The 109,826-nt window shown below is 42.1% G+C and overlaps 6 protein-coding genes across 8 annotated transcripts; 3 read left to right on the plus strand and 3 right to left on the minus strand.

The window, feature by feature from the left end:
* Nucleotides 1-4,800: 4,800 nt before the first annotated feature.
* On the minus strand, nt 4,801-7,580 carry LOC106589386 (interferon-induced protein with tetratricopeptide repeats 5). Its single transcript, XM_014179290.3, has 2 exons — nt 7,479-7,580; nt 4,801-6,822 (listed from the first exon to the last, which is right to left on the minus strand). Exons 1-2 carry the CDS (start codon nt 7,481-7,483, stop codon nt 5,382-5,384), a joined length of 1,446 nt encoding a protein of 481 aa, XP_014034765.3. The 5' UTR covers nt 7,484-7,580; the 3' UTR covers nt 4,801-5,381.
* Nucleotides 7,581-13,630: 6,050 nt separating this feature from the next.
* c25ha (Cholesterol 25-hydroxylase-like protein A) lies at nt 13,631-14,916 on the plus strand. Its single transcript, NM_001140862.1, is given in 1 exon segment — nt 13,631-14,916. A coding segment is annotated over 1 exon segment (792 nt). The 5' UTR covers nt 13,631-13,638; the 3' UTR covers nt 14,431-14,916.
* Nucleotides 14,917-37,019: 22,103 nt separating this feature from the next.
* LOC106589227 (cholesterol 25-hydroxylase-like protein) lies at nt 37,020-38,301 on the plus strand. The gene has a single exon (XM_014178944.2). The coding sequence runs from the start codon at nt 37,020-37,022 to the stop codon at nt 37,809-37,811; it is 792 nt and encodes a 263-aa protein (XP_014034419.1). The 3' UTR covers nt 37,812-38,301.
* Nucleotides 38,302-52,817: 14,516 nt separating this feature from the next.
* LOC106589387 (actin, aortic smooth muscle) lies at nt 52,818-58,178 on the plus strand. The gene is made up of 9 exons (XM_014179292.3): nt 52,818-52,960; nt 54,697-54,871; nt 55,144-55,272; nt 55,864-55,974; nt 56,189-56,273; nt 56,385-56,546; nt 56,712-56,903; nt 57,033-57,214; nt 57,559-58,178. Exons 2-9 carry the CDS (start codon nt 54,743-54,745, stop codon nt 57,700-57,702), a joined length of 1,134 nt encoding a protein of 377 aa, XP_014034767.1. The 5' UTR covers nt 52,818-52,960; nt 54,697-54,742; the 3' UTR covers nt 57,703-58,178.
* Nucleotides 58,179-58,585: 407 nt separating this feature from the next.
* Nucleotides 58,586-81,946, minus strand: LOC106589388 (AMSH-like protease). 3 transcript variants are annotated; one of them, XM_014179293.3, is made up of 11 exons: nt 81,720-81,946; nt 72,118-72,224; nt 70,501-70,718; nt 70,242-70,317; nt 69,672-69,767; nt 69,016-69,325; nt 68,602-68,726; nt 68,033-68,170; nt 64,904-65,016; nt 64,401-64,500; nt 58,586-64,033 (listed from the first exon to the last, which is right to left on the minus strand). In XM_014179293.3, the coding sequence occupies exons 2-11, from the start codon at nt 72,196-72,198 to the stop codon at nt 63,977-63,979; spliced, it is 1,314 nt and encodes a 437-aa protein (XP_014034768.1). In that variant the 5' UTR covers nt 72,199-72,224; nt 81,720-81,946; the 3' UTR covers nt 58,586-63,976. The 3 variants fall into 3 exon arrangements, with proteins under 3 accessions (XP_014034768.1, XP_045566223.1, XP_014034770.1); XM_045710267.2 differs by lacking the exon at nt 81,720-81,946 and adding an exon at nt 81,060-81,684; XM_014179295.3 differs by lacking the exon at nt 72,118-72,224 and having other exon boundaries at nt 81,720-81,945.
* Nucleotides 81,947-87,407: 5,461 nt separating this feature from the next.
* On the minus strand, nt 87,408-99,743 carry lich (Lysosomal acid lipase/cholesteryl ester hydrolase). Its single transcript, NM_001139859.1, has 10 exons — nt 99,629-99,743; nt 97,928-98,045; nt 96,365-96,476; nt 91,694-91,892; nt 90,981-91,090; nt 90,487-90,623; nt 90,140-90,286; nt 89,913-89,984; nt 89,184-89,252; nt 87,408-88,470 (listed from the first exon to the last, which is right to left on the minus strand). The coding sequence occupies exons 2-10, from the start codon at nt 98,036-98,038 to the stop codon at nt 88,231-88,233; spliced, it is 1,197 nt and encodes a 398-aa protein (NP_001133331.1). The 5' UTR covers nt 98,039-98,045; nt 99,629-99,743; the 3' UTR covers nt 87,408-88,230.
* Nucleotides 99,744-109,826: the final 10,083 nt, after the last annotated feature.

A 109,826-nucleotide genomic window follows, 5' to 3' on the forward strand; every position in this document is an offset into this window, starting at 1 on the left:
CTCCAAATTCGCTACAACACCGCTATTTTGCAGCACATTATACACCTATAGCGCCCACTAGATTGAGTACCCTAATCTGTAAATGTATCGTACATTACAGTGGGAGAGTTAAATTATAGGACTATCCAATGGCTGCGGGAGGAATGAACAATGAAACAGGGGTTTTACGCAAGTGTCTGTGGGAGGAGAGGACCACTCCTGCATGTGCAAACCAACAAATCTGAGGCGCTATTTAAATACATTCATGGTTGCATTCACCCTTTCTTGAAATATTATTGATCTAAATATTGCCCTATTAGATAGTGATGATAGGCTATATAGGCTATAAAGAAACAATCACTAATCTGACATGACTTGGTTGGTAGCCTAACGTAATATCTCATTTCACTATCCATCTATCGGTCTTCAAGGATGGGAGGAATGAAGGATGCATAGGTTATCCCAAAAACATGGGTATCTTCTCCGTTCTGCAGGCCATTTGTCAGAGATATACCGCTTAGGCTACCGCTTGTTCACTTTATAGAGGCTAGTAGCTAGACCTGTTGGCTGTTAGATTATAATAGTGGAACGTAAAATTACTGTCTCAGACGGGGCTTTATCCAAACCCCTGCCACCTTGCTCTGTGGCAAGGTCCATGACAGGGTTTAGGGGCAGCGCTTGGGTCCAGCAGGACGCGCAGTCCTTCTCCGCGCAATCTGTAACCTACACTGAAAAGATAATACCATAGGCCTATAAGGCTACTTCATTGGAATTATAGCGTACATAAAACACCATTCCATTACGTACAAACGTGTTAGTTAACCTTTCGTTTAGACATACAGTGAGGGAAAAAAGTATTTGATCCCCTGCTGATTTTGTACGTTTGCCCACTGACAAAGAAAGGATCAGTCTATAATTTTAATGGTAGGTTTATTTGAACAGTGAGAGATAAAATAACAACAAAAATATCCAGAAAAACGCATGTCAAAAATGTTATAAATTGATTTGCATTTTAATGAGGGAAATAAGTATTTGACCCCCTCTCAATCAGAAAGATTTCTGTCTCCCAGGTGTCTTTTATACAGGTAATGAGCTGAGATTAGGAGCACACTCTTAAAGGGAGTGCTCCTAACCGCAGCTTGTTACCTGTAAAAAAGACACCTGTCCACAGAAGCAATCAATCAATCAGATTCCAAACTCTCCACCATGGCCAAGACCAAAGAGCTCTCCAAGAATGTCAGGGACAAGATTGTAGACCTACACAAGGCTGGAATGGGCTACAAGACCATCGCCAAGCAGCTTGGTAAGAAGGTGACAACATTTGGTGCGATTATTCGCAAATGGAAGAAACACAAAAGAACTGTCAATATCCCTCGGCCTGGGGCTCCATGCAAGATCTCACCTCGTGGAGTTGCAATGATCATGAGAACGGTGAGGAATCACATGGGAGGATCTTGTCAATGATCTCAAGGCAGCTGGGACCATAGTCACCAAGAAAACAATTGGTAACACACTACGCCATGAAGGACTGAAATCCTGCAGCGCCCGCAAGGTCCACCTGCTCAAGAATACATATACAGGCCCGTCTGAAGTCTGCCAATGAACATCTGAATGACTCAGAGGACAACTGGTGAAAGTGTTGTGGTCAGATGAGACCAAAATGTAGCTCTTTGACATCAACTCAACTCGCCGTATTTGGAGGAGGAGGAATGCTGCCTATGACCCCAAGAACACCATCTCCACCGTCAAACATGGAGGTGGAAACATTATGCTATGGGGGTGTTTTTCTGCTAAGGGGACAGGACAACTTCACCGCACCAAAGGGACGATGGACGGGGCCATGTACCGTCAAGTCTTGGGTGAGAACCTCCTTCCCTCAGCCAGGGCATTGAAAATGGGTCATGGATGGGTATTCCAGCATTACAATGACCCAAAACACACGGCCAAGGCAACAAAGGAGTGGCTCAAGAAGAAGCACATTAAGGTCCTGGAGTGGCCTAGCCAGTCTCCAGACCTTAATCCCATAGAAAATCTGTGGAGGAAGCTGAAGGTTCGAGTTGCCAAACGTCAGCCTTGAAACCTTAATGACTTGGAGAAGATCTGCAAAGAGGAGTGGGACAAAATCCCCCCTGAGATGTGTGCAAACCTGGTGGCCAACTACAAGAAACGTCTGACCTCTGTGATTGCCAACAAGGGTTTTGCCACCAAGTACTAAGTCATGTTTTGCAGAGGGGTCAAATACTTATTTCCCTCATTAAAATGCAAATCCTTTTATAACATTTTTGACATCCGTTTTTCTGGATTTTGTTGTTGTTATTCTGTCTCTCACTGTTCAAATAAACCTATCATTAAAATTATAGACTGATCATTTCTTTGTAAGTGGGCAAACGTACAAAATCAGCAGGGGATCAAATACATTTTTCCCCCTGCTGGGTAGATCAGCATTAATATTGCAGATAGATTGTTGCTTCTATCAATATAATAGTCTTTTTCATTTCCAATCCCCCATATTTCTTTTTTGGTAAATATTTTTTTATATATATTTACCTTCATTATTTTCCTCCAACCCCAGTATATTTTACATTAATTGTCTGTGAGTGTGCAGTGACGCCTGTTTGAACGAGTTATTTGATCATTAGATTGATACAGGTGAGTGTGCAGTTACGCCTGTTTGATCGCGTGTATTAGATCATTAGATTGATGGCCATTTGTTTGTTTTGCCCCTACTTTTTACCGCCCACAAACACACACACAACCGACCCGTCTCAACCAGTGTATGTAACCGGATGAAATACCTCTTCCAAGTCGGTGTGGTTCCTCCTTCTGAAAATACCCAATTTGTGACACAACCTCTTACAGGTCCTTATACTTATAATAATATGGCTATTATGTGCTACAAGAGCAAGGATTTCGTTGTTACTAAAGCAACTTCTAAAGTATAGTTTCACCAGTCATCTAACTCAGGCATTTTAACCGTGGCGCGTCCAGCAACCAGGAGCCAGGGATGCATTGATCATTAACAACCAAATCTCCTACTCTAATCTTGAAACTGCGACTTTATTCTCAAAATGTCGACTTTATTCTCGAAATATTGCCACTTTATTCACGGTATTTAAATTTGACTTTATAAAATGAAAATTCTACTTTATTCTCGTAATCTCGACTTTATTATAAAAGTATTTAACGTTTTTAAAGTACTATCTGTGCAAAAAAAATGTATCAGAGTACTTCCATCCATCAGCATGTATTCATTTGTATTTTTCACTTGGCACTAATACTCTTCCTTAGGCTACTCTATGCTTTCATTTTTTCGGAACATTTTATTTTCATATTATTATTTTTGTTATATTTAGTCCCACCCTTCAGCTCCGCTCAACCCCTCCCATCTATCTCTGAACATCATCCAAGTTTTTATTTCTATTAGTCATATATTTTTCATCTGTGCTGTGATGTTTCCCAAAAGACCTGTAGCTTTATATTCTCATAGTTTCTACAGATTGTGAATTAAAGATCAAATGTTTTGCTAAGAGTATTATTATATTACTGATTGATTGACTATGACTTTTCAAATCACCCAGCAGTGCTATTTGCAGTTAGATCCTTGTAAATGTTGTAATTCTTTAGCCATTCCTGAATCTGCGACCAAAAACAAGCTACATGGGCAGTACCAAAACAAGTGATCTAATGATTCTCTCTTCGCGGCAAATTCTGCAGAGCTGGGATGGTTGTATCCCCCATATATATATATATGATTCTATTGGGAGCAAGAATTGTATATAAAAAATAGTTTATTTATATTTTATCCCCTTTTTCAATATTGTCTCATCACTGCAACAGGCTCAGGAGAGGCGAAGGTCAAGCCATGCATCCTCCGAAACATTACCCACCAAACCATGCTTCTTGACACCCACCCGCTTAACCCAGAAGCCAGCTGTGCCAATGTGTCAGAAACACTGTTCAACTGATGACTGAAGTCAGCCTGCAGGCACCCAGCCCACCACAAGGAGTCACTAGAGCACAATGAGCCAAGTAAAGCACACTGGGACAAACCCTCCTATAACCCGGACAACACTGTGCCAATTGTGCGCTGCCCTATGGGACTCCTGGTCATGGCCAGTTGTGACACAGCCTGGGATCAAACCCGGGTCTGTAGTGACACCTCAAGCACTGCAATGCAGTGCCTTAGACCGCTGCGCCACTCGAGAGGCCATACCAATCTAAATTGAATCCGGTGCTGTTTTGTGTATCAGTTCATAAACCATTGAATCGGTACATTGAAAATCTCTTCCTAACTATTGTGCAACCTGAATGGCAGCACAACAGTTTGCAATTTTACTGTCACCAGAGCCATAGCCTAACCCCTTATATGAAGCCTACTCACTACAGTTGTTAAATGCCCAGTGCAGTAGAAACATGATTTTCCTGTGATTTATATATATTTCCACACTATGAGGTTGGAATAGTACTATGAAATTGTGAACATTTGTGTAAGTGCTGTTTGGAAAGACTGCCTGACATTTGGTGGGAGTTTTGGCCTTCCATGGTGACATCACCATGCGGTAAATTAGTTAATAGACCAATAAGAAAGAGTTCCAAACCTCTCTGCCAATAACAGATCATTTTCACTTTTCCCCTCCCCACTCAAACCACTCCCAGACAGTCCTAGCTAAATTCTTTCTTGAGAAATTGCTCTTTGCTATGAAGCAATTTTTGTTTATTTTTGACCATTTTAATTGAAAACAATCACAGTAAGGTACTAAAATGTTACCTACAAATTATTTGATATTGAGAGAAAAAAAAACAGCTGCATTGGACCTTAAATATCTGAAATGGAATTACTTTTAATTTTGTTATGGAATTTATCTTAAACAACATAAAAATAAGTACATTTCTTATTGTTCCCTGTTATGTAAGTGGTAGGTAGACTCACTGTCTCTCAAACTTCGAGTGAGTCCCTCCAAACTCCAATCAAAGTGCAAGCATGGAGATTCTTAGAGGGAACAACAGGAAACGTATATATCTGACGTGGTTCCCCTTTATTAAGCAATGTTGGCTTTTTGTTCTTGTTAGCAATTTAACAAGAACAAAAGATAATCAAGACTTTGGTACTGTGTTTTATTACCTCTTCAGAATGTTATTGTCAGTTTAAGCAACAGTTTAACAGTCAATGAAAATATCTAATCATTTACGCGATAGGGGACACATCCAAAGACATCAACAACAAAAAATCTCACAAAAGTAATAGAATCTTACTCAAATTTTCTTTGCAATTTTTTTACACAAAATCAAACTTAAGAAGCATACATGCAACTTGAAGTAAATGTTACTCCATGATTAAAACCATTAAAATGCATGTAGCAGTATTCTTATGTAAGCCATGCGTTGTGTTACAATAAAATATATCATTTGAGTTTCATTCCTTTGCCTAGGGCATCTGTGAGGTCATCTGTGTCTGGAGAGTGCACATTGACTCTCCTTGGCTCTTCAGCCTGTCTCTCCTCTTTGTCTTCAGTGGCGAGGAACGCCAAAATCTCAGAGGCCTCGCCAACTCTCCTCTTGTTAGCCTGGCACCTCTCTGCTATCTGCTTAAGCTTCTTCCCAGCCTCCTTCCTGTCCCAACTCTCAATATGAATCTGGTAGGCCTTTTTGAATTGTGTCACAGCCCTGCCCTCATCTTTCTTCTTGTGGAACAGAAACAAGCCAAAGCTGGTGTAGCAGTGCTGCTTGTCAGAGTCATTGAGGGATTCATCTTTCAACAGGTTCATGAAGATCTTCATCGCCTCTTCCAGCTGGTAGTTGTTCCCGTAGGCCTCAGCCAGGTTCACCCTGGCGTGGATGTTGGAGGGCTTCAGATCTACGGCTCTGGAGAAGTGACGGATGCAGTCCTCCACCTTTGCTTTGATCTGGCCCCCACTGACTCGTCCCCCTTTCCTCTTCTGCTCGAACATCTGACTGAGCTGTTGTTTGTGACACAGGCCAATTTGGTGATGGAGGAAGTGGGAGTTTGGAGACAGCTCCAGAGCTTTCCCCAAAATGTGTAGGGACTCATTGACGGAGCCCTCGTATCTGAAAAACTTTGCCACGTAACGCATGACGTGAGGCACATCAGGAGACAGTCTGAGGGCTTCTGTGATGAGTTTCATGGATTCTTGTTTATTTTTGTTCTGAAGCTTCAGGGCTAGGAGGACCATAACCTCCGAGTTATCAGGCTCCAATGACAAGGCTTTCCTTAGCTGAGTGGTAGCTTCACTTTCCTCTGACCTCACTTTGTTATCCCTAACCATGCCCTCCAACCTGTACAGGACTATGGCATAGCCCACATTGAAAGAAGCATTGTTTGGCTCCCCCTCTATAGCTTTCTGAAAGCTCTCTTTTACCCTCTTATAAAAGAATGCCCCAAGCCTGATAAGGCTCCAACCTTTCTCACCATGTACGGAAGGTAAGCTGCCTTGAATCTTTGAGGCACTTGGAATACCCTTATTGATGTTTTCCAGCTTCCCAAGGTAGGCATCCACCTCATCCATGTTCCCTAAGTGATAGTGAACCCATGCAAAGTTAGCGTAGGTCACCAGTAACTCTGTCTCATACTGCCTGTCCTTCAGTGCACTCTCAGCCTTGTGGAGATACTCAAGAGCACTAACATTATTTTCCACTAGGTGGCTCAGGAACGCTAGTAAGTTGAAATATGTGACATGGTATTTTGAAGGGCAGAACTTCATGATTCGATCCAGGAGTTTTTCAGGGATGCTGTCCAGTTCCTTAATGGCAGCCTTCCTTATGCCCCATGTGAAGTGACACTCAAGTGCTTTCAGCTTGACTTCCATATCTGCTTTGACCGAAGGGCTGTGAGAAAAAGGCAACAATACCATTATTAACACCCAGCATTTTAACTGTTGTTGTCACTTCTGCCTCCCAAGGTGTCGCACCATAAAGCTGAGGGTCACATAATCACAACTGTACCTAAGGTCGTCAGGTTAATCAACACCCTCTCCCCTGAGACCTGACCTACACTATCTGCCTATTCTATCCTTTCACACACTTACACTAATGCCTAGCTCCCTCTACTGCCCAAACATTAATATTGCACTAGCACTATCGAACTATACAGTATGACCTATTTTCTTCTTAATGTTTTTCTTCATATATGTTGTGGTAATTATATTAATCATTTTTCATGTGTAGTCCACCTGTCAACTGTCACCTTTAATTTCCAGCAATAATTGTCACTGGATAAATAAAATGTAAATTGAACTGAAGCAGCACACCACATGGATTATTACTGTGTCATGTCAAATCGATTATACAAATTATAGGTGTTATTAGCAATACGAAATTACACTAATGGTAGTATACGCTAAATAAATCCTGATTTCAAAGAGAAATATCAGAGGTGATGCCAAAGTGTGCCTTCAATTCATTGATGAAATACAATAAAAAATGCAATATATATTTATATCGCACCAAGAGATCCTGTCTAATTTTCGTAGTTAAAGTCTTACCTCATCTTGTTGAATACAGCGAGTTGTTTTTTGTAATGTACAAGTACGCGGACGTAGCCTACACAGCCGAAACAACTCACTCCCTGGCAATATATAGGCCTTCTGCAATTCGCAAAAGACAGGAAACCGAAACTGATGCGTAGCTGCTTTGCCAAAGTTTCGATTCTGACAAGTGACAATAGGTAATTTATTAACATTTTGTACTGTAACCTAACAAAGATGTTGGTATATAGTCTACTGACCTTCGATCATCACGTGAGAAAAGTTTTCAAACCGTGAATAGAAAAGCAGTGCCATCAACAATTTACTCAAACCTGCATGAAGATAATTCCTGTGATGCAATGATTGACCATGTACTGGCGCTGTGTACTATATAAAGGGGAAAGGAGAAGTTGATATAAGGGGTAAAGGAGATGATTGTAGAAATATTATTTTCCAGCGAGTATATATTGAAATAGTTTTTTCAACACTAGCGACTCTACAATCACTCGTTGTTTTTGAACAATGCTTATTTACATGATGAATAACCAAATTTGGAAATTATAATAACACTTACAAGTATTTTTTTTTTATTGCAAGATGTATCATCATCCATATGGTACAATTGCACAAAAAAACGGAGCTTTGTGACACTACATGACACATCTTAATACATAGAAACATATGTATTCCGAAAGTAATACATTTGAACTGAAATGTTCTTTGCTACTTTTAAATTAAATAAAAAGAAGCGTACAGCCAGAGATGCATACTCCCAACTTGAACTTCACCATTAAAAACATGAAAATGCATGCAGCATGCAGCGTAGTACCGTGTGGCTCAGTTGGTAGAGCATGATGTTTGCAACGCCAGGGTTGTGTGTTCAATTCCCACAGGTGACCAGTACGGGGAAAAAAATGTATGTAATGTATGCATTCACTACTGTAAGTCGCTCTTATTGTCTGCTAAATGACTCAAATGTAAACTGCACAGTTGGTTAGGGGCTTGTAAGTAAGCATTTCACGGTAAAGTCTATACTTGTTGTATTTGGCGCATGTGACAAAGATTCATTTGAGCGGTGTTTCAATGTAAGCCATGCATTGTCTTATAGCTACGTATATCATCTGAGTTTCATTCCTTTGCCGAAAGAATCTGACAGGACGTCTGTGTCCTCAGACTACCTCTCCTGTTTGAGGAACGACAAAATCTCAGAGGCCTCGCCAACTCTCTTCTTGTTAGCCTGCCACCTCTGTGATCCCCTGAGAAGTGCCTCTTCCCAGCCTGCCTCCTTTCCCAACTCTCAATCCAAATCTGGTAGGCATTTTTTAACTATGTCACAGCGCCATTCCTGTCTCTCTTCTTGCTATACCAAAGCCGGTATAGCAGAGCTGCTTGTCTGAGTCACTGAGGGACTTGTCCTCTAATATCTTCATCTTCTCTTCCAGCTGGTAGTTGTTCCCATAGGCCTCAGCCAGGTTCACCCTGGTGTGGTCGTTGGAGGGCTTCAGATCCACGGCTCTGGAGAAGTGAAGGATGCAGACCTCCACCTTCGCTTTTATCCTTGATGTCAGCCTTTTTTATTCCCCATGTAATGTGACGTTCAAGTGCTTTCAGCTTGACTTCCATATCTGCTTTGACCTCTGTGAGGAAAAAGAAAAAATACGAATTATTATAAATTATTATATTATTACTTTCAACATTGTTATCGTTGTTAACAGTCATAATCATCCTCATCTTCAACACAACAGCATTGTTTGTTATTGTGATAAAGTAGTTCAGAGAGATAGATTATGTGCATGTAATTCAATTATTTTACAATTGGTGTAAAATTCTTACCTCGTTTTATTTTCGATGGCAGATAAGATATATGACCACAGTATTGAGGTAATAAAAATCTGAGACTACTGCAAACCAATAATGTATATAAACCCTGGATTGTGATTTTTCTATGTATTGACCATTGAGAGGCTTTGAAGCCACCGGTTGGCCATATTGGCACTCCCCAGTAGGAGCAGTCCTCCATAGGAATGAATGGAAATTTACAGTATTTCAATTCAATGTTTCAAGGACAAAATTACATGTATTTAAGTATTTTTATTGTTGTAATGGTAACAGTACATTAGTTATCTAAAAAAAAGTACTTTAAGGAAAATGTTATACATATATATATATATATATATATATACACTGCTCAAAAAATAAAGGGAACACTTAAACAACAATGTAACTCCAAGTCAATCACACTTCTGTGAAATCAAACTGTCCACTTAGGAAGCAACACTGATTGACAATAAATTTCACATGCTGTTGTGCAAATGGAATAGACAACAGGTGGAAATTATAGGCAATTAGCAAGACACCCCCAATAAAGGAGTGGTTCTGCAGGTGGGGACCACAGACCAATTCTCAGTTCCTATGCTTCCTGGCTGATGTTTTGGTCACTTTTGAATGCTGGCGGTGCTTTCACTCTAGTGGTAGCATGAGACGGAGTCTACAACCCACACAAGTGGCTCAGGTAGTGCAGCTCATCCAGGATGGCACATCAATGCGAGCTGTGGCAAGAAGGTTTGCTGTGTCTGTCAGCGTAGTGTCCAGAGCATGGAGGCGCTACCAGGAGACAGGCCAGTACATCAGGAGACGTGGAGGAGGCCGTAGGAGGGCAACAACCCAGCAGCAGGACCGCTACTTCCGCCTTTGTGCAAGGAGGAGCAGGAGAAGCACTGCCAGAGCCCTGCAAAATGACCTCCAGCAGGCCACAAATGTGCATGTGTCTGCTCAAACGGTCAGAAACAGACTCCATGAGGGTGGTATGAGGGCCCGACGTCCACAGGTAGGGGTTGTGCTTACAGCCCAACACCGTGCAGGACGTTTGGCATTTGCCAGAGAACACCAAGATTGGCAAATTTGCCACTGGCGCCCTGTGCTCTTCACAGAAGAAAGCAGGTTCACACTGAGCACGTGACAGACGTGACAGTCTGGAGACGCCGTGGAGAACGTTCTGCTGCCTGCAACATCCTCCAGCATGACCGGTTTGGCGGTGGGTCAGTCATGTTGTGGGGTGGCAATTCTTTGGGGGGCCGCACAGCCCTCCATGTGCTCGCCAGAGGTAGCCTGACTGCCATTTGGTACCGAGATGAGATCCTCAGACCCCTTGTGAGACCATATGCTGGTGCGGTTGGCCCTGGGTTCCTCCTAATGCAAGACAATGCTAGACCTCATGTGACTGGAGTGTGTCAGCAGTTCCTGCAAGAGGAAGGCATTGATGCTATGGACTGGCCCGCCCGTTCCCCAGACCTGAATCCAATTGAGCACATCTGGGACATCATGTCTCGCTCCATCCACCAACGCCACGTTGCACCACAGACTGTCCAGGAGTTGGCGGATGCTTTAGTCCAGGTCTGGGAGGAGATCCCTCAGGAGACCATCTGCCACCTCATCAGGAGCATGCCCAGGCGTTGTAGGGAGTTCATACAGGCACGTGGAGCCCACACACACACTACCGAGCCTCATTTTGACTTGTTTTAAGGACATTACATCAAAGTTGGATCAGCCTGTAGTGTGGTTTTCCACTTTAATTTTGAGTGTGACTCCAAATCCAGACCTCCATGTGTTAATAAATTGGATTTCCATTGATTATTTTTGTGTGATTTTGTTGTCAGCACATTCAACTATGTAAAGAAAAAAGTATTTAATAAGATTATTTCTTTCATTCAGATCTAGGATGTGTTGTTTAAGTGTTCCCTTTATTTTTTTGAGCAGTATATATATATATATATATAATATGTGTGTGTGTTTTTTAATGTTACCTCACATAATATAATTTCAAAGTATCCATTAAAGTGTCTTTAGTATAATACATTTATGGCAAAAATGAATGTAGACAATAAATGCATTTCTATAGCTGCCTAAATATTTTTTACATCGGTGGAGTGCCAAGATGGAGGCTTCAAAACAGCGCCCCCTGGAAGTAATGTAGTGTATATAGAAATAATTGGCACAGAAACTTGAACTAGCCACTCCCTGGCATATTATTTTTATTTTGCAGAGTCGAAAACGAAACTGGTACGTGATTGCCATGAGTTTCTATTCTGCCAAATAGCTATTTATCATGTTACAAAGTATTTTTTATATTAATAAAAAAACAGTAGCCTACTATCAACAACTGAATCGAAATTTAGATCATGTGTATGCACCCTCCTATTAATAGTATCTCAAGCATACCATACATCCGGCTTCTACATTTGCATTGCTTGCTGTTTAGGGTTTTAGGCTGGGTTTCTGTACAGCACTTTGTGACATCAGCTGATGTAAGAAGGGCTTTATAAATACATTTGATTGATTGATGGATTTCTCCAACAATTTACCGGGTCGCGTTTACGAACTATCGGTATTCATCTTTATAATTACTTGTTTTAACCACTTGATGGCGCTCTGCACTAGGAGCCAGAGGGGCAAAATATGTTTGGGTTTCATCCGTGGCCAGTGTCCACTCAAAATAGAGCAGACAACACAGCAGCATTCTACTTATGAAATTACAATGCTAAAGATACAGATTCCTGATCTCTCACTTTCAATTTTCAATCTGAGGCAATATTTATTTTATTCATGGCTTTGAAGAACTCATAGGGAAGTTGCATTAGGCCTACATACAATATGTACACTACCGGTCCAAAGTTTTAGAACACCCACTCATTCAAGGCTTTTTCTTATTTTTTTTTACTATTTTCTACATTGTTGAATAATAGTGAAGACATCAAATTGATGAAATAACACATATGGAATCATGTAGTAACCAAAAGTGTTAAACAAATCCAAATATATTTTATATTTGATATTCTTCAAATAGCCATCCTTTGCCATGATGGCAGCTTTGCACTGAAAAATCAACACTAGTTAACACTGGCCAATTTGCTGTGTATAGATCAACATCTGTGTAACATGATCAATGTAAAGTGGTTCACTAAGGCAGATTGTGTGACAGAGGGGGGAGCCAAAGTAAACCCATAGATCCAGTCGGCACTGCCACAGATATGATCAGAATTGAGATTTGGGAATGTAGCCATTGGGTGTGGGGTAAGCTTGGAAAGTACACCCTGGATTTTCCGGGAATGGAAGGGTGTCAATTTGTACCTGACACCAAAGAACCTGTCAAGACAAGTGGAACTGAACTTACCTTTCCTTATCTAAGAAAGGGAGAGTCACCACTTGACTCACTCCCACTCTCTCCTTGTGATTCATAGGATAGATGGATATCATTTTAAGTGGAGATGAGGATTGACTTTAATCCCAACTAACCCCTAGTTAGTTGCCACATCCAGTTTACAGAAAGTGCTATTAAGATCCTCATTGTGCTTACAAAATGCTGTAATTACTGTGGTTTTGTTAACAGATGTTTATCAAGAGTAGGGCTTGATAGATCCTATATGAGACATGGTCTATTATCCAGCTATTCACTCTAAATACCAAGGCAGTCGACCATTCAACATCAGGAATGAGAGGTTTCCTTTTCTGATGGATCTCTGGCTCTGACTTAATACTGTTCAGGAACACATCCCTAGAACTGATGAATGGAAAGTTCATTTCATCACACATTGGAATGTGAATAGAAGGCAAACGTGTAGAACGGAAACAGAAAGCAATTAACAGCACCACCCACTGTTTGCATCGTCACTATGCCTAGTTCTCAGCTGTCACGGGAATCCTGCTACACAGGTTGAGTAATCAGAATGTCACAGCTCTGTTGTAACAGTGGTAAAGTCTCTCTGACTGTCAGTGGGTCAGACCTCCATCACCTCTCACCACATTGTTTGCTCCTGGCAAAAGAAAAATGTTCAACCCAACCCTCCTCCTTGTCCTCCTCTTCCCTTTGATAACATTATGCAATACAGGGAAACGTTGATATTCCTTAGCTTAGAATAACACTCATTTCTGGTTATGAAGGTATTTATTTAATGATTGTATTGAGATTTTCAATGCAGGCACACAGAACAATCATACTCTGAATCAGATAACTGAGCTAAGTGTGGAATAAGTCAAGGGGTATGAATACTTTCTGAACGCACTGTAAGTGAGAAGTCCCCAGGAAGTTTAGTAAGGCTATATAAGGACATCTGTGGGCGGATACCTTTCACAGAGAACTCATTAAAAGGAAGAGCTTTTGCAGGAGGTTGTTTAAACACGAATGTCAAGCTCACACACAACAAGACTGAACACAATGCTTCTACAGAGCCTATGGGACTTCATACTGGGATATAATGCGTGGCTCAGATCACCTTTCTTCCCTGTGCTTTTCTCCCTCAGTGTCTACCTCACCTTCTGCCTGCCCTTCGTGGTGCTGGACCTCCTCTCCCCCAGGCTGGCCTGGATCAGGACCTTTAAGATCCAGCAGAAGAGCCATGTCTCCTGGACCATGATGTGGAGCTGCCTGGCTCTCTCCCTCTACAACCATGTAGTGTTCCTCTTCCCTCTCACTGTGCTGCACTGGTTCTGGAGACCAGCCAGCTTCATAGCCGAGGCCCCCGGAACGCTGCGTCTCATCTGGGACGTGGTCGCCTGCCTACTCCTGTTCGACTTTCAATATTTCATCTGGCATCTGCTGCACCATAAGGTGCCCTGGCTGTACCGGACATTCCACAAGGTGCATCACAAGCACACATCCACCTTCGCACTGACCACGGAGTACTCTGGGGCCTATGAGACCCTGTCTCTGGGCTTCTTCGCTGGGGTCAACCCTCTGCTGCTGGGCTGCCACCCCCTGACAGAGATGCTCTTCTATGTTCTGAATATCTGGCTTTCTGTGGAGGACCACTCTGGCTATGACCTGCCCTGGTCCACGCATAGACTGGTGCCCTTTGGGCTCTACGGTGGAGCTCCGCACCACGACCTGCACCATCTGAAGTTCAAGTTCAACTATGCTCCGTACTTCACACACTGGGACAGGGTTTTTGGGACATTGCACAAGCATTCAGACTGAATTTATGCACAGATGATTGGACATCTTGAATATCTTTTATGTTAAAAGGATGGGATGCAGAGTGCATCACTTTGTGATATATTGTATTATATGCTGATGTTATTTAGCATAGTAAAGATAAAGCTGTATTTAAGTTATTTATTTAATTAAACGTGTTATTTATTATGGCATAGCCTGACTGCAGATTTTCTATGACTGTTGTATATGAAAGTTATCTCTAAAGATTCATGCAATGGACTCACATAAAAAAAAAACAGTTACATTAACCAGTTTAGAGCTGTGATGCTAGTTTACAGAACTGTCAGAATGAATTTGACTGGGATTGAATGACTGAAAACTATTGTGAATGTTTGTGTTGACTTCTCAGTGCTACTGGGTGAGCATCACAGAACAAAATGTTCAGCTGTTTCAAGCTGTATGTAGTATTAACAAGAGATAACCCCCAACAGGTTAGTTACAAAACAAGGAGCAATAAAAATTATGACCTAAATATTTGTGTGGCTCGCTTTCATTAATCTACATTCTTCTGTATGCAAGCCTATTTGTTCATACGATGTTGTTGATTTAGATGGCTGTTTTCAGATACAGCAATGCTGCATGCAGAACCACCATGATGGTTTTCTATGAAGCATACATACATAAACATAATTTGTATGTGGCATTTTGAAACCCATGAGTGTGCCACCGTGCACACAGATGACTCATAAATCATGTGATCTAAGTGGATGGATTCTTCTCACCAAAGTCTTGATGCATTGCAAATTCCCTTTGTCTGGGGACTGAAGCTATGCGTTATTTTGGTAATCATGACCTTGTGAACAAAAGATGTCAATACTCATTCCAAGATCCATTCGTTTTTTTCTGGACCCTGTGACCTGATCATGAACAAAAGTGTTCTACAGTAGCATGTACTCATTTTATGAGTTTCTAACAAACTGTTTTCTGTCTTACTTAATATATATGGACAATAGTATTCATGTTAATTAGGCCCTTTCCAATATTACTGTAATCAGGTGAAAGTTGTGCAAAAATCCATTGGTGACAGGATGCAGACACTTCCAAACGAAATATGAAGTCGCCAAAGCCTTATCTAAAAAGGGAAAAGGACATCTTCCTGAGATTGACAATTGAGAATTTCCCAGAAGTAATTGGAGAATTCCCGAACAGGAGAAGGAACAATAAAATTCTGCAGACGAAACAGAGCCGTCAGACACTCATTTCCTGGCCGATGCAATACACTGTATGATATGTTCAGGATTATATCTTTGTGAACATGTAGGATTCTTTGTGAATGTTATGATAGCGTTTAGAGCAGTGTTTTCAAGATAGTGGTTTGCAGCCCACTGGGGGTCGCCACTGGTCCATGGGTTGTGGTCAAGCCTGTTTTGATGTTAGAAGAAGTACTGGCTTTGTTTAATCACTGAGTCACAGGGGAACAAAAAGTGGGGAACCTCTGTTTGAAGCAATATCACACAGATTGAGAATATTATATTATTTCATGTCTGCTATTCGTGGTTCACTTTTACAGACAACTAGAAGTACGACGTATCCTAAGATCCTCTGTCTCTTTCTAAAACAAATTTGATCAACATTGTTATTGGATAATATGTGAGAATGATGGTGTTTAGGTTTTGCTATGATGGTGAGTACTCAGGCTGAGATGAGTCTTGCAGATGTAGGATCTTATTTTGATCACTCTTTTGCTGAAAATAATTTTCCTGTACTGCAGGAAATACAAACGTGTAGTGTTTTCAAGGATTAAAAAGGATTCTGAAGTTGTACATTTCTAATTTCCCTAACGTAAAATGTATCTTCCCCTACAAAGATTGACCATTAATTATAATCCACATAATAATCCACAATTTCTGTTGCTGCAGGATCATTGTCCTGCTGTAGCAAACTAGCTCAAATTAAGATCCTACATCTGTATTAGTGGACTAGAAGAGCCAAAATATAACCACTGTTCGAAATATTCTGAATGCCCAATCGCATTAGTATTGACCGCAGCTCCAAACATGTCTGAGGTTGACTGCTTTCCAGTTTTCAATTCTCTTACTCAGTCTCTCCCCATACACAAGTGGCCTGTGGCCAATCCCACAAACACTTATCCACCACAAGACAGCAAACATGACTTTCTACATCAACACACATGTTTGAACAAGAAAAAGAGATTCTATATTTTCCCCCAACATTTTCCCGCCACCCCAAACAAATCTGAATACATATAAAGTGAATTTTATCTCTTGCGATAATATCTTCAGACAAACACTAAAATGGAACACAGATGGTAGTCTAGACCTCTGCCATTGTTTTGGTATTGTTTAGTCTTAAAATAATACAACTGATGCTTGTCCTCGAGACATCCATAGTTACGCAACATTTCCTGGAATTTAGAAGAACATGTCCTGAGAAAAGCTCAGAAACGAGGGCTCAATTCAATCCGTAGTGTTGATAATCCACATTATAGCACCAGTCACATTTAACTCATTTCCGATTGAGCCGACGTATGCAGATTCCTCTAACGCGGGAACATTGCCTTTCAAAGGTTTTAGGATTAGACATGCTGCCAATAATAGCAGTCAAACTACGAACATAAGCACACGTCTTAGAGTTATTAAGTGGAGGAAAGGGTCATTTATAATCTCCACCTGGTTGATACATCAAATACTGTCACTTTTCTTTCCAAACAGAAATAATGAGAACATCAATTTCAAAGACAAATATATAACATACAGTAGTGTAATTTCCCACACAACGTGCACACACATGCACACAAACACACACTGATGCTCACACTCACAAGATGCAAATTTAGACAGTGATCTAAAAAAAACATTAAAAAGTGAGAGTATCAAATTCATGTAAGACCACAATGTTCCTTTGCCCATTGACCTAAAAAAAAAAGATGTTTACAATCAACCTCTTTTTAGATTCCCTGAAGCCTTTCAAAAAGATAATACTGATCATCTTGCCCAAATCCATCTCTCTGACGCCACCCCTGTGCAGAAATGAAATTCTGCATGACGACCTTGCCATTGCGCAATAACACTTATCTTTATTGTTGACATAAAAATGATGACATATTCTAATGGCAGGCTTCATGGACACAAAACACAGAGAATATATGCTGAGTAGAGGAAAAACACAGTATTATATAAGCATGCAATTAAACAATGTGTCTACTGTAAGTCATTACTGTATGTGTTTTACATAAAGATCCAAACAGCTTTTAGTGAATGTGCATAATGTGTTGGGTACTGCGTCAAAACCTTTGAAATAGAAAAGGTTTGAAAAGGTTTGGGTCATTTGTTTTTTTTAGTTTCTCAGTATTACAACAACAGCATTATATAAAAATGCATTACCACACAATATTTTTTTAAAGTAATAAGCATTGCAACAACATAGGGTATTGTTGTGAAAGTACTAGGCAGATGATATGAATGATAGCGAATGGTGTGAATTACGATTGACTACTGCTCTGATTCATCATAGCTTGTGTGGGTTGGTGTGAGTCATACTTGAATGAATAGACCTCTTTGTATTTCACATTTCACACAGTTTAAGGAATTGGTTTAGATTTGAATTTGCCTGGTCTTGATGTACTCCAAGACTGTAACATTATCTGCCAGCAGTTTTTACTATACACTGTCAAATATGTGCTGTACATTTTAGTGTCTATATAGTAAATCTGCCTGTGTGCTATTTATCCTTTCTGAGGTCACCAGAGACCAATAAGTGCTACGCAGGGAACCTTTAATAATCTTTTTAATGTAACCTTTATTTAACTAGGCAAGTTAGTTAAGATCAAATTCTTATTTACAATGATGGCCAACACCGGTCAAACCCTGATGATGCTGGGCCAACTGTGCACCGCCCTATGGAACTCCCAATCACGAACGGTTGTGATACAGCCTGGATTCGAACCAGGGTGTCTGTAGTGACACCCCTAGCACTGAGATGCAGTGCTTTAGACCGCTGCACCACTCGTGACCTATTTCACTCATTTTAAACACATTCCTAGAAAATATTGTTGTTCATGCAAACAAAGGTTCATTGACTCCCTAAACATTGATGATTCTTGAGCAATGAACCTCATGTATTCATGTATCTTGCAAGAATTTCTCAAGACCATGAAGTGTAAGGATGTTTATTTATAGTTAAACAACAGGTGGGTCTAATCCATAAAGCTGATTGGTTAAAACCGCATTCCAGCCGTTGTCTATTCCACAAGTTACCACCGGCTAAATCTACAACGTTACAATGTCTATTTACTCTGTTCCATCTGACTGCACAATCCACTGTCTAATCAGCCCAGCCAGGTCACTTACAGTTGCAGTTGGAAGTTTACATACACCTTAGCCAAATACATTTAAACTCAATTTTTCACAATTCCTGGCATTTAATCCTAGTAAAAATTCCTTGTCTTTGGTCAGTTGGGATCACCACCTTATTTTAAGAATGTGAAATGTCAGAAAAATAGTAGAGAGAATGATTTCTTTCAGCTATTATTTCTTTCATTACATTCCCAGTGGGTCAGAAGTTTACATACACTCAATTAGTATTTGGTAGCATTGCCTTTAAATTGTTTGACCTTGTTCAAACGTTTCGGGGAGCCTTCCACAAGCTTCCCACAATAAGTTGGGTGAATTTTGGCCCATTCCTCCTGACAGAGCTGAGTCAGGTTTGGTGTAACTGAGTCAGGTTTGTAGGCCTCCTTGCTCACACAAGCTTTTTCAGTTCTGCCCACACATTTTCTATGGGATTGAGGTCAGGGCTTTGTGATGGCCACTTCAATACCTTGACTTTGTTGTCCTTAAGCCATTTTGCCACAACTTTGGAAGTATGCTTGGGGTCATTGTCCATTTGGAAAACCCATTTGCAACCAAGCTTTAACTTCCTGACTGATGTCTTGAGATGTTCCTTCAATATATCCATATAGTTTTCCTTCCTCATGATGCTGTCTATTTTGTGAAGTGCACCAGTCCCTCCTGCAACAAAGCACCCCAACAACATGATGCTGCCACCCCCGTGCTTCACAGTTGGAATGGTGTTCTTCAGCTTGCAAGCCTCCCCCTTTTTCCTCCAAACATAACGATGGGCATTATGGCCAAACAGTTCTATTTTCGTTTCATCAGACCAGAGGACATTTCTCCAAAAAGTACGATCTTTGTCCCCATGTGCAGTTGCAAACCGTAGTCTGGCTTTTTTATGGCGGTTTTGGAGCAGAGGCTTCTTCCTTGCTGAGCGGCCTTTCAGGTTATGTTGATATAGGACTCGTTTTACTGTGGATATAGATACTTTTGTACCCGTTTCCTCCAGCATCTTCACAAGGTCCTTTGCCGTTGTTCTGGGATTGATTTGCACTTTTCGCACCAAAGTACGTTCATCTCTAGGAGACAGAACACGTCTCCTTCCTGAGCGGTATGACGGCTGCGTGGTCCCATGGTGTTTATACTTGCGTACTATTGTTTGTCCAGATGAATATGGTACCTTCAGGCGTTTGGAAATTGCTCCCAAGGATGAACCAGACATGTGGAGGTCTACAAAACATTTTCTGAGGCCTTGGCTGGTTTCTTTTGATTTTCCAATGATGTCAAGCAAAGAGGCACTGAGTTTGAAGGTAGGCCTTGAAATACATACACCTCCAATTGACTCAAATGATGTCAATTAGCCTATCAGAAGTGTCGTGTCTTTGGCTATGCCGGATTAAGTGATATGACATGCTAACTTATAAAATGATTTCTCTGTAATTAATATTACCTGATTAAGCTAATCATGTAAATGTAATTAACTAGAAAGTCGGGGCACCACGGAAGAACGTTTATAGAGCCGTTATCTTCCGAATAAACTCTTAAAATACTTTATAATATTTTACATCGATAGCAGTCAATATTAACCCTTGTCTTATTTTCAGTCTCATAATGAAAGTTGTAAATTCTTGGCTATCTTCATGAACCCTGGCTAACAAGTTGAATCAGCAATACAAAATTGGGTTTAATTATTTATTTACTAAATACCTAAACTAATCACACAGAATTACATATACACAGAATACAAATGATGTCATACAGAAAACGTCCTGGTGGACGGAACCTGTATCATGGCTGGTTACACAAAGGAAAGGGGGTTGGGCTTGAATGAAAGAGCGGGAAGATTTAGGAACAGAGAAACAGCAGCTAGGCTATCGTAAATACATTATCTTATGCATTCTAAATTACCGCCCATTTGGAAAAGGGAAATGCAATAAATATTTACTCTGAGCTGCGCTTCGGTAGATTGGTCGTAGATGCTGGCCGGGTTGGCCAACAGATCTTCCTGTAAACTCTTAAGAATGTCTCTGGTGGTAAATTGGATATTTGGTGGTATCTTCGTCTGTCTGTTAGACTGGATCCGTCGTCCGTCCTTTCCTAGCCCACGTCTACAGCGGCTAGGAAGTATCACTTCTGTAGTGAATAAGCTCAAAGTTCATACCAGTTCATACCATAGCTCACGCCGAGGTTGGCTTAGTTGACATGTGTGTCCTTCTAACGTAGAGGCTGCAGACCTCCCGTACTGGAACAACGTGGTTATCTTTTCGTCAAAGGCTTATATAGTGGAGAGGGGGGAAGGATGTGTTTCATCGTTTATAACCCCTCCTCTTCACAGGGGTGGGCCACTGATCAAGCAGGGCACTTTCCTTATGAAAACCCAAATCTCTCATTTGGAAGCTAAAATTACATTTCATCTCCGAACAAACAATTTCAATATCAAACATTTCAATTGCATAACAATTCCATGTTACTCTGATAACTAGAGGGTGTATACTTTCTCAGGTACAGTTTATGTCGTCCTGTCATCAATCATAATGTTTCAGATAACAACGAACTTGACATACATACTCATTACGTTCCCAAGCATATTTCCAACTGGTTTTATTACCAAAATATGGTTCCTTTTCCCCATTTGTTTGATGTTCCCAGACTCTCTATATTTAACACAGGCTATTCAAGTCCTTCAGTAGGGTCAGAGAGGGGAAGGGAGAAAGGTATTTATGGGGGGGGGGGGGGGGGGGGGGGTCATAAACCTTACCCACAGGCCAACGTCATGACAGAAGCTTCTAAAGCCATGACATAATTTTCTGGAATTTTCCAAGCTGTTTAAAGCCACAGTCAACTTAGTGTATGTAAACTTCTGACCCACTGGAATTGTGATACAGTTTAGAATAATCTGTCTGTAAATAATTGTTGGAAAAATTACTTGTGTCCTGCACAAAGTAGATGTCCTAACCGACTTGCCAAAACTATAGTTTGTTAACAAGAAATTAGTGGAGTGGTTGAAAAACGAGATTTAATGACTCCAACCTGTGTATGTAAACTTCCGACTTCAACTGTGTAAACTTAATCTCCACTATTTATTTTAAAGTTAACCAGGCAAGTCAGTTAATTACACATTTTATTTATAATGACGGCCAAGGAACAGTGGGTTAACTGCTTTGTTCAGGGGCAGAACGACAGATCTTTACCTTGTCAGCTCAGGGATTCGATTAAGCAACCTTTCAGTTATTGGCCCAACCCTCTAACCACTAGGCTACCTGCCTCACTATAAAAAAAAGCATCTAGACATTATCTCACATTTATTTTAGACTAACATTTCATTTTCAACAGCGGAGATTTGTATAAACATTGCTGTCTGTCTCTCCAACATTTGCAACATTGTTTCCATATTCAAATTTGATCTCCAGCTGTCCCATAGTAATGAACGTGTCGGGATGAGACAGACAAGCAGGTAGGCAGGCAGCATTCCTCAGCCAGTCGAAATCGAAAATCAGCTGGCATAATTTTTATGGATATATACAAAAAACATAGCTAGCTAGCAAGCAAGGGATAGGAGCGTTGCCAGCCTGTATGGCAATGGAACATTTAGAACGAATGACTGGGTCGCGTCCATAGATACCAAACAAAAAGACTGAATGACTGGTCGCGTATCTAGCAGCCCAATATTTGTGTCTGGACTATATCTTGTGGAAGGACTAAATAGTATAAATAAATTCATCAAAATAATGTTTTTAATTAAAATATGTCAATCATTATTTGAATATGTTGGTAACCTGTTGTATGAAAGTGATAATGCCCTTGGATCCAGTGTTTGGAGGATATATTGGCAGGGTTTGCCTAACACCCGTGCCAATATATCCTCCAAACATCGGCTTCTTGGGCATTATCACTTAATTGTAAACTCAAGTTCAAGTGTTCTGAGATATTTGATGACACTTCTTCCTGCAGACATTTGGAAGAAGAGAAAACACCCTTGAGAACCATACAGCCAGAGGCTTGCCTTTTGAATTCTTAAATTCCACAAGACAAATTTGAGCGTTGTGTGTGGTTAATCTTCGCTAGAGATATTTTACTGTACATAAATCTTTCCTCTTTCACTACACAGCAAATTATCCAGTGTTAAATTTACACTTAGAGTTTTAAGTGAAACTCATGCTTTTCAGACTACTTCAGGCCTGCAAGTCACATTATGCTAGCTTGCAAAGTAATGTGTAATTCCTTTTGGAATCCAGCCAGAGTGGGGATATCCAACATTTTGAATTTTTATTCAGCTGCAACCTGAATTCAGAATAACTTCCAGATTGGGAAGACTAAGAGTGATAGTAAATGTACCAACTATATGACGAGGGAACAGCAATCCCTCCTTTTTCATTGTCAATAATTCAACTTTGCCCATATTCTTGGTGAAGAATGTTAAGCTCACTGGTTTGAGACCACGAAATCAACCAAATCCACTAAAGAGCACTTCTAAGAATTCTATATTGAAAATTTGCTGCGATTGAAAAAAATTATAACAAATTATTTAAAAAATATTTGTAAAAATGATTTAAAAAATATATAGATTCATTATAATTTCTACACAGTTTCTGGAGTATTTTTCATAAAAGACAATCATATACAAAAAATAAAAACAAAAAATAGATATTTTTACATAGACACTCCCGACCCATTCAAAACCTCTCGACACACCAGTTGAGAATTGCTGACCGAAACCATCTAAATTGGAACAACCATTTCAGTAACGGGAGCAACAAGCCCAAGTAACAGATTGGATTAGTACATTTTTTGAAATGTTATTTATATTTGGGTAGCATAAGATTGATTAATGAATCTATGAACATGCAAAACAAAGATATTGAATTAAAAAATGTAAAATATCCAAACATTTTTTTTTGCTAAATAGGCGTCTTTGCCCCACCTGCCCTGAATGAGGGGTCGCAACTGATATGGACAATAGTATCCATGTTAATTAGGCCCTTTCCAATGTTTCTGGAATTAGGTGAAAGTTGTGCCAAAATACCCTGGTGACAGGATGCAGACATTTCCTGATTTCCCCATGAGAGGAAGTACAGAATAAAGCCCACTACTTATAAAACTGCAGTAATCAACTCTGACTCGCCCCCATCCACACTTCCACCCTTGGAACCTAAAAAAAAACATGAAGTTGCCAAAACCTTGAATAAAGGAAAAGAACCACTTCCTGAAATTGACAATTTCCCAGAAGTAATTGGGGATTCCCAAACAGAAGAAGGAACAATACAACTCCGCAGTCATCAGACACAAATTTGCTGGCCTATACAATGCAGTACTCGACTTCGTAACGGGCCTAACAACACCCGTGCAAATATATCCTTCAGACACTGGCTTCTCGGGCATTATCACTTTTATACAACAGGTTACCAACATATTCAAATAATGATTGACATATTTTTATTAAAAACTTTATTTTGATGAATTTATTCATACTATTTCATCCATCCACAAGATATAGTCCAGACACAAACCTTGGGTTGCTAGAGACGCGACACAGTTGTTCAGTCTTTTTGTTCTGTAAATATGGACGCGACCCAGTCGTTCGTTGTAAATATATCCCATTACCATACTGGCTGGCAACGTTCTTATCCCTTGCTTGCTAGCTAGCCAACTACGGCTAACTTACAGTCACGTCAAGAAGTTTAGCCAGAATAACAGCAAAGTAGCTGCTTTTGCATTTGTTTAAGCTGTTTAATAGTCACATTTGTGACTCACCACCTGGATTCGGTCTTATGTAGCAACATTTTAATTTCATTTTTTTTTTACATTGGATAAAAGTAGAGACTCAGAGCTACAAAATGGTATATCATATATTCCATTTGAAGAAACAATGGGAACATAATTCTTCTTTGAAAGTTGATCAATTTGTAAACTCACTTTTGAGAAAACCGTCTTTCAATGTTTTGGTACTACTATTGGAGAGCCCTTTGTCTACACCCATTCAGCATTGTTCACAACCTCTTAACCCTTAGCCCAACCCATCTCTTTAAGGGTTGATCTGTGTGTTCTGTACTAACTTGCCAGCTACTTCCAGACATCTAACAGAGAGAGAGAACAGCTCACTGAACATTATTCACCCTTGGAGAGCTCGTTAGGCTGTTATGTTATCCAGAGCGTTGGTGACTGCAACTGTGCTGTCAGATTGTCCGTTCCTAAATTCAGAGCGTTTTTCATTCAGAGCTCACACTGGAGGCTCTGGCCAATAAGTAGGGTTGTTCCGAAAGCTCTGACCTCACAACGACAGTCAAGCACCCAAGCTAACTGGCTAACATTGGCTAGCTACTTCCAGACACATAATGAGAGAACACCTCACTGACCCTTTTACTCCCCCTAGCAGAGCTGGTTAGGCAGTTTTCATGTTATCCAGAGCATTGGTGAATGTAACTGTGCTGCTGGCAACAACTGAATTACGCTTTGTTGCCGACATTTACTGACACCGGCCATATTCAACGGGTGTTGAGCATTCAAAAATGTATCAGTTATTCTGCGCTCTGGCACACTAAAACGAGAGTATTTTGTTAAGTAAAGTAGCTAGATAGCTAGCTAGGTAAACAATGCATCCCAAAGCATGATGTAGCGTTAGTTAGCGAGTCAGCCAGCTAACGTTAGCTAGCTAGCTAACAGTACACTAACTTGAAATGAAAATACTTTGTCAAAATTAGAGTGGAGTCTTTTGTTAAGACAGGTAGCTAGCTAGCTAGATAAACAATGTACCGTAATCACAACTCGTGACGTTACTACCATGCATGAATCTGCAGGTAGCTAACCAACCAGTTTCTATGGCTATAACTAGTCAAACAAATGTCTCTGAGATATGAAGAATAAGATCATACACAACGTTAGCTAGTGACTCAGCCAGCTAACATTAGCTAGCTACCCAGCCAGCTAGCTAACAGTACACTTGAAATTAAACCACTTTCTGTCAAAATAAGAAATGTGTAATATCTGAAAATGTAGCTAGCTAGACTATCTTACCAGTATACATCATGTTTGGACGCGTCTGCTGTCTGATGCCATGGGTGGTTGCCCTTAGTTTGATGACGTAATCCAGACTGGCGTTTTCTCCATCTCCTTAGCTACATTACCATACTAGAATTCCAGTGATTTCAAAACTGGGTCCTCCAGAAAGTGAAGAGAATACACATAACGTTAGCTAGCGAGCCAGCTAGATAACAGTACCCTTTAACTAGGTTTATACAGTTTTACTACGCGACACATTTTTAAAAAAGCAACGTTTGACATGATTACCTAGACATACTGACCAGCTCCAATAGACAGACGTGTGCTATATGGCAGACCAATCCAAACTCATCTCTTGGCATGTCCAGCCCACTCATTATCTCAGCCAATCATGGCTAGCGGGAAGGTTGCTGGCTTTTTCCGTGGCTAAACCAACTAGGCTTGTAATTTAATTTTTTTTTATCCGCATTTACAGATGGCATACAAGTTTGATATTAAGGCACATGAAAGTTCACATGTTCGGGAAGGCATTTCTGCCCAAAAAACACATTTTGATAAAAAAAAAATGTTTTACATTCAAACAGCTCTCCAGTGAAGTCGTGACTTGCGATATACGCCTACTTTCCTGAATCGGGTCACATTTATTTGGATACATCTGTCACGCCCTGACCTGAGAGAGACGGTTTATTTCTCTATTTTGTTAGGTCAGGGTGTGGGGTGGGCATTCTATGGTTTATATTTCTATGTTTTGGCCAGGTATGGTTTCCAATCAGAGGCAGCTGCCTAACGTTGTCTCTGATTGGGAAACATACTTAGGCAGCCCTTTTTCCCTCCTTGAGTTGTGGGATCTTATTTTTGTACTGCTCGGTAAGCCTGCAAGACGTGACGGTCGTTTACCATTGTTTATTATTTTGTTTAAGTGTTCTGAGTAAAAAGCAACAACGGAAGCCCGAGAGGCAGCGGCAACATTTTTTGGGGGGGCACACGGGGAGATTGGCGAAGTCGCAGTTGAGACCTGAGCCAACTCCCCGTGCTTACCGTGGGGAGCGAGTGACCGAGCAAGCACCGTGTTATGCGGTGATGCGCACTGTGTCGCCAGTGCGCACTCACAGCCCAGTGTGCTCGGTGCAGGCTCCTCACAGTTGCCGTGCTAGAGTTGGCCGTCAGCCAGGAAGTGTGCCGACTCAGCGTTCCTGGACTCCAGTGCATCTCTTAGGCCCAGGTTATCCTGCGCCAGCTCTACGGACGGTACCCCCTGTTCACCAGCACAAAACAGTTCGTCCTGTGCCAGCGCTCCGCCCTTGCTGGGCTAAAATAACCATCCAGCCAGGACGGGGTGTGCCAGCCCTAAGCTCCACACCTCCAGTGCGCCTCCACGGCCCAGTATACCCTGTGCCTGCTCTGCGCACCCAGTCTCCTGTGCGTCTCCCCAGTCCGGTGAGACCGGTTCCAGCTCCACGTAGGCAGCCTCCAGTGATGATCTATGGTCCGAAGCCTCCAGTGATGATCCATGGCACGAAGCCTCCAGTGATGATCCATGGCCCGGAGCCTGTAGTGATAATCCATGGCACGAAGCCTCCAGTGATGATCCATGGCCCGGAGCCTGTAGGGAAGATCCATGGCACGGAGCCTCCAGTGATGATCCATGGCCCGGAGCCTGTAGGGATGATCCATGGCACGAAGCCTCCAGTGATAAGCCAATGCCCGGAGCCTGTAGGGATGATCCATGGCTTGAAGCCTGTAGGGATGATCCATGGCCCGGAGCCTCCAGTGATGATCCATGGCACAAAGCCTCCAGTGATGATCCATGGGGCGGAACCTGTAGTGATGATCCATGGCCTGCAGCGACGGTCCCCAGTCCAGAACCTTCAGCGACGCTCCCCAGTCCGGAGCCTCCAGCGACGCTCCCCAGTCCAGAGACTCCAGCGACGCTCCCCAGTCCGGAGCCTCCAGCGACGCTCCCCAGTACGGAGCCTCCTGAGAAGGCCTGCAGCCCGGAACCTCCTGAGACGGCCTGCAGCCCAGAGCCTTCAGCGACGGCCTGCAGCCCAGAGCCTTCAGCGGCGGCCTTCAGCTCAGAGTCTTCAGCGGCGGGTGGCAGTTCAGAGCCTCTGGCGATGACCCACGGTCTGGTTCCTCCGGACACACAGAAGCGGGGGGATTAGCGAGCGGTGTGGGGGCTACGCCCGGAACCAGAGCCGCCGCCAAGTATGGATGCCCACCCGGACCCTTTCCACATTAGGTTTAGGTTTGCGGCCGGGAGTCCTCACCTTTGGGGGAGGGTACTGTCACGCTCTGACCTAGGAGAGTTGTGTTTTTCTGTTTATTTAGGTCAGGGTGTGATATGGGTGGGCAGTCTATGTTTTTTGTTTCTATGTTTTGTTCTGGTTTTCTAGTTCTAGGTTGAGTTTTGATGATCTCCAATTAGAGGCAGCTGGTTTGTGTTGTCTCTAATTGGAGACCATATTTAAGTTGGGGTTTGTCTATGGGATTTTGTGGGTAGTTGTTTTCCGTTTTGTATGTGTTACCTGACGGAACTGTTGGTGGTCGTTTTATTGTTTTTGTTAAGTGTTTCATTAATAAAGTAAATATGAGCACTCTACACGCTGCGCCGTGGTCCCCTTTAGACGACCCTTGTTACAATATGTATGTGCCCTCTGTTCACCATTGTCTTGTCGGTTATTGTTCCCATGTCCGTTGGTCTTGTGAGTACCTGTGCTTTGTTGTTTCAGCTTTCGTGCTGCATGTATTGTGTGCTCGTTATTGCAGGTCTCGTCCCGTGTATTTTTGTGCACTTGTTATTACGGGTCTCGTCCTGTGTATTTATTAGAGGTTTAATCTCACTCTGTGTTTTTGTATATGTGTTTGTTTTGGGCTTCGTCCTCGTGCCTTTCATGGCATGTTGAATTTTTGGGTGGAGTATTAAAATCCCCTATTTCGAATTCCTGCGCCTGTCTCCAATCATTTATACTACGTGACACCTCTGGCCAATCCAACAAACACTCATCCACTTGTACCATAAGACAGAAAACATGACTTTGTACGTAGGACACAGATGGTAATCTAGACTTCTGCCATTGCTTTAGTTTTGTAAAAGCTTAAAATAATGAAACTGATGCTCCTCTTCAAGACATCCATAGTTACGCAACATCTCCTGGAACTTACAAGATCATTGTGTCCTGAAAAAAGCTCAGAAATGAGGCCTCAATTCAATCCGTAGCGCTGAAGATCCGCTTTATAGCAAAGTTTACATTTAAAGGTAATTTCCGATTGAGTCAACGTATGCAGCTTTTACCGTGAATGCAGTCTCCGCTTAACGCGGGAAATTTGCCTTTAAATTTATAGTGCTGTAGCGCAGCTCTTCAGCACTACAGATTGAATCGAGTCCTAAATGCCAAGTTTATGTCCACAAAGGTTTTTGGATTCAACACACTGCCATAATAGCAGTCAAACTACAAACATAACTACACATTTTAGTAGAGAGTTAATAAGTGGAGGAAAGGGTCATTTATAATCTCCACTGTGGTGAAATGTAATGTCTTCTATCTTGGTTGATACATCAAATACTGTCACTTATCCTTCCAAACAGAAAAATTTAAAACATCAATTTCAAAGATTAAAAAAATATAGATCATACAGTAGTTTAATTGCGCACATATACACACGCACACAGACACACACTGATGCTCCCGTATGCCCATTGACCTAAAAAAAAAGATGTTACAATCAACGTCTTTTTTTCTTTTCCCTGAAGCCTTTCAAAAAGATATTACTGATCATCTTGCCCAAATCCATCTCTCTGACGCCACCCTGTGCAGAAATGAAATTCCGCATGACGACCTTGCCATTGCGCAATAACACTTATCTTTATCATTTACATCAAAATAATGTAATTTCTAATGGAAGGCTTCATGTACAAAAATCACAACGAATATATGCTGAGTAGAGGAAAAACACAGTATTATATAAGCATGCAATTAAACAATGTGTCTACTGAAATAGAAAAGCTTTGAAATAGAAAAGGTTTGAAAAGGTTTGGGTCATTTGTTTTTTTTAGTTTCTCAGTATTACAACAACAGCATTACATAAAAATGCATTACCACACAATATTTTTGTAAGTAATAAGCATTGCAACAACATAGGGTATTGTTGTGAAAGTACTAGGCAGATGATATGAATGATAGCGAATGGTGCGAATTACGATTGACTACTGCTCTGATTCATCATTGCTTGTGTGGGTTGGTGTGAGTCATACTTCAATGAAAATACCTCTTTGTATTTCACATTTCACACAGTTTAAGCAATTGGTTTAGATTTGAATTTGCCTGGTCTTGATGTACTCCAAGACTGTAACATTATCTGTCAGCAGTTTTTACTGTACACTGTCAAATATGTCCTGTACATTTTAGTGTCTATATAGTAAATCTGCCTGTGTGCTATTTATCCTTTCTGAGGTCACCAGAGACCAATAAGTGCTCCTCAGTAAACCTTTGATAATCATGACCTCTTTCTCTTGTTTTAAACACATTCCTAGAAAATATTGTTTTACAAGCAAACAAAAGTTCAGTGGTGGCCTAAACATTGATTCCTCTTGAATCAAGTTCAATGAACCTTGTGTATTAATGTTTCTTGAAAGAATTTCAATTTTTCAAGACCATGATGCGTAAGGATGTTTATTTATAGTTGTAAGCTCCAGTTCAAGTGTTCTGAGATATTTGATGACATACAGTGGCTTGCGAAAGTATTCACCCCCCATTCACCCCCATTTTTCCTATTTTGTTGCCTTACAACCTGGAATTAAAATGGATTTTTGGGGAGTTTGTATCATTTGATTTACACAACATGCCAACCACTTTGAAGATGCAACATTTTTCTGGGGGGTGAAACAAACAAGAAATAAGATAGAAAAACCAGAACTTGAGTGTGCATAACTATTCACCCCCCCCCCCAAGTCAAAACTTTGTAGAGCTACCTTTTGCAGCAATTACAGCTGCAAGTCTCTTGGGGTATGTCTCTATAAGGTTGGCACATCTAGCCACTGGGATATTTGCCCATTCTTCAAGGCAAAACTTCTCCAGCTCCTTCAAGTTGGATGGGTCCTCTGGTGTACAGCAATCTTTAAGTCATACCACAGATTCTCAATTGGTTTGAAGTCTGGGCTTTGACTAGGCCATTCCAAGACATTTAAATGTTTCCCCTTAAACCACTTGAGTGTTGCTTTAGCAGTATGCTTAGGGTCATTGTCCTGCTGGAAGGTGAACCTCTGTCCCAGGCTCAAATCTCTGGAAGACTGAAACAGGTTTCCCTCAAGAATTTCCCTGTATTTAGCGCCATCCATCATTCCTTCAATTCTGACCAGTTTCCCAGTCCCTGCCGATGAAAAACATCCCCACAGCATGATGCTGCCACCACCATGCTTCACTGTGGGGATGTTGTTCTCGGGGTGATGGAAGGTGTTGGGTTTGCGCCAGACATTGCATTTTCCTTGATGGACAAAAAGCAAAATTTTTGTCTCATCTGACCAGAGTACCTTCTTCCATATGTTTGGGGAGTCTCCCACATGCCTTCTGGCGAACACCAAACGTGTTTGCTTATTGTTATCTTTAAGCAATGGCTTTTTTCTGGCCACTCTTCGGTAAAGCCCAGCTTTGTGGAGTGTACAGCTTAAAGTGATCCTATGGACAGATATTCCAATCTCCGCTGTGGAGCTTTGCGGCTCCTTCAGGGTTATCTTTGGTCTCTTTGTTGCCTCTCTGATTAATGCCCTCCTTGCCTGGTCCGTGAGTTTTGGTGGACGTCCCTCTCTTGGCAGGTTTGTTGTGGTGCCATATTCTTTTCATTTTTTAATAATGGATTTAATGGTGCTCCTTGGGATGTTCAAAGTTTCTGATATTTTTTTATAACCCAACCCTGATCTGTACTTTTCCACAACTTTGTCCCTGACCTATTTGGAGAGCTCCTTGGTCTTCATGGTGCCACTTGCTTGGTGGTACCCCTGGCTTAGTGGTGTTACAAACTCTGGGGCCTTCAGAACAGGTGTATATATACTGAGATCATGTGACACTTAGATTGCACACAGGTGGACTTTATTTAACTAATTATGTGACTTCTGAAGGTAATTGGTGCACCAGATCTTATTTAGGGGCTTCATAGCAAAGGGAGTGAATATATATGCACGCACCAGTTTTCTGTTTTGAATTTTTTTTGAATTTGTTGAAACAAGTTATTTTTTTCATTTCACTTCACCAATTTGGACTATTTTGTGTATGTCCATTACATGAAATCCAAATAAAAATCAATTTAAATTACAGGTTGTATCGCAACAACATAGGAAAAACGCCAAGGGAGATGAGTGCTTTTGCAAGGCACTGTATCTTCCTGCAGATATTTGGAAAAAGAGAGAACACCCATGAGAAGCATACAGCTACAGGCTTGCCTTTTGAATTCTTATTTCTACAACAAAAGTTTGAGCATTGTGTGTGGTTAATCTTCGCTAGAGATATTTTACTGTACATAAATCTCTCCTCTTAAACTAAATTCTCCAGTGTTAAATCTACACTGAAAGTGTTACATTTAACTCTGGTCCAAAGTCTATACGGGTTCACACTTTTCAACGTTAAATTAACACACTGCTTAGTTTAAACTAAAGCCTTATTTGCCTATTTCCCGGAGTGCCTTGCCTTTCAAGTGAATTGTAGAGTTACAGTGCATTCAGAGATTATTCAGACCCCTTGACTTTTTCCACATTTTGTTACATTACAGCCTTATTCTAAAATTTATTAAATTCTTATTTTCCCCTTCATCAATCTACACACAATATCCCATAATGACAAGCATTTCATTCATAATAAAAACTGAAATATCACATTTACATAAGTATTCAGACCCTTTACTTTGTTGAAGCACCTATGGCAGCAATTACAGCCTTGAGTATTTTTGGGTATGATGCTACAAGATTGGCACACCTGTATTTGGGGAGTTTCTCCCATTCTTCTCTGCAGGACCTCTCAAGCTCTTCAAGGTTGGATGGGGAGCGTCACTGCACAGCTATTTTCAGGTCTCTCCAGAGATTTTCGATCACGTTGAAGTCCGGGGTCTGGTTGGGCCACTCAAGGACATTCAGATACTTGTCCCCCAAGCCACTCCTGTGATGTCTTGGCTGTGTGATTAGGGTTGTTGTCCTGTTGGAAGATGAACCTTCGCCCCAGTCTGAGGTCCTGAGCACTCTAGAGCAGGTTTTCATCAAGGATCTCTGTACTTTGCTCTGTTCATCTTTTCCTCGATCCTGACTAGCCTCCCAGTCCCTGCCGCTGAAAAACATCCCCACACCATGATGCTGCCACTACCATGCTTCACTGTAGGGATGGTGCCAGGTTTCCTCCAGATGTGACGCTAGTCATTCAGGTCAAAGAGTTAAATATTGGTCTCATCAGACAAAATAATCTTGTTTCTCATGGTCTGAGTGTCCTTAAGGTGCCTTTTGGCAAACTCTAAGCAGACTGTCATGCGCCTTTTACTGAGGAGTGGCTTCCGTCTGGCCACTCTACCATAAAGGCCTGAGGAGGAGGAGGAGTGCTGCAGAGATGGTTGTCCTTCTGGAAGGTTCTCCCATCTCCACAGATTAACTCTGGAGCTCTGTTAGAGTGACCATCAGGTTCTTGATCGCCTCCCTGACCAAGGCCCTTCTCCCCCGATTGAAATAGTCTTGGTGGTTCCAAAATTCTTCCATTTAAGAATGATGGAGGCCACTGTGTTCTTAGGGACCTTCAATGCTGCAGACAATTTTTGGTACACTTCCCCAGATCTGTGCCTCAACACAATCCTGTCTCAGAGCTCTATGGACAATTCCTTTGACATCATGGCTTGGTTTTTGCTCTGAGATGCACTGTCAACCGTCGGACCTTGTGTAGACAGATGTGTGCCTTTCCAAATCATGTCCAATCAATTGAATTTACCACAGGTGGAGTCCAATCAACTTGATAAATGGAAACAGATGCACTTGAGCTCAATTTAGAGTCGCATAGCAAAGGGTCTGAATACTTATGTAAATAAGGTATTTGCAAAAATGTCTAAATACCTGTTTTCGCTTTGTTATTATGGGGTATTGTGTGTAGATTTATGAGGATTTAAAAAAAATCTATTTTAGAATAAGGCTGTAACGTAACAACATGTTGAAAAGTCAAGGGGTCTGAATCCTTTCGAATGCAGTGTACCACCAATGACTGTATTTGTTAGTGACAGAGAAATAGTTGTGGCATTCATCCATTTTCAGTCCTGTGGTTCACTAAAGGCATTTTCAGTCCTGAAGTCCTAAACAAATATGTTATCATTCAAATTATATGATTTTACCCAATAAAACACATATTTCATAAAGCCTTATTTTATGGGCATAGTTCTACCCTAATACAGTGGCCTGAAAGTCATGGTTTTCAGGCCACATCAGGCCTGCAAGTCACATTATTCTGGCTTGCTGTAACAAGACTCTGGCAAGAGGGGGGTGTGTGGAATCAGGAGCAGGAGAGCAGATGGGTTCCAGGAAATCAAATGTTTATTACAGGCGGTCCCAAAGGCACAGCACAAACACAAAGGGAAACCGCACAAAATGGAGCATCCACCCAAAGGAAGGAATTAGGTGCACACAGAGGAGAAACCTCGACTCTGTTAACTATCAAGCAAAAATGTCCACGGTAAAACACATACCGCACAAAACGTAACAAATCCCGTGGTGCAGGCACGCTCCCCTTTACAGTACTAATCAGTAACAATCCCGCACACAGCCTAACCTGCAGCGGGGAAATATAAACCCACCGAAATCAGTACAACTAGACACAGGTGTGTAAAACCAGACAGTACTAAATGAAAAAGGAAAATGGGATCGGTGGCAGCTAGTAGGCCGGCGACGACGACCGCCGAGCACCGCCCGAACAGGGAGAGGAGCCACCTTCGGTGGAAGTCGTGACACTTGCAAAGTGATGAGTAATTCCTTTTGGAATCCAGCCAGAGTGAGGAAATATAATCAACATTTTGAATTTTTATTCGCCCACAACCTGAATTCAGACTGACTGCCTGGTTGGGAACACTAAGATATTAGACTACCTAAACCAGTGGTTCTCAACAGGTTTTACCTCGAGACCTGAATTGAACCAGGTTGCCTCAGTCGTTATCCAATATTCACAACAGGATTTTTTTTGTTTGCCAAAATGCAATCTGGAAAACAATTTTTAATGCTATATTGATAGTAAATGTACCAATTATTGGACAAGGGAACAACAATCCCACCTTTTTCATTGTCAATAATTCATTTTTGCCTATATTCTTGATGGAGAATGTTAAGCTCACTGGTTTGAGACCACAAAATCAACCAAATCTGCTAAATAGCGGCGCTAATAACTCTATATTGAATTATAAAAAAATATAGATTCATTATCATTTCTACACAGTTTCTGTAGTATCTAAAAATCTGCCTGCAATAGGGCATGGTAGGAAATATGATAATGATGTGCGTGGTTTTGGTTTAACACCAACACAGTTTGTTTTACACCAATAGGTGTTAATCTTACACTTACAAAGTACATGTAACACCCGAATCAACACTAGAAATGTTACACTGCAAAATCAACACTAGGTAACACTGGCCAATTTGCTGTGTATAGATCAGCACTCGCTGTTTGTTTGTTACCTATGCATAGTCACTTCGCCCCCACCTTCATGTACAGATGACCTCAACTAACCTGTACCCCTGCACACTGACTCGGTACCGGTGCCCCCTGTATATAGCCTCGTTATTGTTATTCTTATTGTGTTACTTTTATTATTACTTTTTATTTTAGTCTACTTGGTAAATATTTTCTTCTTCTTGAACTGCACTGTTGGTTAAGGGCTTGTAAGTAAGCATTTCACGGTAAAGTCTACACTTGTTGTATTCGGCGCGCGTTACAAATAACATTTGATTTGATTTGATCAATATAAAGTGGTTCACTAAGGGCATTGGTTGTAGAAGGCAGATTGTGTGATAGAGGATGGAGCCAAAATATACCCACAGATCCAGTCGGCACTGCCACAGCTAGGATCAGAATTGAGATTTGGAAATGTGCGTGGGGTAAGCTTGGAAAGTACACACTGGATTTTCCATAATGGGAGGATCTCAATTTGTAACCTGACTCCAATGGACCAGTCAAGGAAAGTGTGAACTGAACTAACCTTATCTTAACTCAGACGGGAGAGTCACCACTTGGCTCACTCCCGCTCTCTCCTTGTCATGTGTGTGAATATTAACGATGCCTCTAATATAATGGGTTCCTGTGTAACCTGCTTAAATATGTTTAAAAGTGTGATTCATAGGATAGATGGATAGACTTTTAAGTGGAGATGAGGATGGATTTTAGATCCTAACTAACCCCGAGCTGGTTTCAACATGCAGTTTACAGAAAGTGCTATTAACATCCTCATTGTGCTTACAAAATGTTGTAATTACTATGGTTTTGTTAACAGATGTTTATCAAGAGTAGGGCTTGATAGATCATAAATGACTAATGGTCTATTATCCAGCCATTCACTCTAAATACCAAGGCAGTCGACCATTCAACATCAGGAATGAGAGGTTTCCTTTTCTGATGGATCTCTGGCTCTGACTTAATACTGTTCAGGAACACATCCCTAGAACTGATGAATGGAAAGTTCATTTCATCACACATTGGAATGTGAATAGAAGGCAAACGTGTAGAACGGAAACAGAAAGCAATTAACAGCACCACCCACTGTTTGCATCGTCACTATGCCTAGTTCTCAGCTGTCACGGGAATCCTGCTACACAGGTTGAGTAATCAGAATGTCACAGCTCTGTTGTAACAGTGGTAAAGTCTCTCTGACTGTCAGTGGGTCAGACCTCCATCAGCTCTCACCACATCGTTTGCTCCTGGCAAAAGAAAAATGTTCAACCCAACCCTCCTCCTTGTCCGCCTCTTCCCTTTGATAACATTATGCAATACAGGGAAACGTTGATATTCCTTAGCTTAGAATAACACTCATTTCTGGTTATGAAGGTATTTATTTAATGATTGTATTGAGATTTTCAATGCAGGCACACAGAACAATCATACTCTGAATCAGATAACTGAGCTAAGTGTGGAATAAGTCAAGGGGTATGAATACTTTCTGAACGCACTGTAAGTGAAAAGTCCCCAGGAAGTTTAGTAAGGCTATATAAGGACATCTGTGGGCGGATACCTTTCACAGAGAACTCATTAAAGGGAAGAGCTTTTGCAGGAGGTTGTTTAAACACGCATGTCAAGCTCACACACAACAAGACTGAACACAATGCTTCTACAGAGCCTATGGGACTTCATACTGGGATATAATGCGTGGCTCAGATCACCTTTCTTCCCTGTGCTTTTCTCCCTCAGTGTCTACCTCACCTTCTGCCTGCCCTTCGTGGTGCTGGACCTCCTCTCCCCCAGGCTGGCCTGGATCAGGACCTTTAAGATCCAGCAGAAGAGCCATGTCTCCTGGACCATGATGTGGAGCTGCCTGGCTCTCTCCCTCTACAACCATGTAGTGTTCCTCTTCCCTCTCACTGTGCTGCACTGGTTCTGGAGACCAGCCAGCTTCATAGCCGAGGCCCCCGGAACGCTGCGTCTCATCTGGGACGTGGTCGCCTGCCTACTCCTGTTCGACTTTCAATATTTCATCTGGCATCTGCTGCACCATAAGGTGCCCTGGCTGTACCGGACATTCCACAAGGTGCACCACAAGCACACATCCACCTTCGTACTGACCACTGAGTACTCTGGAGCCTGGGAAACGCTGTCTCTGGGCTTCTTCGCTGGGGTCAACCCTCTGCTGCTGGGCTGCCACCCCCTGACAGAGATGCTCTTCTATGTTCTGAATATCTGGCTTTCTGTGGAGGACCACTCTGGCTATGACCTGCCCTGGTCCACGCATAGACTGGTGCCCTTTGGGCTCTACGGTGGAGCTCCACACCACGACCTGCACCATCTGAAGTTCAAGTCCAACTATGCTCCATACTTCACACACTGGGACAGGGTTTTTGGGACATTGCACAAGAATTCAGACTGAATTTATTAACAGAAGAAAGTGCAATTGGACATCTTGAATATCTTTTATGTTAAAAGGATGGGATGCAGAGAGCATCACTTTGTGATATATTTTATTATATGTCAATGTTATTTTTCCATAGTAAAGATAAAGCTGTGTTTAATAAAAGTATTTTTATTTAAATGTGTTATTTATAATGGTGTTGCTTGAGTGCAGATGTTCTATTACTGTTGTATATTAAAGATTCATGCAATGGACTCTACAATGTACAAACATTTTCAGGTCAAATTTAAAACCCGGGTTTAATTAACCAGTTTAGTCAGAACTGTCAGAATGAATTTGACTGGGATTGAATGACTGAAAACTATTGTGAATGTTTGTGTTGACTTCTCAGTGCTACTAGGTGAGCATCACAGAACAAAATGTTCAGCTGTTTCAAGCTGTATGCAGTATTAACAAGAAATAACCCCCAACATGTTAGTTACAAAACAAGGAGCAATAAAACTTATGACCTAAATATTTGTGTGGCTCGCTTTCATTAATCAAAATGTTTCTGTACATAAGCCTATTTGTTTATACAATGTTTTTGATTTATGGAGATGCCAATTTTCAGATACAGCAATGCTTCATGCAGAACAACCATGATGGTTTCATATGATGTATAAATACATAAACATAATTTGTACACATCAATCTGAAAGCCATGAGTGCGCCACCGTGCGCCAAAGAGATTTATATTGATGCATGTTTCTACTAGTGGTCCATTAGGGCTCGAGACACTTTTAAGAGGCAGATGACTCATAAATCATGTGGTCTAAATGGAAGGATTTTTCTCAAGAAAGTCTTGCTGCATCGCAAATGTGTTATTTTGTTAATCGTGACCTTGTGATCAAAAGAGGTCAATGCTCATTGCAAGATCGAGGAGTTTTTTCTGGACCATGTGACCTGAACAGGAAAAAAGGTTTATACAGTGAGGGAAAAAAGTATTTGATTCCCTGCTGATTTTGTACATTTGCCCACTGACAAAGAAATTATCAGTCTATAATTTTAATGGTAGGTTTATTTGAACAGTGAGAGACAGAATAACAACAAAAAATCCAGAAAAACGCATGTCAAAAATGTTATACATTGATTTGCATTTTAATGAGGGAAATAAGTATTTGACCCCTCTGCAAAACATGACTTAGTACTTGGTGGCAAAACCCTTGTTGGCAATCACAGAGGTCAGACGTTTCTTGTAGTTGGCCAGCAGGTTTGCACACATCTCAGGAGGGATTTTATCCCACTCCTCTTTGCAGATCTTCTCCAAGTTATTAAGGTTTCGAGGCTGACGTTTGGCAACTCGAACCTTCAGCTCCCTCCACAGATTTTCTATGGGATTAAGGTCTGGAGACTGGCTAGGCCACTCCAGGACCTTAATGTGCTTCTTCTTGAGCCACTCCTTTGTTGCCTTGGCCGTGTGTTTTGGGACATTGTCATGCTGCAATACCCATCCACGACCCATTTTCAATGCCCTGGTTGAGGGAAGGAGGTTCTCACCCAAGATTTGACGGTAAATGGCCCCGTCCATCGTCCCTTTGATGCGGTGAAGTTGTCCTGTCCCCTTAGCAGAAAAACACCCCCAAAGCATAATGTTTCCACCTCCATATTTGACGGTAGGGATGGTGTTCTTGGGGTCATAGGCAGCATTCCTCCTCCTCGAAACACGGCGAGTTGAGTTGATGCCAAAGAGCTCCATTTTGGTCTCATCTGACCACAACACTTTCACCCAGTTGTCCTCTGAATCATTCAGATGTTCATTGGCAAACTTCAGACGGGCATGTATATGTGCTTTCTTGAGCAGGGGGACCTTGCGGGCGTTGCAGGACTTCAGTCCTTCACGGTGTAGTGTGTTACCAATTGTTTTCTTGTTGACTATGGTCCCAGCTGCCTTGAGATCATTGACAAGATCCTCCCGTGTAGTTCTGGGCTGATTCCTCACCGTTCTCATGATCATTGCAACTCCACGAGGTGAGATCTTGCATGGAGCTCCAGGCCGAGGGAGATTGACAGTTCTTTTGTGTTTCTTCCATTTGCTAATAATCGCACCAACTGTTGTCACCTTCTCACCAAGCTGCTTGGCGATGGTCTTGTAGCCCATTCCAGCCTTGTGTAGGTCTACAATCTTGTCCCTGACATCCTTGGAGAGCTCTTTGGTCTTGGCCATGGTGGAGAGTTTGGAATCTGATTGATTGAATGCGTCTGTGGACAGGTGTCTTTTATACAGGTAACAAGCTGAGATTAGGAGCACTCCCTTTAAGAGTGTGCTCCTAATCTCAGCTCGTTACCTGTATAAAAGACACCTGGGAGCCAGAAATCTTTCTGATTGAGAGGGGGTCAAATACTTATTTCCCTCATTAAAATGCAAATCAATTTATAACATTTTTGACATGCGTTTTTCTGGATTTTTTTGTTGTTATTCTGTCTCTCACTTCAAATAAACCTACCATTAAAATGATAGACTGATCATTTCTTTGTCAGTGGGCAAACGTACAAAATCAGCAGGGGATCAAATACTTTTTTCCCTCACTGTACATTAGCATGTACTAATTTTATGAATTTCTAACAAACAGTTTTCATTCTTAATTACTATATATGAACAATAGTATTCATGTTAATTAGGCCCTTTCCAATATTACTGGAATCAGATGAAAGTTGTGCCAAAATCCACTGGTGACAGGATGCAGACATTTCCTGACCTCAACTCGCAAGGGGAAATACAGAATGAAGTCCACTATTTATAAAAGTGCACTAATCAACCTTGCCCCCATCCACACTTCAAAACTAAATATGAAGTCGCCAAAGCCTTATCTAAAAAGAGAAAAGGACATCTTCCTGAGATTGACAATTGAGAATTTCCCAGAAGTAATTGGAGAATTCCCGAACAGGAGAAGGAACAATAAAATTCTGCAGACGAAACAGAGCCATCAGACACTCATTTCCTGGCCGATGCAATACACTGTATGATATGTTCAGGATTATATCTTTGTGAACATGTAGGATTCTTTGTGAATGTTATGATAGCGTTTAGAGCAGTGTTTTCAAGATAGTGGTTTGCGGCCCACTGGGGTGTTGCCACTGGTCCATGGGTGGTCAAGCCTGTTTTGATGTTAGAAGAGGAACTGGCTTTGTTTAATCACTGAGTCACAGGGGGAACACAAAGTGGGGAACCACTGTTTGAAGCAATATCACACAGATTGAGAATATTATATTATTTCATGTCTGCTATTCGTGGTTCACTTTTACAGACAACTAGAAGTACGATGTATCCTAAGATCCTCTGTCTCTTTCTAAAACAAATTTGATCAACATTGTTATTGGGTAATATGTGAGAATGATGGTGTTTAGGTTTTGCTATGATGGTGAGTACTCAGGCTGAGATGAGTCTTACAAATGAAATCACATTTTATTTGTCACATGTGCTGAATACAACAGGTGTAGACCTTACCAGAATACAACCTTACAGTGAAATGTAACCATTTTGTGTGGGATAAGCTTGGAAGGATTTCCAGCTATGGGAGCATCGTAATTTGTAACCTAACTCCAAAAGACTAGTCAAGACAAGTGTGAACAGATGCTTATCACGAGCAGGGCTTGGTAGGTCATATATGAGCCATGGTCTATTATCCAGCTATTCACTCGAAATACAAAGGCAGTCAACCACTCACCATCAGGAATGAGAGTTTTCTGTTTATGATTCAAATCAAATGTTATTAGTCACATGCGCCGAATACAGCAGGTGTAGACCTTACAGTGAATTGCTTACTTACGACCCCCTAACCAACAATGCAGTTTAAAAAAACATACGGATAAGAATAAGAAGTAAAAGTAACAGGTAATTAAAAAGCAGCAGTAAAATAACAATAGGGAGACTATATACAGGGGGGTACCAGTAAAGAGTCAATGTGCGGGGGCACCGGTTAGTTGAGGTAGTATCTACATGTAGGTAGAGTTATTAAAGTGACAATGCATTGATGATAACAACAGAGAGTAGCAGCTGTGTAAAAGAGAGGGGGGGTACAATGGAAATAGTCTGGGTAGCCATTTGATTAGGTGTTCAGGAGAATTATGGCTTGTGGGTAGAAGCTGTTTAGAAGCCTCTTGAACCTAGACTTGGTGCTCCGGTACCGCTTGCAGTGCGGTAGCAGAGAGAACAGTCTATGACTAGGGTGGCGGAAGTCTTTGACAATTTTTAGGGCCTTCCTCTGACACCGCATGGTATAGAGGTCCTAGATGGCAGGAAGCTTGGCCCCTGTTATGTACTGGGCTGTTCACACTACCCTCTGAGGTGCCTTGCAGTTGGAGGCCTTGCAGTTGCCATACCAGGCAGTGATGCAACCTGTCAGGATGCTCTCGATGGTGCAGCTGTAGAATCTTTTGAGGATCTGAGGACCCACGCCAAATCTCTTCAGTCTCCTGAGGGGGAATAGGTTTTGTCATGCCCTCTTCACGACTGCCTTGGTGTGCTTGGACCATGTTAGTTTGCTGGTGGACACCAAGGAACTTGAAGCTCTCAACCTGCTCCACCGCAGCCCCGTCGATGAGAATGGGGGCGTGTTCTGTCCTCTTTTTCCCGTAGTCCACAATCATCTCCTTTGTCTTGATCACGTTGAGTGAGAGGTTGTTGTCCTGGCACCACACGGCCAGGTCTCTGATCTCCTCCCTATAGGCTGTCTCGTCGTTGTCGGTGATCAGGCCTACCGCTGTTGTGTCATTGGCAAAGTTAATGACGGTGTTGGAGTTGTGCCTGGCTGTGCAGTCATGAGTGAACAGGGAGTACAGGAGGGGACTGAGCATGCACCCCTGAGGGGCCCCTGTGTTGAGGATCAGCGTGGTGGATGTGTTGTTACATACCCTTACCACCTGGGGGCGGCCCGTCAGGAAGTCCAGGATCCAGTTGCAGAGGGAGGTGTTTAGTCCCAGGATCCTTAGCTTATTGATGAGCTTTGAGGATTTAAGTTTCCCTGCATTCAAGTCCTCGGCTACTAAGAGCGCCGCTTCTGGGAGACAGTTTTCTTGTTTGCTTATGGTGGAATACAGCTCATTCAATGCTGTCTTAGTGCCAGCCTCTGACTGTGGTGGTATGTAAACAGCTACGGAAAATACAGATGAAAACTCTCTAGGTAGGTAGTGTGGTCTACAGTTTATCATGAGATACTCTACCTCAGGCGAGCAATAGCTCCAGACTTCCTTAGATATCGTGCACCAGCTGTTATTTACAAAAATGTCACGTTTGCTAGCAGAATGGAAGGAAGTGGGGGTTTATTCGATCCCTTACGAATTCTCAGAAGGCAGCCCGCCCCCCGGACCCTTTTTCTCCGCCTCCTCTTCATGCAAATCACGGGGATCTGGGCCTATTACCGAGAAAGCAGTATGTCGTTCGCGTCGGCCTCCTCAGACTCGTTAAAGGAACAAAAGGATTCTGCCAGTTTGACACTGCTTTACAGGATATTACATTGCACTGTTCAGGGAGACAGCCCAGTACTGATGAATGGAAAGTTAATTTCGTTACACGTTGGAATGTGAATAGAAGACAAACGAGTAGGATGGAAATAGAAAGCAATCAACAGCACCACCTACTGTTTGCATAGTCACAATGCATAGCTCTCAGCTCTCACAGGAATCCTGCTACACAGGTTGAGTCATCAGAGGGTCACAGCTCTGTTGTAACAGTGGTAAATTCTCTCTGACTGTCAGTGGGTCAGACCTCCATCAGCTCTCACCACATTGTTTGCTCCTGGCAAAACATACATTTATGTGCAACCCACCCCTCCTCGTCCACTTCCTTCCCATGATAACATGATGCAACACAGTGAAACCTTAATGTTAGGATTATTTAATTGTTGGGTAGACAAGGTTTTTAGAAGCATGTTGATGTGTGCATTATGATCCATCTGATCAACAACAGCAGAGAAACTAGTTTGCTTCATTGATGATTTATCTTGACAGTACTGAAGCTTGAACACTCGGTAACACTTTCTATGAAGTACATTTGTATAACGCTTTATAACATCCTTTACAATGTCTTATAACACTGACTATAAGCATCCATAGTAACTCCTAAGCACTTACACAATTCTGTATTATATTTTATAGATCATGAACTATAATGACTTGACTTATTAGACTATAGTGCATAATGCGCTATAGCTGTACTGGTTTGAAAACATAGACAACTACAGACGTGAACGGCTAGCTAGCTAACTAGTGAAAACCCTTTCTTACAGATAGAGCTGGGAATGAGCTAGCTATCGAGCGATTTCAGTGCCAAGAGAAATTGTATGTATGCATTTGTAATGCATACATACATTGAATCATTAAATTCACAAATATAAATTATATTTCATGATATGGAACTGAATCGAATGAATATTGCAGTCCTGTGGCTTTAACCAAGTTAATTCCTAGGTGAATGATATCTTTATAATTCAACTTTTTATGACAATACATTACATATCTGATAAGGCAGATAGGTAAAGTCCCCCCTTATCTCAGCTCGCTGGTCACCATAGCAGCACCCACCCATAGCACGCGCTCCAGCACGTATATCTCACTGGTCACCCCCAAAGCCAATTCCTCCTTTGGCCGCCTCTCCTTCCAGTTCTCTGCTGCCAATGATTGGAACGAACTACAAAAATCTCTGAAACTGGAAACACTTATCTGCCTCTCTAGCTTTAAGCACCAGCTGTCAGAGCAGCTCACAGATTACTGCACCTGTACATAGCCCATCTATAATTAGCCCAAACAACTACCGCTTCCCCTACTGTATTTATTTATTTATTTATTTATTTTGCTCCTTTGCACCCCAGTATTTCTACTTTGCACATTCATCCACTGCAAATCTACCATTCCAGTGTTTTACTTGCTATATTGTATTTACTTCGCCACCATGGCCTATTTATTGCCTTTAATTCCCTTATCTCATCTCATTTGCTCACATTGTATATAGACGTATTTTTCTACTGTATTATTGACTATGTTTGTTTTATTCCATGTGTAACTCTGTGTTGTTGTATGTGTCAAACTGCTTTGCTTTATCTTGGCCAGGTCGCAGTTGTAAATGAGAACTTGTTCTCAACTTGCCTACCTGGTTAAATAAAGGTGAAATAAAAATAAATACATTAAAAAAGGCCTTATTTTGAGGCTTAGCTTTACCCTAATACAGTGGCCTGAAACTCGTGGTTTACAAGCCACATCAGGCTTGCAAGTAGGGTTGCAAAATTCCAGTAACTTTCCCAGAATGTTCAGATTTTCAATCTTCCAACTGTGATTTCTGGAAAACCTTGGAAATTAACCAGAATTTTCCAACCCTACCTGCAAATCACATTATGGTGGCTTGCAAAGGGATATATAATTCCTACTGCAATCAAGCCAGAGTTAGGACATCCAAAGGTTGACATTTGTATTCACTCACAAACTGCATTCATAATGACTGCCAGGGTTAGGAACTTTGTGAGGAGACTACCTAAGCCATTTGAACTGGAACAACCATTTCCATAACGGGTGCAAAAAATGTAGCTAAGTGATGGGATTAGTTGAGAAAAATGTATGTTATTTATTTTTACGTAGTGATTAATCAATCACTCAATGTACATACAAAAACACAGATATTCAAAACAATTCCCAAAAATAAACCTGCAGTACAGCATAAGTTAATTTGTTATCTTAACTTTAAAAAATACAGTTGATGTGACTAATTTAGTTTTGAGTCAGTACCAAAAACATTTGAAGTAATAATGACTTTTCATTGACTTTGAGATCAACTTACTAGAAGTATTTAAATTAAACATTCCTTGGAGTTTACAGCATATTTAATATTGTTCTTGTGACTGACTGGGTTCGAACCGGGTCTCCTGCATGTCACAAGACTGTGTTAGCCCACTTAGCTAAAGTCTATAAGAATTAGTTCAAGAAATTCATGTTAATTACGCTGAATGCATAGCAAGTATCGCTTCCCCCTGATTCAGCTCATACGAGACAAAAACACAGGACCTCTGCCTCGCAAACACATGGACCCTCTTTCCTGAAGCCTTCCAACCTGTGGCACTATTGAAAAAGGCCTTCTTCAATTATGCAAGGGGTGACACTTCAGGCTGATGAGTGAGTTTCACAGATCCCCATCTGCTACACTAACACAAGTCTTCAAGATCCAGCAAGGTTACTCACCAAAAGAGCGCGGTTTGGTTGATCCATGCTTACGTGATGTAGCAACCTTGCCTGAGACCTGAAGACGTGTTTGTTTGACATGTGTTAGTTTGTGTTCGACGTGCTAGTTTCAAGTCTCCAGCAAGGGTACTCATTAAAGGGTAACGTGACTGCCTGGGTTAAGACCGTGTTACCCTGCTGAGTTAAAGCCTAAGCATTTGTTCCTGTGACTACACTCTAAAAAGAAAAGGTTCATGGAGTATCCTTTAGGGATTCTTCAAATTGAAACTGTGGGGGAACCCCTGTAAGTTCTTCAAATAACCTCTTTTTAATGGATCGTCAAAGAACCTTTTGAAGAACCTATTGGGTTTAATTTTTGAATCACCCCCCCTTCCCTATTATTATTAATAAGAAGAAGAAGAATATACATAACAATAACAACAATAACATAACATTTTAGTTGTTTACTATGATTTTAGTGGCAAAGCAGAATAAAAAAATCTAAATATAAAGTAAACTCCCAGCAGAGGCCCAAGTCCAATGGGTACAGTATATCCTCTGGCGTGTTGATGTTAATGTGTTGATGTTCTCCGTATCCATAGCCAGAATGATTTTGCTGTGCATGGTGATCGAACAGGTTTCCTGTTATATTCATCAGAGCTGTAGGGAGGGTTAAGTCTGTGAATCCCAAAAATAGTAGTAATACAGATTAACAAAACATTCACACGACGAAACCTCGGTTTTTGTGGTAAATGGGAATGAAAAAAAACTGTTTTGATAATGGTTTTCATACACATACCTTGTCCATAATGTAGAGGCCTCTGGGATTTTAAATGAAGAGGTAAGGGGGGAGGATGGTACACGTGATCTGCATAACACACCAATACCAATTGACTTACCTTTGTATCCCTCTTCATCTTTATACCTGCAGACACACACACAAAAGTGAGCAGTTCAGTCATCTGCACCCAATACAGCTAGCCTTCCACATATTCCTATAGCCTACATATTCTTACCTCTTTGTTGACTGATATCCATTGAATTGTGTCCATGTTCTGTTTTAGAACGAGTTTTAAAAGGGAGAAAGTGTATAAACAACACAACAATTTGTACAAATTTGTACAAAAATACCACCTATATATAAATAGGTGGTATCATTCTAAAACAGTATCAATTTCTATTGTACAAGTGACAAACCTTACCTTAAATGGAGGAGATCTTTACATTTTTCAGTTAAGTGCCTGCACCTGCTGTCCTTTCAAATTCAAATCCAAATGTTTCAGTTGGGCAGTTAGGTTCCTCCATGAACCCCCACCAATTAAGGAAGTTCCTTGATTAACCCTACCTCCTATGGGGTTCTTGGAAGAACCTTTTGGGGGCAATTTTCAGTGCCAAGAACCCTAAGGTTCTTCAAAGATCTTTGAGAATCTTAGAACAACACTTGCTGAATCCCTAATTTTCTGAGTGTAGGATGGGTCTCTTGAAGATGGTCAAAGGGGGGTGACATGTAAGACAGGTGGTTCAGTGAACACGCTCACGTGATGAGTAGGCTGTGTGGTCCTCTGTATGTTCCTCCCAGCATCGGCTGTCAGGCACACACGAGACCTGTTTAGAACCCCATCAGTCAAGCTAACTATGTCTTCAAGTCTCAGGTAAGGTTGTTCATCACATGCATGGATCACTAAACCACTTCTGTTGCACTCTCAATGAAATGGGGTGCACACCAGAGGAGGCTGGTGGGAGGAGCTATAGGAGGACAGGCTCATTGTAATGGCCGGAACGGAAGAAATGGAACAGAGTCAATCACATTGTTTCCATGCGTTTGATGTGTTTGGTACCATTACTTCGATTCCATTCCAGCCATTACAATGATCCCGTACCCTTATAGCTCCTCCCACCAGCCTCCTATAGTGCACAGATCCTACACCTTCTGTTTGCTACAGAAAGTGTTCTTGCTGTGCAGTAGTTTAGTTTAGTGTATTAGGATCCCCATTAGCTACTGCACACGCAGCAGCTACTCTTCCTGGGGTCAACATAAATGGATATAGTCCACCTAGTAGTCCTGTTTCTGCACCCAGTCAGTTATGTTGGTGGCAGGTAGCCTAGTGGTTAGAGCGCTGGGCCAGTAACTGAAATGGTTGCTGGTTTGAATCCCCAAGGCTCTGTCAATGAGTGTTTGAGCAAATGCCGTGTTTTTTTGTACGTGTTGAAATAATAAACAGCTTTGCTTAAAAATGTCCATATGATGTTTCCGCTGTCAAATAAAATGTTAACGTTATCAGGGTAGCTAACTCCGTGTTGTTCCTTTTTCTTAATATTCTGGAAAAGGATCACACTTTACTTAAAGCCTACAAATACCTCTTATAGTGTTTTATAAATAAGTGAATCACTTTAGTTAAAGTATACAAAAGCACATGAATAGTGAGTTATCAAGCTTTATAATACTGTACATTATGAGATATTGTTAAAGTGTGTTATAGAGCCTAATGTGTGTAGTAACTATCTTGCCTGTGTGTTTCAACCCAGTATGGCTATAATACATTATGCACTATAGTCTTATAAGTCATTATGGTTAATGATCTATAAAACATCACACTGAGTTTTATAACCACTTATGAGTTATTATGGATGCTGATAGTTAGAGTTATGACGCATTATAAAGGATGTTATGAAGCGTTATACATTATGTACTTCATAGAAAATGTTACCAAACACTTTATTCCAGCAGTTGGGTTGAATCTGAAATCAAAATATCTAAATATGAACTCCTACCTAAAGCTGTTTTGCTGAAAAGCAAAAGTTATTATTATGCCACTAGAGGGCGAGAGAGGAAAAGGCACATGGAGTACAGAGAGTGCCAGTGCTCTGCAGAATGCACAGTGAGGGCAGTAAAGGGAAAGGGGGATACCAGTAGGCCAGAGGTCAGGTGAGGCTTAATACAACAGTAAAAGAGGTGTAAACCAACAGAGACAAGACAGATTACACCAGATAATATCCATAGGTTTACCCAATAGGGCATTCTGTCTTCCTTTTCTCATCTTCTTCACCTCATCACCACAGATTTGATTAGATTTGGTTGGTGAAAGCAATATGGTTGAGACCTTCAAATCCTTTGACCAATCAGAGGCCATTAAGGAAATGGAACAAGGACCTGAAGTCTGAAGAATATTGAGGTACTGGATCTGTACTCGAGTTAGCTAACACAATGTTCTCTTTCGCTCTCTCTCTCTCGCTCGCTCGCTCTCTGCTCTCTCTCTCTCTCTCTCGCTCGCTCTCTCCTCTCACTCGCTCGCTCTCTCTCTCTCTCTCTCGCTTGCTCTCTCCTCTCTCTCTCTCTCTCCCTCTCTCTCTCTCTCTCTCTCACACACACACACACACACACACACACACACCACACACACACACACACACACACACACACACACACACACACACACACACACACACACACACATACAGAGAGAGAGAGAGACACACTCAAAACAGGAAGAAAATGGGCTCGGGTTGCTTGCGAGGAGTCACCATAAGACATTCCAGAGCTGGTTGTGAGCAGATGCCTGTTGATGCTAAGCGTCCAATGAGACGGCAGCAGGGAGCGTCCTTAAAGACCACAGCTGCTTTGCCATTTTCGGTCAAAGCACATGCCAATAGAGCCCTGCAAGAGCCCAACGCCCTGCTGCACACACTGGCCTGCTGCACACACTGGCCTGCTCTGATCGGTTGATGTCTGCCGTGATGGCCTGATGTCAGATGGGGATTTAATGTGGAGAGGATTGATATCAACGCTGATAGTCGGAACAGTAGCAGCAGTAGCTGTGTTGAGGGAGATGTAACAGTCTACAGCCACTTTCCCCTATAAATGCTGCAGACTCGATTCAATGAAAGAGGCATGGGTGGAAGATACTGAGGGGCAGAGATGTTTTGTAAAGTTACGTGACACAAGGTTATGATGACTATCATGTTTTTTTAGAACCTCTCGAATAGATAACAACATGTCTTATATGATGCTGTATACCCATGGCCTCCCGAAAGGTGCAGTGTGTTCTGCATCGCCCTTCAAAACAAGGCTCACTGAATTAGTTGCTGCCATTACTATAATTTAGGCACGCAGATGTGCCTTCAATGAGGCAAAGAATGAGAGGAGGTCTCATTAAAGGAGAAGAGCGAGAGGAGAGGAAGTGAAGAGCGCAGCTAAACATGGAAATAAGTGAGCGCACGCCGACCGATGGGGTGCAAAGGATATCTTCAGTTTAAACACGCGGAGCGCCTTTTTACCGACAGTATTACGTAGCCACACACACACACACACACACACACACACCACACACACACACACACACACACACACACACACACACACACACACACACACACACACACACACACACACACACACACACACAAAATAGAGTGAGGGTATGTTTTTTCCCAGACCACACCTTCAGTGGGATTATTTCTTCCCTACATGCCTTGAGGAAGCGTGGTCTGCCAAGTCTCTCCTTATTTACTGAACAGCTCCTTTTTTGGTGCTGCATTCAAATCTGCTGCACGCTGTTACTGTAGCCGAGTGGGAGGCAGATCAGTGGCTTTCCTTCAGTGTGTAAAGCTGACCTCCAATTTGAGTGATTTCAAGCTGACAGACAGTGATAAAACACCGGCCATGCTAGTATTGCAAAGGTCATGTATTGGTAAAGGGGCTCTTTGTAGAGATGTGCAAGTTTGACTAGTTAGACAATATTGGGAGAGCTGTGTACTGTTGAATTGTTTTGCCTTTGTGTTACAATGAAAGAAAGGTCTTATAACGTGGTACATTTGGCCATCTTGCTGTACAACATCTTGTTACTAATTCCAAGTGTTAAAAGCATGAACCAAAGGAATACCAGCATCAGCTAGCGTCCGTCTAGGATGGAGTGTAGGCTACAACAAACGACATTTATTTTTGATAGGAGATCTAACATTCCAAGCATTTTTTCCATGAAACAGTTTAGCTTCTGTACTACTGAACATGATGAATCCTTTAATACAACAGGACTGAGAATTCCCTCGGACACACAACTAAGGAACAAAATCAGTCAAATATAATCCTCATGACTTTGCAGAACATGAGAATGAATTGAGAGTGTTATTTCAAGATTTATGGCAGAGAAAGAAAAGCTTTTAAACTTTAATAAAACATATATATTTAGCTGTAGCTTTAAAGCTGTTGATCATTGGGTGACAGTTACATTATTTTGCACAGTCTGATGAGTCCTGACCATTTGAACTGTTTCAGAGGGATTGTTGTACCATTTGCATCTAATGACAATTCATATTCACTGACAATAGCCTTTCACAGTATATTTAGTTAGGCTCAACCACAAACCCAATAGCCCTCCAGTCATGCTGATAATATTCTTACTCTCTCACTTCCTTATTCCCTCTCTCTCCCCTTCTCTCCACTCCCTTTCACCTCCCTCTCTCCCCTGCTGTCTCTCATCCTGATATGGCTTTGTGCTGGCCATTGTCAGCACGTTGTTGTAGCGTAGCATACCTCATCAGACAAGCAGAGAGCCCAGAGAGCCTGGGACCTGAGACAACACCCGGCCAATCCGTCTGAAGATGAGCTCATGGGTTTACAGTATGGAATCCCACCAGCGCCAGGGTAGATGATAATTACCGTCCCATCCCCAACTTATGACCAGCGGCACCTCATATAGTTCAATAATAACGGCATCAATTTAGCTCCAACTTAAAGGGGCACTTAAGCTTTTGACTATAGAATAAAAACGAGTCATTTTCACATATGTGTAGGCTAAAGACACTGGTATGGTGACGTAGATAATGAATATGAGGTTAAAATGTGGTGAAATGGGCCTTTCATATAAATGATGCTGGAAGATAAAGTGCTTTTTGACCAGGGGAGAACTGTTCGTCGGACCCCCTGACTGTTAGAGCAGAGTGATGTAGGCTTTGTAATACTAAGAGCCAGCGACTCAACACGCCACTTTCTGTGGGTCTCAGCGCTGTGGCAATGGGCAGTCGGTGACAGGTTCTTTCAGCACCGTTAGTAAAGCCTCAACTTCACTTTTCCTCGCTATGGTCTCAAGGTCTAGCTACCCAAGCCGCCGCTCACAAACGGGAGCACTTTTGGTAACACTCACTTTATCTGGATTGTCCCAAGTAGATGGTTTGTAGATGTTCAGTAGATGTTCAATAACTGTCAACAACATTTCAACTAACTATCCACTAACCCTAGCCCTAACCCTAACATTAACCCCTATCCTAACCCTAAACAGTAACCGTAGTAACCAGTTGCTTATCAACAGATAGCTTCGTGTTAGTATGACCATCTGAAGAGTAACTATATGAGATTATCCAAATAAAGTGTGACCACTCTCCATTCAGTGTGGGTTATCACAGACATTTACAAGTTGGGTTGGAAGATCATTCCAAGGAAGCACTGAGAGAAAGTGTGTAGAACGACAATCTGACGTTTTGAAAGGTCAGGACATTCCATAGTTATACAATTTAACAGACCTCTACCACAACTGACAAGAAATAATATTCCTACACACTGATCGAATATTTCCTCATCTAACTGATGCCAATTCAAACTGCACCTATAGGCTGTATTTGTGACACTCAGTTTGTGTGTGTGTAAGGGCCCTGTGTGTCACAGGGGGCAGTCCTATGAGCTCTGTGCTGTGTGTTTATGTTCCAGGATGGTGAGATCTCCTGCCTTTCACAGAAAAAAAGGCCCCTGGAATGCTCTGAATGATGGGACTGGGGCCCTCCACTAAAGCACTAGGATTGGACTGTTTTTCCCCGGCCATCCCTATAAGGCTCTGGCTGAGTGAGGCAGACAGGGAGAGTGCAGCCCCGGCTCCATGTTTGGGAAGTGGGAGGGGGAAGTGGAGGATAGGGTCTGGGAGCTACATAAACTCTCCCCAGGCCAGTGAGGGGGCACACCATCCTTGAGAGGCATACCCCGGCCAAGCACTGTCAGGGTAAGTGGACCACCACCTCACCTCTCCTTTCCCCCTCTCTCTTCCCTGCTCTTCTCAGCCCTTCTCTGTCCTCTCTCCTCCCTGCTCCTCTCCTACCATCTTCTTTCCTCTTCTCTCCACGTCTTTCCTCCTCTTCCCTGCTCTGCTACCCTCTCTTCCTCTCCTGCCTGCCAGTCTGCCTGACTGCCTCAAGTCGACACCTGCTAAATTGTTAGCTGCTAATCTGCTAGTCTGAGTCAACTGCAGGGGTCAGCACCTTACAGCACAGATGGCTGCTCAATTTAAACCAAGCTCATTAGCCTTGAAGAGCTTTGGCTAATCTCACAGGTGTATGTTAATGCAAGACAGGGCTTTTGAAGTCTCACAACTAAGTTACTGTGGTCTGTTGTAGGTATTAAGTGTCACAGCTCTTGGAAGAGATCTTAAGCCTCATGCTGTTGTGGTTCATTTAGGATTTGTGGTTTGAGAAGCAAGTGTTGCTGCTTGAAAGAGTGTGGTAGAATAACACTGTTGTAAATGCTCAATTTGCAATGTCTTGTTGAACTATGGTATAGGCTAAGATACCTGTTATCAATTATCAATTGTTTTTTCAGTTAGTTGATCATGGTATTAGACAGCTGGGTCAGTGTCATAAAGCAAGAGAAACATTTCTCTCAAAGTCTTGTAACATCTCTTGGGGACAGTCAGGCTGATAGATTGTCTCATAGAGTGTTAAGTCTCTTGGGAACTCAGTCAGTTTGGAAAGTTTGGACGTTTTGGAAAACGCTGTACACAGTTTTGAAATGTGAAAAGCTTTTGAAATGTGCAAATGAGATGATGACTGGTTGCATATAGGGGTCTCTGTTATGTTCTGCAAATGATGGGAGTCTTGAAGAGTTCAACACCAGCCAACTTTCAGCAGTGAACTCCATCATAGCTGCTCATGGTACCCTCTGCTGGAAAGCTTTGGAAATCCTTTATTCCAAAGGTTTATGACTAAATATGGTTCTCCTTGATTCTGCTGCCCTCTCTCTCCCACCCATCCCTGTCGTGTTTCTCTCCTTTCAATTTTTTTTTTTACGATTGTAGACAGGCAGGGCCAGAGAGAAAGGGAGTGAAGGAGAAAGGTTTTCAAAGTCCAGTCCAAAGACAGACATGATGTCGCATCATTTCCTAATTAGGAAGTTTTCCCAGGGTGCTGAATTCATTCATTACCGACTGGAGTACAACCCTAACCCTAACTCAGGAGGGTTGTAGGGTAATTCCTATGGGGAGTTTTGGTCTTAATCATGAATGTTCTGCTATTAATGTTACATTTTTACAGTATTATAACATTGTTATACAATGTGCTTCTTAGGCTTTTGGAAAAATGTATTTATATTGTACTCCAAGCACATGCCAACTTTCCAAATTGACTTTTTCACTTTTAATAGGAATTGCCTATATATTTTTTTCACATTTTGGTACACACTAGTGGATTTACCTGAGCCATGTATTCCTGCATGAATTAATGTCAATAATTGCCACACCAGACTTTTGTTATGGTTTACGGTTCACCTCAGAAGGGTGTGGTCACATTACTATAGAGGGATAGATTTACTCACACATAAATGTGAACACACACACACACACACACACACACACACACACACACACACACACACACACACACACACACACACACACACACACACACACACACATAAATCTACCAATCTGTAGATGTTAACTTACTCTTCTGTTTGGTGCCCCTGCAGTGATTGTCTCCCGTCGGAGTAAGGAAGGTAAAGCAAAGAATTGACAATGTGTGACGACGAAGAGAGCACCGCCCTTGTGTGTGACAATGGGTCCGGTCTGTGCAAGGCAGGCTTCGCCGGGGACGACGCCCCCAGAGCAGTATTCCCCTCCATCGTAGGCCGTCCCAGACATCAGGTGAGCCGCCATTTGTCCATCAAAAGAGAGGCAGAATGTAACCGACTTCTGATTGGGCGATGGGAAATCATCCACTTTTTGACCGTAGTCTTTCATGGTCCTTGTTATATTCTTAATTTGAAAGCATTTTTATTTAAATGTTTCACTTTTTTTACCCATCATGGTTTAAGGCTCCACACAGCAAAGTCTATTTGTTGAATTTCAGTGCTAGCGATAGCATCCACTTTACAGTGTGGTGAGTGTGTTTCTGAGCAGCCTGTTCCTCTCCCTAGGGTGTGATGGTGGGCATGGGACAGAAAGACAGTTATGTGGGTGACGAGGCGCAGAGCAAAAGAGGTATCCTGACCCTGAAGTACCCCATCGAGCACGGCATCATCACAAACTGGGATGACATGGAAAAAGTAAGCCTACCACACCATACTACACACAATACAACAATGACACACAGACTCATAAAACACACATGACTTAGATGACCATAAAAAAAAAATCACATTGGAAAACAGGACCACACTCTAACATGGAATTTGATGTACGTTCATCTTCCATCATGTCACCCAAAAATAGCCCCTCAGCCAACACAACTCCCCGGGTGGCACTTTGGGATCCATCCAGTGGCATTTAGATCCAGGATCTATTCTCAGAACTACGACATGATCATTGGTTAGATAAAGATGGAGTTAGCGAAAGAGATGTTATGCTAATGGAACCCCCCATCCTCCACCATGGCAGTCTTGTCATGTAATTTAGCTATGACTCATCCCCGGTGACTAAGAGACAAACATGTCAACCAATTATCTCAGGGCACATGCTGTCATCCCCTCAACAGATGCATGCAACAGATGGTGTTATTCACTTAGAATCGTAAATTTCTCTCAAAATCGACCTCAATGTTTTCGTGTGGGATTTTCAACAAGGGCCTCAATCGAACCCCTTTTTTTTCACCCGGTTGTGGTGAGGCTGTTGTTTGATTGGTTTGTGTTGATTGGCAGATTTGGCATCACTCTTTCTACAATGAGCTCCGTGTGGCCCCAGAGGAGCACCCCACCCTGCTGACAGAGGCCCCCCTTAACCCCAAAGCCAACAGGGAGAAGATGACCCAGGTGATGACCCTCATACACTACAGCTGGGACTTGGTCCAATGTATATCTCTAAACCTAGCCTTTTAAGGCTCTGTAATGCTCTTGATATACACAGAAGAAATGTGTTACACGATGCTATGACCTTTGATGAGTGCCATGAGAATGATATGCGCACTGTCAAAATGTTAGTGTGAAAAAAATAACACTGTAACCTAAACAAATGGTCCTGTTCTAGATTATGTTTGAGACCTTCAATGTTCCAGCCATGTACGTAGCTATCCAGGCTGTTCTGTCCCTTTACGCCTCTGGTCGCACAACAGGTCAGTCTAACACACCAGTCAAAACCAGCCTCATTTTATACTGGCCATTCAGTTCCACTGGGTCTTAACCTTGTGTCCTCCCAAAAACGGTGTCCTCCTAAACCTCCACAGGTATTGTCCTTGACTCTGGTGATGGTGTCACCCACAACGTCCCCATCTATGAGGGTTATGCCCTGCCCCACGCCATCATGCGTCTGGACCTGGCTGGCCGCGATCTCACTGACTACCTCATGAAGATCCTGACCGAGAGGGGCTACTCCTTCGTCACCACCGGTCAGTAGGAACTCTGGGATGGGCAAATCTCTGATGACACTATATTCTCTCATACTGTAAAGTATACGACTTTTAAGCAGAGGCCTACGCGGATCCAGAAGTGCTGTTCTGCCAAACTATCAATCAATCCTTGATCTAACCTCCCCCTTACTCTCCTATCTCTAGCTGAGAGAGAAATTGTCCGCGACATCAAGGAGAAGCTGTGCTACGTGGCCCTGGACTTTGAGAATGAGATGGCCACCGCTGCCACCTCCTCCTCTCTGGAGAAGAGCTACGAGCTGCCCGACGGACAGGTCATCACCATTGGCAACGAGAGATTCCGCTGCCCCGAGACCCTCTTCCAGCCCTCCTTCATCGGTAATCCCGCTCTCTCTTTATTTGCATCCCTTTTTCACTCTCTCCAGCCGCCTTTCTCTCAACAGTTTGAAACAAAGATCTATCTCGGTCTCTTGTGACTCTGTGTGATTTCCTCTGGTTTCTCCCCAGGCATGGAGTCCGCTGGTATCCATGAAACCACTTACAACAGCATCATGAAGTGTGACATTGACATCCGTAAGGACCTGTACGCCAACAACGTCCTGTCAGGAGGTACTACCATGTACCCTGGCATCGCAGACAGAATGCAGAAGGAGATCACAGCTCTGGCCCCCAGCACCATGAAGATCAAGGTGTGTAGAAGATACTAACATCCAGAATTAACTTACAAGTCACTGTGTGAGATGTTATACCCTGATTTGACCTCGTTCAATATAGTATTCATCCCAATTTAAAGGTCTATTTTTGGCATTCACAGCCAGTAATGATATTGGTCCATTTCAACGCAATTATCCTTTTGACCACTTTTCTTTGAATATAAATCTTTGTCTTGATAAATGTTTCATGATTTCATGCAAGTTGTTCAGACTCAATCTGAAGCTAAATATCACTGATATTGTCTTACTAAGTTTTATTGTACTGTACCTTATGTGATTGGCTCATTCTGTGTATTAAATGACATCTTCTGTGTTACCAGATCATCGCCCCACCTGAGAGGAAGTATTCCGTCTGGATCGGTGGCTCCATCCTGGCCTCCCTCTCCACCTTCCAGCAGATGTGGATCAGCAAGCAGGAGTACGACGAGGCCGGCCCTTCCATTGTGCATCGCAAGTGCTTCTAAACAAGGCCCAGACCCACCCACCCACCCCAGCCCACTCCCTCCCTCCAGCCCCAATTTCTGCTCTCGTTCTTTTGCCTGTAAACTGTGAATGCGTCCCCTATTTACCCTCCTGTGTTTCTATCTTTGCACTGCCCACCCCTGAGTGAATGTTATGTTATTGGTTGGTTGGTTATGTTTTTTTTGTTGTTGAATGAATAAAGCTTGAATGTGCAGCTGATATAAAACTTTGGGGCCATTCCTGGGGGAGTGTATATAGATTCCAGCAGTGGCTATAGAATGAAGTAGAAGAGACTGAATCTGCTCCACAGAGCTAGCATTCTCCCTCTTTTGTTCACTTTGTTCAGTACTTCATCCCTGGATGTGGTCTCTCGCATGGCTCAGATCACTGCTGAAAGCTTCAACCATCTGACTGTTTGTAAAGATCCATGTGAACATGAATGAACACCCAAGGAAGGAATAAAGCTCTCATACAAGGGTCTCTGGCTCATACATTTCTATTACAAGTGTTTCTAATATGATTACTATAACTACTGCTGCATCTGGCCACATTTTCAGTTACTCTTTTTTCATACAAAACACACCAGAATCTGTCACTGCTACCCTACATTCTCCGAAAATGAACTACAACAGAATGCCTGTTCGTAAAATACCAATTACCTGGTTCATCCTTTCAGGAGAACGTCTTTGTTTATTCTCTAACAAAACAATTACACTGACATACTTCATGCCCTGGATTGCAGAGGAACTGGATCTCTGGTCCTGTCTTGATAACCTGTTTTCACTCATTCCTTTCCCTTGATGACATGGTTCTGTTCATTTGGGAAGAAACAACTACATTTGACAACACATGAAGTGCAGTTAAACAACAACTTGGACGAGGAGATAACGCAGTATGTATTTTATTACCAAAATGGCAGTGGAAAAGTGTGGTAGAGTCACTGCATTGACTGGTTGTCTTTCCCATTGCCAAACATAAAGCCACTACAACATAACATGTTTGTGCAGCACCACTGGGACAGCTAATCACACTGCAGCAATAGTCCAACACCACATTGTACAACTGATAATGCCATTATCAGCACTGCTGTGAGGGCGTGTGCAGAGTAAAAAAATATATGCCCGCTTCTGCCAAAGGTGAAAAAAGGACAGCTCCATTTTCTACAGCGAGGGGCGGTTAAAGGATAGCCTTGTCCCAGATCTGTTTATGCTGTTTCGCTAACTTCCATGGTCATTGTCAAGCCAAACAATGATGAGTTGGCAAGATGGCACAAACAGGTCTGAGAGCAGGCTAGTTAACTGCTTCATGGGGGTGGAAAGTGAACTGATACCTGAGCTTTGTGTAGTCAAGGCCCTTGGGATGGCAAAAAGATACTCCTCTTATAAGGCGTCTAATGCATCTTTGCTTATACAATGCCTTCAGAAAGTATTCATACCCCTTGACTTATTCCACATTTTGTGTTATAGCCTGAATTCAAAATTGATTAAATATATATTTTTCTCTCACCCATCTACAGACAATACCGCATAATGACAAAGTGAAAACATGTTTTTAGAAATGTATTCAAAAACAAATACAGAAATATCTAATTTACATAATTATTCACACCCCTTTGCTATGACACTCCAAATTGAGCTCAGGTGCATCCAATTTCCTTTGATCATCCATGAGACGTCGCTACAACTTGATTGGAGTCCACCTGTGGCCAATTCCATTGTTTGGAGATGATTTATATACAGTATAGAAGGTCCCACAGTTGACAATGCAAGTCAGAGCAGAAACTATACCATGAAGTCCAAGGAACTGTCTGTAGATCTCTGAGATAGAATTGTGATGAGGCATATCTGGGGAAGGGTAAAAAACAATTTCTAGAGTGTTGAAAGTTTCCCAGAGCACAGTGGTCTGCATCATTGGGAAATTGCAAACATATGGAACTACCAAACTGAGCAACCAGGCAAGAAGGACCTTGGTCAGCGAGGGGATTATGAACCCAAATGACCACTCTGACAGAACTATAAAGTTCTTGGCTGAGATGTCAGAACCTGCCAGAAGGACAACAGTCTCTACAGCACTTCACCAATCTGGGCTTTATAGGACAGTGGCCAGAAGGAAGCCACTCCTGAGAAAAAGGCACATTACAGCACACATGGGGCTTCATTTATAAACTTTGCATATGCACAAAAAAATCCCCAAAACACCTGTTTTCAAGCTAAAGTTGGCAATTATAAAATAAAAAATGAAAAACTTGGTGAGAATGTGCTTATCCTCTCGCAAACTTTAGACCATGCGTATGCAGTTTCTAGTGGTTGAGGTATTGCATGGCAAGAAGGCAAAAGTAGACTAGCCTTGTGCAGGAAAATATGACAGTCTTATTCATAAGAACAACAAAATCGGGTAGCTAAATATACACTTACCAGATGCTATCACTTGCCGTTAGTGAGAAAAGCAAAAATCGATGTTTTATTTTTTGTATTCTAAAAACGTTGAATACGGTAATGTCAAATTCCTCAAGTAGACAATATTGAAATGTATAAATATATATATATATATATATATATATCATATCCATTGCAGAGTAAATTCCTCAGATTTTTTGGCCATGATGAATTCATATTCCCGAAGTAGCAATAGAACAAATTACCATGCGGAGCTCTCATTTAATTAGGCCTACCACCAGTATTAGATATGCTATAATTTCCGAAAGTGAGCGCGCTTTATAACAAACAATAGAATTCAACAGGTGAACAGACAGTTGATATTTTGCACTGAATTGTATAGGCTACCACTGTAAGTAGGCCTATAGTACGAAAAGAAAAAAAATCCCCCCACAAACCTAGTGCACTGCGCGTTTACTAGTGCTGTATTAGCAGACCAATATAGCCTTCTGTAGCACGGGCAAAATTCCAAAACTTCCAAAGTATAGTCGTGGCCAAAGGTTTTGAGAATGACACAAATATTAATTTCCACCAAGTTTGCTGCTTCAGTGTCTTTAGATAGAATACTGAAGTATAATTACAAGCATTTCATATGTGTCAAAGGCTTTTATTGACAATTACATGAAGTTGATGCAAAGAGTCAATATTTGCAGTGTTGACCCTTCTTTTTCAAGATCTCTGCAATCCGCCCTGGCATGCTGTCAATTACTTCTGGGCCACATCCTGGCTGATGGCAGCCCATTCTTGCATAATCAATGCTTGGAGTTTGTCTGTCCACCTGCCTCTTGAGGATTGACCACAAGTTCTCAATGGGCTTAAGGTCGGGGAGTTTCCTGGCCATGGACCCAAAATATCGATGTTTTGTTCCCCGAGCCACTTAGTTATCACTTTTGCCTTATGGCAAGGTGCTCCATCAGGCTGGAAAAGGCATTGTTCATCACCAAACTGTTCCTGGATGGTTGGGAGAAGTTGCTCTCGGAGGATGTGTTGGTACCATTCTTTATTCATGGCTGTGTTCTTAGGCAAAATTGTGAGTGAGCCCCCTCCCTTGGCTGAGAAGCAACCCCACACATGAATGGTCTCTGGATGCTTTACTGTTGGCATGACACAGGACTGATGGTAGCGCTCACCTTGTCTTCTCCGGACAAGCTTTTTTCCAGATGCCCCAAACAATCGGAAAGGGGATACATCAGAGAAAATGACTTAAGCCCAGTCATCAGCAGTCCAATCCCTGTACCTTTTGCACAATATCAGTCTGTCCCTGATGTTCTTCCTGGAGAGAGGTGGCTTCTTTGCTGCCCTTCTTGACACCAGGCCATCCTCCAAAAGTCTTCGCCTCACTGTGCGTCCAGATGCACTCACACCTGCCTGCTGCCATTCCTGAACATGTTCTGTACTGGTGGTACCCCGATCCCGCAGCTGAATCAACTTTAAGAGACGGTCCTGGCGCTTGCTGGACTTTCTTGGGCGCCCTGAAGCCTTCTTCACAACAATTGAACCGCTCTCCTTGAAGTTCTTGATGATCCGATAAATGGTTGATTTAGGTGCAATCTTACTGGCAGCAAAATCCTTGCCTGTGAAGGCCATTTTGTGCAAAGCAATGATGACGGCACGTTAACCATGGTTGACAGAGGAAGAACAATGATTCCAAGCACCACCCTCCTTTTGAAGCTTCCAGTCTGTTATTCAAACTCAATCAGCATGACAGAGTGATCTCCAGCCTTGTCCTCATCAACACTCACACCTGTGTTAACGAGAGAATCACTGACATGATGTCAGCTGGTCCTTTTGTGGCAGGGCTGAAATGCAGTGGAAATGTTTTTTCGGGATTCAGTTCATTTACATGGCAAAGAGGGACTTTGCAATTAATTGCAATTTATGTGCACAGTTTTACTTCAGGTCTGATTTATAATGGGAAACATGCGTATATATTGAATGCACCAAGTTTATAAATCTAAATATTTTTGTGTGTGCGCCCTTTTCAGAAATGGTGCATGCAGATATTCTGTGTAAAATTTACAAGCCGGTTATGAGGCCCATGGCGTTTTCAAAAAGGCACGTGAACGACTCAGAGCGTAAGGCAAAAGATTTTGTCGTCTGATGAGACAAACTTGGCATGAATGCAAAGCGCTATGTCTGGAGAAAACCAGGCACAGCTCATCACCCGTCTAACACCATCCCTACCGTGAAGCATGGTGGTGGCAGCATCATGCTATGGGGGTGCTTTTCAGCAGCAGGGACTGGGAGACTGGTAAGGATAGAGGGAACAATGAATGGAACCAAATACAGGAAAATCTTAGATGAAAACCTGCTTCAGAGTGCAAACGACCTTAGACTGGGGTGAAGATTTACGTTCCAACAGGACAATGACACCAAGCATACAGCCAAAGCAACATTTGAATGGCTTCAGAACAAGAATGTGAAAGTCCTTGAGTGGCCCAGCCAAAGCCCAGACTTGAATCCCATTGAAAATCTGTGGAAAGACTTGAAGATGGCTTTTCAATGCCGCTCCAAAACTAATTTAACAGAGCTGGAGAAAATCTGCAAGGAAGAATGGGAGAAAATCCCCAAATCTAAATGTGCAAAGCTGATACAGACATACCCAAGACAACTCAAAGCTGTAATCGCGATACAAATCGCGATACAAAGTATTGACTCAGGGCTGTGAATACTTATGTAAATTAGATATTTCTATAATGTAGTTTTCACTTAGTCATTATGGGGTATTGTTTTAGATGGGTGACACAAAAATCTATTTAATCCATTTTGAATTCAGGCTGTAACACATTTTTGAAGAAGTCAAGGGGTATGAATACTTTCTGAAGTCACTAATTCTTTGAGCACTTCGGTTTGTTCCTCCCCGCACAAGACATTCCACCTCGATGGGCTACTTTTAATAAGAATTTAGTTACGGTTTTCTTTTAGGTCAACACTTCAAGATAAATCAAGATTCACAAATAATGCAAAAATGTCAAGGCTAAAATCCAACTGGCCAAATGTAATCTATTATAACTAAGACTAAAAAGACAACATGAAACTTCCTAAACCACATAGAGCCATCACAATTCGATAAGTCCATTTTATATTGCGTTTAAAAAAAATGTTTTGTTCATTTGTTGAATCTCTGCATACGTAATCAATTGTGTAAATACTGTATAATTGTGTCTTTCAAGTCTTGTCTGTTGTATCCTGTACCAAGAAAGTTAAGGGTAAGGATACCCTCATGGGAGACTATCATTCATGTAATCATTCATATAACACACGCACCTGCTCGCACACACACTTTATTCTCAGCCAGTTGTTCTCACACTGAAACACCTAAGGCCATTTACAGTAAGCCTGCGTGCTAAAATAGTTCTCGCTGGAGAATTTCACATCAAATCTGACAAGGAGAAAGACTATCTGCCTCAAAAACTCCCCTCTGCCAAAACTGTCAAGCCAAGCTATCAAAAAGCCCCCCCCCCAAAAAAAATCCCATACTTAAAGTGAATAAAGAGTTGATAAAACAACACCATTAGAACAATTCCATAGCTCACATCATTGTGTTGCAAAGCAGTTTCAATTCACAGTACCTCATTTCAAAAAAATAAATAAATACAAAAGCCTTCATTGTAAACAAAGGTATAAATGGGGTGGCAGGTAGCCTAGTGGTTATCCCCGAGCTGACAATGTAAAAATCTGTCGTTCTGCCCCCGAACAAGGCAGTCAACCCACTGTTCCCTGGTAGGCCGTCATTGTCAATAAGAATATGTTCTTAACTGACTTGCCTGGTTAAATAAAGGTTCAAATAAATAGGAGTTCCAGTTTGTGATGTTGTGGGTGTCTTGTCTTCCCCTCGCTGTCACCGGAGGTCCAGCACTGTTGTTTTCGAGTCCTTTATAACAACATGCCTACAGATCTGAAAATAGGAAAGGCCTTGTTTAATTCTCAGGTTAACTAACAACAACAGTGGAGAAGCACAACCATGAACAGAGGGACACCATTTTTAATGTAACATTTATTTAACTAGGCAAGTCAGTTAAGAACAAATTGTTATTTACAATGACGGCCTACAGGGGAACAGTGGGTTAACTGCCTTGTTCAGGGCCAGAACGACAGATTTTTACCTTGTCAGCTGGGGATTCGACATGAACACACACACACACACACACACACACACACACACACACACAAGCTCTATTTGTGACTGTGCTGAATAAGAGGGAGGCTGCGGAGGCAGTGAGGCCTCTCTGTCTGCTGGAAGGCTGTCTGTGTGTATTACTTACGCTAAAGAGCGGCGGGTCCTTGGAGTGTGGGTGAAAGCCCTTCAGTCTGCAGCCGGCGACCTCCCTCATCCCAGAGCTGGTGAGTCTGAACACTCCCGTACTGCAACACACAGATCACAGACACAGGACTTGTCTACATACAGTAGGGCTCATGCCCAAAGGAAGTCATGACATCCATCTGGTAAAACTAGAGCGTCTTCCAGCCAAGCAACTGTAAGGCCTACATTAGGTTAGTCATCTGAGTTCTGAACTTATGCCTGAGGCTTATTCATTGAGGTAGAACATTTAGAGCTGTGTAGAATTATATAGAGATGTTAAGTATAGAACTGACACAACCCATTCTTCCACATCACAGAGAATCATCATGTCGGTTCTACATCACGCATTTCCGGTAACATTGCTCCCTACTAAACTATTTGATACCACCCACATTGCATGGATTGGTTATCTTTAGCGTTAGCATCAGCAGGCTTACTCCTTCTAGCAGACAGGGCGGGACTCACTCGTTGTGTTTGGGCGAGCAGACGATGGCGATGGCTTCAGGCAGCATGAGCTGGTAGGAGCCGTGTGTATGCAGGTCAACACTGGACAGGAAGGCCGTCTGGGTGGGGTGGGTCTGAGGGCAGAGGAGAGCAACAGTCAGAAGAGTTGGTTAGAGATAATGGAAATGTGTTAGGTGTTATATTTGATATTTACAGATTATGTTTATTCCCCAAAATCAGTAGAAATAGATTTCTGTCTGTCCCTCCCCTGTATAACGCCTAACCATGTTAGGCGTTATAAGACCTGGGCTTCCGGGGCTGCAGCCCTGAATGTTTTTGGTCAAGTCCCGAACCTTTTGATGATCAAAGAATTTAGAAATTGCAGGCTGTAAGTATGATATACGTTTCCATAAACGGCGCATCACTTACACGCTAGGCAAGTGCTCAGTTTTGTGACTGTCATGGTTTTATCATTACTTCAGTGAAAACCGTGTATCTACAGCCCAAACCATTCAAAAGGATACAATCAATTTTACCCGAGGTACAGTATCTTGTTTATTTTCTTCTATTATGAATTCGCGGGAAGTATTGGATAAATAAAATGTCCCGGGCAGTTTTAAAGCTAGGTTACTCGCAGGCCGCTTACTAGCCTATTTGTCTTATAACAAACAAGCTGTTCAGTCATGTTACCTTTTAGCTAACAACCTTGTAACTGGACACGCACACATTTTGATTAAGATGGCACATGGAAAATAAGAGATTGTGAACCCAAAAGTATACGTTTTCTTTGAGTGGAAAAACATTCATAGACATAATTTGGGTAGAGTGTAACCCTGGGTACATTTAGGCTATGCTTTGTTGTCTTCAGGAGACTTTCTGTTTAATTTCTTTCTTCCACATCAGCTGATATAATTCAGTGGAACAATTCCTATTCCTTATGATTGGCTATCTCTTACAGAAAAACCACGATTCCACATGTGCTACCCCACGGCAAGCGGTACCAGAGCGCCAAGTCTAGGACCAAAAGGCTAGTGATGAAAATATAAAAAATAAAGAAAAACCCTTGAATGAGTAGGTGTATCCAAACTTTTGACTGGTACTATATTATTAGTGTATTTTAGTAAATCTCTCAATGTTTATTTCAAAGTGTGCCCGATTGATGCATTTATGCTGTTGAAATAAAAAAATGTCTTCTTCCGTGGGAGGATGCCCCCTCTGGTTTTGGGCTAAGCTCCCAATGTCCTCAACTCCTAGAAACGTCCCTGGCACAGACTCAGAAGGCAGGTCTATGATTAACTTTGACATCTGAACCAATGGACCTGGTTTCTATGGTGATATTTCATTAAGCAAATTAAAGGGTGGCGGGTGTGTAAGTGTGCGCGCACATGCTTCTGTGTGCGTGCGTATGTGTATATGAGTGCATAAGTGTGTATGTATGTGTAAATGTGCATGTTTGAGTGCATCTGTGTGTGTACATGTGTGTGTGCGCTTGCGCATACAGTTGAAGTCGGAGGTTTACATACACTTAGGATGGAGTCATTAAATCTTGTTTTTCAACCACTCCACAAATTTCTTGTTAACAAACTATAGTTTTGGCAAGTCAGTAACGACATCTACTTTGTGCATGACACAAGTAATTTTTCCAACAATTGTTTACAAACAGATTATTTCACTTATAAATCACTGTATCACAATTCCAGTGGGTCAGAAGTTTACATACACTTGGTTGACTGTCTTTAAACAGCTTGGAAAATTCCAGAAAATTATGTCATGGCTTTAGAAGCTTCTGATAGGCTAATTGACATCAATTGAGTCAATTGGTGGTGTACCTGTGGATGTATTTCAAGGCCCATCTTCAAACTCAGTGCCTCTTTGCTTGTCATCATGGGAAAATCCAAAGAAATCAGCCAAGACTGAAAACAAAAACAATGGTAGACCTCCGCAAGTCTGGTTCATCCTTGGCAGCAATTTCCAAACGCCTGAAGGTACCACATTCATCTGGACAAACAATAGTACGCAAGTATAAACACCATGGGACCACGCAGCCATCATACCGCTCAGGAAGGAGACGCATTCTGTCTCCTAGAGATGAACGTACTTTGGTGCAAAAGTGTAAATCAATCCCAAACAACAGCAAAGGACCATGTGAAGATGCTGGAGGAAACGGGTACAAAAGTATCTATATCCACAGTAAAACGAGTCCTATATCGACGTAACCTGAAAGACCGCTCAGCAAGGAAGAAGCCACTGCTCCAAAACCGCCATAAAAAAAGCCAGACTACGGTTTGCAACTGCACATGGGGACAAATATCGTACTTTCTGGAGAAATGTCCTCTGGTCTGATGATAGAAAAATAGAACTGTTTGGCCATAATGACCATCGCTATGTTTGGAGGAAAAAGGGGGAGGCTTGCAAGCCGAAGAACACCATCCCAACCGTGAAGCACGGGGGTAGCAGTATCATGTTGTGGGGGTGCTTTGCTGCATGACGGACTGGTGCACTTCACAAAATAGATGGCATCAAGAGGGAGGGAAAATTATGTGGATATATTGAAGCAACATCTCAAGACATCAGTCAGGAAGTTAAAGCTTGGTCGCAAATGACCCCAAGCATACTTCCAAAGTTGTGGCAAAATGGCTTAAGGACAACCAAGTCAAGGTATTGGAGTGGCCATCACAAAGCCCTGACCTCAATCCTATAGAAAATTTGTGGGCAGAACTAAAAAACGTGTGCGAGCAAGGAGGCCTACAAACCTGACTCAGTTACACCAGCTCTGTCAGGATGAATGGGCCAAAATTCACCCAACTTATTGTGGGAAGCTTGTGGAAGGCTACCTGAAAAGTTTGACCCAAGTTAAACAATTTAAAAGGCAATGCTACCAAAATACTAATTGAGTGTATGTAAACTTCTGACCCACTGGGAACGTGATGAAAGAAATGAAAGCTGAAATAAATCACTCTCTCTACTATTATTCTGACATTTTATTCTTAAAATAAAGTGGTGATCCTAACTGAACTAAGACAGGGAATTTTTACTAGGATTAAATGTCAGGAATTGTGAAAAACGGAGTTTAAATGTATTTGGCTAAGTTGTATTTAAACTTCTGACTTCAACTGTATATGTGGAGGTGTGTGTGTAGTGTCGACTCACATGGATCCAGCCCAGAGTCAGTAGGTTGTGGTGGTCCTGGAAACTAAAGAGCTCCTCCACGTTTTCCATATCACAGTAGTCTGGGCCGGCTGACTGTTTGGGCACCACCACATGGGTCAGCATGAACTCGTTTTGAGTCTGGAAGAGACAAAGGTAACACATCCTATGAGTTAATGCATTACAATGCACAACATAGTCGCTAATAACTGTGCATAAGTCTACTGGCACTGAGGTACTGTTATTGCTATTTTGCAGGATTTAGCACACCAACCTACTCACAACAATCTGATGCATGCACATGACATACAGTACATCATAAAATGAGAGCAAATACTGTTGCAACTACAATCAACTTTGAACACCTTACATTGGCAACCTCCCGCTCTCCTCCTACTTGACATAACTATTGTTTGCAGATGGAATGGCACTGAGTAAAAATGGTGTCTCCTACAGTTTGCTTAGATAAGGTAAACAGTAGCCTGGGAAGTTTGACTTTCCGCCAATAAACTGGAAGTTTGTCGACAAATAAAATAGATCAATGTTTGTGTGCAGAGCAGAGCATGTCTTACCAGTTTTCCACAGAGTACCCCACATGTCTCTATTCCCCTGGCTGTGTTACTGTCGGCTAGCAGTAGAAACCTGTAGGTCAGGTCTCTAGGAATGACCACCCGCCTCAGGCCCTCAACCCGTTGATCTGTATGGCCCCACACACACACACACACACACACACACACACACACACACACACACCACACTTAAGCACAGTATGTGTAACAACAGTAACAGGATGTCCATCAGTGTGACTCATGCAACACAAACACATGCATCAACAGTGACTAACCAGCTCAACTATATAAACCATCTATTAATATACCTCATTATTGACTTCCCCATTACCTTACTAATGGATAGTCTGAGTAACAATCACTCAATCGAAAATATAGAACCTAGATGTCATATACTAATGGGAGCAGGACACTCACTATGTACGCCAGCCAGTGTAGCTGCCGGCTTGCTGCTGGGGAGAAGCTGTTTATTGCGGTTTGGGTCGAGACGAACATGGTTCTTGGAGGAGTGGGACAGGCAGGAGCCGTCCGTTTGTTCAGGCACTTTAGCGACCGCCTCGTCTCTGCGATTGGCCAGCTCCTGCCTGCGCAGTTGGTCCTCGAAGTAGCGGAACTGCTCCGACTCCATCTGCATCCTGCGCAGCTGCGCCACCCTCTGCCTCTCCTGCTCAACCAGAGACATCTTCTGCAGCTGCTGGCCGCAGCAATCCGCCACCACCGCCTGGCTCTGCACACGCACACAAACGAGTGCACACATGAACACGCATGTGCACGCACAAACCAAAGACACAGACACACTTCAGATCTGTGCCATTTTAATATCAGTACAATTTGTTGATATACATGATCTTACTCCTAAACATTCCGCAACACTACTTATCGCAAACTACAAATGTAACTACAAACTGCTGCATTGAAGCATTCGCCGAACAAGTGATACAAATACCACACTGTAACTAATATGAACAGGTGTTGCACACTAGCACTGGGCTTAGAGCCACACATTGTGCTCCCAGCCAGTCTCCTAGCTAATCTCAAGGAATGTAACGAACAGTTTGGGTGCTAAACCTTACCTGACTTTTGAGATACTCTGTATGTTCCTTGTTGTACTTCTCGTGGAGGAGCTTCTTCAATTGATCTTTCCGCGGAAATGCGACATCTTGCAACTTCTGAGAATAAAATCAACTGTGTGAGTGCAGGCAGGGAAATACTTTCTTCCATTAGCCGTGGTACTTTGTAGCTCCAACGGTCAATAAGAGTGGGCCAAATCATTACATGAAGAATAGAAAACGAGGAGACATTCATCTACCATTTCAAAGTTCTTAATAGATCGTAGTGGCGCTTCTATTGTTTGTCAACAAAAGGTAATCTACAGCCCTTTCTAAACTCGTGCTGTTCCTGAGCTGACCTTGGACTCGCTTACCTTTACATACATCACTTAAATCAAAGCAGACCTGAATCCCCCCCACTAAGTATGAGGCACCCACTAAGTAGCCTACCACTCAGCCAGACAGACAGGACCCTCGTACCACCCTGCCACTCCTCTCTCCATCCCTCCAGCCAGGCTAATAAGCCCTGATGTTAATGAGCTTTCCGCAGGGCTGAGCACCACATGGGTCCACTCACAACAGAAGCAGGCTTACCTTTATTATCACCTGTTTCTCAGGCACACTGCACTGCTGGTAGTCTCGATGGCTGGGGAGTTTCTCGACAAACAGACTAGAACACAACAGAGAGATAGTGGGTGGTTAGACAGATTACAGTAGTGCATTAATCATCAGATACTGTACTTGATCTGCCATTAGTACATTGGACATAGCCCAAAGGTATGCTAGTACTACACTCTATCATTGGCACGAGTCTAGACACAGGTATAAGATATTCTCTCTCTCCTCTCCTTACGTGATGAACTTATTGTAGAGGACATAGGCGTTCTCCAGGCTGCCCTCCTCCAGGTACACGGCGGCCATGCGCTCCATCTCCACGCCGGAGCGGAAGTAGCGGCGTGGCGTGATCTCCTCGTTGATCTCGATGCTGCAGCCCATCTTGCTGAGGGCCCGCACGCGCTCTGCCGCCGTCAGGCTCACGTCCGTGTGGTCCGGCTCGGCCGCCAGCTTCTTCTGTTGGGGGGTCAAAGGTCACCGGGATCAGAGATCAACGTTCAAACACTAGGGTCAGAGTCCGAGAGGACACGGGCAGAGCAGTCACAAAGGTCAACTTAGGAGTTCAAGTACAAGCATCGGAGTGTAGTAGATGTCCCTGGAAACTGATCAAAGGCTAGTATTGCATTTTGCCATCTAATGGATAAGGTTAGGATAGAACTAAGGCAACCTGGTTATCAACACCAGCATTAGAACACCTCTTTCTACACCCCAGGGCCTAAAACAACACATTCATCACTAACATTGCATCAGTACCAGAAAAACCCTAAGGCCAACAGTCTGACACAGCAACACTATCACCCCTAGCAGCAGTATTACTGTAGCTTCTTCTGAAACAACAGCTAGCATCAGCATGGGCTGTCTCCATCAGTAGTCTCCCAGCACTCCCTCTCCAGGTGGTCACATGACCAGACAACATCATCACTGTTCATCCTTCACTGGGACAGGGCGGCCAGTGCAGGTTCAGTGGGCGGGGGGTTGGGGGGATTGAGGGGGGAGCTGAACGGAAGCCTGCTCCCTCTGAGCCCGCTGCTATGCTAGCCCCCGCTTTGGCCTGAGCGGCACTGCTCTGCACCATACTAATGAGCACAGCACAGTACACACTGGACACTGCTGTTGCAGAGTTCCTATAAGGTTACTACTGAATGTGGGCGTCTTATCAAGATTCTACTGGACTCTACAGGGGGAAATTGATGAAGACTGCAGACAGAACCGTTGCTCGCAGAACATAACGGGCAAAATAACGGGGGAAATGTTTGGACACTCAAAGTATCAAATTTAGACATCCATTTGGCAGTGATAGTTGAAGCAGGCATGAGCACTCTCTCTTTTGAGGGCTTGATAATAACATCTCCTTTGTCTAATCATCTATTCACGAGCTGCGGAAGTCTGAAGAGGCTAACATCCGCTCTATCGCTCATTCTCTCCTTCCATCCATCTCTCCCAACGTAGGATGGAGGGATGGCCCTGAATGGAGAGATGAGTCTGAATGACAGAGCAGCTGCAGTGGGAATACTAATGTGAGTGAGTCAGAGGAAAACGTTAGAGTGGACCCCCAGACTCACTAACCCATTCCCACTCCCCCCCCCCCCCCACTCTACAGAAGAAATCAATACAGCCCACCCACACGCCTTCCCATACCCTAATAAACACTCTCCAGAGTAAACTCATTCACCCCAGCCTTCCATCAGCCTTCCTATACGAACCTTGAATCCTTTGATTACCAAGACAAGAGCCCTCTAGCCCCTCCTTTCACACCGCCTCTTCCTCTCCTACCTATCCCACTCCACACACAGCTCACCCCTCCCTGCTTCACCCCCCACCCTAAGTACCCTCACCGCTGACTGACAAGACTCACCAGTGTGCTGAAGCTGAAGCCTTGCTCCATGGTGTCTTTAGACTGCAGGGTCACAGGCTCCAATCTTCCCAATGTGTCCATCTGTCATCTCCCAAGATTATAGCCCACTGGAGACGAGAGGAGCGAAACCTTAGCTTGGCTAATGGCCATGACTCTGCTGTGTAATGATGACCATTGGATCGATAAGGTTTCCTCTCACTGAGAGAGACACATTCATGTTGTCCACAGAGACAGCTTACCCTCGGTAGTAGTCATATAAAATGGTCAAGAGCTTGGCTTATAACCTGACTTGAATGACAAGTACGGCTATTGGATTTGTTTCGCTTTTTCAGCCGTATAGTTTCTCTGTTGTTTCATAGCACAAGAGCTTCCAAAAGCAGCCTCTCAATCAAATTCTAACAGGTTTTTCAAAATAGCTCAACATGCCTCCCAGAAAATGTGCTACTGTTGCTATGACAGCTTGTAACCAAGCAGCAAAATAGGGTGAGTCATGGACATATTTTGCTGAGATGAAATCCTTGATGGGGCTTTATCTAGCTTGGTCAATTAGCAGATTTCAGTAGTGCATTTAATCATCTGGGTTCCCTCTATTCTTCAATCCCCAAATTACTCTTTGATACTGCAACAGATTTGAAAGCAAGATGTTGCCATACATTCAAACCCTTTCCATTCCTCAGTGATATGCAGTGATAGTCTGCTTGATGCTGCCTTGGAAACCCATCATGTACAGTACAAAATGGGAACATGGTGTGAAATCTAGGTGTAATTAACACTGCTTGAGGCTGACTTTAATGTGAAGGGTAAAAAACTACTTCAAGTCAGTGACTGTAAAATGACCATATTTCTGCAGCTAATAACTGTATTTAATAATATATTTTAAAAAAGGTGGTTAGAATTCTGAAATATTTTCACCCCAAACCTTTCAACGGTAGTGTACAGTCGTGGCCAAAAGTTTTAAGAATGACACAAATATTAATTTTCGCAAAGTTTTTTGCTTCAGTGTCTTTAAATATTTTTGTCAGATGTTACTATGGAATACTGAAGTATAATTACAAGCATTTCATATGTGTCAAAGGCTTTTATTGACAATTACATGAAGTTGATGCAAAGAGTCAAAATTTGCAGTGTTGACCCTTCTTTTTCAAGACCTCTGCAATCCACCCTAGCATGCTGTCAATTAACTTCTGGGCCACATCCTGACTGATGGCAGCCCATTCTTGCATAATCAATGCTTGGCGTTTGTCAGAATTTGTGAGTTTTTGTTTGTCCACCTGCCTCTTGAGGATTGACCACAAGTTCTCAATAGGATTAAGGTCTGGGGAAGTTTCCTGGCCATGGACCCAAAATATCGATGTTTTGTTCCCCGAGCCACTTAGTTACCATTCTTTATTCATGGCTGTGTTCTTAGGCAAAATTGTGAGTGAGCCCCCTCCCTTGGCTGAGAAGCAACCCCACACATGAATGGTCTCTGGATGCTTTACTGTTGGCATGACACAGGACTGATGGTAGCGCTCACCTTGTCTTCTCCGGACAAGCTTTTTTCCAGATGCCCCAAACAATCGGAAAGGGGATTCATCAGAGAAAATGACTTTACCCCAGTCCTCAGTAGTCCAATCCCTGTACCTTTTGCAGAATATCAGTCTGTCCCTGATGTTTTTCCTGGAGAGAAGTGGCTTCTTTGCTGCCCTTCTTGACACCAGGCCATCCTCCAAAAGTCTTCGCCTCACTGTGCGTGCAGATGCAGTCACACCTGTCTGCTGCCATTCCTGAGCAAGCTCTGTACTGGTGGTGCCCTGATCCCGCAGCTGAATCAACTTTAGTAGACGGTCCTGGCACTTGCTGGACTTTCTTGGGTGCCCTGAAGTCTTCTTCACAACAATTGAACCGCTCTCCTTGAAGTTCTTGATGATCCGATAAATGGTTGATTTAGGTGCAATCTTACTGGCAGCAATATCCTTGCCTGTGAAGCCCTTTTTGTGCAAAGCAATGATGACGGCATTTGTTTTCTTGCAGGTAACCATGATTGACAGGGAAGAACAATGATTCCAAGCACCACCCTCCTTTTGCAGCTTCCAGTCTGTTATTCGAACTCAATCAGCATGACAGACTGATCTCCAGCCTTGTCTTCGTCAACACTCACACCTGTGTTAACGAGAGAATCATTGACATGATGTCAGCTGGTCCTTTCATGGCAGGGCTGAAATGCAGTGGAAATGTTTTTTGGGGGATTCAGTTTATTTGCATGGCAAAGAGAGACTTTGCAATTAATTGCAATTCATCTGATCACTCTTCATAACATTCTGGAGTATATGCAAATTGCCATCATACAAACTGAGGCAGCAGACTTTGTGAAAATTAATATTTGTGTAATTCTCAAAACTTTTGGCCACGACTGTACATTGACATTGGGGTGGTGCTGGAGATGATGAATATGGAACATTTCACCATTCATGTGTTTGGATTCCTACTTTCAAACTTTGGATTCCTACTTTCTCTGCAAGAAGCAGTAATGCTCAAGCAGATGGGAACGACATTCACTGATTCAAATACAATTACAGGAGACATGAAAGGCTTCAGTCACTCACAGATTATGAACACAGCATGACTAACTTAATGCATGAAAAATCAACTAGATTTCTAGTTTTTGGCAATGTGTCTTATTTTCAATAAATGTACAATATTTTAGCCTGCATTTTGTACATTCTCACCCAAAATTCTCATTACTGAAATGTGTCTGGATTAAATTCTCGGGTCAATTTTACTTTAGAAAGCCTAACATATTTTAATAAAACAAAATCTGTTGCTGTAGTTTGTCCATAACTCACAACAATTGTATTTTAGTTGAATTTTACATTAAACTGTTAGATGTATTATGTAACAACACAGTGTCTGTAGACGTGTCTAATTACGTAACACTGTAAAAACTCCAATTCGTTTTTAAATAAAGTTGTATTCACCCATGCATGATGCATCATCTAAAGCAGGTATTCCCAAACAGGGGAACGCGCAATGCGGTCGGGAGTACGCCAAATAAAAATGTGATTCACATAATAAAATATAAAAAGATTCTTCACATTTTCAAACAGTCCATTTATAGACACATACCAGCTCTACTGGTAGTACTGCTACTACCAGCAGTACTGCACCTGTCGACGACAAGTTGTTCTGCTTCCTCGAAGCACATCCAATGATAGCTTCAGTAATTCTACATTTGTTGTTAGCCTAGCTAGCATGGACACTGACAGTTGTGAAGCTGATGCAGCCAAAGAGCTACTGCCCCCTTTCCTGGGAAAGCACTGAAAAAACAGACAGGGACATTGGACCTTCAAAGAGGTGCAATTATGATGAGAACTACGTTGATTTGTGGTTCACTTATATATTGGGAGTAGTGCCTTTCCTCAGCCACAGTGTGTTATATGTGCAAAAGTACTATTTCACAACTCAATGAAACCTTCACTCTTGCGCAGACATTCAGAAACAAAACATGCCAATTTGAAAAATAAGCCACAGGAGTTTTTTGAGTGAGAATTAAGACGACTTTCGAGTAGTAAGACATGTATAAAAGCAACAGATACCATTAATTAGAAGGGGCTAGAAGTGTCTTATATGGTGAGCTACCGAGTAGCTAGGATAGACAAGCCCCATACTATTGTGGAAGACTTAATTCTTCCTGCTGCCGCGGATATGGCTGGGACAATGCTGGGGGAAAAAGCCCAAAAAACTATACAGACAATATCTCCATCAAACAACACTGTTTCACGACGCATCAGTGACATGGCAGGAGATGTTTTGAAACAATTACTGCTTCACAAACAAGCCAGTGAATTCTATGCGTTACAGCTGGATGAGTCAACAGACGTGGCAGGCCTGGCACAGCTCCTGGTATATGTCCGTTATGTTTATGGGGGGTCAATTAAGGAAGACATCTTCTGCAAACCACTGAAAACCAGGACAACAGGAGAGGATATTTTTAAGTACTGGACAGCTTTGTGACATCAAATGGACTTATGTGGTCAAGATGTGTCGGTATGTGTACTGATGGCGCAAAAGCCATGACAGGGAGACATAGTGGAGTGGTAACGCGCGTGCAAGCAGTTGCTCCCGACGCCACTTGGGTACACTGCAGCATCCACTGAGAGGCTCTTGCTGCCAAGGTAATGCCTGACAGCTTGAAATACATTTTGGACACTACAATGAAAATGGTTCCCTTTGTTAAAGCAAGGTCCCTGAACTCTTGTGTATTTCCAGCACTATGCAATGATATGGGCAGCGACCATGTAACGCTTTTACAACATACAGAAGTGCGCTGGTTATCAAGGGGCAAAGTATTGAATTGAGAGACGAACTTAAAGTTGTCTTTACTGACCATAATTTTCACTTGTCTGACTGACTGCTTGCATGATGACGAGTTTCTCACATGACTGGCCTATCTGGGTGATGTTTTTCTCACCTGAATGATGTTTATCTCGGATTACAGGGACTCTCTGCAACTATATTCAATGTGCGGGACAAAATTGAGGCTATGATTAAGAGATTGAAGCTCTTCTCTGTCTGCATTAACAAGGACAACACACAGGTCTTTCCATCATTGTATGATTTTTTGTGTGCAAATGAACTCAAGCTTACAGACAATGTCAAATGTGATATAGCGAAGCACCTGAGTGAGTTCGGTGCGCAATTACGCAGGTACTTTCCTGAAACGGATGAGACAAACAACTGGATTCATTATCCCTTTCATGCCCTGCCTCCAGTCCACTTACGATATCTGAACAAGAGAGCCTCATCGAAATTGCAACCTGCGGTTCTGTGAAAATGTAATTTAATCAGACGCCACTGCCAGATTTCTGGATTGGGCTGCGCTCAGAGTATCCTGCCGTGGCAAATCGCGCTGTTAAGACACTGATGCACTTTGCAACCACAAGCATGAAAACTAAATACAGGCACAGACTGTGTGTGGAAAATGATTTAAGACTGAGACTCTCTCCAATACAACCCAACATTTCAGAGTTATGTGCATCCTTTCAAGCACACCTTTCTCATTAAACTGTGGTGAGTTATTCACAATTTTCGATGAACAAATACTGTTTTATATGTAAGGTGGTTAAATAAAGAGCAAAATTATTGATTATTATTATTTGTGCCCTGGTCCTCTAAGAGCTCTTTGTCACTTTCCACGTGCCAGGTTGTGACAAAAACTCACACTCATTCTTATGTTTAATAAAATGTATCATATAGTGTGTGTGTGTGGCAGGATTACAATGATGGCAAAAAAACAACATTTGAGAGTGCGCTGACCCTGGGGCTAGAGGGGGTATGCAGCTGGAGGTTGAATGTTTGAACGGGTACGGGACTATAAAAAGTTTGGGAACCACTGATCTAGAGGAGTTGTCCTTAGATGAGCACAAGTTCATTACTTTATTTGCTTGTTTACCTTCAGAATTAGGTTATTTTTCTCAAACACACCATTTACCCCACTTGGCCTTCTCATTACCGAAACGGCTAAAAAGCTAAAATTAGTAAAATGTCAGAGAACCATTACCTTACCAGAATGTTGGCATGAATGGGCTTTAGTGATGTGGTCAATTGTTTGCTGACTCATAATTGCTGTCTCCTATAATATGAAAATTGAGCTATGTGCCTCTCGTAACCGATATACACATTTCTCATTACCACATCATATTTAGGTCCCTTTTGGTAATGATAACCGTAATTTCGGTAATGATAATAAGCTAATTCTAATGTATAGTCAATGGGGGGGGGGGGGGGCGTGTTGGTAACTTTATTTATTTACTAGGACCACTCCTTAATAAACCAATTGTACAGATGTTTTGTATTTGATTAAGTAAGGTTTGTCAAGAAATACGTGGTGTATAAAACACATTTAACTTACTTTAAACCACAATCGGCAGTTAATGTTTCAGCAAAGAGCAACCCCAGCAGTATATCCCCCATTTTGACACATGTACCTGTTTTCACACTTACCTATACTGTTGTTTGATATCCCAAGACAGTTTTTGATCAGTATCTCACATATTTAGGTACTTTATAGGCATAATGTGTTGTGCTGTTTGCATTCCCACTCAATTCGGAAATACATCTAAAATACCTTACAACCACAAATATCCAAATCCTATTACACAAAGCTAATATTACCTGTACAGCTGTCAGCAAGGCAAAGGGTGGCTATTTTGAAGAATCTCAAATATAAAATAAATGTTGATTTGTTTAACACTTTTTTGGTTACTACATGATTCCATGTGTTATTTCATAGTTTTGATGTCTTCACTATTATTCTACAATGCAAAGAATAGTAAAAATAAAGAAAAACCCTGGAATGAGTAGGTGTGTCCAAATCCACTTTTGACTTTTGAAAAAACATACATGTAATTACAGTACTTATACTTAAGTAAGGGGTATTTTAATCAATTGCATTAAAGGGCGACTGCATTCCTGATTTGGCCTTGTTTTAGATTTGGTTCATTAAGAAATGCTAGCGGCCATTACTGATTTCAAATGTGAGTTGGTTTTGGGGTGTGGTTCAATGTTGGTGTAAATAATTTGTAAATACATTTCTACAATGTATAGTAGGTTTGAGGTTTTTAAGTCATTGAAATTTGGAGCGGTTGGAATTTTAACATATTGTCCCATATACATTGTGTAATTTACAGATGGTCCCAAACTAGCCTTATAGGGCTATCCAAAGTCAACCCAAATTTACCAGGCATTTTGATCTGGTCAGGAGCAGCTGCACTCGGAATGTATGATTACTTGCGTGCTGCCAGCTGTGGGCATGTGGATAGGGTTGAAACAGACCCAAACTTAATTTACGTTGTGATGCAGTAATGACCACATGTCTCACAAAACTCTATTTTGGACAAGACTTACTTTATGAACAAAATTATCCTATTTACACTTTGTAGTACATTTTGACAGTAGAATAAATGTTACTGACTCATATTAACCCCACATAGGCTGTTTTCTAAATGACAAGTTCGTTTTTAACAGGGCCTAAAATGAACACCCGCCACCAGTCAAATTCAGGTAGATTTTGGCATTGGCAGTTAAGAGCCAATTTATGCTTGATCCGAAAATGTGGTCAGAGGCACCAGTATGGCACGCAGAGGCCAAATTGAGCTCGGTACCACATCGCCGTGCGCCTCTAAAAAAAAAGTACAACGTGGAGGGCTCAGTACAGCTCCGTATTGACATGATTGGTTAACGGAAGGTGAGGGCGAGAGGTCCTGTATAAACACAAACTCACTTCCTAAACAACAGCTCTGCGTTGCTCGGTGGAGAGCAAGAAGTATAAATGCCCTGACTTGTGCAGAGGCCATATCATCGTAAATGCTGCAAGGCCCACACAGATGTCAGATTGATCATGCAGTGCCTTTAACCCACACAGCGCTGCAACACTGCCTGGCTGGGGGCTGTGCGCACCTGAAGAACTGAGTGAATATTTTATTTTTAGTAGCGCTGGCACAGGTATAAAAGTTGGTCTAATTTACTTGAAACGAAAGTCTACTTAAGTGAGACTTTGTCCTTGTGTTTCTTGGCTATTTACATTGTTTTGTTCACAAACTAGGTTGTTTTTCAAAGTTTTGAGTTTCAAATGTTAGGGAAGAGAAGACAATGCAGCTACTAGTCAGACTCTCAATCTCACAGGCACAAACATGACTTGAGTCACATTACCACGGTAACCTCCCGCCCTTCAAGGGACAGGTTAACATTTTTGTCTCATCTGTGATATTTTGTTTAATAGACTCAGTTCACAAAAAATGTACTTAAACAATATACCACATTGTTTCTTACTAGAAATACATGTATTGTTTTAGAAACTTTAAAAAGCTTGATCATCCATTTCTTGTGTTTTTTGGGGTCATTTCTGTGAAAAATGTGTTTTGCCTGGCAGGGGGGGGGGGGGCTTTATTTGGCTCATCACGCTCTAGCTACTCCTTATGGCAGGCCGAGTGCCTGCAGGCTGACCTCGGTCGTCAGTTGAACAGGGTTTCCTCTGACACATGGATGCGTCTGGCTTCTGGGCGGATGTTAAGAAGCGTTGTTTGGCAAGTCATGTTTTGGAGGACGCATGACTCGACCTTTGCCTCCCAAACCCGTTGGGGAGTTACAGCGAGAAGACAAGATCAAAATAGCGGAGAAAAAGGGGGTACAAAAAAATAATGTTTATTACTTTTTGGGACTTTTAAACTGTTGCGATAATGAGAATTTTTGCATTGATTGTTGTGGAAATTGTGGTAAAATGCATAATATCGGCTAAAAAAACTTTATAATAATTATGAAATAGATAAGTACAGATCCTAATCTCTGTGATTTAAGGAGGACATTTCGTGAAAAATGATATTTCCTGAAAAATTATGCTTTTTTTGGTCAAATGTGAGTTGTGAGAAAGACCCAATCAGGAGTGTTCAACTCTGTTAGTACTATTTTCTATGATACAGTACAGTAAGGACAACGAACCAACATAATTAAAATGTTGCTTGAGAATGGAAAGGCATAGAAAGCTAAAAGTTGTTTTACAACATACCTAAGATGCCAAGTCAACAGAACATATTTTATTGACATGTCCCATTTTCTGAACGAACCTGTATTTCCATCAAAATGATTTGAGTCTTTCCTTCAATTGAATTTGCACAATAAATGTACCATTCAAAAATGTTAGGCTATTTTAAGATATGACTTACAAATTCAGGAAACAAAATAAATGGTTTATGGCATGTGCTTGCATTGTAGGGCAGCCTACTATATTCGAGTCACTGTATTAGTTAGACTACTGACATAATGGACCATTATCTTAACTAATACCCATTATAACAGTAGCTTAGCATTATTTGAATAACAAAAGTCACAGTGAATGTATATACATAGAAAGTATGTAACTATTCATATGAAACAGAATGAAACATTGAATGAACATTGTAACTTACCCCTCTCAAACTGAGACTTGTCTGTGTGCTTCCTGTACGCTTTGGTAAACTGATGCACCTGGCACTAGCTAGTAGTACAACTTCTTTTGATAGCCATGTGTGTCAACAAAATGAGAAAATCACTGCCTACATGTCAACATTAGGAATGTGTCCCATCAGCAACATTGTATCTGTACAATAACGTCGATGATCATCACTTTGTCTACACTGAATTTGTAGTTTCAGATTCCATGTAGCAATATAGGACCTTCTATTCGACCTCTTGTTTGTGATTTAAAACCGATTTCTGGTCATTTCACCAACTTTGCCACATCAGGAAATTTAAGGGGGGGGGGGCCTTATGAATGATACTCACTCCTAATAAAAACACAATCACTGGCTACTGCGTGTAGGTTCTGGAAAATTAAAGAAACTATTTGATTTAACAGTTTAGCGTGCAGTAGACTGATAAATCGTGTAAATAGTTCAAAATGCGAAGCAGTTTATTTGCTTTCCCCAAACTCCCCATCGTCACACGCTAGAATTGAGTCCGAAAGCAGGAAACTGGCGTCAATAAAAGCCACTGTTATCTCATCCAAACCTGGCGTATTTAGCTTTTGTAAACCTACTTCATGAAGTCATTGTTCAAAATGAAAAGGGATAGAAAGAGCGAAAGTTTACCAATGGCTGAAAGCTGTCTTTCAAATCCAATGTCCTAACAGGCGAAAGAGATTGTCATCCAGTCCTCCTATGATAGCATCGGCGCTGTGGTGTTGGTGACAGCAGCCGTGGTCGCTATGAAGGGATGTGTCCTACCACACATAAAAGGGGTGGAGAGGAAAATCCACTGCAGCACACTACTACACAAAAGAGAAAATGCCCTACAGCTTCGACACCGGCAACAGCATTTGCATCCTGTAATTCATAAGATTATTCATGGCGCTCACACCACAGCGGCGCTTGACACACTGCCATCACAAAAACGTGGGGTTGAAAAAAAAAAGAAATACAAACATCTACAGAATGACCAACAAGAAGCTATTTGATTACCATTTGTCCAATAATTAATCTCATAGAAAAGCATATGATTTTGGACATACAATTACTCAACAGTGCATTCTGAATTGTCACCAGAGATGATTCTGATTAAAATTGGGTGCATTGGAAATAAGTGTGGTGTAATAATCAAACTCCTTCACCAGAGGGCGTAGGCTACATTACGATACCTGCTGGGCGTTTTGGAACGTTCAGATAGAAATAGGCTATTTAGAACAAATATGCCTCACTAACATGTACAATAACGAATCACATCGGCTCTATTCAGTTCATTTCTAGCTGCAACGTTCGGCAACTACACGTGCGCTTTCTCCAAAAAATGTATGTGATGGAACTGTGTGTATCAACTTCATAAAAGTTAACAGTGGCCTATACTATAGCCTAAACAACATGAGCCTATTTAAAAGACGATCCAGCTAAATTGAATTAAGATTTGAATAATTCAAGTGTGGTTCACTCTGGATGAATTAAGGGCCTGTAACTGTAACATCATCATGCCCACGTTCATGATTACTGCATGGCTTTCCAGATTTGTCATTTATCTCTATTCGAATGAACATATGTGGCACAATGATAAACCCCACCCTTTGCATGGTGATGTTGTGCCATGTCTTAACTTTATGCAAAATGCTTACTCACACTTGTTGCCTATTCTAACTTCTTAAAATTAGCATCGCAATAGACAAACTTTAGCCGAATACGGTTTGTGTTGCCAAATGTATCTTCGTGAAACCCGTCATTAAACACAGCTGAAAAAAATTATGATCTGAAACATTAAATAATCCAACAAACCACACCCTAAATGTGTTAACCTACTTTGGGTGTAGGACTAGATGTTGAAAATGAGCAGTGGCCCGTGAGGTGCGTAGGCCTAAATTAAAAATGAAGAAGTTGGCTGTGGAAGTATTAGCCTAGGAACGTCAGTGATCTTCAGGTCGGAAAATCGGAGCTCTTGAAAAATGCCTGAGCTTCCGAAATGGAATTCCAAGTTGTATGATTGTTGAAAATGATTTTTTTTCCCAGTCGGAACTCGTTTTTTTTCTCGAGTCCAGTTGTCTTGAACACACTGAAGTCGGAAGTGAGACATTTCCGAGTTCCTCGTTCTCAGTCCCTTGTTGTATTGAACGCCGCATCTTTCTAGAGCTCTGACTTTCCGACCTGAAGATCACTGATGTTATTTGTCAGGGCTCTGGCTGGGCCACTCAAGGACATTCAGAGACTTGTCCCAAAGCCACTCCTGCGTTGTCTTGGCTGTGTGTTTAGGGTTTTTGTCCTGTTGGAAGGTGAACCTTTGACCCAGTCTGAGGTCCTGAGCTCTCTGGAGCAGGTTTTCATCGAGGATCTCTCTGTACTTTGCTCTGTTGATCTTTGCCTCGATCCTGAGTAATCTCCCAGTCCCTGATTCTGCCACCACCATGCTTCACCGTAGGGATGGGGCCAGGTTTCCTCCAGATGGGACGCTTGGCATTCAGGCCAAAGAGTTGAATCTTGGTTTCATCAGACCAGAGGATCTTGTTTCTCATGGTCTGAGAATCTTTAGGTGCCTGTTGGCAAACTCCAAGCGGGTGTCACGTCCTGATCCTAGTAAGATGTCATTTTCTATAGTAGAGTAGGTCAGGGCGTGACAGGGGGTGTTTTTGTGTTTTTCTATGTTTTCTATTTCTGTGTTTAAGTTCTAGTTTTTCTATTTCTATGTTGGGATTGTTTGGGTTGATCTATAATTGGAGGCCGCACAGCCCTCCATGTGCTCACCAGAGGTAGCCTGACTGCCATTAGGTACCGAGATGAGATCCTCAGACCCCTTGTGAGACCATATGCTGGTGCGGTTGGCCCTGGGTTCCTCCTAATGCAAGACAATGCTAGACCTCATGTGGCTGGAGTGTGTCAGCAGTTCCTGCAAGAGGAAGGCATTGATGCTATGGACTGGCCCGCCCATTCCCCAGACCTGAATCCAATTGAGCACATCTGGGACATCATGTCTCGCTCCATCCACCAACGCCACGTTGCACCACAGACTGTCCAGTAGTTGGCGGATGCTTTAGTCCATGTCTGGGAGGAGATCCCTCAGGAGACCATCCGCCACCTCATCAGGAGCATGCCCAGGCGTTGTAGGGAGGTCATACAGGCACGTGGAGGCCACACACACTACTGAGCCTCATTTTGACTTGTTTTAAGGACATTACATCAAAGTTGGATCAGCCTGTAGTGTGGTTTTCCACTTTAATTTTGAGTGTGACTCCAAATCCAGACCTCCATGGGTTGATAAATTGGATTTCCATTGATTATTTTTGTGTGATTTTGTTGTCAGCACATTCAACTATGTAAAGAAAAAAGTATTTAATAAGATTATTTCTTTCATTCAGATCTAGGTTGTGTTGTTTAAGTGTTCCCTTTATTTTTTTGAGCAGTATATTTCAAGGCATCCCTTCAAACTCAGTGCCTCTTTGCTTGACATCATGGGAAAATAAAAAGAAATCAGCCAAGACCTCCGAAAAAAAAATTGTAGACCTCCACAAGTCTGGTTCATCCTTGGGGGCAATTTCCAAATGCCTGAAGGTACCATGTTCATCTGTACAAACAATAGTACGCAAGTATAAACACCATGGGACCACGCAGCCATCATACCGCTCAGGAAGGAGACGCTTTCTGTCTTCTATAGATGAACATATTTTGGTGCGAAAAGTGCAAATCAATCCCAGAACAACAGCAAAGGACCTTGTGAAGATGCTGGAGGAAACAAGTACAAAAGTATCTATATCCACAGTAAAACAAGTCCTATATCGACCTAACCTGAAAGGTCGCTCAGCAAGAAAGAAGCCACTGCTCCAAAACCGGTATAAAAAATCCAGACTATGGTTTGCAACTGCACATGGGGACAAAGATCGTACTTTTTGGAGAAATGTCCTCTGGTCTGATGAAACAAAAATAGAACTGTTTGGCCATAATGACCATCGTTATGTTTGGAGGAAAAAGGGGGAGGCTTGCAAGCCAAAAAACACCATCCCAACCGTGTAACACGGGGGTAGCAGAATCATGTTGTGGGGGTGTTTTGCTGCAGGAGAGCCTGGTGCACTTCACAAAATAGATGGCATCATGAGGGAGGAAAATGATGTGGATATATTGAAGCAACATCTGAAGGCATCAGTCAGGAAGTTAAAGCTTGGTTGCAAATGGGTCTTCCAAATGGACAATGACCCCAAGCATACTTCCAAAGTTGTGGCAAAATGGCTTAAGGACAACAAAGTCAAGGTATTGGAGTGGCCATCACAAAGCCCTGACCTCAATGCTATAGAACATTTTTGGGCAGAACTAAAAAAGTGTGTGCGAGCAAGGAGGCCTACAAACCTGACTCAGTTACACCAGCTCTGTCAGGAGAAATGGGCCAAAATTCACCCAACTTATTGTGGGAAGCTTGTGGAAGGCTACCTGAAACATTTGACCCAAGTTAAACAATTTAAAGGCAATGCTACCAAATACTAATTGAGTGTATGTAAACTTCTGACCCACTGGGAATGTGATGAAAGAAATAAAAGCTGAAATAAATCATTCTCTCTACTATTAATTTGACATTTCACATTCTTAACATAAAATGGTGATCCTAACTGAACTAAGACAGGGAATTTTTATTCTGATTAAATATCAGGAATTGTGAACAACTGAGTTGAAATGTATTTGGCTAAGGTGTATGTAAACTTCCGACTTCAACTGTATATAAATAAGGTATGTCTCTTTTTATTTTGAATACATTTGCAAAAATGTTTTTAAAAAACGGATTTCGCTTTGCCATTATGGGGGACTGTGTGTAGATTGATGAGAATGTTTATTTATTTAATCCATTTTAGAATAAGGCTGTAATGTAACAAAAAGTGGAAAAAGCCAAGGGGTCTGAATACTTTCCGAATGCACTGTGCACACAGTAAATTTAGATGGAGAGTATAAATGCATTAAAAGCATTTCCGTTAAGCTTTGTGATTAACGCGGACAAGTTTGATGTCAGACAACAATAGCACGTTCATGATTTAAAACGTTCCCAAGCCATTAAGATGAAAGGGGACGTTTTATATTGAGACTTTGACGGGACTTTTAAACAATAAAAGTACAGGCTTTGTTACTGCCAATACCCTTCAGATATAAATTAAAGGCGGACAAAAGTTGGCATCATGGTAAAGTTGGCAGCTTTTCGTCTTGGTTTGAAAGGGATATATTTAACTAAGCTTTGATGGTAATATGACGTATTCTTCTGTCCTTTAGGATGATAAAACCCCACTGGATATAGCAAGGAGACTGCAGTTCAAGAAGATTGTAACAATACCGAAAAAGCCAGACTGAAAGCTTTAAGGGGGTTTTGAGGACGAGGGGGAACTTTTCACCATGGCAACGTCACCATCTTTTCAGCAGTCTTTTGTCTGACGAAGTCATTTTTATACAGTCTGTAGTTCGTACTGGACACCTTAGCCTCAGCTGTCTATCAACCATTCGTTAAAGTTAATACCAGTACAAGTGGCCATGTAACTGTTTTCAATCGTCTCATGGTTGATCCTATTTGAATCATTCATTTAATTTACACTGAGAGTACAAAACATTACACTTGTATTGAGTTTCACCTCCTTTTGCCCTCAGAATTAGTTGGGACATGGACTACAACAGGGTTCCCCAACTTCTATTTATGTTCCGGCGCCCTGACCATCCGCTCAAGAAAAACATCGTCCCGCAGCTGACTAGATGATCCCTGGACTACAAGATATCGAAAGGGTTCCACAGAGATGCTGGCCCATGTTGACTCCAATGCTTCCCACAGTTGTGTCAAGTTGGCTGGATGTCCTTTGGGTGGTGGACCATTCTTGATACACAAGGGAAACTGATTGAAAAACCCAGAAGCGTTGCAGTTCTTGACACACCCAAACCGGTGCGTCAGGCTGCTACCACCATACCCCATTCAAAGGCACTTCGATATTTTGTCTTGCCCATTCACCCTCTGAATGGCACACATGCACAAATGGATTTAACCAGTGACATCAATAAGAGATCATAACTTTCACCTGGATTCACCTGGTCAGTCTGTCACGGAAAGAAAAGGTGTTCTTAATGTTTTGTTCACTCAGTGTATACTATTATTTTTCTTAATATTTGTGAGTGAGTTGAGTGTTTGTTTTGTTTCTGGTTTTGATATTGTCCTTTTGTACGAGTAAGAGTAAGTGAATTAAAACATTGTTACAGATTAAAGCCTTTGACAATGTTTAAATAAATAAAATATATGAGTAGATACAGGCACTTTTCAATAAATGGTGTCAAGTAATTGAATCGTACAACTGATTTTGTAATGAAGATTTATTGAGTAGTTTTCTCAATTAGTTACAAGGCGGCACAAACAAGTGTTATAACACAACATAAGTAGAACATGAATGAACAAACAAGTCAGTCATTCTTTGGTCAGCACCCTTCCTAATAAATTCTCAAGGTCACCTAAAATCCAATAAAAATACATTGAGGAAGTAGCTAATAAAAAGACAGTCAATAGCACAGGAAAGAGCAAAATGAGTGGTAAACAAACTAAACGATGAATTTGTTTGACTAAAAAGGCACAGCAAAATAAACCAACCCAACACAAGTGCAAGTCCTGAAGAGAGAGGTAATGGGTGTTGAACTGGGCCCTGGACAGTAACCATGATAATGCACCAATGACTGACATATATTCATCCAAACCTACAAGCAGAATTTCAACAGGATCTAAATGTCTGATAGTGTACTTGTGTGTTTTTACAAACCCGGGAAATTCTCAAAACACAGATTAAAATCCATTCAAGTGTTGTGGAAGAGGACGGTAGTAAAGTAAGACAAAAATAATACAAGATGATTCCTCACACATAACCCTAAACTCAGCTTGTGTACCGCACTACCCCGATTTAGAGGTGAATGATTATTGCTCATGGCTTAGTCAAACACACACATGCATGGTAACACTCTCTCTTACACACGCTTATAGTCATAAACACACATACAGTGCACAAACACTCACACCCAGGCACTCCGATATATGACTCCCAATATATATCAGATACAGTATTAAAATCTCTTCAGTGATTGTGATGAGAGTTGAGGCTAAAATTAGCCATATATCTCCCTGCCTTTCCACTGTTTACACCAAGTCCTGCTGGCTCATCAGTTTGATTATCTCGCTGTACATCTCCTGGGGGGCGTCCATGCCCCAGATGAAGTCCAGGTGTTCCCAGTGCTTGATGTGGCGGTGGTACACCAGGTTGGAGACCTGGGTGAGCAGCACGGCAACGTCCTTAGGGTCAGCAAGGGTGTCGTGACCTCCGGACCACAGGGCCGTAGGCACCTTCATGTCCTGGATGTTGTACAACGGAGGGGTCGACTGGAGGAGGGACAAGAATGGACTAGATGTCAGCTAAAGGCATTGACTGGTCATAACGGCACAGTGGATTTCGAGCAGTAAAGATAAGGTACTTTCAGAAAGAGGTTGTAGCTTCTGAGAGCTTTGGAAAACAACTTGTGTGAAGTGATGTGTGTGTACACTGAGAATACCAAACATTAGGAACACATTCCTAATATTGAGTTGAACCCCCCCCCCCCCCTCCACTTGCCCCCGGAACAGCCTCAATGCGTCGGGGCATGGACTCTACAAGCTGTCAAAAGCGTTCTACAGGCATGTTGGCCCATGTTGACTCGAATGCCTGGCTGGACGTCCTTTGGGTGGTGGACCATTCTTGATACACACGGGACATTGTTGGGTGTGAAAACCCCAGCAGCGTTGCAGTTCTTGACACAAACCGATGCGCCTGGCACCTACTACCATAACCTGTTGAAAGGCACTTAAATATTTTGTCTTGCCCATTCACCCACTGAATGGCACACATACACAATCCATGTCTCAAGGCTTAAATCCTTGTTTAACCTGTCTCCTCCCCTTCATCTACACTGGTTGAAGTGGATTTAACAGGTGACATCAATAAACGGATCATCGCTTTCACCTGGATTCACCTGTCTGTCATGGAAAGAGCAGGTGTTCTTAATATTTTGTACACTCAGTGTATGTTGGCAGACTAATGAGCTCTGAGATGGGCTTACCTGGTTATAGTGAGCCATGTTCCCTGCTCTCCCATAGTCATACGCCATCAGCTTTCCAACATGCACCGCCTGTAAAAAGAATACACATACAAAATACTTGTGTCAAGATTGCAGAACACATGGTGGTACTGTATGTATAGGTAATATGTCCAACAATATGTCAAATTCAGTAAAGTTAAAGTTGTCTTTGGTAAATCTGGTATTGACCTTTACTCAAGTATAGTTCATTTCGACAACAATGAATCTTTGAAGGGCAACAAACTGGTGTGTTTGAGTCAGTGTGCAGCAGGAATGTCTGTGCCTCTCCTATTCACACAGTGGAATGTCGATGATAGTCGACTTGGGTGTGAGACTGAGGTATAGACAGGGTGAAATAATTATTTATGACACAGAATAAGCTGAAAAATAATTGACCGACGTCTTTGAGATCAACTATTTCTGTCCTGAGTAACTGTTTTTGCTCTGTTGCTTGTGAAACCAAAATGTCAGTATCGGTTTGACAACTGTGGTTTGACGAGTGCAAACTCATTCTCGATTCAGACTGTGTTGACCACACCCCAGCCTCACAGGATATAGGTAAGATTATAGGCCTGATATCTACATTATAGGCCTGCATGACAGTTTTAACAAACAGGGGTTGGGATGGGATGTATACTGTAGGTTTTGAAGAAGTAGGATGAATCATATCGAAGGATGTTTTGAGAAGCTCCTCTCAGGTGTTGTTCTTACCTGAGACCAGTGAATCATGTTCTGCACTGAGGTCCCTGCAGGGCAGTGGGAGATGTACACAGGTGTGCGAGTCTGGACAAAAAGAGAAATGAACATCTTCACCAAACTCATACAGTACCTATATAATTGGCTTGAGGTTGAAGGCTTTAGGTTTAAGGAAGTCCAGAATAGTAATAATGTCAAATCCTTTTCAAAAAGCAATGAAATGTGAACGCTGTGGAACGCACCATGTTGAGGTTCAGCTCATCAAAGCCACAGAGGATGAAGAAGATGTTTCCACACAGCTCACTATGAGGCTCCTTACTGCAGAATTTGGTGGCAAACCACTTGATGAGAGCACTCTGAGGCATGAAGTCCTTCTTCCCAAATAGATCCTAGGATATGGAAACCAAACAATGGATTAGCGTTAGTCAGTATTGATATATCTTCAAAGAATTTTGACAGATCGATCAAGATAAAAAAAAAAACAGATGCCAAAGTTGGGTAGAAAAAGGAAACCACAGGTTAGACTTATTGTATGAATGAATTGTGGCATAATGCAGTTTAAGTTAGAAAAATAGCCTTTGCTGCTCACCCAAATGAGGAAATCGGGGAAGATGGAGAGCTTGGTTATGGGGCTGGTAGTAAAAGCCACGGTGGCCACTGGTGCCAGGCCGAAGAACATCTTGATTTTGCTTGCCAGCTCAGGCATTGAAGAGAATGCAACAAAAGCTACAGGAACAGAGACATACAGTCAGATATGTCATGGTTTAAAAACAGGGGCGCAACTTCGTTTTAAGAAGTGGGGGGGGACATTATTATTATTTATTTTTATCCAGTCGGATAAACACTCCGAACAGCCTACCCGACCGCTCGGAGGCGTCCGCATGGTCCTAAAGGACACCGTTACCTCGTTTTGTATCACATTCCAAATGCAATTTCAGAATGTGTCCCTCCAATCACCAGTGAAAGTTGCGCCTCTGTTTAAAACTGTAAACCATAGTGTAGTTAACGGTGTCAAACTACAGATAAAAAATATACCGCTTCATACTGTAATATGACACATTTAACTAAATCAATCCGTCTCACCAATAGTGGTTCCCTGAGAGTGGCCTACATAGTAGATCGTCTCCTGGCCTGTGGTCTTCAGGATGTGGTTGACCACTGCTGGCAGGTCCTTCTTTGCCATCTCATCATAACTGAAGAATAAGAACAGAAGAAACTCAGTGAACGCCATAATAAGACTACTTAAATAAACATTTCAAATAATATATTGTTTTTCTACTACAACCTCTTGTGATTCTGTTGGTAAGCACAGGGGATATACACTGAGTGTACAAAACAATAGGAATGGATGGGGTATTTGTGCCATTCAGAGGGTGAATGGGCAAGACAAAATATGTAAGTGCCTTTGAACGGGGTTTGGTAGTAGGTGCAAGGCGCACCGGTAAGAGTGTGTCAAGAACTGCAATGCTGCTGGGTTTTTCACACGCAACAGTTTCCCGTGTGTATCAAGAATGGTCCACCACCCAAAGGACATCCAGCCAACTTGACACAACTGTGGGAAGCATTGGAGTCAACATGGGCCAGCATCCATGTGGAATGCTTTCGATACCTTATATAGTTCATGCCCTGACATATTGAGGCTGTTCTGAGGGAAAAAGGGCATGCAACTCAAGGTGTTTGGAAGGTGTTCCTAATGTTTTGTACACTCAGTGTAGATCCAGGTTAGGCGCATAGCCATGGGGTGAATAGCTGAGCGAGCAAGGATCAGTATAAGTGGAGTAAATCTCTCTAGCTACCTGAACTGCCAGAACTCGTTGTGGTCAGGGCTGAGTGTGAGGTGTCTCCTGGACCAGGTGCTTCCCCTGCTGTTGCCGATCCAGACGTCGTAGCCAGCGTCAGCTAACAGGTAAGCCAGGCTGGTGTTGGGCAGGTTGGTCACCCAGTTACTCCCCGCAGCTAGGAGACCGTGCTGGAGGAACACTGCAGGCTTGGGATCTAGCAAGATGAGAAAAAGACTACATTACGCATAATGCTATAGGATGAATACTGTAACAAGGTATGGAAGAAATACTAAGTGAGGAGCACCTTATTCCAAGCAAGGATCATAGGCAAAGCCCATGTGGAAATGTAGTATTTCTCCAATCTTCTCAAACATGGTTGAAGTATCCATTCACATTCCAACATGCCCGAAACTACATAAACTGAAAGTGTATAGTTACAAGTTACAAAAATGGTTAGTTACAAAAAAGTATGTTCTATTCATAATTGAAGTGTTTTGTTGACTGTAACCACCAGAGGGGGTGTCTGTCTAAGCTACATCCCAGCTGCAGAGCAGCCGTTCTTGTGGCTATGCACTTTTTCTTTTTTGGGAGCTTTATCGCTGCGATCTGTCAGAAACAGGATGTGAGTGGGTCCTTTCGGTAGCACAAACAGACCTTTAGATGATAGGATTGTTTGACTTCATACCAGCCATTCCTCCTTCCCTGCCCCCCTACCCCTCGGTTGTCTCAAATGGCACCCTATATATAGTGCACTACTTTGGGTTCTGGTCCAGGTCAAAAGTAGTACACAATATAGAGAATAGGGTGGCATTTGAGATGGACCCCTAGTCTACCTTGCTGCCTAGACTGCCTTGTACTTGTACTAGGCATTTCAACCACAATGCAGCTGTGTGCAAGAAAACCAAACCTACACTATCTCTCCTAGATTGAACATCAAAGATTTCCAGCAATAGCTATTCTAGCTGGCACAATTTCATATCAAAATCCCATTTGGGGGCTGAAATAATTCCAGCTCTGCTGTGTTCCTTTGAGATCCAGACGCTCTCCCGTGTGACCAGGGGAAGTGGGACAACAGGAAATGAGATGTTCTCCAGCCTATCAGAGAGCTCCGCTGCCTATCTTACTGGATGTGCGGCTGCTGCCACACACTACTGAGCAGGGAGTATGAGGCATCAAGAGATACAAACAACATGATGGCTCTTTACTTATTTAGAGGATATCAGAATGTATTATTGAGATTTTTAACTCCCCAGACTACCTCAGCCCTGGCATATTACATCGTATTGGGCGTATCTTTAAAGTGGAACCCCTACCTAGTTTATGAAGCATTTCTAATGACAAATCAATGTCAATATTAATACTAAACTGAATGTACATTTTCAATTGTTGGAGAGGGTCAAATTAAGTACATAGCATTCATTTACTAATTCATGTTTTGGAAAGTAACGCAATGGAGAAAGCAACGGCGAAAAAACAAGAACGGGGCCAAAGCCAGCGTTTAATACTCGAAGGCACTTACACTCACCTACAGAGAGATCTGTATCGAGAACATGAGTTAGTGTTCAGAATAATATGAGACTCTGTGTTCAGGAAAAAGCATTGTCTATTGCCTCTGAATTTGTTTTACACAAATGGGTTCCCACGATGAGATTAGTGTGAGGTTTAGCACTCACTTCGCTCATTAATGAAATATAGGTGCCACAAAGGAAAGAGAAACTGAATACTGATTTGTAGGAACTGGAGAAGGAGAGTGGCTGACTCTGACAGAAGCTGCGCATCACAGTATTTAGACTAAACTTGTAAGAAAACAACTTCCTCTTCACAAGAAATCTAAAACTTTCAATACCATAATGCATTCCTAAACATACTCAAATCAGATCACGTGGCAAACAGTTTGCTTCTTATTACTGTCACTATTACTGTTCCCATCACATATTGAAAATAAGCTGTAATTACAGTACATTGTAACAAGAGCTTAATAAATGAGATGCTGGTTGAACATTAGCCAAGCTACATTTGAAACAGCTCAAACTAGGGACGGATTACGAGAAATGCCAAACAAATAAAAAACTCTACAGAAATTAAATTCAATCATAGACTGGGTTCAAAATGATTAAAGTATAGAGGTGACCTATTAGCAGATAGACAGCCTCACTGGATGCATGTGATATCATAGCTCGTGATAACACAAAAAGCCAGGAGTAGGCTGGGCGGTGCAATCGCAAAATATAGAAATGGATTCCTCCTCCTCCGCTCTCCTCAAGGTGACTAATGCTAAAAACCACTTCTCTTTTGGATCCTGATTCAGTACTAATGTTTGACAATGTGAGAAATATCAGCACTTCAGATGTTAGACAAGGTCTATCTGTGTGTGTTGGTCTTAGATACGTGGATCTGATTACAGGGCAGAGAAGTAAGGGATAAACAAACACAAAGAAAATAAAGAAATATATACAGTACCAGTCAAAAGTTTGGACATACCTACTCATCCCAGCGTTTTTCTTGATTTGTACAATTTTTTACATTGTAGAGCAGTAATGAAGACATCAAAACTATGAAATAACACAAAAAAGTATTAAACAAATCAAAATCTATTTATATTTGAAATTCTTCATTCTTGACATTCTCTCAACCAGCTTCATGAGGTAGTCACCTGGAATCCATTTTGATTAACAGACAGGTGTGCCTTGTTAAAAGTTAATTTGTGGAATTTCTTTCCTTCTTAATGTGTTTGAGCCAATCAGTTGTGTTGTGACAAGGTAGGAGTGGTATACAGAAGATGTGGTAAAAGACCAGGTCCATATTATGGCAAGAACAGCTCAAATAAGCAAAGACAAACAACAGTCCATCATTACTTTAAGACATGAATGTCAGTCAATCCGGAAAATTTCAAGAACTTTGAAAGTTTCTTTAAGTGCAGTTGCAAAAACCATCAAGCGCTATAACAAAACTGGCTCTCATGAGGACCGCCGCAGGAAAGGAAGACCCAGAGTTACCGCTGCTGCAGAGGATAAGTTCATTAGAGTTAACAGCCTCAGAAATTGCAGCCTAAATAAATGCTTCACATTTCACAAGTAACAGACACATCTCAACATCAACTGTTCAGAGGAGACTGCGTGAATCAGGCCTTCATGGTCGAATTGCTGCAAAGAAACCACTACTAAAGGACACCAATAAGAAGAAGAGACTTGCTTGGGCCAAGGATCACGAGCAATGGACATTTTAAACCAGTGAAAAACTGTCCTTTGGTCTGATGAGTCCAAATTTGAGATTTTTGGTTCCAACCGCTGAGTCTTTGTGAGACGCAGAGTAGGTGAACGGATGATCTCCCCATGTGTGGTTCCCACCGTGAAGCATGGAGGAGGAGGTGTGATAGTGTGGGGGTCCTTTGCTGGTGACACTGTCAGTGATTTATTTAGAATTTAAGCCACACTTAACCAGCATGGCTACCACAGAATTCTGCAGCGATATGCCATCCCATCTGGTTTGTGCTTAGTAGGACTGTCATTTGTTTTTCAACAGGACAATGACCCAACACACCTCCAGGCTGTGTAAGTGCTATTTGACCAAGAAGGAGAGTGATGAACTGCTGCATCAGATTACCTGGCCTCCACAATCACCCGACCTCAACCCAATTGAGATGGTTTGGGATGAGTTGGACCGCAGAGTGAAGGAAAAGCAGCCAACAAGTGCTCAGCATATGTGGAAACTCCTTCAAGACTGTTGGAAAATAATTCCAGGTGAAGCTGGTTGAGAGAATGCCAAGAGTGTGCAAAGCTGTCATCAAGGCAAAGGGTGGATACTTTGAAGAATCTAAAATCTAAAATCTATTTTGATTTGTTTAACACTTTTTTGGTTCCTACATGATTCCATATGTGTTATTTCACAGTTTTGATGTCTTCACTATTATTCTACAATGTATAAAATAGTAAAAATAAAGAAAAACGCTTGAATGAGTAGGTGTGTCTAAACTTTGGACTGTATGTATATATATTTTAAATCAATTATTAGATTATCTTTAAGAGAAAATGAAGCTGGATTTTCGGGTCACAATTAAAGTTGGTCATTACATTTTTATTTCGATTAAAAGCATAATGTTGAAGCCCTCAATTGCTGCTCGACAACATAATAATTGTCGGCTCCCAATAATAATCTGCTATGAGTTCTAACTGGTGATTGTGGACGTGCACCGCACACAGCAAGCTGCTTGTTCTATTCCCATTCTTCCTCCTTAACAAACCCTCAAATCTATCATCTAACTTGAAGAAAATAAAATAATTGAAGGCCAAAATTGTGGAGGGAAAGCACTAATCATGTTTTGCAATCTAATAATCACCCTTAGAATACTTCCAGAAACACTATTATTTATTTTTTCAAATGGAGAAATTCTACAATAGAAATTGACCCACCCTATTCATCATAGGAATGTGACATGCACAGCAGTAAGCTAATTTATTTATCCTTTCAATATGGAAGGGAAACCAGGTACTGGTATTTGTATGTGTTGTTTCTTACTGAGTAAAAGGCTAATTTATTAACTAAATAATTTGATAACACATTTTTGTGTAACAATAGTAGCAGTTCATTCAATTGGATTAGGGAAGGGGCGTGGGGGGGGGGGAACGAGATGTTCCCCCATGAGTGAAAAGTTTGGGAAGCACTGCATTAAAACCCTTTGACGCACACCTTTACTGTTCTTCAGGCCATGCGGGATCCTGTTGACACTGAGGATGTAGAGGTCTTCTGTGACTACGTCATGCTCCTCTGCCGGGTAGCCCCAACGCCTGATGATCTCACTCTGTGGACGAGAAAGAAGACAAAACAAACCGTCAAATATATTTTGAATTCTGACAGAACGGGGATCTCTGGTAACACTTTATTTTACAGCCCCGTTATCACTGGTATTCACATTACAGTAAAATTAAAGCAGACAATTCTTCCCCTGTTGCATTCCCTCTCGCCGCCCCCCTCCCAGATATTATCTATATATACGCTAATCTGGAACTTCAAAGAAAGTGTTTGAGCCTGTTGGTTCCAGCCGGGCCTGCCATGCGATCTAGCCATGCATAATTAAAACACACCACCATTCCCCCCCTCCCTCTAGGCTGCCAGTCTGCACATTCTACTGACTCTGGGCCACTTAAGTATAAACCTGCTGATTCGACACACCGAGGTCGTCTCAGGGCCTCAGGGGTGGAGGGGAGGATTGGTGTTCTGCTCTGACTCATTTGGGTTTCTGGTTTTACACAGGGAAATGGCTGAGTATGAAAAAGAATGTAATGTCACGTGACCTCAGTGTGGAGAGAGATATTGCGAGGGTCTGTGCTTGCAGGCCAACAATGGGAAATATGTTTTCTCATGTGAGAACTATTCGTACTGGGAATTGTATTAGGCTTATATCATTGATAGTGTGTAGTTTCCAATGACAAATACTGTATACTAACTATAGACACACTAGAATTAGGATTAATGTCATTTTGTTACTATGCGGTGCCTATAAAAGATACGAGGTTAACCACTGACATGTACCAGGCCCAAATCCACAAATGTTGATTTTATCATTGGCATACCTCAGAATAAACATGCATTATATATTTTCTGACAAAGTGTGGTGAAAGAATTTGATTGACTGCCATGTCAAATATTTCAACTACTGCATGCCTGTGTGTGGGCTCCTGGAACACAAATGATACGGATATCACTAAGCACACAAAATAACCGTTTCATTGAACACTCACTTATCCCGACTTACAAGGACTCATTTTTATACTGCTTTTATGTTTAGTTAGGGCAGATCTCAGATTTAATGTTTCAGTCATATAATATGGGTGTGATATTGTCCTATCTAGTGATAAATATATGCTGAAGTTTAATACATGACAGAGGGATTTCCTTTCGAGTGACATTGCCCAAGCCTCAGTATCACATGTTATGACTTTCCTTGAAATGACTCATGGGATATATGGGGGACAAAGTGCAGAATGTGGGCAAAGCAGAACTCCCCCCATGTGAGGTAACCACCATGACTATTATTTGCTCATGTTGGCCCAGAAGATTGGCTAGTTCTATGAATAGTTAATGAGCTCTGTGACCTATGAAGTCCAGTACTCTGTTCAGTTATCTATGGTTGGTATTAAAACAGTTTGAAGTCTGTCTGGAAAAACTGTGTGGATAAATACAATTTCTCAGTATTTGTCCACTTTGTTTCTGAAAATACAGTTTGTCTGTTATTGATTTTAGCCAACTCACAATATTCATGTTGACCTCTGGGTCCAGTCCTTTTTTGTCTTTCAGCAAGGATCTCTGACACTGGACCGCCCCAGTGGTCAGGAAGGCTATTAAAAGTAGTGCCCACACCATCTTCAGTCTGAAAAACATAATACATGTGTTATAAACCTTTAGAAGTCTCTCTGACCACATTATGTCAGAACCTATTCAGCATCACACAGAGGCGTCATGCCCATTTTTAAATTTTTTGAAATGTTTCATTTACAATTACTACTAGCAATTTTATGAAGTTGGCTTTAGCTAGCCCAGATAGGTTCCCAATCTCCCAACATAACTAGCTACCAGGAAGCCATTTCAGGCTATCAATTAAGTTAGAGCAGCTAGCTTGTCTATCTATCTTACCTGGTATGCCTGCTGGCAAAGTTGGTAGACTTTAGGAAAGCAAGCAATAACTAAACGTACTGAATAAGACATTCCTTTCAGTCTGTTACCCAGATTTTAGCAGAAATGCAAAAAAGAAACATCAGTCAGGAGGATACTGACAGCTCAATATGTATGCTTAGATATGCAGAAAAGTAGACATATTTTAACATAGAATTAAGCATAATGATTATGGCTCTAGATTGCAGGAGTTTGAAAAATTCTAAATTCTACAACTTCCGGATAGGGGGCCTATCCCCCTCCGGACCACCTCCAGCCATCCTCACTTTCTTTATGCCCCTTCAGATTTTGGGGGTACAAGACAACACTGGCAGCAAACACCTACTTAAATATGAACATCAATCAGAGTCTTAATACATTCAATTTATGTATCATTGCAATCTTAATCTCTCATTGACAGACTAATTACACAAGATATATAGTTATTGGTTAACCAAAAGTATTGCAATCCAAATGTTGCTGTCTCCACAACTAGTCGGCTGCTATCTCTTCTCTTTACCATGAGATCTGGCCTGATACTTGTTCACATTTGATAACCGTTCAAAGTTAGTAATTTGTTTGTGTAATATATCAAAACATGTTTGCATTGTCTCAAGAATAAGCACCTGATGATCAATTCTGCAAATATTGCTTGAGTGGCTCCAGACTTACAATAGACATTGAACTATTGATGGAGTCTCATAACCGATTAGTTAGAGAAAAACAAACACAGTATGCAGCCTTTGCAGTCAAAAGAGTAAAACATTAATTTGTACTAGTTGTTGTTAAGAGTTTAAGATGTGGGAGTTAACTAGATATAACACCAAGATTTCCATGAGGAAATGAAAGGAACAACAGTCTCTAGCCTTTACAAAAGCTCTGACCCAATTAATACATTCTTAATTCATCATTTATTTTACCCCTGATCTTTTGTTTTCATGCACAATATTCATAAACTATGCTTGCCTTGATACTCTATTAGTTGTGGAGATTCAATACAAAACTATGCCAATTAATAATTAGACCAGCTATGCCAACTAAACTACGCCAACTAATAATTAGACCAGTATGCGTTAAAATAGGAGTAGGTTATCCTTCCGTAGGCTGTTGTTGACGTTTACATTCAACAAGGTGGTCTATACTCACTGACACTGAACCTGTACATGTCTAAACTATTGCATCACAGGGCAGGCCTATATGTGATATATGGAAAATGCAGGCTATACATTTGTATCAGTGGCGAATATATCCCCATAAATGTATTTTACGATAGCTACAATGTGTCCATGTGCAAACACTTACCCGGACAACTTCTGTTGTGTAGAATAATAATGCTGTATTCTTTGTTGGCCAAATGAAGAGGAAGTCACAGGAGCTGCAGCGTGATAAAACGTCAGAGGCTCCCTACTGCTTTTGTTGCCGATTGGGCTTGTTTCAAATATTGGGAAAGATTAAATGCCGATTTAATCTTTCCACCCTGCTCTAGCCTAATTAATCAATCCTGTAGACGTGGCAATGACAATACTGTTGCCAGTGCGATGTTGTAATAGAAACTAAGTCGTATGTTTATTTTACTTGAATAAACTGTTTTTTCCATGCATCCAAGGCAACATTTTGGTCGGCCAACAGCCATTCATGTTAAGGCTACTATGTGAAATCTGGCTTTACCAAACACGCTCAACGAAACTTAAAAAGTATATTATTTGTGTTTTGTCAGCAACAGTTGTTTATAGTTTAGGGGACAATGTCACGAGTTCTTATAGTTGGTGCAGGGTTGACAGGCAGTTTATGCGCTTGTCTTCTGCGAAGAGAAATGCCAAACAAAGTTATTGTTGTCTGGGATAAATCTCGAGGAGCAGGTAAATGTGTCAGTTGCAGCCAAAGTTGTTACATTGTATCTAAGTCAAATGTATATGAAGCGTAGCCTACTTGCTATTTGAGACGAGACTTTCACGTAATTCTAATTTACCAAATTAATTTATATCATTACAATGTCGGCTGCGTGCTTATTATTCCACAGACAACAGTAAAAAAGTGAGGGTCAAATTGTGACATGATGTGGGATTTTTTTTTTACCATACATTTCAACCCTTCCTGCTCCTATCAGTGGCATCTCAGTACTTTAGAAGGATAAATCACAAAATATTGATGATGACATTTGACCCTAATTCATAGACTATGTCTGCTGCTGTTGACCTCCCTGTGACTTCCATAAACCCACATGCAGATGTTTTGTTTGAATTGACATGAAACACTATTGAAATCTCATCAGTAAACTATTATCATTTGGCATGTTTTAAAGTCTGTCTGTTGATATGTCATTAATGGGGGCTTGCGAAGCAAGAGTCCCCATTTTAAATACTTCTGACTTATTATTTAAGCAATACGGCCCAAGGGGTGTGGTATATGGCCAATATACCACGCCTAAGGGCTGTTCTTATGCACAACGCATCACGGAGTGCCTGGATACGGCCATTAGTCGTGGTGTATATATGCCATATACCACAAACCCTCGAGGTGCCTTGTTGCTATTATAAACTAGTTACCAACGTAATTAGAGCAGTAAAAATAAATGTTTTGTCATATCCATGTTATACGGTTTGATATACCACGGCTGTCAGCCAATCAGCATTCAGGGCTCAAACTACCCAGTTTATAATTAAGCAATAAGGCCCGAGGGGGTGTGTTATATGGCCAAAATACCACGGCTAAGGGCTGTTCTTCTGCACAACGCATCGCTGAGTGCCTGGATACAGCCCTCAGCCGTGGTATATTGGCCATACATCACAAACCCTGAGGTGCCTTATTGCTATTATAAACTGGTTACCAACGTAATTAGAGCAGTAAAAATGTATGTTTTGTCATACCGTGGTATACGGCCTGATATACCACAGATTGTCAGCCAATCAGAATTCAGGGCTCGAACCATCCAGTTTATAATTAGCGTTATACCACAGCATTGTTGAATACTTGTTTCTGATTGGCTAAAAGGGTAATTTTAGAATGTACATTAAAACCAGATAACGGACAGTTGGGAAAAAAATATATCAGGATAATTGGAAAAGATATCGGGACACCTTGCAATCGGATACATTGTGTAATAAAGATAATCTAACGTTTTACCTAATGATATATAAGGAGGGCATTTGCACAACATGTTTCACAACAGCACACAACAAAATTCTAGAGACATATTGAGCGACCAACTGATACCAATCACGACCACACCCAGAGACAGATGGCTGACTTAAGCCCTAGCCACACGAACTGACCACTGGTGTAAAGAACAACATTCCATGAATATCGCAAGCACCCAGACACGAATTACCAGAAATACACACACACACACACACACACACACTTAGGTGTGTTGGACTCCGAGGACAAAGGACACTGCCAAGGGCCAATGGGAAGTCGACACCACCTGGAGAGTGGACCGTCCCTCCACTCATCGACCAGTCAGGAGAGCGGACCTACTAGACTCAACGTCAACACACTGTTATTTCATTGTATAAATTGGATGTATACTATGTTTCGGGGCTCTCTTCTGCTAGTTCCCTATGAGCTAAACGAAGGAGTCCGTGCACGCTTTGCCAAATATCTTTGTCTCATAATAAACTGCCTTACTATAAACTGAATCCACCCGGTCCAACGTCTTGACTTGGTCTCCTTCTCAAATAACTAATCATCAACAATTGTAAACACAGGTCCAACGAGGAAAAACTGCGTTGGACCTGTGTTGTGAATGACCTGACGTGGTGAATGATGAACATGAATTTATCTGGTCCCTACTGTTGCAGTCATGACTCAAGTGGCGCTATGCTGTCAAATCCTCCCACATTTCTAGTTTGACCAGCTGTTTTCAGCAACTGATATTTTTGAATTCGGTTGTCGTATCGGCAGGTTTGCCAGCAACAAACTATTTAGCTAGCGTCTAGCCTAGTGTTTGATATACAATGCGATTTCCTCTTAATTAACAGTGAGTGTTGAAGGCAAACGGGAAGGCAAACTTCCTGACGAGAAGGCAAACTTTTCTAGCTATGCCAGGCAAAATCGGGCATCATCAGCTCATTGTTATGGATGTATCCAAATGAATGTCAATAGAAAACAGCTACTTTGCTTTCATTCTGGCTGTAGAGGTCGTGACTGTGTAGCCGTAACTAGTTGGCTAGCTAGCAGCAAGCAAGGGATGAGAACATTGCCACTAAGTATGGCAACGGAACATAAAGAAAGAACGACTGTCCATAAATATCGAACTAATCGAACGAACGACTGGGTCGCATCTCTAGCAACCATAAGATGACAAAGTATGAATTTTCTCATAACAATTAAAATATAAACGAAAAAGTTTTTAAACCGGTAAATATGTGCTTTCATATTGTTTTCTTTGGCAACTGTGTTATAAGCGGGATAAACACCTTCGTTCTGTACATTACCTTGGAAAAATTAACTCCTCATTATTTCCAAGGTAATGTACACATCGACGTTTGTCCCTTATGTAGTTAGTGCCTGAGAAAAACCCCGGGAATTATCATGTGACAACTCCCGACAAGGGCTATTCTGGATACATGTCACATGATAATTCCCGGGTTCAAGTGCATTATTGCTTTTATAAAACGGTTGCCAACATTTATACAAATATAAATAAAAAATTTTTATTAACATTATTTTAATGAGTACATTCGTTTTTGCATTCTGAAGCTGCTACCCAAGTGGGCTGGTTGTGTTAGTTATTTTCAGATCCCCCCGAAACACATCTCTTCACCCGACTCTGCCAAGCCGCACTGCTCACTTAACCCGGAAGCCGGAGGAAACGTGTCAGTGTGCAGGCGCCTCCACAGGAGTCGCTAGAGCGCGATGGGACAAGGACATCCCGGCCGGCCTATAAACCCAGACAACGCTGGGCCAGTTGTGTGCCGCCTCATGGTTCTCTCAGTTGCGGCCGGCTGGATTGAACCCGGATCTGTAGTGATGCCTCTAGCACTGCGATAGGCACTGCACCATTCGGGAGGCCCATTTTCTCATGTTTTGACCCAGTCGTTAATTCTAATCATTATTTTACATTTACATTTACATTTAAGTCATTTAGCAGACGCTCTTATCCAGAGCGACTTACAAATTGATGCATTCACCTTATGATATCCAGTGGAACAACCACTTTACAATAGTGCATCTAAATCTTTTAAGGGGGGGGGGGGTTAGAAGGATTACTTTATCCTATCCTAGGTATTCCTTAAAGAGGTGGGGTTTCAGGTGTCTCCGGAAGGTGGTGATTGACTCCGCTGTCCTGGCGTCGTGGGGGAGCTTGTTCCACCATTGGGGTGCCAGAGCAGCGAACAGTTTTGACTGGGCTGAGCGGGAACTGTGCTTCCTCAGAGGTAGGGGGGCCAGCAGGCCAGAGGTGGATGAACGCAGTGCCCTTGTTTGGGTGTAGGGCCTGATCAGAGCCTGAAGGTATGGAGGTGCTGTTCCCTTCACAGCTCCGTAGGCAATCACCATGGTCTTGTAGCGGATGCGAGCTTCAACTGGAAGCCAGTGGAGAGAGCGGAGGAGCGGGGTGACGTGAGAGAACTTGGGAAGGTTGAACACCAGACGGGCTGCGGCGTTCTGGATGAGTTGTAGGGGTTTAATGGCACAGGCAGGGAGCCCAGCCAACAGCGAGTTGCAGTAATCCAGACGGGAGATGACAAGTGCCTGGATTAGGACCTGCGCCGCTTCCTGTGTGAGGCAGGGTTGTACTCTGCGAATGTTGTAGAGCATGAACCTACAGGATCGGGTCACCGCCTTGATGTTAGTGGAGAACGACAGGGTGTTGTCCAGGATCACGCCAAGGTTCTTAGCACTCTGGGAGGAGGACACAAGGGAGTTGTCAACCGTGATGGCGAGATCATGGAACGGGCAGTCCTTCCCCGGGAGGAAGAGCAGCTCCGTCTTGCCGAGGTTCAGCTTAAGGTGGTGATCCGTCATCCACACTGATATGTCTGCCAGACATGCAGAGATGCGATTCGCCGCCTGGTTATCAGAAGGGGGAAAGGAGAAGATTAATTGTGTGTTGTCTGCATAGCAATGATAGGAGAGACCATGTGAGGATATGACAGAGCCAAGTGACTTGGTGTATAGCGAGAATAGGAGAGGGCCTAGAACAGAGCCCTGGGGGACACCAGTGGTGAGAGCGCATGGTGCGGAGACAGATTCTCGCCACGCCACCTGGTAGGAGGGACCTGTCAGGTAGGACGCAATCCAAGCGTGGGACACTATTTTCATTCAACGTTACTATGCTAAACAAATCATTGGCTTGTAGCTAACTAGTAGAGATTTAATGAAAATCAGCGACAAGAACTTTAATAAATAATGATTTAATAAATATCCAGTAGGCCTACATTTGGGCGGCAGGTAGCCTAGTGGTTAGAGCGTTGGACTAGTAACCGAAATGTTGCAAGATTGAATCCCTGAGCTGACAAGGTAAAAATCTGTCATTCTGCCCCTGAACAAGGCAGCACTGTTCCTAGGCCGTCATTGAAAATAAGAATTTGTTCTTAACTGACTTGCTTAGTTAAATAAAGGTAAAATAAAAAAATAGGCAACAACTATTATGGTTAGCAAGTCCGAGCCAGAGGCAGTTTGGAATTCATGCTTTAGCACTCGGCAGTCCTGCTCTGTGAGCTTGTATGGCCTACCACTTCATGGCTGAGCCGTTGTTGCTCCTAGACATTTCCACTTCACAATAACAAGCCTTATAGTTGACAGGGACAGCTCTAGTAGGGCAGAAATTTGACGAACTGACTTGTTGGAAAGGTGGCATACTATGATGGTGTCACGTTGAAAGTCACTGAGCTCTTCAGGAAGGCCATTCTACTGCCAATGTTTTCCTAAGGAGATTGCACAGCGTGGGCTCAATTTTATACACCTGTCAGCAACGGGTGTGGTTGAAATGGTCGAATTCACATACTTGTGCTGGTTAATGGAATTTTTAGTGTTTATGGTTTGTTTATGGTGTTTATGGTTTGCATAATTAGTTTAACGTTCATTCTTGGTCTAGCTAGCCTACTGGCAGAGGAGAGATTGCATTTGTAAAATTATACATTGTTGCACAGGTCGTAGACCCTGTTGCAACCCTGTTCCTAGAGTGCTGCAGGTACTGCAGGATTTTGTTCCAACTAGGCACCACACCTGACCAACTAAGTTAATTGATCAGTTCAGTGGTTGCCTAAATTCAACACACCTGGTCTTCCAGGTTCAGTTGGTTAAATAAAAAACTTAAAGTGCCTGCGGCACTCCAGGATCAGGGTTGCCTACCCCTGTCGTAGAGGGAGACAGGTAGGTTTTTACAACCCCCACTGCAAACCAAATACTAGCATGGAAAAATCACGGGTAGATGCTTTTTTCCCCCAAGGGAGATACTTTGTTCAAACTTTAAAACGTGTAGACCAGTCTGGGTTAAGTTGCTTGTATACAAACTTTTTTATACTTTTTAAACTCTACATGTTTTTTCTTTCTTTTTGTCCTTCATCGACTTCTTTGGGATTTATTCTACATTCTGAATGTCCCATTGTCATCATCACTTCCAACATTCCATTCACTTAAATGCAACAATGCAATATATGACACAAATCAGCAACTTTGCCACTTTCCCAACAAGTTAGAAAATGTTGGAGCATATGACATCTTCTTCTACTTATCTGCTATTCAAATCTGAAATTGAAACAAAGATATCTGCTCCCAATGTGGTTACTAAAACAGCTGTTTTAGTAACCACATTAAAAAAATATAAGGATTATTTGCATCAATCCAATGGCCAATTGTTTTGCAAGCTCGGTAATCACATGAGCGCTACAGAAACATTGCTAACCAAACAACAATGGGCTCTTGCTGGAGTTCACCTGCATTAAAGGGTAACTATTCCCAAAAATAAAACTCAAAGTGATCTCCTGATGTGGTTTAAGCACTGTTGTGGACTTAGAATGTCCAATTGTGTAGTTTTTTTAATTTAAAAAGTTATATTTTGAGAGAGAAAAAAATATGGAAACCTAAATGGAATCAGGGAACAAATTAAATCGATTTTTATAGGGCCCTATGTATGCTATGCTCAGTTAACGTGTGCCCCCCCCATCTCTTATTCTAATCCATATTTTTTTTAAACTGCATAGTTGGTTATGGGCTCGTAAGTAAGCATTAAACTGTATGGCCTACACCTGCGGTATTCAGTGCATGTGACTAATAACATTTGTTTTGATTTGGGGGCTGAGGTGCTCAGAGAGAAGGGGTTCCCCCTTTCCGGCCAGTGGGTACCTCTTCCCACTGATCCTCCTCCAGCCCATAGGTGACTTCATGAACATCCCACTGGTCCAAATACGTTGTGGAAAAAAGTGTTTATTTATTTAAAACTTCAACAATGTCTCATTGTCTTCTGTGTTCTATTATTATAGTTGTCATATACTGTGGTATTCTAGTAGGACACTGTATACAAGTGTAGTAGTCCGACTGTAAACTCAGCAAAAAAAGAAACGTCCCTTTTTCAGGATCTTGTCTTTCAAAGATAATTCGTCAAAATCCAAATAACTTCACAAATCTTCATTATAAAGGGTTTAAACTCTGTTTCCCATGCTTGTTCAATGAACCATAAACAATTAATGAACATGCACCTGTGGAACGGTCGTTAAGACACTAACATCTTACAGACGGTAGGCAATTAAGGTCACAGTTATGAAAACGTAGGACACTAAAGAGGCCTTCCTACTGACTCTGAAAAACACAAAAAGAAAGATGCCCATTGTCCCTGCTCATCTGCGTGAACGTGCCTTAGGCATGCTGCAAGGAGGCATGAGGACTGCAGATGTGGCCAGGGCAATAAATTGCAATGTTCGTACTGTGAGACACCTAAGACAGTGCTACAGGACGGACAGCTGATCATCCTCGCAGATACAGACCACATGTAACAACACCTGCACAGGATCGGTAGATCCGAACATCACACCTGCGGGACAGGTACAGGATGGCAACAACAACTGCCCGAGTTACACCAGGAACGCACAATCCCTCCAACAGTGCTCAGACTGTCCTCAATAGGCTGAGAGAGGCTGGACTAAGGGCTTGTAGGCCTGTTGTAAGGCAGGTCCTCACCAGACATCACCGGCAACAACGTCGCCTATGGGCACAAACCCACCGTCGCTGGACCAGACCGGACTGGCAAACCGTGATCTTCACTGACGAGTCGCGGTTATGTCTCACCAGGGGTGATGGTCGGATTCGCGTTTATCGTCGAAGGAATGAGCTTTACACTGAGGATTGTATTCTGGAGCAGGATCGATAGGGAGGTGGAGGGTCCGTTATGGTCTGGGGCGGTGTGAAACAGCATCATCGGACTGAGCTTGTTGTCATTGCAGGCAATCTCAATGCTGTGCGTTACAGGGAAGACATCCTCCTCCCTCATGTGGTACCCTTCCTGCAGGCTCATCCTGACATGACTCTCCAGCATGACAATGCCACCAGCCATACTGCTCGTTCTGTGCGTGATTTCCTGCAAGACAGGACTGTCAGTGTTCTGCCATGGCCAGCGAAGAGCCCGGATCTCAATCCCATTGAGCACGCCTGGGACCTGTTGGATCGGAGGGTGAGGGCTAGGGCCATTCCCCCCAGAAATGTCCGGGAAGTTGCAGGTGTCTTGGTGGAAGAGTGGAGTAACATCTCACAGCAAGAACTGGCAAATCTGGTGCAGTCCATGAGGAGGAGATGCACTGCAGTATTTAATGCAGCTGGTGGCCACACCAGATACTGACTGTTACTTTTAATTTTGACCCCCCTTTGTTCAGGGACACATTTTTCCATTTCTGTTAGTCACATGTCTGTGGAACTTGTTTAGTTTATGACACAGTTGTTGAAACTTCTATGGTCATACAAATATTTACACATGTTAAGTTTGCTGAAAATAAACACAGTTGACAGTGAGAGGACTTTTCTTTTTTTGCTGAGTTTATAAGGAAATCAGACAATTGAAATTAATTCATTAGGACCTAATCTATGGATTTCACATGACTGGGAATATAGATATGCATCTGTTGGTGACCGATACCTTAAAAAATAAAGGTAGAGGCATGGATCAGAAAATCAGTGAATGTCTGGTGTGACCAACATTTGCCTCATGCAGCATGACACCTCTGCTTTGTATAGAGTTGATCAGGCTGTTGATTGTGGCCTGTGGAATGTTGTCCCAATCCTCTTCAATGGCTGTGCAAAGTTGCTGGATATTGGCGGGAACTGGAACACGCTGTCACACATCAATCCAGAGCATCCCAAGCATGCTAAATGGGTCACATATCTGGTGAGTATGCAGGCCATGGAAGATCTGGGACGTTTTTAGCTTCCAGGAATTGTGTACAGATCCTTGCGACATGGGGCCGTGCATTATCGTGCTGAAACATGAGGTGATGGCGGCGGATGTATGCCACGACAATGGGCATCAGGATCTCGTCACGGTATCTCTGTGCATTCAACTTGCCATCGTTAAAATGCAATTGTGTCCGTTGTCCGTAGCTTATGCCTGCCCATACCATAACCCCACCGCGACTATGGGGCACTTTGTTCACAACGTTGATGTCAGCAAACTGCTCTCCCATACGACGCCATTCACACACTGTCTGCCATATGCCTGCTACAGTTGAAACCAGGATTCATCCGTGAAAAGCACACTTCTCCAGCGTGCCAGTGGCCATCGATGGTGAGCATTTGCCCACTAAAGTCATTATGACGCCGAATTTCAGTCAGGTCAAGACCCTGTGAGGATGACGTGCACGCAGATGAGCTTCCCTGAGACGCTTTCTGACAGTTTGTGCAGAAATTTGTCGGTTGTGCAAACCCACAGTTTCATCAGCTGTCCGGGTGGCTGATCTCAGACGATCCCGCAGGTCCTGGGCTAGCATGGTTGAAATCAAATCAAATTTTAATGGTCACATACACATGGTTAGCAAATGTTAATGCGAGTGTAGAGAAATGCTTGTGGTGTGGCAAAATGCTTGTAGTGTAGCGAAATGGTTACACGTGGTCTGCTGTTGTGAGGCCGGTTGGACGTACTGCCAAATTCTCTAAAACAACGTTGAAGGCGTTCAATTCTCTGGCAACATTCTCTGCTGGACATTCCTGCAGTCAGCATGCCAGTTGGCTGCTCCCTCAAAACTTGAGACATCTGTGGCATTGTGTGTTTGACAAAACTGCCACATTTTATAGTGGCCTTTTATTGTCCCCCGCACAAGGTGCACCTGTGTAATGATCATGCTGTTTAATCAGCTTCTTGATATGCCACACCTGTCCGGTGGATGGATTATCTTGGCGAAGGAGAAATTCTCACTAACAGGGATGTAAACAAATTTGTGCACAATTTGAGAGAAATAAGATTTTTGTGCGTATTGAACATTTCTGTGATCTTTTATTTCAGCTCATGAAACATGGGACCAACACTTTACATGTTGTGTTTATATTTTTGTTCAATATAACTAATTTGCTTTAA

Source organism: Salmo salar, chromosome 28 (assembly GCF_965601325.2).
Source record: "Salmo salar chromosome 28, fSalSal1, whole genome shotgun sequence".
NCBI classification, from domain to species: Eukaryota; Metazoa; Chordata; class Actinopteri; order Salmoniformes; family Salmonidae; genus Salmo; species Salmo salar.

Bases quoted from the DNA above. Each gene is read 5' to 3' on its own strand.
- LOC106589227 (XM_014178944.2), top strand. From the start codon at position 37,020: ATGTCAAGCTCACACACAACAAGACTGAACACAATGCTTCTACAGAGC.
- LOC106589387 (XM_014179292.3), top strand. From the start codon at position 54,743: ATGTGTGACGACGAAGAGAGCACCGCCCTTGTGTGTGACAATGGGTCC. The intron at 56,274-56,384 runs GTCAGTCTAACA...AAACCTCCACAG, and splicing joins CGCCTCTGGTCGCACAACAG to GTATTGTCCTTGACTCTGGT. The intron at 56,904-57,032 runs GTAATCCCGCTC...GTTTCTCCCCAG, and splicing joins CTTCCAGCCCTCCTTCATCG to GCATGGAGTCCGCTGGTATC.
- LOC106589388 (XM_014179293.3), bottom strand. From the start codon at position 72,198: ATGGACACATTGGGAAGATTGGAGCCTGTGACCCTGCAGTCTAAAGAC. The intron at 70,318-70,500 runs GTAAGGAGAGGA...GTTGTGTTCTAG, and splicing joins CTCTACAATAAGTTCATCAC to TCTGTTTGTCGAGAAACTCC. The intron at 69,768-70,241 runs GTAAGCCTGCTT...TTTTATTCTCAG, and splicing joins AGAAACAGGTGATAATAAAG to AAGTTGCAAGATGTCGCATT.
- lich (NM_001139859.1), bottom strand. From the start codon at position 98,038: ATGGTGTGGGCACTACTTTTAATAGCCTTCCTGACCACTGGGGCGGTC. The intron at 91,091-91,693 runs GTAGCTAGAGAG...CTTATTCTTCAG, and splicing joins AACGAGTTCTGGCAGTTCAG to TTATGATGAGATGGCAAAGA. The intron at 89,985-90,139 runs GTGCGTTCCACA...CTTTTTGTCCAG, and splicing joins ATGAGCTGAACCTCAACATG to ACTCGCACACCTGTGTACAT.